Source organism: Equus asinus, chromosome 8 (assembly GCF_041296235.1).
Source record: "Equus asinus isolate D_3611 breed Donkey chromosome 8, EquAss-T2T_v2, whole genome shotgun sequence".
In the NCBI taxonomy this organism is placed as follows: domain Eukaryota; kingdom Metazoa; phylum Chordata; class Mammalia; order Perissodactyla; family Equidae; genus Equus; species Equus asinus.
In genome coordinates, this window is record NC_091797.1 from 69,169,224 (window position 1) to 69,281,782 (window position 112,559).

Sequence of the window (112,559 nt, forward strand, 5' to 3'; positions counted from 1 at the left end):
CTTGCCCTCTACACCCCTCCATCTCCTGTAATTCAGGCGAACACCTCATCTCCATCGTGGCAGAAGACTAGACAGATTTCATTCTGGGGGATTTTAACCAGAAGGACTGTGGATTTGGGAACACCAGACAGCAGAGATTGGGATGCAGTAATAAAGATGAGATGATGGGAAGTTCATATGCTAATAGTGGGACCTCTAACCCCTTTCCTCCAGTCAGTCACAAGAATGTTGACCACTAGGCTTGCTCCATTACAACTGCCATACTTCTCCCTGGGCAAGAAATTAAAGGATTCTTCTCTGGGGAAACTGAAGCCTAAGAGAAAAGGCCTCAGTTACTGAGAATGGGTGATCCCCAACAATACTGGGTCGTGATTGGTCAGCCCACAGTAAGGATACCATTTGACAAGTGCAGCCCATGCACACTAAGCTTCAGAGAATGCCGGAGTGGCTTTGACTCTCAAACAATGATGCACAAGCAAGGATCAACAGACATTTGAAGACATCTTGAAAGAAAAGAACAAAATAAACAACAAATGAACCTTGAGAAAATAGAAACAGTACATGGGGACAGAAGAAAATTTCAAAAGATATATAATTGAGATCCCAAGGGATATTGCGTCCATGAAGCAAGGATGGGACACTATGAGGAAGGAACGTGCTTAAGAGTGAGAAAGCAGGGTAGGCAGGGTTCGTGTAAAGGAGCAACAGGAAGCAGAAAAAATCAGCAGGAAGGGTGGCATATATGTATCACCCGGCCTCTCAGAACACAGGGGCAAGTCTTGGTCTAGAAGGGCCTTTCTGCTATGCCTCCATGTAGCTAAGCAGTAGTATTGTATATTTTACCACAACTGAAAAAAAAATCTGAGGGCGGCCCTCTGACCATACATTTCTTCCAAAGCAACAGTAATCGTTCTGAGAAAATCACCACTGAAAAAGCTGCTTTAAAATTTATTGTGATCCTAATTCAACCCAAGGTGACAAGTGAAATCATCTCTACCGTATTTTATGTTTCTGGGGCAGCACTACCTGAAGAGAGCTATTGCCTTTTCAAAACACAAGATTCTGACATTAACAGGTTTCTGTTTCTCCATCATTTTAGAGCATCTTGAATCACATGATCTAGAGTCAAATAAAGTCCTGACTGGGTTGTTTCCGCTCCCGTTCTTGGCAGGTGAGCATTTCCCCCAGACCCATGTCGGCAGTGCGTCTCACGTTCTCTCCAGGCCATCTTCACTTCCTCAGAGAGGCCAGGTAGGTGTACCAGAAGAGAGCCACCAGATTGGCGAAAAGCACCCGGAACTGCCGAAGAGAACAGAGGCCGCAGATAAGTGCAAGGCCCCGACGGTACTTCTCAGGCGCCGGTCTCCCAGGACAGAGTTCATTCATTGGTCAGTGCACCCACCCACTGTTGTCCTCACTGAGCCTTTACATTTGTACAAGCACTGTGCTAGGCCCCCAGCAGAGAGGGGTGAGGAGGACAAACAGTCGCTGCCTGATGTTTCCAGGCCACTAGGGAAAACAGCAAATGTGCCTTACCTCCTCCACTGAGCACATTAGCTCCCAGTTTAGCCTCTCACCCCAGGGCCGGCCATCATGTGGGTGGCTTCACTCAGCCCCTCCCTGACACCCACAATGGCCTGCTCTTCACTCTAACCCGTCACTGTCCCATTACCCTGCTTTGATGATCTGACAGACATACTCCCACCTGAGATCTCCTTTAGTCAGTCACTGAGTCTCAGCACATAAGCTCCATGAAAGTAGCAGTCTGGTCTATCTCGTTAATCACTGTGTCCCCAGAGCCCAGAGCAGTGGGGCACACAGTAGCTGCTCAGTAAAGATTTGTTGAATAAATTCCATTGCCCCTGAAGCGCTCATCTGCAACCACCTAAAATGGAAATTCAGACCACAGCCTTGCAGCTCTGTCCCTAAACCACTTGGAGGGGTTCCACTTTCCAGTCTCTCCGCGTCCTCAGCCATTCTGCTCCCTCGCGTCGTCAGTCCTTCTCTATGGACCTGAGAGTCCACAGCTCACAGCTGTGGTTCCTTGACCTTCCTGTTCCTTGGCTGTACTCCCAGGAAAAAACCTCGCTCTTCCCCGCCTTCTCGCCTCCCCCAAGCCCAGGCCCATGTGTATGAGGGTCTCCAGTCAGCTCCCTCTCCTGTTCACCACAAATTTACCCCTTCTTTATTCCCCTCAAAATACCCATCCCACCTCCTCTCCCCTCAGTCCGGCCTGGTCTGCCCTCCGTCCTCCCAGAGAAAAGGGAAGGGGTGAACAGGAGGTCCCCAGTAAACAGTCACCTCTTCTCTCTTGCCACAGGGAAGAGGGGCCCTCTGTCTAAAGCTTCTCTCTGCCTACCCCAAATCCCATCCCCTCCCCTTAGGGGCGCAGGTGTGCATCTGCATTGTGCCTACAACGCAGCTCAAAGCCCTCTCCCCTGGCTCTCTTCTCACTGTCCTTTCTCCCCACCTTTTCACAAACTTCTGGAGAGAATTTTCTACTCTTGTGGTTTCTTTTCTACTTCCCCACCCACTCCTCTCCTCAATTCCCAGCAATCTGGCTTCCAGCCCCATTCAGCCACTTGCAGCTCTTGGGAAGGTCACTGATAAGGGTTATTGTTAAAGCCCATGGAAGCTGCTTCTCGTTTTGCTTTAACCCCCTGCAACCTGTGCTGCAGGTGTCTGTCACGCCCTCTCCCGGCTTCCTGCTCCTTCCTGTGTGTGTGTCTACAGAGCCTGCACATCCCTCCCCCTTCCCATCCTTTCCACGTAGCTGTTTCCCAAGGGGGTCCTGCCCCGGGTCTGTTTCCCTCCTCTCTCTGGGGCAGGGGTGGATCTAGGCTTTATGAGCTAGTCTCCTAGGTTACTTAGATGGTATGCAGAAAATGGTTAACATGGAGGCCACTGTCCTTGGAATGGCCCGGTAGTGTTCCCATCTTCCCCAACTAAGAAGGGCTCCCTGTGCCTAGACTGCTGGCAAAGACAGGGTGGTTTATGCTGAACTCCTGCTCTCCTGGGAATATGGAATGTGGGTATGTGCCAGGCGGAGATGCCTAGGCGACCAGCCCTCAATAAACTCCACCCTGGGCAGAACCATGTGTTGCCACATTTTGTTGGTGGTCCAGAGCTTGCTCTGTGTGACCCTCATGGAGGGAGGGAGCACAGGAAGCCAGCGCGGGATTCCTAGGAACCAGTTGTATATCCTTGCTGCGTGGCTGTCATAAATCTAGGCCATGAGCCCTTCAGGCAAATCTCCAACCCTGGGAGTGGTCTTGGGCGCCCGACATAGATGGGCCGTGCTCGGTGTGTAAAGACTGGATAATGGTGAGGCCGGCGACCCAAGGAGTGCTGGCCTCCCCAGGTGGCGTGGCGGGCGGTCCGCATTTGTGCGGCACCAAGGCCGGCCAGCTGCGCCCGCTCTGCGGGGGTCCCGGCGGCCGCTTCCTGCTCAGACCCTCCCGGCTCCCACCGCGCTCGGAGCGGCCCCAACCTCCTCGCCAGCCTCCGACGGCCGCCCCCGGAGCCCAAAGCGCCAGTCTCTCATAGCCTAGGTGGCGCGTTCTCTCTGCACTTTGTCCCGGGCCGGCCCCGCCCCACTGCCGCTCAGGTGTGGCTCTGACGTCACTGCAGGTGAGGCCGCCCCGGCCCGCCTCCTGCGCCTCGTGGCACTGGCCGCCCCTTGGCACTGGGAACCCTTCGTCACCAGAGACCCCCGAACGCTGTCCCTGGACGGGGGCTTTTGTAAACACTTGCGGGATGCATGGACAAAGCGTGGGCACCACTTGGGAGAGGGCTCCGAATCCGAAACTCAAGGATTCCGGGCGGCAGGAACGCCCTGGAAGGAATCCCGAATGTGGGCGACACGGAGGCTCGAGAAAACCAGACTGTTGCAAGAAAAAAGGCTGGGGGGAAATGGCCTTTGGTGGAGGCTGAAGCCCCTCGGGCTCTGCGCGATGCCGGGCTGGCCTCACCTGCAAAGGGACGTAGTTGATGTTAATAAACTGCACCGGGGTCCAGACTCGCCAGTTCATCTGCAGCGCCGGCCAGAATCCTCTTCTCATCTTGGCAGCGAAGGCCGCCGCGTCCCTCCCCTGGAGAAGAGGGAAATGCAGGCACTGAGCAATCACCACTACCCGGCGGACAGAAATTGGGGCACCAGGGTCTGCAGGGGCCCAAACGCTAACACAGTGGTTTTTAAACTGTGAGGTTTGTCCCGTTTCTATGTAGACAGCACACACGTGTGCTTAAGCAGCAGAGCAGCTCTAAGGAGCTAACCCCTCACTTAGAAAATCTTCAGAACAGTGCAGCAGCCCAGGCTCACACCTTTGAGCCGCTGGTCCAGGACCCTCATCCCATCTGATGGTGTGATTCATGCCATGGCCCTGGGCACCAGAACTGCTACTTATGGCTCAGCTGTCAATTCCTTCCCAAATAATCTCCAAAGCTGATGCATTTCCATTCAAACCTTGTCAAGAGTTTTGTTTTTTTTTTAACGGACCCCAATAAATTGATTTTAAATGTCATCTGGAAGGATAAAGGCATAAGAATAGCCATCTTGAAAAAGAATGATGAAGGCAGGCAAACTCTACTCGAGATTTAAAAAATACTATCACATTACGGTAATTAAAAGGGTCTGAGGGGCCAGCCTGGTGGCGTAGTGGTTAAGTTCGCCCACTCCCCTTCAGCAGCCTGGCATTCGCAGGTTCGGATCCTGGGCGCAGACCTATAAAGTGCTCATCAAGCCGTGCTGTGGCAGCACCCCACACGGAAGAACTAGAAGGACTTACAACTATGATCTACAGCTATGTACTGGGGCTTTGGGGAGAAAAAAAGCAAAACAGGAAGATTGGCAACAGATGTTAGTTCAGGGCCAATCTTCCTCACCAAAAAGAAAAAAACCAGAGCCTGGTAGCAGCAGCCAAAAAAACAAACAAACAAAGACATATAATGGAAATGAACAGAACCCATCAAAGGAACGGAGTCCAGATAATGAACTGTACATATGAGAATGAGACTAAGATAAAGTTAACATTTCAAAATACCAGGATTTTCCAATAAATGGTAATGAGAAAATTTACTATTTAAGCGGAAAACACCAAGACACAAGTATTTCTCCCACTATAAATAAAAACAAAACCAGAATACTAGAGGAAAGTATAGGAGAATATTTCTATTATCTTTGGGTTTATCAAAATGTACAAAATGATTAGAAGAAAGTATAAAAGAATGTTTCCAATATCTTCCTTTAAGGAAGACCACAAAAGAAAAGAATGCTAGATTTCAATACATTAAGTTTTTAAACTTCAGTATAGAGACACTATAAAAAATTTAACAAAATTTTTAACTTTATACAAATGTTCTAACTTTATATGAAGTTTAAAAAGACACCTAAAAAATGGAAAAATATCTGCAACTTGTATTTGGCAAAAGATTGATACCTTAATATATACAAATATACAAATAAGTAAGAGAAAAGCAATAACAGAAAATAATAAGTGTAATAAGTATTTCTATTACAAATAAGTAATAGAAAAGTAATAAGCAATAGAAAATAAGCAAAGGTCACAGAAGAAATGCAGATAAGCTTATAATAAGGTGATCAACCTCATAAAGATAAGTAAATTAAAATATTTTTCATCTATCAGATTGCAAACTACTTAAAAGAAAAATCCCATCACGGTGGTCAAGAGTGTGGAGAAGCAGCCTCACACAGGGGAAAAGCCATGAGGGAAGCGTTCTGGAGTCACAAAGCTTAGGTCTGAATCCTGACTGAAGGATGCACAAGCCAGTAATTGCCCACATGGGTCAGCTTCTTCAGCTGTCAAATGGAGTTGACGTGAGGCTCATAGGACAGGAAGCGCTCAATGCAGAGCTGGGAACAAAGCAAGAACTCAGTAAATGTCAGCTGTTGCTGTTATTCTGCACTACTACAGGGAGGGCAGACAGGAGCAGCCTTTCTGGACACAATTCTAGGGTTTAACCTAACAGGAACACTTACACAAAAGGGACAGGCAGATGGTGAAATGCTGTGCAGTCTAACATGGTGTCTCTGATCAAAAATGCTGGAAGCAGGAGCATCTGTAGTATGTGTGGTATAGTGTGGTCCCACATGTATCATTTATGTGTTGGGTACTCTATGCATGTTGGTAACATTTGACATATACGTACAGGGTTTTTGTTTTTTGATGAAAATACATTCCCTTTCTATTTGGAAAGAAAACAAGGAGAAAACACTGTGGCCCCCTCACTTCTAATGCAGGCACCCTCTGCTTCCTCCTGCCCCAGACTTCCTCAGGACTTCCCAACATTTCTTAGTTTACTAGTATGGACTAGCTAGCAATCACAGTTAAGTTTAAACATCTTTCCTACTCCCCCAGGGTCACTTTAGACAACAAGGGGCTCTCCTTAGTAACAAGAAACCAAGATGCCGTTTCAAAATCAAACCTGGGTGAGAATCATTTACCTGCTGTGATTGGCTGAAACAAATTACTTCCAGGGCAGAATGTGGCACATCTTTGGCACACAGTGCACAGAGGAGGTGGTGAGCAGCTGAAGGGAACACACCTCTCATGTGGTGGGTTCTGATGTTAAGTTTATGCCGATAAGTTAACCTCTTCAAAGCACTTATACTGTCCTGGCACTGAATTAGCACAGGCTTCTGCAACATAACGAGGGGTCTGAAACTTCTGTACCAAGGATCTCTTTGGCAGTCTGTGAAGCCCATGGGTCCCCTTCTGAGAATCGTGTTTTGTAATGTATAAAATAAAATATATAGGACTACAAAGGAACCAATTATACTGAAATACAGCTATCAAAATATTCAGGAAAGAATTTTATAATAAACTAGTATATGTGCATATTTATTGACACATTTAGTGACAAGAACTGACAGCAGGTGTAAGGAATGAACAACTCCTGTGTGGTATCAGAATATCTGTGATTTCTCCTGTGGACCAACAGGTGCTGTTAACATGATGGTGGCTGGCCTCCAAGATTCATAGAAGAAAATGTGAAACTCTGAGTGCAGGGAACAGGTCACAGACCCTCTGAATTCCACCCACTGATGCCAGATTAAGAATCCCTGTGGCAAACGAAGAGCTGTCGTAAGTGTTACAGGGCAGACCAACCTCCAGGAAGTTCATGACGAGGAAGAACACCAACAGGAAGGCCGGTGCAAAGAGGAGGCGGTCCAGGAGGAGCCTCTTGACCCCGGCCAAGGGGACCTCGGGAGGGATCCAGTGCTCCAGGAAGAGGTAGAAGTGGTGACTCAGTGGCCCTGTGAAGAAGAACCTGCAGCCCCGTGGTGGCGGGTGAGCTGGACTGCCGCTCTAGACGTGCCCTTCCGGGGCCCAGCTTCACCCCCAAACCCCAGCTCCTAAACCTTGCCTCCCTGTGGTCCCTCAGCACTGGTCTGTGCGGTCCTTCTGGAAAACATGCTTTCTTTGAATCTACTTCAAGCATTCTTTCCTGTCTCTCACAGACCAGACTTGTTCCTACCTTGGGTCCCCCTAACCTTCAAGGGGCCGGCTCCTCCTCAACACTGTCAGCTCGGAGAGTTCTTTCCCACTTGCACCTGCATAATGAACCCACTGCTCTCCCAGCCACTCTCCACTCTGGGCCCTGTTCATTTTCTTCAAAGCATTTATCAGTACATGTCACAGGCTCCTTGGTTTAGTTACAGTGCTCTCTCTTCGCCCCCACAAGGCAAACAGCACAAGACAGGATCATGCCTGTCTGTTCAGTGCCCAGAACATGACCTGGCTCAGAGAAGGTGTTTGATAATAAATAACTGGACGCATCGCTGGTGTTAGAGCTTTCCATCAAACCCTCTCAGGTAATTAGCAAGAGTGAAATCTGGTGAGCACACTGGCTTGCCTGCGTTGCTAGTGTTCTTCCAAAGTGTGGAGCGCTCGGGAGAGAACTGAAGCAAGCCGCCGTATCCTTGGGACAACAGACCTGCAGCTCCACAAAATTCAGCGATGAAAAGAAGGGACCCACGGGTCTTCTACCTGACGCGGATGTCTTTAAACAAGTGGTTCTCAGTTGCCTTTTCCCACCCTGCCAGAGAATGTGAAGCAGCCTAGAGCCGGAGTTCTGGTGGGAGGAGCACGGAAGTCTTGAGGATGGAAAGCTGTGATTGGATAAAGCCTCCTGGTGAGTCTGGTCCACTCCCTGTCTGCGGGATCACGGCTCCAAATACACCACGGAAAGAGCTGGGATGACTAGTTAGCATGCTCGCAGATACAAAAATGATATTTGGGGATTTTGAATTGAAAAGAAAATCACTCTCGTTGCAAAAGACTTCAAAAGAATCCATGTATACAAATCCATGTTGGCCAGAGAACTCAGGGTGGACTTAAGTGGTAAAACTCCCGAATCTCCATGCTATTGCAACTCAAAAAGTGGTTCAGAAACTGACATTTTTCAGGATACCTAAGTATTTTTCTGGATGTTTCCCCTATGAAAATAACAACAGACACTAACTGACCACATTTGAGTCTGTTTTCCTCTTTCAAACACTTTGAGTCTTGAAGTCTGACTTCTGGTTCAGGTGAGTTTATCTGCCCTCAGGTCTCTCAGCCCAAAAAAGCCAGCCACCCACCCATACAATTCAAAAGAAGAACCACATGAAAACTACAAAAAGTGAAGTTAACATTATCCACTGTTCTGATTTTTCCCGTGATTACTTCAATGCTTTTTAAAAATTATTTTTCCAGATTAGATCATTTCAGAAACCTGGGCTTGATCCCCTCCCTTTGTAGCACTTAGTCTGCTATTGGGTAAACCAGCCCCTTATGGAACTCACCCATAAATGGCATATCTGAGAGGCCCAATGACATCTAGCTTTTGAGAGCAGTTTTCTTTTTTCTGCTGCTGCTCAAATATCTGGGCCAGGAAGTTCCCAAGTGCTGACAACATGGCACTGTGGACAGAGAGGTAATCAGAAAACAGGAGCAAACAGCAGGAGGGCATCTGTTCCTGAGATCATGCTGGGGAGGGGTGGAGAGGAATCCTTACTAAAGCAAGCGCAGTGTAAGGTCCGTACATCAAAAGGTAGAGACCGTGGAAGTTAACATCCACACACACATACAGCTTCCCAATTGGTGGACTGTATCAATGTCAGTTTCCTGATTGTGATATTATACTACAATTTGGCAAAAGGTTATCCTGTGTGTGGGGGTGTGTGTGGTTATAAAAGGGCAACAGGAAGTATCCTTACAGTGAACGTTTCTGTATTTGACTGTGGTGGTGGATACACTAGCCTATACATGCATGAACTGCATAGAACAAACACAGCCACACACTCGAGGACAAGCAAAGCTGGGTGTGAAGTCTGAATGTGATCTGTGACTGTATCCATGCCAGTGTCCTGGTTGTGATACGTACTACAGCTTTACAAAATGTTTTCAATGGGATAAACTGGGCAAAGTGTGTAAGGGATCTCCCTGTATTATTTCTTGCAACTGCATGTGACTCTACACGTATCACAATAAAAATTTCAATAAAAAGGTGGAGAATGCCCAGTTGCTCCAAGGCTTGGTCTATAGCTGCCTTCTGAGAAGCTCTCTGAGCTATAAAATCCAAACTTCTTAGTATGGACAATAAGGACCTTCTTGATCTGATCCTTGGTTACTTCTTTCTTATTCTCTCCCTTGCTCACTGCTCATTTTCTCCAGAGACACAGACCTTTTTCCACTCCTCCATCATTAGCTTGCTCCTCTCTCCAGACCTTTGCACCTGCTGTGCCCTCTGCCCAGAGAGCTTTTGCTTCCCTTCTTTGCATGGCCTGTTACCTCCCTTCAAATGTCACCTCCTCAGATAAAACGTCCCTGACCACTTTACCTGTGTTATATATTTATCTGCTTTTTGTCTAGCTCTTCACTAGAATGCCAGCTCCACGAGGGTAGGGACCTTACCCACCTATCTTAATCACTGCTGATGCCCAGCACACAAGAAGCACTCCGTACATATTTATGAAAGACTGAGTTAATAAAAAAGGACAAACTTATGAAATTAAGTAATGAAGGGGAGATGTCTCGTGAAAAGTTTAGTGCTCCAAATCAAACGGTGGCGTTAGTCAGCAGCACAGAGAGTGCTTTGTCAGTTTTCTCCCACATGCAAAGCTGCAGAACAAAATAAACTGAACACCTCCCACCCTGCCCAGGCTCCTGTGCTTTCCTCAAGGCATCTACCCACCGCCATTCTAACTGGCAGAACGAATGCAGGCACTAACAAGCCGTGCGGTTGCGGCAGCCAAGCGCAGAGAAGCTGGGCCCCATTGCCTCGGGACGGTCCCTCTAGGGCAGAGGGACCAAAGGCCCAGGGGTCTGCAGGGAGTCCTTCGTGCATTCCTTTAGTCTGGCTCCCTGGAGTTCACATTCTAGAATGCCTACGAATTACCTTCCGGAACCGAATACACAAAACCGCGTATGCTAAGCTCTCTGGTTAATTAAGGTTTTTGGAGGGTCATTTTGATACACAAGGATTTTTGCCTTTCACACTCAATCCCCCATGTAAGATGTATCTATGTAGCTGGGTCACTGGGGCGGTCGCGGCTCCGGGCCGGGTCACGCTCCGGGCCGTCCGAGCTCCCGGCCGGGTGGTGCTCTGAGCTGACCGTGCTCCGGGCTGGGGCGTGCTCCGGGCCGTCCGAGCTCCCGGCCGGGTGGTGCTCCGGGCCGTCTGAGCTCCAGGCGGGGTCATGCTCCGGGCCGCCCCCCGCCCGGTCCCGTCCCCTCCGCGCCGACCTGGTGGCCGCCTTGGTGAGCACCGGGTAGAGCCGCAGGAGGCGCAGGTACTGGGCGAGCGCCCGCCGCGGGAGCGCCTGGAGCCCGGCCTCGGCCCGCAGCTTCGACGCCGCCGGCGCCATCGCCTCCCCCTACGCCGCGCCCGCCGGGGCACCGACCCCACCTCAGCCCGCCCGGCGAGGGGCGGGGACGGCCTGACATTTCCCACCCCACTGTGGCCCGCAGCGCCGCCCGCAGACGCCGCCGTGCGGGGCGCGCGCCTCCGCACACTTTGCCTGGAGTCCCTAACGGGCCACCGCCCCTCGGGCGCCGGCAGCGATTGGAGGTCCGCGCGCCTGCGCACATCTCACCCGAGTTCCGACGGGCCACCTCCCCTCGGGCGCCCGCGGCGATTGGAGCTCGGCGGGGCGGGGCACGATGAGCATCCTGATTGGGCGGTGGGGCGCTTCCGGTCTCTCGCGAGAGTTGGTGGGAGCGCGCCAAATTTCTCCCGAGAAGCTGCGGCGGCGTGATGGTTCTGAGGAACAGCGGGCGGCGGCGCGCGGAGCCGGGCGCGGACGGCGAGGCGAGCCGGTGAGGGGCGCCCCGGGCGGGCGGGCGGGCGCTGGCCCTCCCCTCCTGCGGAGGCTCTGGGCTCACGGCCGAGGCGTCCCCCGAGGCCGGCATCAAGCCCGCGCGGGCTGGCTCCGCTCCTCCCCGCGCGGGGCGTGCGCGCCTCGGCGGCCCTGCGGGCGGCGGCCGACCGTGCCCAGCGCCGCGTCCTGACGCGCCCCGGGGGCCGTGGCGGCGCCGCGTCTCGCCCTGTTCCGCGGCCGTGTCCGCACGGGCGCCGCCGGGCTGGGCGCGTCCTCGAGCCGGAGCGGAGCTGGGGCGACACAGCCCCAGCCGAGCCGTCGCAGCGGAGGCCGAGCGAGGCGGTGGGGACAGCGACGGTCACCGTGCTCAGTGCCGTGTCCGGCGCCTCCTTAGTCCGCGTGAGGACCCGAGAGGCCGGGCCCCTCTGGTCCGCGCCCGCGCGCCTCCGGTGGCCGTGAGAACCGAGTGAGCGGGTGCGAGCGCGCGGGCGGCGTGTGTCGTGCGGCGAGCGGCCCGTGGAGGGCGCTGTCGTCGTTGTCGCCGCTGTCCCGTCTTCCGGACTTCGCACCGGCCCGGGAGAGAGTGCGGCGTGCAGCTCGGGGCAGCTGGGGAGGAGGTGGGCTCCGAGGGCGCGGGTTCCGGATCGCGTGCGAGGATAGACCGGGGTTGGAGGGGTGCAGTGTGGACGCTGCACGCCTGGAGATAGTCGTGAGCAGCGCTTCGCTCAGCCTGGGTTTTGATGAAGCTCTGGACCTCGGGCTGAATGTCTCTGCCCTCTAGCAAGGCCTGGAATCCAGTTCTGTGCTTTTATTTAAACTGGATCCGGATGTTTTAGAGGCTAAGCAGTCATACAGTGTGGCAGTGTGTTGCTTTGCCGTTTTAGCAAATTACCACTTAGTGGCTTAAGGCAAGTTTGCTCTCTTACGTTTCTAAGGTCAGGAGTCCTAAGAATCAGGAGGTCGTTAGGGTTTCCTTCGTGCTGAAGGCTCTAGGGGAGAATCTGTTTCCCGGCCTCTGGAGCTTCTAGGGGCCCCTTCGGCCACTGCATTCCTTGTGTTGTGGCTCCTTCCTCCATCTTCGAAACCAAGTGTCACACCTCCAGTCTGCCTCTGATTCTGCTGGCCCTCCTGTCTCCCTCTTAGAAGGACCCTGGTGCTTATGTTGGGCCTACCTGGATAACCCCCGTCTCGAAGTCCTGGACGTAATCATGCCTGCAAAGTCCCTTTGTCATTCGAGGTAACACAAGTTCCCAGGATGAGGACAGAGACGTCTTTGAGGAGGAGTCGGTATGCTGCCTACAACAGGTGGTTATAATCTCTTGAAACAGGTCATTCTGTTCTTCAAGTGAAGGTGACGCAGGGAATATCTTCAGGCAAAGGAAGAGTGATTCTTAAGAAACAATTCTCTGTCTGTTTCTGTTTATAAATTAACAGTGGGTGAAATACAGTAATTAAGGACATGAATTCTGCACAACCTTGGTTCAAATCTTTTTTAAATTCCCTTTAACTATTGTTTTGTATATTTAGCTTATTTAGACTGCTTCCTTTTTTCCCTCATAAACAAAGCTGTGATGAACATCTGCATGGAAAAAAATTATTTCCTGCACATCAGTTTCCTTGGCATAAATTCTTTTTTTTTTTTTTTTTTTGAGGAAGGTTAGCCCTGAGCTAACTGCTGCCAATCCTCCTCCTTTTTGCTGGGGAAGACTGGCCCTGAGCTGACATCCGTGCCCATCTTCCTCTACTTTATATGTGGGATGCCTACCACAGCATGGCTTGCCAAGTGGTGCCATGTCCACACCCGGGATCTGGGCCGGCAAACCCCAGGCCACCGAAGGGAACGTGCAAACTTAACCACTGTGCCACCAGGCCGGCCCCTCCTTGGCATAAATTCTTAGAAATGGAATTGCAAGGTCAAATGATAGGGCAATGTTTTAGAAACACTCACTTTGTGGAGAAATCTAGTAGTGGTCAGAGATGGAGTGGTCGTATAGTTTCATCAAGAACTGTGGTATCCTAAGAACCTGGAGACACTTAGCAAGGGGCCAGAATCAGAGGCTTGGAAATGAGAGGTGGTGGAAGGAAGGAATGAATATCTGAATAGTTGGGAGAGAACGCCTTTGAGACCTGGATTACTGTGCAACAACCCACGTTGCCCTATTTTTTGGAAGAGCATATGAAGAACTTTTAGGGAGGGCTGGCCCGGTGGCACAGCAGTTAAGTTCATACCTTCTGCTTGGGCAGCCCGGGGTTCGCCGGCCTGGATCCCAGGTGCCGACATGGCACTGCTTGGCAAGCCATGCTGTGGTAGGTGTCCCACATATAAAGTAGAGGAAGATGGGTATGGATGTTAGCTCAGGGCCAGTCTTCCTCAAAAAAAAAAAAAAAAACTTTTAGGGAGAGCAGTCTAGCAAGAATGGGAACTAGTGAACCTACATACGCCTTTGTGGCCGAGCACGCAGGGTGGTGGGAATCTGGTTGTTTCTGCACAGGGAATGTATGTTTACCATCTCTACTCACCACCTCCCACCTGCTTGTCAGCATTGCTCTAACCACATACATATTTTCTCTGCTCATTGCTTTACAAAGTAGCTCATTTGTTTACATTAAGACAAAAAGGCATGGGATATTGATTCTTAGCTATACATTTTTGAGGAGTGGAGAATATACTTGGCTTAGCAAATAAATAGACCTTCTTGCCAAAAATATACAGGTTTAGAATCTCAGAACTGTGGTTTAAAGAAGAAACTAGCAATTTTTTTTAAGTTGGATTGCTAATAAATGAAAGGATTGTTTTGTTTTGAAGATAGGTAAACCATAATTATTCTGATCTATCTAGATGAGATCATGATATCGAACCTGAAGTGAGTTTGCTCACCCATTGCACAGCAAGCCAATCTCTGACACCGGATGTAGTGGAAGAAAGTAGGAGTTTTATTATTGCACAGTGCTGAGCAAGGAGAAAGGGCAGCTAACGCTGAAATCCCAAACTCCCCGAAAAGCTAAAAGGAAGGGTTTTTATTTGGGGTTTTAGGTAGGGGAGGGGGAGCATATGGCCTTGCTGGTCGGAGCTTTCCCACCAGCTTGTGTTTCGCCTTGAGACACTGCAGAGAGGAGGGAGCCCATGACCTTGCTGGTCAGCAGCTTTCCCACCAGCCTGTAGCTCCTTGTGGGGAGGAGATGAGGAATCCAGGTGGCTGTCCTTGGCTGTGTCTGTCTCCATGGAGGATAGTGGATTCTAGAGCCAGGGAGTAAGCAGGGAAAGAGTGCTTTGGTTTTAACCCCATATATGCTGGGTTTAATGTAGGGAAGCCCATATCAGGGCTGGTCTCAGTCATACCTGTGGAGTTAAAACCTGAACCATTTGGGATGAACCTAAGCTCTGGAATCAGAACAGGTTTGGATAGTTCTGGTGGTGGAAAGTCTTCAGGCACTTAATTTAAGGTTTATGATAAAATTTGTGTGAAGAGTTTTTACAAGATCCTAGCCGGAGAGAGGCTTGGGAAGTTTGAGGCAGATGTACTGGTACTATAGAGCTGAGAAGTGAGTTTCCTTGTCACTTGAGATAATTCCTCTCACACAGAACAATATTATATCCCCATTTTTATCCATATGTGGTTGTATGGACATGTAGACCCCAGGCATCCTGAAAGATATATCACGTTTTTAAGGTATAGTTTATTCTGCTGCAGCAGGTGTTTCCCTAACCCCAGTGAGCTCATATGCAATTGGTAAACAGGAGAATGATGTCACTAAAATGTGGAGATTATATTGGTTCATTTCTAGTTTTCCCTAGGTAAGGGGATTGGAATAGAGGAGTAGAATTACAATCTTCAGGGGCTGGCCCCGTGACCGAGTGGTTAAGTTCGCGCGCTCCGCTGCAGGCGTCCCAGTGTTTCGTTGGTTCGAATCCTGGGCGCGGACATGGCACTGCTCATCAAACCACGCTGAGGCAGCGTCCCACATACCACAACTAGAGGAACCCACAACGAGAAATATACAACTATGTACTGGGGGGCTTTGGGGAGAAAAAGGAAAAAATAAAATCTTTAAAAAAAAAAAAAAAGAATTACAATCTTCAGTCAGAAAGGAAAAAGCTCTCAGCTGGAGTGTTGCACAGATATGTGCCCTGTCAGCTCTATTTTAAGAAAATTTCCTATGAAGAAAACTTCCTATGAGTGCCTGCACCAGGGCCTCCTTCCCAAGTGAGGTGTACCTCAGCCTTGCACAAATCTCAGGTGGCGGGCTGCAGTTTTCACCTGTGCTCAGCAGTCATAAACCTGCCTCTCTACTCTCTTGTTTTTGTGTGTTTAAAACATCTCTGTAAAAAATGTGGTTAATGACTATAGAAATTAAAGCCACTTTTCAATGTTTATCAACCAGTAAAGGAGAAAATGGCTTAGCTTGGATCACTGCCATCTCTAAACACTCATACACTGAGGCCAAACCATGCAGCCCAGTGCATTGCAGACATTCTTGTTTCACTTTCCTACTGACTCATGTGAGATGCACCTTCCCAAATGTGCTGTGGCACCTTAGAGGTTGTGCCACTACTGTGGATTGTTTACGTGGGCCTGGCACAGAGTCGTACCTGAAGTGTTCAGTAAATATTTTTCCGACTAAAATTACATGACTGAAAACACAGATGAGTAGAATAGTTCAAGTCATTTCTTTCAAATAGCTGTCATTACAGAATGTAATGTAGACAACAAAAAGTGGATATTCCTTTATATTGATCTTCAATAAATATCATAAATACTATTTGCTGAGCACTCACTGTATACAAAGAACCCTATCTGCATATCATATGCATCATGTGATTTAATCACGACTGCTCGTTTTTGGCAGAATTAGAATCCAGTGCAACTTGGTCATCAGTATTCTTGCTTTTTTATACATTATACTGTGCTGCCAACTTTGCAGTTTTCAAAGTGCTTTTACATTCATTGTCTATTATAATATGCATGAAAATCTTGTAGACAGTGTTAATTCCATTTTACCAAGAAACAAACTAATAAATTTGGAAACTAACATTTAAAAAAAAATAAAGAAACAACTTTTTGTTTTGAGATAATTGTAGCTTCTTGTGCAGTTGTGAGAAATTATACAAAGAAACCCCATATAGCCTTAACCCAGTTTCTCCCAGTGGTAATATCTTACATAACTAGAGAACAGTGTCACCACCAGGAAAGTGAGATGCATACAATGCACGGACACTCATGTACGTATGTGTATTTAGTCCTGTGCGGATTGTATATTTGTGAGCAGTACCACAGTCTAGACGCAGAACACTTCCATCCCAAGGACCCCTCATGCTGCTCTTTTCTAGCCAGAACCACCTCCATTCCTCCCTTCCCCTCATCCGTGGCAGCCACTAATCTGTTCTTCATCTCTAATTTTATTTCAAGAATGCTATATAAGTGGAATCATAAAGTGTGTAATTTTAGGGGTTTTTTTCACTCAGCATAATTCCCTTGAGATCCATCTAAGTTATTGCATGTATTTAGTAAGTTTGTTACTTTTTATTTGCAAATAGTATTCTATGGGATGGATATAACACAGGTTAACTATTCACCTGCTGAGGAAGATCTGGGCTATTTCCACTTTTTGTCTATAATGAATAAAGCTGCTATGAACATTCACAAACAAGCTTGTGTGTGAATGTGAGTTTTCATTTCTCTGGGATAAATGCCCAAGAGTAAAATACTGTGCTTTGTACTTTTTTTTTTTTTTTTTTGGTGAGGAAGATTTGCTTTAAGCTAACTTCTGTTGCCAGTCTTCCTCTGTTGTTTACATGAGGAAAATTAGCCCTGAGCTAACATCTGTGCCAGTCTTCCTCTGTTTTGTATGTGGGTCACCGCCACAGTATGGCTTGATGAGTGGTGTAGGTCTGCACCCAGGATCTGAACCCATGAACCTGGGCTGCCAAAGTAGAGTGCACCAGACTTAACCGCTGCACCACAGGGCTGGCCCCACTTTTGTGCATTTTTAATATCCCATGAGGCAGCAGTGTCCAGGCATGATTGTTGTTTTTATTAGTGTTCTGGTTACAGAGTTGAACAGATTTTGAGGGTCCTGCCCCAGTTATATTTTTCCCATGAGTCCTTTTATTTTAATGAGCTGTTTTGCCAGATGTGAGGCTTTTCAGAGATACATCTACCATGTCACCTCTGAAATGCTTACACTGGGTGGACTGAGGGTTGTGGGAGTGGGTGGTGTCATGATCAGTGAGGACTGGACTTCCTTCCTCCTTCACTCAGGGACGATGGCCCCTCTTCCTCTGTCTCGGCACTCAAGCGCCTGGAACGCAGTCAGTGGACGGATAAGATGGATTTGCGGTTTGGTTTTGAGAGACTCAAGGAGCCTGGTGAGAAGACCGGCTGGCTCATCAACATGCACCCTGTGAGCACCTGGCTTTTCCTCCATCCTCCTCCCATTCAGGATGGTGGCTGCACCCCTTGTTGGGCATAGCCTTTGTCTGAAGAGTGGGGGACACCTGTTGTCTGGGCGATACAGTTGGAGATGGGATTGTTTGTAGCCCTCTAGCTTTTGTCTTTAACATCATTGGGCCGTAAAGAGGCCACTGGGAAGACTAAGCTGAAGGGCGTCCCTGTTACCCATAAGAATAACCCTTTCAAGGATGGGGGAGAAATTGAGAGAAAGCCCTGTTTGGAGGCTGTTATGATACGGTTCTTGTGAATGCAGCTGGTAGTGTTTATGCAGGGATGGAGAAAGGTTTTGTTTTTAGAGTGTTCCATTTCCTAAAGAGTCGGAGGAAAGGGCTCTTGTACTGTGTAGAGGATAACTTTGTGCCGTGTTGGCTAATTCTCTCATAGACTGAGGTTCTAGATGAAGATAAACGCTTGGTCAGTGCAGTGGATTACTACTTTATTCAAGATGATGGGAGCAGATTTAAGGTAAGCCCTTGAACTCCAAGAAGCTAAAATCCACCCAGTGATGAGGCTCAGCTGGGCCCAAGATCATCCTTGTTCCTTTACCTCTCCCACTGTGAGGAGAGCAGCTGGAAGGCTTCTAGTGTGCAGCTGCCCAAAGACCATCGGGAACATGGACCCCTTGAAGTCCCATTAGTCCCCACTTAAGATGTCCTAAGAGAAGCTAGCTCAGAAAGACTGAAAGATGAGCAGTGTTGTGTTTCTTAGACTCTTGCCGCTGTAATATGTGCTGGTTCTAATTTCCTGTTGCACCATCTCCCTTAAGAGATGTCAAGGTCAAGGATGTATTGGATCTAGGCCACTTACGGGTAGAACAGCAAACAGCCTGTCTTCACTCTTTTCCCTTTTTCTTTCTTGTTGCCCCTGAATGGGTTGATGACTCTTGCAGGTGGCCTTGCCCTACAAGCCGTATTTCTACATTGCAACCAGAAAGGTAAGTCTGTGGTTCATGGAATCAGATGACCTGTGCCTCGTCCTGTGGGGGCTCCAGAACTGGAGATCAAGAGACTTCTAGAGAAACAGGCAAGGAAGGAAATGGATTTTACTGATGTAAAGTCCTTTCATTCTGATTCTGATCTAGGGTTGTGAGCGAGAAGTTTCATCTTTTCTCTCCAAGAAGTTTCAGGGTAAAATTGCTAAAGTAGAGACTGTCCCCAAAGAGGATCTGGACTTGGTGAGTATCACCTAGACCTTCCAGGGTGATTGAGGCTGAGTCCACCCTGCCCATGGGGTAAGCTGAGAAGAGGCCAAGTTCAGCACTGTGGGTATTGGGTGGTACAGATGCTGGGGCTTTGGGACTGTCTGTACGTGCTCTTAGAGAACACGCAGTGATGGGCAAGGTGCTTTTGGAGTTCTGACTGACTTGCGTATTTACCTTTGAGTCACTCTCCCTTTATTTCCCAATAAAGTGCTTTTTCTCTTGAACTCATGAGCACAATGTCTTCACTGTAGCCAAATCACTTGGTGGGTTTGAAGCGAAATTACATTAAGCTGTCCTTCAACACCGTGGAGGACCTTGTCAGAGTGAGGAAGGAGATCTCCCCGGCCGTGAAGAAGAACCGGGAGCAGGGCCGTGCCAGCGACGCTTATACAGCCATGCTCTCCAGGTCAGCTTCGTTCTTATAAGCAGAGCAGGGCTGCCGCACACCTTTCCTAAGTTGACAAGATCGATAGGAGGCAGGAAACTCATCAATAAAGTCGCCTTAATGATCGGCTCTGTTAGACGTGGAAATACTTTTGAGCAATTAGGTAGAATTTCTCATATGCTCCATTTGTGTTAAATAAATGGTGGCTTCCCAGTCTGTGTTTTATATTTTCGCTGTCCCTCTTCTCTTATGGAGGGGATGGGTTTGTGGCTCCAAATTGAGTTTCTGGCACAGTAAAGACATTTTAGATTCCTGATCCCACTACCTTAACACAGTCTGTTTTCATGCTTTACGGCAAGCATTAAACTGTCTACTAATTTTATTAAATGCCTAGATTTACATAGCACATCTTCTCCAGAGAACTTTGGGTTTTATACAGAGGAATTTAAATATAGGACACCAAACACTGTTCATCAAACATTTAGACATCAACACTAGTAGGAAACAGTAAGAGATTAAGAAGAGAGAGTCTTGGCTAATTAAAAGTTATGATGACTTCAGAAGAACTATCATATTCTCTGACAAAAGATCAATTTGTGATCCTTAACATTTCTGCACACACACCTCCCTCCCATCCATGGCCCATAAATTACTTTTCAGAATATATTGCAAGGTATAACCAGAGATTGAGTCTCCAGGGTCCTGAGCATTCTTTAAACCTCATTGTCCTTTTTTCCCTTTAACAGTCCATTCAGTATTTGGAAGCTTATTGGGCTAATTTTGAGTGAATATTCTAGTGATGGTGATTTCCCACTTGGGTATGATAAGAATAACTATGATACAGAAATAGTTTACCAGTCACTTCACTGTGCCGAGAGTTTTGTGCCTGGTACTTCGTGACACTCCTGCTGGTAGGCCTGTTGATATCATCCTTGTTTTCTTTCTTTCTTTTTTTTTTTGAGGAAGATTAGCCCTGAGCTAACATCCACCCCCAATCCTCCTCTTTTTGCTAAGGAAGATTGGCCCTGAGCTAACATTTGTGCCCATCTTCCTCTACTTTATATGTGGGACGCCTGCCACAGCATGGCTCAATAAGCACTGTGTAGCTCCACACCTGGGATCCAAACTGGCGAACCCTGGGCTGCCAAAGCGGAGCGCGTGAACTTAACCACTCTGCCACTGGGCCAGCCCCTCATCTTCATCTTCTTTTTTTTTTTTCTTTTTTTTTAAAGATTTCATTTTTTTTTCCTTTTTCTCCCCAAAGCCCCCCGGTACATAGTTGTATATTTTTCGTTGTGGGTCCTTCTAGTTGTGGTATGTGGGACGCTGCCTCAGCATGGTTTGATGAGCAGTGCCACGTCTGTGCCCAGGATTCGAACCAACGAAACACTGGGCCGCCTGCTGTGGAGCGCGCGAACTTAACCACTCGGCCACGGGGCCAACCCCATCATCTTCGTCTTCTTGATGAAGAAACAAGCTCAGCAATGATGGATCACATTTGTAGATGTGCCTCCCAAGTCACAGAGAGTGTTTCCTTTCTTCTTTTAATTGGAGTGTAACTTGCATCCTAGAAAATGCACATGTCCTAAGTGTATGCTGAATTTCCTTGTGTCAGCTGCTTGGCTAGCAGGGGGTCATCCAAGGTCATTCCTTAAGAAGGGCCTGTCCTAGTCATCTTAGCCACCTTGATTTACCTTTATGTGTTTACTCTGTGTGAACTCGAGTCTTCCTCTCCTCCAGCCTGAGCAGAGTGTACTTGAGAAGCTGCTTTCTCTCTTTATTTTGCAGTGTTCTGCAAGGGGGCAGTGTGATTATTGATGAGGAAGAAACCTCGAAGAAGATCGCTGACCAGTTGGACAATATTGTGGACATGCGAGAGTACGATGTGCCGTACCACATCCGCCTCTCCATTGACTTGAAGATCCATGTGGTAAGTGGACCCTTGTTTATGGGCGATTTCTAACAGCCAGGAGGTGATATTGAAGGATAAATCAGTAGAAAAACAGACTGCCTTGGACAGAAGTTGAGCTCTTTAGTTATTGTACTGTGTGTCCTGCAGGCTCATTGGTACAACGTCAGATACCGAGGAAATGCCTTTCCAGTGGAAATTGCCCGCCGAGATGACCTTGTTGAACGACCTGTAAGTCCTGCTTGCATTTCCTCCATCCTGAATTTTCCACTTGTTTCTAGAGTGATGTAATTCAGTGCTGAAAGGTGAATTTGATTCAAACATCTGTTTGCTTCTCTTTCCTCAAATACTTCCTTAAAAGAATTATGGAGTAATCAGTTTTTTCATCAGTTTCTGATCTGAGAGTATAATTTCACTTTGCATCTGTGCATCACCACATGACATCGGTATTTGAGCTAGGCTGAATCTGAACTGTTTTTTTTTTTTTTTTTTTGAGGAAGATTAGCCCTGAGCTAACATCTGCCACCAATCCTCCTCTTTTTGCTGAGGAAGACTGGCCCTGTGCTAACATCTGTGCCGTTCTTCCTCTACTTTATGTGTGGGACGCCTGCCACAGCATGGCTTGACAAGCGGTGTGTAGGTTCGCACCTGGGATCTGAACTGGCGAGCCCCAGGCTGCCGAAGCAGAACATTCGAACTTAACTGGTGCGCCACTGGGCCATCCCCTAGGATCTGAACGTTTGAGGGAAAGCTCTGACATCCATTTTGGGTGGTTGATAGCAAAGGGATAGGGTGAAAAATGGGTTCATGACTGGAAGGTCTTGGTTCAGGTACAGCTTTGTGATCTTGGGAAAGTCTGTAGTCCGTTTTCTCATTCCTAAAATGATGATGTCGGCTCTATAGCAGTCTCCTGTCAGGGTTGTCATAAAGGTCAAAATGAGGTAATGCATTTTAAAGAGGTTTGAGACTCAGGTGTTTTGTAATTCTAGGCTTGTCCTAGGATCAACTGCTCTAGCCTTTTCTCGTATCTGTTTTAATTTTCATACCATCAGCGAATCATGGTATTAATGTAGGTTTGTCAACCCCAGGATGCTTGTCCCACTTCTTTTGGAGCCTTTTCCCGTGGTACCTTGACTCTTGCTTTTGGCAATTAGAGGTGGAGGTAGTGGGTGTCAAGAGGGCCACTGAGGTCTCCAGATCTTAGCTTGGTTTGTGGCCAACTTAACACTACATTTTCTCCCTCTAGGACCCTGTGGTTTTGGCATTTGACATTGAGACAACCAAACTGCCCCTCAAGTTTCCTGATGCTGAGACTGACCAGATTATGATGATTTCCTATATGATTGATGGTCAGGTGAGCAGTGCCTTCTGGCATATAAGCTCCCTAGGAACAGGGACCTTGTCTTATCCCCAAACCAGAACAGAGTCCACCCCACAATTAGTATTTTTTGGGTAAGTAACGAGTGAGTGCAAGCCAAGAAAGTAAACAAGCAGCCGTTTTGTCATCCAGCAATGCTCCTGCCTTCCAATAGAAATCTGAGACATTTGGGATTTAAGTGGTGTGTCTGCTTGGGAAGCTAGGGCACCTTCAAGTTGCTGCAGAGATTTTTGTAGTAAGGGTTTCTGGGCTGAGTGTTGAGAGGTGTGTCTTCAGCATTGTGTCTAACTCACACTGACTGCTAATGAACTTCTCAGGGCTACCTCATCACCAACAGGGAGATTGTTTCAGAAGATATTGAAGATTTCGAGTTCACCCCCAAGCCGGAATATGAGGGGCCTTTTTGTGTCTTCAATGAACCTGATGAGGTAAAGAGGTGTCACTTCGGAAATTGCCTGATATTTGGGATGAAATGGGAAGAACAGGCATGTTGACCCTTTTAAGGCCTCGGCATTCATCTAATCAGAACAGTAGCTCACTGGGCTCAGTTGTCAGTCGTGTGAGCCTTGTTCATGTGGAGGCATGGGTCGAGAGTGGAAATAAAGGGCTGATGTGAGGTTGCTTTTCCTGGACTTCGGGAGAGGTACTTGGAAATAGCTTGAGGAAGAGAAAAAGCAACCATCTGACTGTTATGATTTGTTGAATTCAGGTTCATCTCATCCAAAGATGGTTTGAACATGTTCAGGAGACCAAACCCACCATTATGGTCACCTACAATGGGGACTTTTTTGACTGGTGAGTCTACTGTCTAATTTGTGAGTAACTAAAAAGTGTTTGAGAGTGAATGTTGCACGATAGTGTGCGTATACTTAACGCTACTGAAGTGTACACTTAAAGCAGTTTAGATGGAAAGAAAAAGTGTTTGAGAGTGAATGTTGCACAATAGTGTGCATATACTTAACACTACTGAACTGTACACTTAAAGCAGTTTAGATGGAGAGAAAAAGTGTTTATGGGGAAGGAGGGGAGAATCACTGCTTGTGGCACAAGTGGGCTCCTCAGTCTGTTTGAGCAGAGACCCATGTGAGGAGTTCCCGGGTTTACTCGAGTGTCCCCTAGCGGCAGTCTTCCTTCTCTTTGAAGGAATTAGAGACCAGCTGCCCCTGTGTGCTTGTCCCTAGGCCGTTTGTGGAGGCCAGAGCAGCGGTCCATGGACTGAGCATGTACCAGGAGATAGGATTCCAGAAGGACAACCAGGGGGAGTATAAGGCACCCCAGTGCATCCACATGGACTGTCTCAGGTAGGTCCTGTGGTTCACCCAGCAGCTCGTCATAGTGTCTTGAGGGCTTCCTGTGAGGGAGATCCAAGGCTCCCCTCTCACACATGCTGGTCCTTTCACACCCTCTCGAGAGAGGAAAATGGCCTCTGAGAAGCAGCTCCTGTCCCTTGAGAGGACAGCAGCTGCCAGCTCTGCCCAGATCTAGGGACATGCTATCTTTCATCGTTTGCTTATCATTCATTCAGTCAACAAACACATGTTGAGCATCGGCCCTTGGGGTGCGTAAGCCAGGCCAGAAAGAAAGGCCCAGTAGAGTGAGGTCCTGGTGCTTTGGGAGCTCCTGGAGGGGACTCAGCTTCTCCACATGTGGTTAGGAGGCAGCAGGCAGGCTCTCTCTCAAAGGACAAGCAGGCTGTACAGACAGGCTGAGGTGTCTAGGCTGAAGATAACCATATGAGGTAGCCCAGAGTGCCCAAAGGGAAAACTACAGAGGAAGGAGGTCTCATGGGCCTTCTTCGTCCTGTGAAGAGGGGGGTTTTATCTTGGCCATCATGGAGAGCCATGGACACATTTAAAGCTTGATCCATTTTCTCTTTAGCCTTGGTGTTATGGCACATGAGTTGGAGGGTGCAAGCTGAGTCATAATGTGAATGGGTAAAGAGAGAGCTGGAAATGGGGATCTGAGGATTTATGGGGAGGGGTGCCTGAGGCACAGGGAATGCTTGTTCTAAGGGTTTGGGGTGAGCTCCTGGGGGATAGGGCAGAGCTGAGGTTCAAGGTAGGAGCAGGCTTGGCAGCCCCATCCACATGGATGGTCCAGAGACCATGAGGCACAGTGATGCTGTAAGAACTGTGGTAGCTGATGGACTCAAGAAGAGGAGTAAAAGGAGAGAGGTGGGGCCCCTCAGGGGAGGCAGCGATGCCAGGGAAGCCATAGTGGGGCATTTCTGGGGGAGAGGATGGCCAATAGCACAGGGAGGTTGAGGAGGGTGAAATTGGACGTGGCCAGTAGGAAGCTACAGGTCTCAGGGAGACAGTGGTGTGAGTGGTAGGGAGGAAGTGGAGAGGGGCATAGAGTTGAGGGTCATGGGGTGACCTTGAGTGTTTCCATGCTGAAAGGACCGTGTAAGGAGAGTAGGGGAGTTTGATATTGGGCCTGAGGGGAGAGCAGGGTGAGGCCAGCAACACCAATGGAACAAGTGGTGGAGCGGTCTGGGGGAGGCCGGAGGGTGTGGGTTCCTGCACGCTTGCGTTTATATTTCTCTGAGGGTGAGAGGGAAGGCCACGGGGCTGGCTCTGGTGTCTCCTTGTCTTTGAGGGTACATCTGTGAAATTAACTAGATCTGGGTGAAAGGTTTTCATGGGGTGCCTGCACCATGCAGGGTCTCAGTGGGGATCCTTGAGGTACCTGTTAGGACTCTGCATCTTCCTGTGTTATGTTCAGCTTTGCTTTTCCCACGGGTTCCTGGACTTCATCTTGGAATCACCTCTGGCCTTTGCTCTCATTCTCATTTCCAGGTGGGTGAAGAGGGACAGTTACCTTCCCGTGGGCAGCCATAACCTCAAAGCAGCTGCCAAAGCCAAGCTGGGCTACGACCCTGTGGAGCTGGACCCTGAGGACATGTGCCGGATGGCCACCGAGCAGCCCCAGGCATGTGCACTACCTTGCTGCGTTCATCTTCTGTGCCGATGCGGTAAAACGGGGCGCGTTGTTGACCTGACTCAAGTGTTCTCTCCTCAGACTCTGGCCACATACTCAGTGTCGGACGCAGTAGCCACGTACTACCTGTACATGAAGTATGTCCACCCCTTTATATTCGCCCTGTGCACCATTATCCCCATGGAACCTGATGAGGTCAGTGCCTCTCCTGGTCCCTCAAACGTTTCTCAACACACTACCTGATGGGGCTGGTCCTGCACAGCTGAGGCAGATGTGGCTGTGGGATTTTGGTGTTTGGTTCAAAGCCTGGCTTTTCCCTGTAGGTGCTGCGGAAGGGCTCTGGGACGCTATGCGAGGCCTTGCTGATGGTGCAGGCCTTCCACGCCAACATCATCTTCCCCAACAAGCAGGAGCAGGAGTTCAACAAGCTGACAGACGACGGCCACGTGTTGGACGCCGAGACCTACGTGGGCGGCCACGTGGAGGCCCTTGAGTCGGGCGTGTTCCGCAGTGACATCCCCTGCCGGTTCAGGATGGTGCGCCCCTCCCAGTTCTCCCAAGGCTTGGGCCTCTTCCCATTGAGTGCTGTGATGGGACCCAAAAGCCACAAGGGCTGAAGTAGATCCTTTGTCCCCTTCTCGCCTCAAGGGCCCCTCATTGGACGTCCTTTGTCTGGCCTGCCCATGTCGAGGGCACTGCAGGGCGAGTGCGTGGCTCCTCCTGGAGCATTCTCTGCAGCCTCCCACCTGCAGTTGGTTGGTTGGTACAAGGGCATTTTCCTGTCTCACCTGTGTCCTCTCTAACATTTGTGCTAGAATCCGGCTGCCTTTGACTTCCTGCTGCAGCGGGTGGAGAAGACCTTGCGTCACGCCATTGAGGAAGAGGAGAAGGTGCCTGTGGAGCAGGTCACCAACTTTCAAGAGGTAACGGTCAAGGGGAGGCGGGAGAAATAGTCTGTTCACATTTCCTGCCTTATAGACTGCTTCTTTTAGTAGTGTGTATTATGTGCTTACTATGTGCTGGTGCTTGAGCATGGGGACAGAAGACACAGGGTCTCGTCTGGTCTGGCAGGACAGGACAGTGTCGTGGTCATGGTGAATGACCCAACTTGGTGAGTAGAGAGTTTCGCAGAGGAGGCAATGGGCTCCTGAGCTGGCTCTTGGAACGTGGTAGGCTGATGGGGATGGAGAGGGCAGGCGACGGATCTCATGCCCAGTTCACTTGGACTTTATTTTGTAGGCAGTGAGGAGCCATTGGAGACTTCTTATTTATTTTTTGTTGTTAAGGAGACTTTAAAAATGGTGACAGTAAATTTCTACAAATTACAGAGTAGAATCTAGTGACTGTAAAATCCATCAAATAATGGTTAGAAAGCACCATTTACAAAGTGTGTCCCATGACTGGAGACCCCAGGCACCTCCCACTTTGCTGGTTCTGTTCCTTTGAACATGGCACACCTCAGGTCTTGCACTGCTCAATACTACAGCATTTTCAGTGATTCTAGTGGTTTGGAGTTTTTACCAATTTTAGGATGGATGTCAAGAAACATCGGGGCTAGCCCCGTGGCCGAGTGGTTAAGTTCATGCACTCCTCTTCAGCGGCCCGAGGTTTCTCTGGTTCAGATCCTGGGTGCAGACATGGCACTGCTCATCAGGCCATGCTGAGGCAGCGTCCCACATAGCACAACCAGAGGCACTCACAACAAGAATGTACAGCTATGTACTCGGGGGGCTTTGGGGAGCAGAAGAAGAAAAAAAAGAAGATTGGCAACAGTTGTTAGCTCAGGTGCCAATCTTTAAAAAAGAAAAAAGAGAAACACCTTGTAGCAGATTCACGAGGCAAAATCCAAACAAGAATATGTGCACATTCTCTGCAAACTGTGGAGTGCTGTGCAGCTGTTGCCAGCTACAGCTGTCATATACTCTTAATGAACCAACCTGGGGAGAAGAGAGTCTAGGCTAAAGAACAAATATGAGTTAACAAATTCCCTAAAAAGAACAAAGATACTACTTTCAAGTCTAAGAAACAATGAAATGAGTGAGGAGGGTGAGACTGATACTAATCAGGGGGCTACAGACAACTTAGTGAATCCAGAAGTGAACTCTTTCCAGATGACAGGTAGTATGTCTTATTAGCTATTTCCAAAGTCCCTGAAAGTATTCTCTAAAGGGCAGCCCAGAATCTTTAGGAAAAGGGCCACAGGTTCACCTTTCTGTTCTGAGTGATCATTCTGTTAGTGGTGTGGAGCATGGCTGGTGGGAGGTGTCAGCTAGGGGCTCACAGCAACATCTGACATGTCCAGGTGTTGTTCCCCCGTCAGAACTTAGCTTTTCAGTCATCCCAGCCTTCCTCTCTTCTTTTTTTTTTTTTTTGTGAGGTCCTAATAGTTTGTAACATTGTGAAATTTCACTTGTACGCTCTTATTTGTCAGTTACCATATAAATATGCCCCTTTACCCCCTGTGTCTGCCTCCCAACCCCTGTCCCCCTGGTAACCACTGAACTGTTCTCTTTGTCCATCTGTTTATCTTCCACATATGAATGATATCATACAGAGTTTGTCTTTCTCTATCTGACTTATTTCGCTCAAGGTCCATCCATGTTGTTGCAAATGGGACTATTTTGTCTTTTTTTTATGGCTGAGTGGTATTTCATTGTATATATACACATCTTCTTTATCCAATCATTAGTTCATGGGCACTTGGGTTGCTTCCATGTCTTGGCTATTGTGAATAATGCTGCAGTGAACAGAGGGGTGCATAGGTCTCTTTGTATTGTTGATTTCAAGTTCTTTGGATAAATACCCAGTAGTGGGATAGCTGGGTCATATGGTAGTTCTATTTTCAGTTTTTTGAGAAATCTCCCTGCTGTTTCCTATAGTGGCTGCACTGATTTGCATTCCCACCAGCAGTGTATCGGAGTTCCCTTTTCTCTACAACCTCTCCAACATATGTTACTTTTTGTCTTGGTGATTATAGCCATTCTAACAGGTATAAGGTGGTGTCTTAGTGTAGTTTTGGTTTGCATTTCCGTGATGATTAGTGATGTTGAGCATCTTTTCATGTGACTATTGGCCATCTGTATATCTTCTTTGGAGAAATGTCTATTCATATCTTCTGCCCATTTTTTGATTGGGTTGTTTGTTTTCTTGTTGTTCAGTTCTGTGAGTTCTTTATATATTTTGGAGATTAATCCCTTGTCAGACATATAATTTGCAAATATTTTCTCCAAGTTGGTGGATTGTCTTTTTGTTTTGATCCTGGTTTCCTTTGCCTTGCAGAAGCTCTTTAGTCTGATGAAGTCCCACTTGTTTATCTTTTCTTTTGCTTCCCTTGACCGAGTGGACATGGTATTTGGAAAGATCCTTTAAAGATCCATGTCAAAGACTGTACTGCCTATATTTTCTTCTAGAAGTTTGGTGGGTTTTTTTGGGAAAGATTAGCCCTAAGCTAATATCTGCTACCAATCCTCCTCTTTTTGCTGAGGAAGACCAGCCCTGAGCTAACGTCCCTGCCCATCTTCCTCTACCTTATATGTGGGATGCCTGCTCCAGCATGACTTGACAAGCAGTGCGTAGGTCTGCACCACGGATCCGGACTGAGAATCCTGGGCCATCCAAGCAGAATGTGCAAACTTAACCACTGCACCACCGGGCTGGCTCCCTCTTCTAGAATTTTTATGGTTTCAGGTCTTACTTCAAGTCTTTGATCCGTTTTGAGCCTATTTTTGTGTATGGCGAAAGATAATGGTCTACTTTCATTCTTTTGCATGTGGCTGTCCAGTTTTCCCAGCACCATTTATTGAAGAGGCTTTCCTTTCTCCATTGTATGTTCTTGGCTCCTTTGTCAATGATTAGCTGACCGTAGCCTTCCTCCCTTCTTATTTGGACCTTCTGAACTTCCTTCCCCAAGTAGCATGTCAGAACATGCCTTAAAGCAGAGAAGGATGGAGTGATTGTTCTCTTAATGCTTCATTTCCCTAAAATTCAGTTAGAAACAATAAATACTATGTTTCTGGTATTTCTTATTCTATATGATAGACATTATTTCTTTTAATCATTTTTTCCTTATAATTTTGGGTATGTGTTTTATTTTGACTACTTTGGAGAGTTTTATGGAATTTTTTTAACACTAAGGGCAATTTTGCATTAAAGTGATTTTCTAATATGACTTTACCAAACTTAATGTATTTCATAAAAAAAGGTGGCTACCTTCCTGGTTAATTTTTTTTTTTTTTTTTTAATGTTATGATAGATTACAACCTTGTGAGATTTCAGTTGTACATTTTTGTTAGTCATGTTGTGGGTACATCACTTCCCCCTCTGTGCCCTCCCCCCACCCCCCCTTTTCCCTGGTAACCACCGATCAGATCTCCTTATCAATATACTAATTTCCACCTGTGAGTGGAGTCATATAGAGTTCGTCTTTCTCTGACTGGCTTATTTCGCTTAACATAATACCCTCGAGGTCCATCCACGTTGTTGTGAATGGGCCAATTTTGTCTTTTTTTATGGCTGAGTAGTATTCCATTGTGTATATATACCACATCTTCTTTATCCAATCATCAGTTTCTGGGCATGTAGGCTGGTTCCACGTCTTGGCTATTGTAAATAATGCTGCGATGAACATAGGGGTGCAACGGACTCTTGAGATTTCTGATATCAGGTTCTTAGGATAGATACCCAGTAATGGGATGGCCGGGTCATAGGGTATTTCTATTTTTAACTTTTTGAGAAATCTCCATACTGTTTTCCATAGCCTGGTTAATTTTTTTGTTCTGGCTAATTTTTGCATCTATTTAGGTGTTTTTCAGTCTTCTCTACTCTCAAATGTCTAAAGCAGAAGTTGGCAAATCACAGCCCATGAAGCCTGTTTCTGTAGAGCCAGCAAGCGAAGAATGGCTTTTACATTTTTTAAATGTTGTAGAAAAGAATATATGACAGACTGTGTATGGCCACAAAACCTAAAGTATTTATTATTTGGTCCTGTACAGAGGTTTGCCAACTCTACATCTAAAGGATTTTTTTAGCCAATTTGTCTAAGAATGCCAATGTATTAAATTATCTAATAAATATTATTAGAATAACTCCTAAATATATTAGTTCTCAAATTTTGGTGTTGTTTACATTTTGTATGAAATGAACTTATCAAATAAATACATACCTAATGTTTTGATTTAACTGGGTGTTGTGGGAAGTGAACAAAAATATATGACCATCAGAAGCCTGTTAAGCTTTAGCCTTATATGGTTTCAGTGACTATTTTTGTTTTTTAGGACAATGTTTTTGTCTCTGAAAGCTCTGTCGGTTCGTTTTCAAATGTGCTTTACTTATGTATTTTTTTTTAAGTGGATTCTTTCTCTTCCTGTGTTTTAGATGTTTGGTCTTTAGTATTTTTAATTATGCTCATTTTAGCGTTTACTCCAGGAGATTTATTCTCTGAAATTTTCAGGGGTCTCTTCCTACTGTGTGTGCTCTCAGTCTTGTTGGGTATTTCTTCCCATGCTCTGCAATTTTGGATTACTTCAGCAGAAAGTCCTGTGCAGCCTGTCCAGGGCCATCAGGTAGTTTTAGGGTTGTTTCTGCCTAGTTTCACAGAAGTGATGCTGGCCTGGGGTTACTTCTTATGTGGTTCCTTGGCTCGAGGGTTGCCAGGCCAAGTGGAGAGTATGTAAACTACAGACCCGTTAGAGGGACCGGCCTGTGGTCACAAGTGCTCAGGGAAGATACTTTCTTCACCCAGGGCTCAGAAGAGTGGTGATTTTGGTGAGTAGATTTGTTCTAGTTTATCCTTTTACAGAGGTAGCCTTTGAGAGTCCTGTTTTTATTTGGGGCTCTGCATTTCATCTCCCTGTTGTGCATAGTTTGCCTCTCCCTGAGGAGTCATGAGAAATATGCAGAGGAGCTCCTGCAGGCCTGAGATGGCCATCCTTAGAAAGGCCTGCGTGCTGGGCTGGCCCTTGGCTGGTGTCTGGGAGCTTGGATTTCAGGAGGTTTCTCACCCTTCTCTGATAGGAACGCCTCACATACCTGTGGTGCTTGTGCAAACATTGTGTTTTATGCTGAGCACCTGCTCTCCTGCTGGGAGTCCATAGTTTTGGTAGGTGCAGGCTGAGGTGCCTATGTGACCAGCCCCCAGTAAAAACCCTGAGTGTGGGGTCTCTAGGAGCTTCCCTGGGCGACAGATGTTGTCACAGTCTGGTGCTGGAAGAATCATGCTCATCCCAGGCTCATCCTGACTTCCCCTGGTGCACCTTTTCCCTTTGCTGATTTAGCTCTGTGTCCTTTCACTGTGAGTCATCAATTCCTGGGGACCCCAACACAGGGCCCAGCCTCTGCCAGACACCCACTGAGTCAGCTCACTTCTCTGGTTTTGAGTTCGTTCTTCATGTTTGCACTCTGGGGATAACTTAGAAGCTCAGTTCTGCATTTACAGGGATAGTTTTCATATTTCATGCAGGATTTCTAGTGTTTGGTATCAGGAGAGTTTTTAGGCTAATAGCTCAACCCTTGACTGGAAACAGAAATCTGAGGGGCTGGCCCTGTGGCTGAGTGGTTAAGTTCGCATGCTCTGCTTCTCTGGCACATGGTTTCACCGGTTCAGATCCTGGGTGCGGACATGGCACCACTTATTAGGCCATGCTGAGGCGGCATCCCACATGCCACAACTAGAAGGACCCACAACTAAAATATGCAACTATGTACTGGGGAGGTTTGGGGAGAAAAAGCAGGAAAAAAAAAAGATTGGCAACAGTTTTTAGCTCAGGTGCCAATCTTTAAAAAAAAATTTTAAAAAAAAGAAAAAAGAAGAAATCTGATTCGTTGGTTTATAAAGTAGTGCCAGAGACAGTCTAGAATCATGCTATTCAGAGTGTGGTGTTTGGTCCAAGAGGGCCTATACTTGAGCTCACACTAACCTCTAGAGCCTTCTCATCTGTCAGGTCAGGGCTTGCTGGGACAGAGACGATGTGTCGTGTGCCTGTACCACAGGGGCACCCAAGAAGGGTGGCTGTGGATACTCCAGCTGGGTCCCGTACTCTCTGGCAGATGGGCCTTGCTGTGCGAGGCCACAGACAATCTTAGGCAATTTCCTCCCAGCCCCAAAAGTGCTGGGGTAGAGGCTGCAGTTTCCCACAATGTTGTCCTTCTTCTGCCCCTTCTTGCAAGCCTCCTCCACCTCCAGCACCTGATGTTGGGGGCCACTGTCATCCATCTGGAACCCTCAGTGTTTTCTTTGTCACTCCGTGCAGTCTCCAGTTTTTATCTTGGTTGCTAGCCTCCACTTCTTTCCCCTTTTTCTGTAGGTGTGTGATCAGATTAAGACCAAGCTCACCTCACTGAAAGATGTTCCTAACCGAATTGAATGTCCCCTTATCTACCACTTGGATGTGGGGGCCATGTACCCCAACATCATCCTGACGAACCGCCTGCAGGTGAGACACATTCCTACATCAGAATCAAGCTCTTTCTGTCTGAACCCTAATTGCTTCTTCCCTATCCTCTCCACAGCCCTCTGCCATGGTGGACGAGGCCACGTGTGCTGCCTGTGACTTCAATAAGCCTGGAGCAAACTGCCAGAGGAAGATGGCTTGGCAGTGGAGGGGCGAGTTCAGTGAGTGTCGGCCCTGGGTGAGGGCTGCTCAGTGGGAAGCAGGTGGGTGGTTCTCTATCACAGACTCTTCTCCTGTTATCCCTCCTAGTGCCAGCTAGTCGCAGCGAGTACCATCGGATCCAGCACCAGCTGGAGTCAGAGAAGTTCCCTCCTTTGACCCCAGAGGGCCCAGCCCGGGCCTTCCATGAGCTGTCCCGCGAGGAGCAGGCTAAATATGAGAAGAGAAGGCTGGCAGGTGAGCAGCCCAGGGCTTAGTTTTAGCTTTCCAAAAAGTGCATCTCCTCCTACTTTTGGGCCTTTATTGGGCTGTGTTGGTACGTCACTGCCTGAGGTCTTTTAAACTAGTTGTTGAACTAGATCAGATCACTATAAACTAGTTCTTCCTGTTAGACTTCCTTTCTTCATCTCTCTTTTGGTGAGTGTTCAGATACTGATCTCTTCCTGCTGTGGTCTTGGCATATTTGGCCCGTTCATGCTGAGGCTGCCCTCTCTCCGATCTAATAAACTAGCGGCATGTCTTTCTGACTTTTCTGCTCCTTTGTGTTAAACCTAGAAAGCCACGTTCGTTGGCGTTCATTGCATCCCAGCTTTCTTGGGCCTGTCTGGGAGGCCCAGTTGTCTCCTGTGTGGAGTCTCATGTGCTTCCCGCTCTCCATTGTGCCTCAGATTACTGCCGGAAGGCATACAAGAAGATCCATGTGACCAAGGTGGAGGAGCGCCTGACCACCATCTGCCAGCGAGAGAATTCTTTCTATGTGGACACAGTGCGTGCCTTCCGGGACAGGCGCTATGAGTTCAAAGGTCTCCACAAGGTAAGTCTGACCTTTGTGAGGTTGGAACACAGTCTAGTTTCTGAGATGAGAATCGTTGCCTGGTGCTGTCTGGATAGTTGTGGCTCCCACAACTGGGATGGATTGCTCCCTGACCTCTGGGCTGGCACAGGCATTCAGACAATAAATTCCAGCTGTTTTTAACGTTGAAGAATTAAGGGCCTGAGGCCTCGCGACTATTCTGAATTACTGCTTTTGGAGTAATTATTTTTAAAGCAGTGATCAGCAAACTATGGTGGGCTGGCCATTTTTATAAAGTTTTGTTGGAACTGAGCTATGCTCTCCTGCAGCGGGGAGGTGAGCAGCTGCGGCAGAAACTGAGGCCCACACATCTGTGGTATTCACCGTGTGGCCCGTTAGTTTGCTGACCTCTGACTGGGGAGAGTTGGGGGAATGTTTTTACTGACATGTTTCATCCAGTTGGATCAGGGAAAATACATTGCAACACCTCAGTTGTAATATTAGAGGTAATAGTTTTATATTTAAGCAAATGAGATATTTCTTCTGAGAGACCTTCCTTCACTGCTAGACTTGGTAAGGTCCCTGCTGCTCGATCCCCTCGCTTTCCGCCGTGTCCTGATCATCATCATGCTTTGTTATCATTACTACTATTATTATTATTTGGGTTTTTTTGGTTATGGCTTTTTTTGCTTTTTCTCCCCAAATCCCCCCAGTACATAGTTGTCTATTTTAGTTGTGGGCCCTTCTAGTTGTGGCGTGTGGGACACCGCCTCAGCATGGCCTGGTGAGCGGTGCCATGTTTGCACCCAGGATCCAAACCGGCAAAACCCTGGGCTGCCGAAACTGGAGCGCGTGAACTTAACCAGTTGGCCACGGGGCTGGCCCTGTTGTTTTTTTATTGTAAAATATACATAATACAACACTTAATTTTTTTAAAAAGATTTTATTTTCCCTTTTTCTCCCCAAAGTCCCCCAGTACATAGTTGTATATATATATATTTTTTTTTAGTTGTGGGTCCTTCTAGTTGTGGCATGTGGGATGCCGTCTCAGCATGGCCCAATGAGCGGAGCCATGTCTGCGCCCAGGATCCGAACCGGTGAAACCCTGGGCTGCCAAAGCTGGAGCGTGCGAACTTAACCACTTGGCCACAGGGCTGGTCCTTACAACACTTAATATTTTTAAGTGTACGGTTCAGTGGCATTAAGTACATTCACATTGTTGTGCAACCATCACCACCATGCATCTCCAGAACTCTTCATTTTGCAAAACTGAAAGTCTGCACCCATTTAACAATAATCCCTCATTCTACTTTCTGTCTCTATGAGTTTGACTCCTCTAGGAATCTGGAATAGATGGAATCATATGGTATTTGTCTTTTTGGGATTGGCTTATTTCACTTAGCATAATGTCCTCAAGGTTCATCCATGTGGTAGTATGTGTCAGAACTTCCTTCCTTTTTAAGGCTGAATGATATTCCTGTCATATGTACATACCACATTTTGTTTATCCATTCATTCATCCGTGGACACTTGGCTTACTTCCACATTTTGGCTTTTGTGCATAATGCTGCTGTGAACATGGTTAAACAAATACCTCTTCAAGTCCCTTCTTTCAATTCTTCTGGGTATGTACCCAAAAGTGAAATTGTTGGATCATATAATAACTGTATTTTTAATCTTTTGAGGAACTGCCACACCATCTCACTTTATTTTAATTTAATAACTTTTTTGTTCATCCATCTCCCTCATCAGACAAGCACTGAAAGTGTAGTGACTGTCTCCTTCAGAGTCTAATGCAGTACCTGGCACATAGTAGGCAATCAGTAAACATCTTAATTTGTTTTTCTTTAAAATACCAAACCTTTAAAAAAATTTTCTTCTCATGTTGGGTGGGGAGTTTGCTGAAATATTTATGGCCTTCTCTGGCATTTCTTTATCAGTTGCTTTTGCCAGGGACCTCCTGGGTAGCTCTTATTTGCCTAAAGCAGACACAGGCAGGCCTGGTTCCTCATCCTAGGATGCCGTGGCCTCAGGATGGCCAGCTGCATCACGGAAGCTGGCAACGCATTGTCCCAAGCCCACCCCACAGTGCTTGTTGGCTTAAGACTCGCTTCCTCACAGGGAAGCAGGGGGAGCTGATCTGCCAAAGTGACCCTCACCAGCACAATGGGAGAGCTGTCCCTCGGCCTCTTCTCTGAGGCTCAGCATCCCGGGCGTGCAGCCTGTCTGTGGATGTGAGAGCTGAGTGTCACCATGTGCCCCATGGCTGGGACCGGATGTTACTGGGGTCCTGCACCCCCCCAGGGCTGGTGTTCATGATCTGATGGCTTCCAGTCTGATAAAAAAATTCTATGGAGCCTTTCATTCATATGAGGCATTTGTTGAGTGCCTGTTATGTGCCAGACGCTCTTGTAGGTACTGAGAATACATCAGCTGGGGAGTGAAGGTGAAATGTTCTGAGATGGGAGGAGAATGTAAATGTTCAACCACTGTGACAGCATCTAACTCGGCAAATGGGGAAAGAAATGCAGCTCAGGCAGGAGTGAGTTCAGATGCCCCCAAGCACGAGTATCCATCACCCTCCCTAGTGGTTGTGTCCACTTTATTGAGGTAAAATTGACATGGGGTGAATCTCACCCTCTCAGGTGGGCAGTTCTGTGGGTTTTGACAAACACACACAGCAGTGTAACCACCACCACAGTGAAGAGAAGGTTCCATTGCAACCATTCAGAATAGCACACGGTCCTTTGTTAACTTTGCTGTGTCCGTCTTCCAGTGCTTGAAATGGAATCTGATAAGCAGTTGGTCCGTATGATGGCTAATGAGTAACCTGTTATCCTAAGATGTCATCTCTAATGATGTTAGCTTTGCCCTCTGCCTGTCAGCGGTTTCTGAGTTCTCTTGTTTGAGAAACCCTGTAACTCATCTTGTCGAGTGCAGTGAGTAAGAGAGTAAACTGAATAACGGGACTCGGATTGGGAGCCCCTGGACCTGGTGGAGCAAAGCCTGTGTTTCTGGTCTTCAGACATGGATTTCATTTGCTTCTCCAGCCAGCTGTCAGGTCCTGGGTTCTGGCCCAGGAGAGTAAAGTTGCCCCAAGTCTGAGGTGTCCAAGTGGGTTGTTGCTGTAACAGTATTTTCTCCTAGTCCTTGGTCTTACGAGAAACAAAAATGTGACATGGACATGTTCCTCTGTGTTCAGAACTCTTTTCAGGACATCTGCCTCACACGGGACACTTCTAGATTAAAGGTGACTCCTACACATGAGAAGGCTGTCGTTCTGGCCTGGCGCCTGGGTTGGGGATTGTGTAGACCCTATAAGGGACAAGTCGGTATTGTATCCACATTAAGTTTCTTGGGTGTAGTGATGGTATTGTGGTTATAAAGGAGAATGTCCTTGTTCCTGGAAGTTGTGTGCTGAAGTATTTAGGGGGGTTGGGTCACGATATCTACAACTTTCAACGGGTTGTGCCAATAGAGAGAATGGAATAAAGGAAATGTAGCAAAACATCGACAGTGGTTCCTCTGGGAAAAGCATGTACGGTCTTCACAGTATTGTGTTTTCTAGTTTTCTGTGGATTTGAAATTTTCAGATGATTGAAACCTTGGGCTGTTGACCGGAGAATGTGAGCTGGGAGAATCTAGGAGGTGATCAGTCTTTGTATGGTTCTCAGGTGTGGAAAAAGAAGCTCTCAGCAGCCGTGGAGGTGGGTGACGCGGCCGAAGTGAAGCGCTGCAGGAACATGGAGGTGCTGTACGACTCCCTGCAGCTGGCGCACAAGTGCATCCTCAACTCCTTCTACGGCTACGTTATGCGCAAAGGGTGCGCTGCTGCCTGGGGGCTCTGGACGCCTGCGGGTCGAGTGAATGGATAGACAAGAGGGAGAGTCAGGACTGCAGGCTTCTCTCCAGGGAATATAGGAGCAAGCAGGGCTGGAGTGGGAGGTTGAAGAGTAGGGCCACGCTAACTCAGAGGGTCTGGGGTGCTGAGGGGATCGGTATTGCTGGACGTGTTTGAACACAAAGGCAGCGATTTGGTAGTTTCTGGCTTGTTTATGACTTAATGAATGTCATCATTTGGGGATGTGGAGAGGGTCTAGGCAGTTGCTAAGCAACATCGTGTGACTAATGAGGGATGTAAAGCTGCCTGAGAAGTCAAGAAAGCCAGGAGTAGGAGGTCTTAAAGCCAAGGTGGAGAGTGTTTCTGGTGTTGGGTGATGCAGGGAGATGAGGCAAAGTGGGACCTGAGTTTGTCCATTGGATGCAATGGTGGATGGGGGCCTCGGGGAGAGCAGGTCAGTGAAGGTGAGGCCTGGCCACTGTGGGTGGGGGACATGAGGAGGGTCAGCATGAGCGGCTTTGGAGGAGAAACGTGATGATGCCAGAGATTGGGTTTGAGGGAGGGTCCTTTGTGTATTTGTTGTTGCTTTTTAATGACAGGGAAGGAGGGGCAGAGAGCAGAGATAGAACCTGAGCAGAGATCCAGGGGCAGGAGGGCTGGCCTCGGGTCACCTGACACCTCTAGCTTGAGAACAGTGAGCCAGTGCCCTGGTGGGAAGCTGAAGGTGTCTGCAGGGTTATATTTTCCCCCAGAAGTTGAAGGATGAGCCTGAGGTTTGGGAGAATGGAGAAGGTGTGAGATGATGCTGGGCAGAGTGGGAGAAGGCTCGCAGGGGACACGTGACCATCTGGGCTAATATTGAGTCCTACCAAGGCTGAGGTCGTAAGCTGTTGCAGTGGCAGCATGCTGCATCTTTCCAGAACTTTCCTGAGTTGAGCCTCGCACCCTGAAGAAAGGACAGAGAAGTGTCCTCAGCACAGTGCTAGATTCCACCTTAGTTCTCCTGCCCTGCTTCAGATGTCCCCTTCTTGGCGTCCTTCTCTCTCTCTACCTCATGACCCTCTGGAAAGAGCCACGCTCACCCCCAGGCTGTAACTGTCCTTCACAGGGCCCGCTGGTACTCCATGGAGATGGCTGGCATTGTCTGCTTCACGGGGGCCAACATCATCACCCAGGCACGGGAGCTGATCGAGCAGATCGGGTGAGCGCTTTGGTCAGCCACTGGGGCGACGTGGCCTAGTAGGGAAGGCCAGGGGTGCTGGGAGTAGGAAGCAGCAGGTTAGCACAGATGGAGTTGGAAATGGGTGGGCGTTTCGTTTCATGGGTTCATGGCCAGGAAGAGCCTCGTCTGCTGTCAGGACTTGACACTGAATTCTCACTATGGGGGCCATGGTCCAGCATCCGTGTGGCCTTATTTCTCTGTTTCTCTGAAGGAGGCCCTTAGAGCTGGACACAGATGGAATATGGTGCGTCCTGCCCAACAGTTTTCCTGAAAACTTTGTCGTCAAGACAACCAGTGTGAAAAAGCCCAAGGTGACCATCTCCTACCCTGGGGCCATGTTAAACATCATGGTCAAGGTGAGCCTGGGTCTCCAGCGAGGGACTACCATCTGGGCCTGGTTTCCTAGTGCCACCACTCTGATGGGGCTTTGGGAAAGGGGACTGCTGGCTCTCTGACTGGCACACTCCACTTCCTAATTTCAGACCACCTTTCCTCCACCATTCAGATTGTTTTTCTTTAGCCTGAGGATCTGTACAGAAAATGCTGTGCTTAAAAGTTACTTGAGTGAGTCTGCATTCTCCTTCAGCATAGCACCCAGACTGTCTTGCTTTTAACTTTTTATTTTGAAATGGTTTTAGACTTACAGAAAAATTACAAAGATAGAACAGAGAATTCCTATATACCCTTCAGCCCACTTCCCCTGATGTTAACATCTTCTATCAACCATGCTACACTTACCAGAACTAAGAAATTCCTGTTGGCACAACACTAACTAAACTACAGTCTTTATTTGGATTTCTGAGTTTTTCTAGGACCCCACGCTGCCTGTAGTCGTCCTGTCTTATTAGTCCCCTTCAGTCTGCCAGCCCCTCGGTCTTTCCTGTCTCTCGTGACCAGGACACTTCAGTGAGTGCTGGTCAGGTGTTTTGTTGACTGCCCCTCGATTTGGATTCGTCTGTTATTTCTTGTTATTATACTGAGGTTATTTGGGTTTTTTGGAGGAGGGCCGCAGAGGTGACGTGCCGTGTGTTGGCATTCTGTCAGTGCCTGGTGTCAGGATCTGCACTTCTGGTCACTGGATGCACTTGCTGCCTGCCGGCTTCCCCACTGTCGTGTTATGGGGTGAGTCAGTGAGTCCACATCCCAGGAGAGGAATTAAGCTTCCCATCCCAGAAGGAGGAGTGTCAGAGTCTGGCCGTTTATTAAAGCCACCACAGTAATTAGTAAATACTGTGGAGGAGATATTCTGAGACTATGCAAGTGTCCCGTTTCTCCCTAAGCTCTGGCTCGCTGCCCTCAGCACCATCAGCAGCTCTCACTGCAGCAGTCATCACTGGTGTTTTCTGGGTGGTTTCCCTCTATGGGGATTCCCTATTTCTCTCATTCCTTGTACATTTATTAACTGGACTCCTTCTGTAAGGAAGGATTGTCTGCTGCTCTCCCACTTATTCCTTCACTTACCCATGTGCTTAGTTGTTTGTGACATCAGAATGGGTTCATGGATGTCTGTGATATTGGGTTGTAACCCAGTGCTGTTGCAGTGTGTTTTGTTGCTCAGCTTGTTCCCCTTTGGACACTGAGTGCTTCACATTTGCCCACATGTTCTTGAGACATGCCCCCATTCTGTGGTTTGGGTTTGGGTTTTTTGGGAGCAGTTTCTTACTTCCTGGTACTACAAGGTGCTGCATCTTATATTTTCCCTATTCCAACCCTGGAATCAACCTTTTCTCCAAGGAGCCCACACTCCTTTTATATTGGAGAATGGTGTTAGAAACCAAAATCAGGTGCTGGTGTGCTCATTGCTGCTGGGGTGTCACTGCTTCCAGCTGCTCACAGTGGATGAGACAGGAAATATGTGTATGTATACTGCCCCCCCCACATCTATGTTTATTTCTCTATCTGTACCTATATTTTAAGTATATGACATGGGTCTGTATTGATATATACTGTTCCTTTCTTTATTAGTAACTTCTTTCTCCTGCAGTGAGAAACCTATCTCTAATTTTCTCAGTATATGTACTTATTTGTTCAACCCTAGTGTGTGTAAAATAGTTCCGAGTGTGCCACTGTGAGCAGTAAATCTACAGCTGCAGTGTTTGCAGACAGCTGTTTTATCCTTAGTCTTATGCTCTCTAGTCAAAACACGGTTTGCCAAAGTCACTTAAGTCAGCCTTTCTTCTCCAGCCCTTTGGCGGGGTTCTGTCATAGGTCAATAATGCAGTTGAGTCATTTGTCCCAGTCTGCAGTCCCTTTTGGGGTCGCTTGATATCCTGGCTGAATGTTTTTTAATTTGCATACAGTAAAATTCTCTCTTGATAGAGTGCAGTTCTGTGGGTTTTGACCCACATGTAGAGTCATGTGATCACCACCACAGAGCAGCACAGGACAGCTCCATCACCCCATAGATTCCTGAGTGCTGCCCCTTTGTTGTCAGCCCATCTCCACAACCCCAAACCCTGGCTGCCCCATTGATCTTTGGGTGATAATTTTGCCTTTTCCAGAATGTCCTATGCATGGAAACATGGTGTGTAACCTCCTGGGCTGAGCAGAATGCACTTTGGTTCATCCACATTGGACTTGTGTCAGAACTTGATCCTTTTCTCTTGCCAAGTGGTGTCCAGTATAGAGAAGAGCCCCGGTTTGCTGATCCGTCCACTCTTTGGAGAGTAGCCGGTTGTTTCCAGGTCTGGACAGTTATGAGTGAGGCTGCCTGCTCTTCGTGTTCTTGTTTTGTAGGAAGGTTTCACCAATGATCAGTACCAGGAACTGGCTGAGCCTTCCTCGCTCACCTATGTCACCCGCTCAGAGAATAGCATCTTTTTTGAGGTCGATGGACCGTACCTTGCCATGATTCTTCCAGCCTCCAAGGAAGAAGGCAAGAAACTGAAGAAGAGGTAGGAGTCCCACAGCCTTTGTGGTTGGGAAGGGAAGAAGGATGAGACTTAGCAACTCGTCCAGGAAATGGACCAGGAGCCAGGATGGGAACAGACCTCAGTTCTGGTTTTGGCCTTTTTGATTCAATTTGGAAAGCTGTTGTCGACAATGATGCCACCAGCTGTTTCTTCACCTGTTAGATTCTGGTTCTACAGGCTGCAAGCCCCTAAGTCAGTTTTATGTTGGAGAAGCATAAATCTCAGGGTGGAGAGATGTTTGCTGCCTGATGGATGCTAGAGGGGAGGCTCAGAAAGAAAAGGAGAAAGGCAGAGAGGCAATGAAGAGCAGCCAGCATCCCAGGCTGTGTTTCACTCCTGTGCTTGCCTGTGTTTCTAGATATGCTGTGTTCAATGAGGATGGTTCCCTGGCCGAGCTAAAGGGCTTCGAGGTCAAACGTCGCGGGGAGCTGCAGCTGATTAAAATCTTCCAGTCCTCAGTGTTTGAGGCCTTCCTCAAGGGCAGCACCCTAGAAGAAGTGTATGGCTCTGTTGCCAAGGTGGCCGATTACTGGTTGGACGTGCTGTATAGCAAGGTAAGGCCGCCTTCCTCCTCACCTGGCTCTGAGGCATCTGTGGGCAGAGAGACCTGGTGTTCCCTGGGCTCCCGGAGGGCCAAGTGACAGATGAACTCAGGCTAATTCTGACAAAATCTCAAGACTTCCAGTGTCTCTCAGAATCCTCCCTCAGCTTCTGCATCCAGTTACAGGATTCTGTGAAGGAAGCAAATAGTGTGATGGTAAAAGGAATTGTAAGAGAGAAATTTACCAATGATCATATCAGCTTCTTTGATTGTTTAAATCTTTGTAGGCTCTATGAACACACACATAATTTCTACAACTTCAGCGACAGTGTTGCCTTATCTTTAGATACACCTTCTCATAGAATTTACCATTACCGCATGTTGCTCTGTAGTCTTTGTATTTCATCAAGTTTGCGTGGCTTAATTTATGGACCACTCTGCTACTGTTGGGCGTCAGATGGGCTTCAGGTTTCCACTGTTGTAAATAATGTCGCATTGAACATCTTTGTGTAGATGCCAGTCCCTCCTCTCCTGCGTTGTTTGCTAGGAGGAGGCTTTCTGGGTAAAAGGAATACTAGAATATTCTGAAACATTTTTCTGGCTTCCTGTGTTTTGTGGCATGTCGTTTCATTCTTTATAGAGTTGACCCATACATGAGAGTAAGCACCAAGGGGGAAGATCACCTGAAACTCTCGTGACCTGAGCAAATCTTATGGGATGTTGGGGGTGGGAGGTCAGGGATGGGTGTGCACAGGAGCTGGGGCGAGAGGGATGTGTGTGTACAAGGGTAGGGGTGGGAAGTCAGGGATGGGTATGCACAGGGGCAGGGATGGGTGGTCAGGGATGGATGTATACAAGGGCAAGGGCGAGAGGTCAGGGATGGGTGTGCACAAGGTCAGGGGTGGGAGGTCAGGGATGGGTGTGCACAGGAGTAGGGGCAGGAGGTCATGGATGCATGTGCACAAGGGCAGGGATGGGAGGTCAGGGATGCATGTGCACAAGGGCAGGAGTGGGAGGTCAGGGATTGTGTACAAGGTCAGGGGTGGGAGGTCAGGGATGGGTGTGTACAAGGTCAGGGGTGGGAGGTCAGGGATGGGTGTGCAGAGGAGAAGGGGTGGGAGGTCAGGGATGTGTGTGCAAAGGAGCGTGTGCATGGGAACAGATGTAGCTGTCTGTCCTCAGGCCCCTCAGACTCTTCATCAACCAAGAATGCCACTGGCTCCTCAGTTGCTCCAGTGGCTCTCCACCTGGCCAGGGTCTCTCTATTTCCTCCCTCCTGACTGCTTTTCCCTGTCTTTCTCTTCCTTTTAGGAGAAAAATCACCAGTTTTTGCCCTGTCTTTCTCCTTTCTTTGCAGTCTCAGTGCTTATGGCTCAATAAATGTTTCTTGACATTTTCTGCACAGTTTAATAAAATAAAAGTTAAAGTTTTGTGTGTGTTTTTTTAAAGTATTGCTGTACACTGGTGAGACAACCCCATTATACTGTTGCCTTCAGCTCATCAGGCTAGAGAAACACACAACTCCGTGGGAGGAAAGTCCAGGCTGAGCTTGGGGTGAGGCTCCTCTACCTCTGCATGATGTTTTTCCCATTGCCTCTTTCTCCAGGCAGCCAACATGCCTGATTCTGAGCTGTTTGAGCTGATCTCTGAGAATCGTTCCATGTCTCGGAAGCTGGAAGATTATGGGGAGCAGAAGTCTACATCCATCAGCACGGCCAAGCGCCTGGCTGAGTTCCTGGGAGATCAGATGGTGAAAGATGCAGGGCTGAGCTGCCGCTACATCATCTCTCGGAAGCCTGAGGGGTCTCCAGTCACAGAGAGGTAGGGGTTTCCAAGGTTAAGGAAGTGATTCTTTAAGGATTTGGATGCTCACGTTGAAAACCTGTGTTTCTTGTGGAACCTCTGTCCCTCGATAGAGAGGTGAGCTCCTTAAGAAGAGCAGGGACAGTGAGGTGTTGGAAGAGGGAGGGACTGGGCCTCCGACTCCCTGCAAATCAGATGACAGGAAGGCTTGCTGGGTCCCTGGCAGGACCCCTGAGAGGGTGTGGTGAGCCCGTCCACCTGGAGCCCCTGAGAAGCTGGGGCTTAGTTTCTTGGGAGGCCAGACCAAGGGCACCCTCTCAGTCAGGCATAGAGGTGTGGGGGCGACTTGGAGAGTCAGCTATGATGGACCCCGTCACAAGGTCCAGTTCAGGTTTAGGACAGGGCCCTGCGTCACTCACACCTTCAGGGAGACTGATGCTGCCCTGGCTGGAGAGGTTGTAGTGGCTTGCCTCACAGAATGCTCCAGCACCTAAGGCTCCATTGCACTGCCAGGGCCGTGTCTCCTAACCCTCTTTGCTGACAGAAGGAAATGTCCTCCAGCTTCTGGAACACGTCAAGGGCAACAGCAGAGGATTCTATCAGATAGCAAGCAGTGTCCAGTCCCAACTGTGGAAGGTTCAGGGTCAACAGGGCAGATCTGTCACCCAGTGCCATTGGGCCGTTTGAGTTGTGCAAGCACTGCATGAATGAAACAGGAAAATACAGAGTGTTGAAGGCCTGGTTTTTCCTGTTGATAGTGCATAAGATGAAAGAAAGAACTCATCCTGCCTGTCATCCCATGACCTTGGCAGAGCTTCCTACCAAGAGCTCAGGGACTAGACGTGGCTCCATGGGCAAGCCTTGAGAACAGGTGGGCAGACCCAGGAGAGTGCTAAGCACCGTCAAGAGAAACTGTTTTAAAGACCGCCACAGCGGTGCCTCCGTGACCCTTTATAACGGAGCTGGCTGCTCCTCCCCCAACAGGGTGTGTCTTCTCCCCTTGCCCAGAGTCTAGGCAGCCCTATGACATGCTATGACCAATGGCATATGGCAGGAGTGACATGTGACTGCTGAACTCTGGTTGTAAGAGGCCTTATGTTCCTCTCACCCTCTTGCTGCCTGGTGTGGCCAAGAGGTTGTATGCAGAGGGAGGCCCAGACTGTGGAACCTGAGAGGTCATGTACAGAGAGAGGCCCAGCTGACAGCACCAACTGCCACACCTGCAAGGGAGGCCACTGCAGATACACAAGTTCCCCCAGGCAAGACTACAAACTTCAAACCCCAGGCAAATTACAGACTTACAAGCAAAAAATGATTATTGTTTCAATCCACTGAGTTTTGAGGTGGTCTGTAATACTGCAGCAGATAACTGGTAAAGATAGAAACTTCAATAATCAGTGTTCTCACCAATGCCAGAAAGGCCTGGAGGGAAAAGAAAATGAACGAAACACAGCAAATATCTCCTTAAAAAGAAATCCCCACAGTCATAACAAAAGGAAAAGGAATTTGATATAAGGCTAAAATAGATTATATATAGGATAAAGTAAAGAACTTTTATGTATAAATAAGAAAAAGACAACCCAAAGAAGAAGTAGGCAACAGATATGAATAGGCAGTTCACAAATGAAGAAAAATGATGGACAGTACATGCAAAGATCACTAATCGGGAAATGCAGAATGTAAAAGCACCCATCGGTTAGAAATAGTCTTATGAAACCACTTGTTAAGGACCGTGTAGACCAGCGGTCATAGTGGAGACAGGAGAGTGGATGAGTCACTTTGGAGAGAAAAGAGCAGTGCATGAAGTAGGAGATGGCTGATTCACCCTAAAATCGAGCACTTCTGGGGACATGCCCTGCATAACTGCCCCTGTGTGATTACATTGTGTCTAATAGCAAAATTGGGAACACCGTGAGTGTCCATCAACCAGAAGAAAATGAGTAAATGTATTTTTTATGCAATGAAGTGCAATACAGGATTTGGAATGATTGAATCACAGCTACATGTTACAACTCTGATATGAAAAACAGCAAGTTGCAGGATGATACGTACAGTATACTTCCATCTATGTAGAGTTTACGAACGTGGGAAATAGTTTTCTTTTTTCACGGGTACCTACAAATAGGAGTAGTATAGAAGCTTGCCTGGGATTGATGAACACCACAATAAGGATTGTGTTTACTTCCGTACGAGGAGGCTCAGGAGAGCTGCACAGGGAGCTTCATCCTCATCCTTATCTTTTCGCATGTGAAGGAAAAGTGGCAGGGCTCGAAGTTTGCTAGGGCTAGGTGTGGCTATCCAGGTGGGTGCACACACAGGTGTGTCCTTTCCAGGTTTCTTTATGTTTATAAGATTTGATAATAACAAATATTTCCTCCAATGAAAGGAAGAGGGGCATTGACAGTTGCCTTGCTGCTTTGTGAATGACATATTCAGTCAGAAAAGCAGATGGACTCTTCCTATATTTTACCCAACAAACAACATTTTAGGAGTGTTTATACGCACGCACATATATAATACATAACTTACGTAAGGACATTTGTTAAACAGCTCTGTTAACAGTGACCAAACAGAACAGACCAAATGGCCAACGGTGGGGGGATTATGTGTTAAACTATGGTATTTTAATAAAATGAAGTAGTATTTAGTTATTAAATACAGTAAGCATTAGATATAAGGCATAGTTTATAGAAAATAACAACATTAAGTGAAAACATAGGTTACAAGCTAGACTGTAAGTCCTATTTCCATGTAAAATATGTGTACACTTGATGAGCATCATGATCAGATTTAGGAAGATTTTCACATTTGTGCATTTTGTATCTCTTCTCACCCAGGGCCATCCCACTCGCCATTTTCCAAGCAGAGCCCACAGTAAGGAAGCACTTTCTCCGGAAGTGGCTTAAGAGTTCTTCTCTTCAAGACTTTGATATTCGGACAGTGAGTGCTGATGTTTTTCTGCTCTAAGAAGTTTAGGAGAGGAGCTGGACAGAGCAGGGTGTCCCTGACTCAGGTCACTTTTTTGTCTGAAGTCTTCAGTTTTGACGTCCTCCTTTCTGATATGTGATGGGTAAGAAAAGAGTTACACTTTAGGGAAAAATTGGAAAAGCCAGATGCAGGGAATCTCTTTGTTCTCTTGGCTAGACTAAGGTCAAGGGTTCTGGCTCAGGATTCTAGTGCTGGCTCGGCCACCTACTTGCTCTGGTCCTGGGAAAGTCATTTAAGCTCTCCGCCTCAGTTTCCTCTGTGAAATGGGCACCTTTCATCATAGAATTTCTTAGTGGATTAAATAAGACAATGAAGCATTCAGTACAGTGCTCAGCACTGAGTGGAGCGTAGTGCTGCTATTGTTCTCTTATGCGCCCCTGTCGTCCGTTTCCTATACGCTCAGATTCTGGATTGGGACTACTACATCGAGCGGCTAGGGAGTGCCATACAGAAGATCATCACGATTCCTGCGGCTCTACAGCAGGTGAGGTTGAGAGCCAGTGGAAACAGGGCCAGGGTGGCTTCAGAGCCCCAGACTAGCAGAGTCGGACGAGTGATCAGTGTCACCTTCGTGTAGGTGAAGAACCCAGTGCCGCGTGTCAAACACCCCGACTGGCTGCACAAAAAACTGTTGGAGAAGAATGACGTCTACAAGCAGAAGAAAATCAGCGAGCTCTTCGTCCTTGAAGGCAAGAGACAGGTAATGGGGCCAGGCCAGGACAACAGAGGCCGTGACGGTCGGGGCTAGGCAGGTTCCTGTAGGCGCACACAGGGAACCAGGGTCCCCATGCTGCTGTCCTGGTTTTGGATGCTTTTATTCAACCATCTAGAATTTTTCTTTCTAAAAATGTATACCTTGGTACTTTTACCCTTTAATTCTTCCCAGTGGCATTCTTTTGTGATAGAAACACATTGTGAATCATCAGTTAAGGGTGAAGAGCTATCTTCTTATATGTAAATATAGGGTTTACTAATTATACTTGGAGTGAATCACTGTACCTTGAGACTTCAGTTTTCTAAACTATAAAATAAAATCTATTAGAAACAGTAAAAAAAATACTAAAGACAGTATAATGAAAGGCATAGCTAAAATCAGAAGAGCAAAAAGAAAATTATCAGGTGCTGAAAATGAAAAGTGAGCCTTAGACCAGAGCAGAATACAAATGTGCTTGCTAAAAACAAGATTCTCACATTGGATTTTTAAAATCTAACTCTATCTTATTTATAAGAGCTATACCTAAAAGATAAGGGCACAGAAAGATTAAAAGGATGAAAAAACATATATACCAGGTAAATGTTAAACAAAGCAAAGCTGACATGGCTAAATTAATGCCAGACAAAATAATCTTTAGGCCAAAAAATATTAGTAGGGATAAGGATGGTTATTAAATGATAAAGTCACAATTCAGTAGAAATATATAATAATTCTAGTAGTTTAGCTTTCAATTAATAATGTAAAAATTTACCTAGTTAGAAGAAATTGACATCTAATCAGTGGGAAATTTTAACGTATCTCTCAATTGATAGGTTGAGCAGATCAAAAACTAGTGAAAATATGTAAGTTTGGAATGTCACAATTAACCAACTATATTTAGTAACTATATTTAGTGAAGAAGGATAACCTGCAAGTAGTATTTAGAGAATACACATTCTTTTCAGGAACACATAAAATAATGACCATACGTATACTACAAAGTAAGTTGCAACAGATTCCAAATAATTTATATATAGACTATGTTATTTTGGAATTTTAAAAAGAAAACACATTTATAAATAACTCATGGGTCAAAGAAGTCAAAATGGAAATTAGAAATACTTACTGAATGAAAATAATAATACTATCAAAATTTGTAGTATGCAGCTAAAGAGTACTTATATGCACATTATCTATCTAAATGCGTATATTAGAAAAGAAAAACAAATACAAAATTAAATAAACTTCCAACAGAAGAATTCGAGAACAACACAATAAACCCAGGAAGTAGAAAGAAAGCAATGAATGAAACCAACAGTAAACAAACCTTGACCTTTGAAAAGACTTAGGAAATAGACAAATCTTTGTCAAGATATATATCTTTTGGGTTTTATTTTAATGAAAACAGACATAATTGGGGATATAGTAAAGCCTGAAAAATGAAAACAATTACCTTTCTCTGCTAAACAATTGGAAAACTTAGATGGAATGGACAGTATCCTAGAAGAATTATTCAAATTGACCTAAGAAGAAATACAAAACCTGAGTAGAACTTTATCCATTAAAAAATTGGATCATAGTTAAAAAGAAACAAACACTGGATCCAAATGATGTTTCAGAGGAATTTTACCAAACATTATAAACAAATTATTTCAGAGAAGAATAAAAGAGGAAAAGGCTCCTTGCTCATTTGGTAACCTTGGTAACAAACTGATAGGGCAGGATAAGAAAGGGAAGTCAGGCCATTGTCAGTTATGAACAATAGATACAAAAATAGCAACAAACTAAATTCTGCAGAGTATAGAAACAGTAACATTGTGTCCAAGTAGGATTTATACAAAGAATGGCAGGTGTGTAACTTTAGAAATGTGCTAATTTACTTAATCTTAGGAGAAATCTGTTAACTTATTCTTTATTAAAGGAGAAGACTTATAGGATTATCTCATATACATACGGAAAGAACATTTGATAAACTTTAATGTCTGTTTATGATAAAACTTTGAGCAGTTAAAATCAGAAAAGATGAGATGTTTCTCTATATCAAAACCCAATAGCAAACATCATACTTAATGGCAAAACATTAGAAGCATTAAAATAAGAAACAAGAAATGGATATCTGTTACCACCACTTCTATTCAGAATTGTTTGGAGGTCCTAGCCAGAATAATTAAACAAGAAAAATAAATTTTAAGGATTGAAAGAGAGATGTAAAACTCATCATTTGCAGACAATATAATTGTTAACGGAAACTGTAAGGAAATCCAGAAATTGTTTTAACTAATAAGACATTTTATCAAGACTTAGATGCAAGGCTAATGTATAAAAATCTATAGCTTTCTTTTATACTAAAACCAGAAAATATTTTTTGAAAGATACAATTTATAATAGCAGCAAATAACATACCAGTGAATAAAGCCATGGTAACAAAATGTGTGCAAGACTTGTATGGAAAAAAATTATACAACTTTATTGAAGCATATAAGAATTCACCTAAATAAGTAGGGAGATACACCATCTTCATGGATGGAAGCACTCAATGTTAGAATACAACAATTTGCCCCAAGTTAATCTGTAAAATTCAATTAAAATATGTGCAAAAAATTTTTTGATAAAACTTGCCAAGTGAATCCTAAAATTCATATGAAGAGCAAGGTTAATAATAACCAAAACAATTTTGAAGAATAAAGAGGGGGGTCCGGCACCGTGGCCGAGCGGTTGAGTTCATGCGCTCCACTTCGGCAGCCCAGGGTTTCACCAGTTCGAATCCTGGGTGCGGACATGGCACTGCTCATCAAGCCATGCTGAGGCGGCATCCTACATGCCACAACTAGAAGGACCCAAACTAAAAAAATACACAATTATGGACTTTGGGAGAAAGAGGAAAAATAAAATCTTTAAAAAAAAAAAGAATAAAGAGGGGAAATTTATCTTAGTATGTGACAAGACTCACTGTAAATCTTAATAAGGTAAGACAGTAGATCATGGAACTAATAGGGAGCCTAGAAGCAGATCCAAATATATATGGCAGCTTGGTATATCGCAGAAGTAGCATCACAAATTATTAGGGAGAGAAAGGGCTTCTTAGTCAATAAATGACGCTAGGGGAAATCGTTTTTCATATTTCATATGAAACGGTTTTTCATACTTCAGAAGTAAGTTGCTATCTCACACTAAGTATAAAAACAAATTCCAAATAAAGATCTAAATTGAAAAATTTAGAATAAAGATCTAAATTGAAAAAATAAGATGAAAATCCTTAGAAAAAAACAGAGGAGACTGTCCTGATGATGCTGGAATAGAAAGGGCATCTTAAGGTGCACATAAAAAACACAGATCATAAAGGGAAAGATTGATAAATTAATTAAAATTTGTCTTCCATAGTCTGAAACAAGAATGGCAGAATGAATGTTGATAATTATTGAATCTGGGTAATAAGAACATGGGAGTTCATTACTGTACTTTTATGATTTTTATAATAGAAAATAAACAAAAAACACAGAAACTTTTTTATAGCACAGAAGTCCCATAAAATGAAGAGACAAGTCACAATTTGAAGAAGATACTTGGAATGTACAAAAGTTAGAAATGGTCCATAAGCATGTATATTAGTTATCTATTGCTATGTAGCACATGACCCCAGAACTTAGCAACTTAAACAACACACATGTATTATTATCTCACTCTTTCTGTGGTCTGTAGATTGGGAATCTGGGCTCAGCTTAGCTGGTCCACTGGCTCAGGATCCCCTGTAGGCCGCCGTCAGGTGTCAGCCAGGACTGTGGTCTCATCTGAAGGCTTCCCCCAGCAACTGGGGAAGGATCTGCTGCCAAGCTCTCTGGTGGCTGGCAGGAGGATCCATTTGTGGATGCCATCCTCAGTTCCTTGCTCCATGGACCTCTCCGTAGGACAGCTCACAGAATGGCAGCTGACTTCTTCAGAGTGAGCACTGGATAAGAGCCAGAAAGAGTGCCGGCAGTGCAGAGGTCACAGTATTTTATGACCTGATCTCAGAAATGACATCCCATTACTTTTGTTGTAATCTGTTCATTAGAGGCAAGTCACTGGGTCCAGCCCACACTCAGGAGGGAGTCACACAGGGTCATGAACACCTGGAAGTGGGGTCATTGGGGCCATTTTAGACGCTGCCTACCACAGTGTCAACCTCACTATCAGGTAAATGCAAAATATTTGGGTACCATGTCATACCAAAAAACGAGTTAGTATGGTGACATCAAGTGTTGACACTTGTGGGGAAATAGGAACCTGTTCATATTTCTGGTGGGAGAGCAAACACAAGTTCTTCAGGTAGCAGGTGGAAGGGTGGTCACTGAATCCCAGTTTGTAGTTCAGAAAGAGTAGAAACTAGCTGTTCTTCATTTAGAATGTCATGGATTGGCAAGCTGGTTTATTTGTATAATAGAATGTCCTGCAGTTAGAATGACTGGACCATGTCTTGATGTATCAGTAGGAGTCAGTCTCAAAAATAGATCATTGAGTGAAAAAACAAGTTGCAATAGGATGTGTACTATGCAACTATTTACATAAAACTGCAGCCTAAAGCAGTGGTGTGTGTTGTTTATGGACATGGATAAAAGTAGAGAATGTATGGGGAGGCATAGACACTGTACTCGGGGGCTGGGAGGGAGGAAGAGGGGGGTTTTACCTATTCTTTGCAATATTTTATTATGAAAAGGAGAGAGTTCTGGAGCAAACATGGAAAAATAAACATTTGCTTCATAATGGTGGTACAGTCACGCATTGCTTAATAACAGGGATATGTTCTGAGAAATGCATTATTAGGCTATTTCATTGTTGTGTGAGTGTCATAGAGTACACTTACACAAACCTAGATGGCATAGCCTACTGCACACCTAGGGTCTATGGTGTTAATCTTATGGGACCACCGTCTTATGTGCAGTCTGTTGACAGACATCTTTCTGCGGCACATGGCTGTACTTGAGTGACATTTTCTGTTTGACCTTTTCACTACTAAAAGTTAAAAATAGATTAGTCTGTAAGTGAACGTCTTTGTGTGCAAGTATTTTATCCATTTCAAATGATGTACTTATGATAGATCTCTGAAAGTGGAATTTGCCGGGAGAGATCTGGTGTTTTAAGTCTCCTTTGGGTCTTTGCAGATAGGCACGGCCCAGGTTCCTGAAGGGACCCAGAGCCTTGGCACTCCTGACATGGAAGACTTTGGCCTTGCAAAGCCTCTCCCCTCAGCAGTTCCCATCGCTACTAAGAGGAAGCGTGTCCTCTGGGAGAGCCAGGAGGAATCGCAGGACCTGGAGCTGACGGTGCCCTGGCAGGAGATCTTGGGGCAGCCTCCAGCCCTCGGAACCACCCAGGTAAGAAGCCTCAGGCAATCTGGAGTGGCCAGTGGGAGGAGGGAGCAGGATGCCGGTTGGGCCTGAGCAGTGGCATGCTGTCTCTCTTCAGGGTCTGCTGAGTAGCACAAAGGCCCCAAGATGGGTCTTGACCCCTGAGATGGTTGGCGAGAGATGCCCAGTCCTTACAGAGTGCTTGGGACCTACATGGTTTAGTTGCTGTGGAAGGATATTTCTGCTTTACTGCATGCTCCTTGATTGTGTTTACCATCTCTTCTTGATCTGCTGCACCATCTGTCCCAGGAAGAGTGGCTGGTCTGGCTTCGGTTCCACAAGAAGAAGTGGCAGCTGCAGTCCCGACAGCGCCTGGCTCGCAAGAAGAGGCGGCGTCTAGAGGTGGCAGAGGGTGCACCGCGGCCCGGGGCCATCCGAGACAGGCCCAGCACAGGACTCGGGGGCTTCTTGCGAAGAACCGCTCGCAGCATTCTGGACCTTCCGTGGCAGATTGTGCAGGTGCAGACAGCTATCCATGGGAGGGCAGGACGCCCAACGGCAGCAGCATGGCCAATGGGAAGGCTGTCTAGCCAGCTCATGATCCTGGTCTGTGATGCCACAGTCTGGGATGGAAGAGAAAGGGCAGGCCTTTACCTTTGTGACTGTGCTCATGGCTGGTACTGGAGGCCTCCTGGGAGGTGGCTTGTCCACGGGTTTGGAGCACTTTCTGTGACAAGGTGAGACACACACTGCTGTACAGTCTGTTTCCCTTTCAGATCAGTGAGACCAGCCAACCTGGCCTGTTCAGGCTGTGGGCTGTCATCAGCAGTGACTTGTACTGCATCAAGCTGAACATCCCCCGCGTGTTCTACGTGAACCAGCGAGTGGCTAAAGCGGAGGAGGGACCTTCATATCGCAAGGTACAGGAGGCAGCTGCTGTTGCTGGTCACTGTGGTCAGCTGCCTGCTCACCCTCTGAGGTTGTCTGTAATGATGGAGGCCACCAAAAGAACCGGGCTTTGCAGATACAAAGACCTAGTGACCTTGAACAAGGTGTTCTGGAGCCTCCATCTCCTGAGAACCTTCTTGGGGTGCTACAAGAATTCATTGAAACAATGTCTCTGCTCACTGACGGGAGCTACTGCTGTCATTGCCCTGGGTGTGCTGTCCTCTTGTGTCTGATGTCCACATAGCAGGGAAGGGACTGGGTTGGACTTTTGTCAGAGACTGCAGGTTCTGTCTCCATAGACCCTTCTGATGTTAACTGCTTTGTTGGCATATAATTCACGTGCCGTACACAGTTCACTCATTTAAAGTGTATAATTCATTGGCTTTTAGTATATTCACAGTCATACAACCCTCACCATAGTCAATCTTAGAACATTTTCATTGCCCAGAAAGAAACCCCAGACCCCTTAGCAGTCTCTCCCCTCCCCCAGCTCTCTGTAACTACCGGTCCACGTTCTGCCCCTAAATTAGCCTGTTGTAAACATTTCATATAAATGGAATCCTACGGTGGGTGGTCTTCTGTGCCTTGGTTGTAGTGTCCTCGTAGGCTCTCACCTGGTGTCTCATCTGAGCTCCCAGTTGCTCCTCCCAAAGCCCATTTATTGCAGCTGTCTGGTGCACATCTCTTGGTTGGGTGCTAGGAATTTCATAACAAGGTAATATCTGGTTGAGAAGATGAGATTTGCTTGTTTGTAAGTGGGAGCTAGACTGAGGAGGCTTTCTGGAGAAGATTCTGACCAGAAGATTCAACAGAAAGTGGATCTAGAAGGAGGACGGGGAGGGTATAGGATGGCAGAGAACAGAAGCTCTGGAGTTGCTGTGTTTTTGTTGGATGTGAGATGGTGGTGTAACTTTGTAGGGTATTTTTCCTTTTGGGTAACCGCCTGCCCCTAGCCAGGAGCCCCACCACTCTGGCTCCTTCGGGTGCTCCTTTCCCAGTCCTGTGACCAGGAAAACGTGGCTTCTTGGGGTTTTTGCAGCCTATACCCTCAGGTTAAACCCAGGAGACAACAGAGGAAAGTAAGCTGGGAACACCTGCGCCACTAGTCTGAGAGTTTGTCTGCTTTTCAGGGGCCTCAGGTGGCTTCTCGAGGTGTTAGAGCTTTTAGTTTTACTCACTGGGAGAGGTGGGCTATATGAGGTATCCCATGGTGTGGGCTCCAGAAGTCCCAGGACTGTTTAGGTGGTGTGTGGACATGTGTAAGAAGGTATGTGTGCATGTCTGCATCCAACAAACGTTATCACTTAGCTGTGTGACAAGGTCATTGCTGTATCGTCCCCAGGTGAATCGAGTCCTTCCTCGCTCCAACATGGTCTACAATCTCTATGAGTACTCGGTGCCGGAGGACATGTACCAAGAACACATCAACGAGATCAATACTGAGTTGTCGGCCCCAGACATCGAGGGTGTGTACGAGACTCAGGTAACTCTTCCCAGCTGAACTGTGCAGGATCCAACTGGACAGAATGGAAGAAAGAAAACCCACACAGGGCATGCACAGGCCAGGAGCAGTGACTGTGGGCTCCATTCCACAGACAGTGAATTTCAGCGACACGTCTGGCAAAGAAGGCTGAGAGTGGTGGGCTGTGCCCCAACGGTGGGCCCTCCCCAGACAGCCCTCACCCTGCCCTGTCTGCCCCCTTTCCAGGTTCCATTATTGTTCCGGGCCCTGGTGCAGCTGGGTTGTGTCTGTGTGGTCAATAAACAGCTGGTGAGGCAACTTTCAGGCAGGGAAGCAGAAACCTTCACTCTTGAGCACCTGGAGATGCGCTCTCTGGCCCAGTTCAGTTACCTGGAACCAGGTATGGTGCATGCCAACTGCCCTTGCTTCGTCCTGCCTCTCGCACATCTTGGGATGACAGACCATGTCCTCCTGCAGGGAGTATCCGCCACATCTACCTGTATCATCACGCGCAGGGCCACAAAGCACTCTTCGGCATCTTCGTGCCCTCGCAGCGCAGGGCGTCTGTGTTTGTGTTGGACACTGTGAGTTCCTGGGCAAGGGACTGAGGAAGGTGCCTTGCTGGGATAGGATCTGGGGAGGAGCAGATTGCTGGGTGGGAGGATGGCAAGCCCCTGCCTTGTTTCCAAAAGCCTTTGCCCATGAGTCCCTCTGATGATTGCATTAGTAGTGGAATTGCAAGACGGGCCCTGCTACCCGCTCTCAGGGCCACCCAGCCACCTTCCGGCAGGGAGAGGACTGAGGTGTTCCTTGTTTGTCCAGGTGCGAAGCAACCAGATGCCAAGCCTCAGCGCCCTGTACTCAGCTGAGCACAGTCTCCTGCTAGAGAAGGTGGGCCCCGAGCTCCTGCCCCCCGCCAAACACACTTTTGAAGTTCGGGCGGAAACCGACTTGAAGACCATCTGCAGAGCCATCCAGCGCTTCCTACTGGCCTACAAAGTGAGTGTGCTCGGGGTCCTGCCACGTGAGCACCTCCCCCAGGCTGGATCCACCTAGCCACTCTCTTCCCTGCACCTAGGAGGAGCGCCGCGGACCCACGCTCATCGCTGTTCAGTCCAACTGGGAGCTGAAGAGGCTGGCCAGTGAGGTTCCCATCTTGGAGGAATTCCCTCTGGTGCCTGTCCGCATGGTCGATAAGGTCAGCTATGGAGTCCTGGACTGGCAGCGCCATGGGGCCCGGCGTATGATCCGCCACTACCTCAACCTGGACACCTGTCTATCACAGGCCTTCGAGATGAGCAGGTGAGCAGAGCAGAGGGGTGTTTCTTGGGATTTCTACAGCTCTGGCCATCTTGGTTGTTGCCAGCCTTGTTAGTCTCTGGTGGCAAGTCAGCCTTCCCCAGTTGTCCCTCCTGGGGCTGACCCTGTGCCCCTTGGAGCTGACCCTGTGTCCTTGTGCAGGTACTTCCACATCCCCATTGGGAATCTGCCTGAGGACATCTCCACCTTTGGCTCCGACCTCTTCTTTGCCCGCCATCTCCAGCGCCACAACCACTTGCTCTGGCTGTCTCCTACATCACGCCCTGACCTGGGCGGGAAGGAGGCTGATGACAACCGCCTCATCATGGAGTTCGAGGACCAGGCCACTGTGGAGATCAACAGTTCAGGCTGTTACTCCACAGGTGGGTGGCTGAGGCACATGCAGACCTCAGCAGCTGGTGTTTCTGCATTTGTTGCCATTCTTTGGTGGTGAGAATGCCCCACTGCTGATGCCCAGAGCTTGGCTGTGCTAATGTGGGAGCTCAGCCTGCAGCAGGGGGACCTCTGCAGGTATGGGACGAGAGCGGGGCGGGCTCTGTGAGGGTGGGACAAGAGTGAAGTGGGCTCTGCCATCAGCCCAAGTCAGAGATGCTCATCGGCTGCCTCTGGCCACCCTGGGAAGTAGTAACTTTTCTGAGATGGTGCTTGCTGGGTCAGGCTCTAGAACTAGGAAGAGTGAGTCACAAGTAGTGGTGTCTTTGTGTGCAGTGTGCGTGGAGCTGGACATTCAGAACCTGGCCGTCAACACCATCCTGCAGTCTCATCATGTCAACGACATGGAAGGGGCCGACAGCATGGGCGTCAGCTTTGATGTGATCCAGCAAGCCTCGCTGGAGGACATGATCACTGGCAATCAGGCCGCCATCACCCCGGCCAGCTATGATGAGACAGCCCTCTGCTCCAGCACCTTCAGGTGCCAGGGCCTTTATTTCTCAGACTGTCACCCTGACCTTTTGTTCTTGTGCCCTCCCTTCTCCAAAGGCAGAATAACTGAGTTTGGGATCTGCAAGGAGCATTGGCAATCCTTTACCCTATGCCCTTGTTTTGGGAAACTGAGAGCGAGGACAGTGTCACCGGGGCTTCCTCCACCTGGTCGGCAGAGCAGGAACCAGTGTGGCGCTAGGCTCCTTCCTTGGAAATGGGCGGCAGTTCTGACCCCTTTCCTGTGGCCAGAGGCGTGGCCGTAGGAGATCTCCAGTAAACATGGGGTGTGGATGTTTATCAAGTATCTACTTTGGAACGGATAGCAGGACGTGAACGTGGGTTAAGCCAGGCAGAAAGTGGTACAAGTTGCAGGGTTTGGGTGTCAGGAGAATTCCTGTGGATGAGGTGACACTGTTAGGGAACATATGCACTCTTCACAGCCCCACAACAACCCACGAGGTGGTACAGCTGACCCCCTTTGCAGAGAGGGGGAAATTGAGGCAGAGAGGGTGATACCAGGCTTCTGAGTGGAAGGGTTGATATTCAAGAGTGAGTCTTGTGATCCCAGAACCATGTTCTCCAACCATCACTCCTGTTGCCTTCTCGCAAAAGGAGAGGACCTGGGAAACAGCAGAGAGGAGCTGTAGGCCGGGGACTGCTGAAGAGAGGCTGAGGGCCAAAGTAGCATGGTGTGGTCGGGGCCAGGGGCTGTCTGGACAGAGGAGCAGACAGTTCACTCCTGAAAGTTCAGTTAGACTGCAGATGGAGATCCCTGAGGGAACGGCTTCATGGTGCCATTTGTGGAGTCATCCAGGGCAGTTTAACAGGGACAGTGGTGGTGAAGCAAATGGTTAGGATGTAGCTGGTGTGGAGGAGAGGAGGCCTTGTAGATCTCGAGTCTGTTTCTGGTTCTCCAAGCAGGGTGAGGTTGCACACCTGCTGCTGTGCATCATGCTTCTCTTGAAGGGCACCTGCCATCTTGTCTCTGGGCACTGAGCATGTAGGGAGAGTTTGAGAAGTTGTGTTGAGTGAGGTGGTGAGGCCTGACCTACCTTGAGGGATGCAGATGAGTGGCAGAGGGCCGAGTGATGGAATTCGGATGGGGAGGAGAGAAGGGGCAAAGGCGACAGCAGAGGAGGCTGGCCCAGTGTCATGCATAGTGGTTAAGTTCGCATGCTCCGCTTTGGTGGCCTGGGGTTCGCTGGTTCACATCCTGGGCACAGACCTAGCACTGTTCATCAAGCCAAGCCAAGGTGGCGTCCCACATAGAAGAACTAGAAGGACCTACGACTAGGATGTACAACTGTGTGCGGGGGTGCTTTGGGAGGAAGAAAAAAAAGAGGAAGATTGGCAACAGATGTTAGCTCAGGGCCAATCTTCCTTAAAAAAAAAAGATAAAACTCTAAAGTACAAAAAAAATAAAAGGTGAGAGCAGAATGAAGAAAAGATGGTGCCAGCAACAGTGGGGGTGCCCTCTGTGCTCTCTTCCAGGATCCTGAAGAGCATGGTGGTGGGCTGGGTGAGGGAGATCACCCAGTACCGCAACATCTATGCTGACAACCAAGTGGTGCACTTTTACCGCTGGCTCCGGTCCCCATCCTCGCTGCTCCATGACCCTGCTCTGCACCACACACTCCACAACATGATGAAGAAACTTTTCCTGCAGTGAGTGCCACTGATGGCTTTCTCTGGGCTAGGCTGGTTCCTCATCCCCAAAAACAAGAGAGATGGCTAGTCAGCACCTCTGAAATCCAGAACCCACTTCTGGGCCAATGGTCCATAGCAATCAAAAGGGTCCCAGGGAAAGCTTAGCTGCCCTTCCAGCTTTGGGCGGCGTCCTCCCAGAGATAGGCTGTGCAATGCATAGTCTTTCTGTTCCCTTTTTGCACAAGTCGTTGTACACTGTGTTTATTGTTTTGCACCTCACTTGTCTTAGTTAATAATAAATCTTGGAGATCTACGTGTGGATGTACCATACTGATTTTTGGGCTGATTTTTTAGGTTAATTTTTAGGACATTTAGGCTGCTTCCAGAACTTACGCTGTTACAAATAACCAACCAAGGAATAGCCTTGTCCATAAGATCATGTGACTATATCTGTAGAATAATCTCCAGGAAGTAGCACTGCTGCAGGTCTGATACATCCCATAACTAGGTAGGTCAATGCTGATGGGATCAATATCGCCAAAGAGCTCTTCCTAGAGGTGGTACTACCAGCAGTATTGGGAATGTGTGTCCCCACCTGCAGCCCCACCAACATGGCGAGTATTATTGCCAATCTGATGAGATAAATTGTTACCTCATTGTACTCTTAACTTGCAATCCTTATGAAGGAAGTTTGACTTTCTCTTCATATCCTTTGCCCATTTTTCTGTAGTTTTGTTGGTTTTTTTCTCATCACTTTGTATGTATTCTTTCTATATAAAAATTATCCATTTTTCTGTATACTATGAGTTGCACATTTTTTCCTCAGTCTTTGATTATCATTGGCTTTGTTTATGGTGGGTTTTGCCATGCAGAAGTCTTCACCGTTTTTTTGTTGCTTCTGGGTTCTAAGTATATTTAGAATGGCTTTTCCCCTTCAGGACCATCAGCTTTTTTCTCATGGTGTTTTCTAGTATTCTCTGTAGCACCTTGACCGTTGATTCTGAACTTGGTCCACAGGCTCATCGCTGAGTTTAAGCGCCTGGGGTCGTCAGTTGTCTATGCCAACTTCAACCGCATCATCCTCTGCACGAAGAAGCGGCGGATTGATGACGCCATTGCTTACGTGGACTACATCACCAACAGGTGTTAGCGTTCATCATGCCTTTATGTTCTTATCTGATGCCATTTCCCCTCTGCTTTCTGTAACATTTCTCATAGCGTGGCTCTACCCATAACAAATTCTTTCTGCCTTTGGATTTGGGAAAAAGCCTTTATTTCACCTTAATTTTTGAAAGATACTTTTGCTAGGTATAGAATTGTAGGTGGATCTTTTTTGAAAGTCTTTTTTTTCCGGTGTCTTTTTTTCATTTCAAAGATGGTAGTTTTCATCTCTAGAAGTGTGGTTTGGGTCTTTTTATATATTTCTAGAGTCTACTTAACAAGTTGAATCTTTCCTCTAGCTTTTTGAACACATAGGATACAGTTATGATAACTGTTTTAATGTCCTCTTCTCATTCTAACGTCTGTATCAGCCCTGAATTGTTTTCAGTTGATAGGTTTTTCTCCTTATGTGCTGTGTTTCTCTGCTTCTTTGCAAACCTGGTGATAGCGGATTGGATGCCAGATGTTGTGCATCTTGCCTTGTCTGTTGGATACTTTTGCATTCCTGTAGATGTTTGTGCTTTATGTTATGTTACGTAGAAACAGTTTGACCTTTTGGGCACTTTTTTGAGATCTGCAGGCGGGGCCAGAGCAGTATTTTCTCTGGAACTCACTATCCCCATCATTGAGGCAGGACTTTTGTGAGCACAGCCCCAGTGCCCCGAGAGTTTGAGGCTGTCTGACAGGGTGAGAGCAGGCACTCTGGGGGTCCTTTGCCCAGCCTTGTGTGGGTTTCTCACACGCGCGTGATCCATGCTCTGCTGGATGTTTAAGGGTGAGCCTCAGAAGGTCTCCAGGTTCTCTACCTCTGTAGCTCTCGCCTCTCCTTCGCTCAACACCAGTCCCTGTTACCCCCTCCCAGCAAATGCAGAAGTCTCCTTGGTGTAATGTTTATCATTTTCCCTAGAAACTTTGAGGGGTGATACACTCTGAATCTACTTTAAATTCATTTTTAAATAAGTGGAGGGTAAGCAGATAGGCATAAAAGTAAAAGAAGGAAAATGGAGAAAAAGGGAAAAACTGTTGATTTCATTTAAGCAGTTTCTGTTTTGCTTCTTTTTAGCATCCATTCTAAAGAGATTTTCCATTCCTTGACGATTTCTTTCTCTCGATGCTGGGAATTTCTTCTCTGGATGGATCCCTGTAACTATGGTGGAATCAAAGGAAACGTTCCATCTAGCATTCACTGTGGACAGGTAAGAGGTAACTAGTCTTGGAGAGCTAAGCCTAGACTCTGAACGACTTTAGGGTCTGCATTCGTCCCGTGAGCACATGCTGGTGAACAGACCAAGTGCCCAGTGCAGTTCTAGGCCCCGGCCATGCAGCAGCAAACGAGAGAGTCCCTGCTCTCACGGGGTCTATGAGGGAGGAGGTCGTGAGCAAACAAACAAGCGGATGTACAACACAGCGTCAGCAATGACAAGGGCTCAGAATAAACACAAAGCAGGGTAAGGGCGGAGAGTGAGCCATGGGGGCAGGAGCTGGTCTAGTTGGGGAGGTTGAGGAGGCCTCTGACGGGGTGATGGGAAAGTAGAGACTGAAAGGAACAAGCGAGCAGGCTGTGCCAGCTGTTGCAGTGTGAGGCAACTGTAAGTTATAGGGCAGGGCGGGGCAGTGGTCACAGCTGGGGCAGAGAGCTGGCCTGAGCCAGGCCACTTGGGCTGAGGGCAATGATGGAGACTTGGCTTTTAATGATGGAGAGATTCTGAGCAGGGCCATGTCAGGGCCTGACTTCCACTTGGGCTCTATGTGGACAAAACTATAGGAGGTCAAGGCCTGAGTAGGAGCCCAGTTAGTGTCAGCCAAGGGGAGGATGCAGGACAGGGCAGAGTCAGGGAGGAGGACCCAAGTAGGTATTAAAGGTGGAGTGGACGTGCCAGTGGGATGAATGTGGAGTGATGCCCGGGAGCGTGGGCGTGATGCCTGGGCATGCGGGCTGTGTGTATGGGCCATGCCCGGGTGTGTGAACCCAGGTGTCTGTTATAAGATGGGTGGAACACGAGAGCAAGTGTTGGGGTGAGGGACCCATACTCGGCCAGGCGGTGTGACGTTTGCCACGCGTGACGTTTGCTCAAGGTGTGTAGGGTGGAGACTCGGAAGGTCAGGTGGTGGCAGGGGCATCTGAGGAGGGGCGAGAGTGGGCACTTGGAGTCGTCTGTGAGCCTGGCAGCTAGGGCTGGTGAGACCACCTCGGGGTGAGTGTGGGTTGAGAGGACTAAGCCCACCCCGGGGCAGGTCCCCATGGAGGAAGCTGCCAGCAAGTGGGGGAGCTGTGGGATGGGGCCTAAGGAATCAAAGGGAGAGCACCTCCAGAAGGAAGGAGCCATGCTGCTGAGACAGAGACGAAGGCTGCCCTTGGGTGCCGGGGTTCGGAGGTCTGTAGAGACCTCAGTGGGAGGAAGGGAGTGCAGGCAGTGTCAATGGATCAAGGGAAGGCAGTGATGGTTGCTGCTCTAAGGATGGCGGACGTCAGGGTTCACGTGTTGAAATAAAAGATGACATAGAGTGGGGAACTTGGTCAAGCAGGGGGTGTCCACCGTGGAGCCAGATCCGCAGTAGAACTGTCACATCCAAGGACTCCGACAGGAGAACGTCACCTGGGAATCACCCTTGATTCTACCTTCCTGGGAGGCAGGAGTCCAATGCTTTTAAAGTAGGTCCTCTGAAAAAGCAAGATGAGAACGACGGTCTGCCGTATACTGAGTGCTTCTGTGCACCAGGCATCCTGCATAAAGGACCTCGTTCTTAGAGCCGTCCTTCAGGAATCTCAATCAGGCTTGGGAATGAAATGACTGATGAGCGTCTCACTAGACAAATGGAATCAGATAGACCCCAGTTTTAAATGACTCCTCAGGTGCACTTCCCATGGTGTGATGCTGCTAGGGTGAAAACAGAGCTGAGATTGTCTTTGTATTATAGCCAGACTCTCAAAAAGTGGGCAGAGTGGAGGGGGAGGAGGAGGAGGAGGAAGAAGAACCTGAGGAGGAGGAACCTGAGGAGGAAGGTGCACAAGAGCCAGACGTGGAGGACTTGCTGGAAAACAACTGGAACATCTTGCAGTTTCTGCCGCAGGCAGCTTCCTGCCAGAGCTACTTCCTCATGATCGTTTCAGGTGAGCTGTCCCCGCCTAGCCATCGTGTCTGAGTCATGCAGAGGGAATGATGTGGTCCTGGTGCGTTTGCATTGCAAGAAGGTAAATAGTTGGGAAATCAGGCCTAGTGGGAATGTGCCCAGCGTTGGGGTTCCTGAGAGACACCTGGCTGCACACCACCCTGCAAGGTAGAGAGGAGAGCCTTGTCCTCTGCCTAGACCCTCAACCTCTCACAGAAGCCAGTGAGGATGGCTCTCCCTGGGTGTGTCACCAAAGGGTTCATAGTTTTGCCCCCAAGATTCGTGCATGTGCACATATAGGGACTAAAGATAAACCCCGAATAGAAAAGATTAGACATGTCCTGAATCAACTGCCCACTGGCTAGTCTTTGAGGCCCAACTTCCGGTGTAAGAAACTGCTATATTTGGGGCCGGCCCTGTGGCATGTGATTAAGTTTGGCACGCTCCACTTCAGCAGCCTGGGTTCACAGGTTCAGATCCTAGTCACGGACCTACACCACTTGTTATCCATGCTGTGGCTGCAACCCGTGTATAGATAAAAAGTGGAGGAAGACTGGCACAGATGTTAGCTCAGTGCTAATCTTCCTCAGCAAAAAAAACAAAGAGGGGAATTGGCAACAGATGTTAGCTCAGGGCTAATCTTCCCAGCAAGAAAAAAAGAAAACTGTATTTGATTTGGGTCTGAAGGTTTAGTTTTTACAAACCAAGTTGTCTAGGGTAATACACAAATGAAGCCTATAAATTAAACACCCCTTGTAATTCAGAGCCAATCATTGGAACAGAACAGTTAATGATGAGCATGTAAATTAAACCGTCAGTAGATAGACATACTTACACCCACGTGTATAGTGACAGGTGGTTTCATTTATGATTATTTTATATTTTTGTTTACTTGTCCTTGAGTCTTTCGCTTCCTTAAGCTCTCTTTGGATATGTGTGGGCCTGGTGGAGTTTTTCAAGAGATGTGCTGACCCTGGGAGTCTAGGGTTGTTTTGGTTTTGAGCCATTTTTTGTTACTGTCTAGTGTAGAGGTTCATGTTGCTTTATTGTATGGCACTCTCTCCAAGTATGAACTTGGCATCAGCAAGCGCCCTGCGTACTCCCATTTCTCTAATTGACTTTGGCTCATCTAAATGCAGCAGATAGAATCAGCACTAATATGACATTTCAGCCCATTCTGGCCGGCAATCTGACTAGCCACAGGGTCCCCCCAGATTCTGGGGTGTTCTAGGCATTGCTGACTCTCAAGGCCTGTGCCTGTCTTCTCTCTGCAGCATATATTGTGGCCGTGTACCACAGCATGAAGGAGGAGCTGAGGCGCAGTGCCCCAGGGAGCACCCCTGTGAGGAGGAGGGGGCCCAGCCAGCTCTCCCAGGAGGCCCAGGGGGCAGCTGGAGCCCTTCCTGGTGAGCACTCCTTTGTTGCATGAGGCCACTGCTGTGTGCCTGTGACCTGACCCTTCTGTGGTCCTCGGGGGATCCCCAACTCCAGGGCAGGGTCCCGAGTCCTTCTCCTGGCATCCTTATCACTGTGAAATGGGGAGCAGGCACCATATCCCTTCTCTTCCCAGGAATGATCACCTTCTCTCAAGATTATGTGGCAAATGAACTCACTCAGAACTTCTTCACCATCACTCAGAAGATTCAGAAGAAAGTCACGGGCTCTCGGAACTCGACCGAACTCTCAGAAATGTTTCCTGTCCTCCCTGGTTCTCACTTGCTGCTCAATAACCCTGCTCTGGAGTTCATCAAATATGTGTGCAAGGTGAGGATGCTACACGCGTGTGTGAGGTGAAGACTCACACTAATGTGTGGTGGCAAGGGTGCCAGGAGTAAGTCCCTCGATTTTCCAGGAGCCCTTGCTGCACCCCGTTCCACACAGCCAATGTGTGAGGCATCTGGGGCTCAGAGTGGACAAGACAGGCAGGACCCCTGTCCTTGTGGAGCCTGCACTCCAGTGAGGGAGACAACAAATCAGTGAGGGACAGGGGAACTGTGAGGTGGGCTTGGAGGGGCAGGGCAGGTGAGGAAGGCCCTCTGATGGGGCTTGAGTCTGAGACCCCAGTGGCTGAGAGGGTCTAACCATGTGTGGATCCCAGGAAAGAACGACGTCTAGGCAGAGGGGGTGCAAAGGCCCTGGAATGGGATGATCTAGGGGTGCTGGTGAAAGGCTGAGCAGGTGAGCAGTGAAATGACAGGTGCTCCTGGATCTTGGGCTAGTGGAAACCAGACAGAGCTCCCAAACATCCAGGCTGCTGTGGAACCTAAGAGGAGAGCTTGCTCGGATGCTAAATGCCTTTCTGGGAAAGGCAGGCTGAATCAACCGTGGGATAATGTTACCAGATAAGGACCTAGCAGGCGTCATCCCTCCCAGAGCACTTTACTGTCCATTACGTTACCTCCCGGCAGACTGCATCTCACAGCGATGGGATGCTCCAGGCTCCAGTGACTTCTGACTGTGATGAAAAAGCGGTTTGCTCTACCATATTAATTGCTCAGTGGACTTCAGAACTTTTTTAATTTACTTTTATTAAGGTATAATTTACACACAGTAAAATTCACCATTTTTAGTATGCATTCCGTGACTTTAGCAAAGGCACACAGGTGTGTATCCACCACCAGAGTCAGGATAGGGAACATTCTGTCACCCTCCAATGCCCCCACTCCTGGCACATGCTGACCTGTCTGTCCCTGTCCTATGTTTGTTTACTTTTTAAAATTTACATGCAGTAAGAGTCACTCTCTGGAGTGCAGTTGTTCGAGTTTTCACAGACGGGTAGAGCTGTGCCGCCAACAGCAAGGTACAGGCAGTCACGACCCAGGAGAATTTCCCTGTGCTGCCCCTTGTGGCTCCACCCCTCGTGTCACCCACAGCCCTGGAGCCACCGATTTGTCCTCTGTCCCTGCTTTGCGACCTGTCACAGAATATCATGTGTGTGGAATCGTGGATTGTGTAGCATTTTAGGTCTGGCTTCTTTCCCTTGGCAGAATGCGTCTGCGGTTCCTCTGTGTTGTTGCATGTTTCAGTGCTTCATTCCTTTCCAATGCGCAGTGTGCTCCATTGTGTGGAGGAACCACAGCTTTCTATTCGTGCACTGATTGAAGGACATTTGGGTTGTTTTCACTTTTTGATGATTACTAATAAAGCTGCTATAAACATTCTCATGTAGGTGTTTGTGTGAGCCTAGGTTTCATTTCTCTTAGGTAAAAACCCAGGAGGGAAATTGCCAAGTCATATGGCAAGTGCCTGTTTCTAAAGTGGCTGCTCTGTTTTGCATTCTCATCAGTAGTGTACAGTGTAACTGGAGTTCAGCTGCTCCCCATCCCCGCCAGCACTTGATATTTTCAGGATTTTAGCTGTTCAGATAGGTGTGTTGTGGTGTTTCATTATCTTTTAACTTGTATTCCCCTAATGCTGTTGATGCTGAGCGTTTTTCCATGTGCTTGTTTGCTGTCCATACGTCTTTGGTGAAATGTCCAAATCTTTTGCCCATTTTTAAAAATTGGGTTATTTTTCTTGAGTTGGAGGTTCCTCATATATTCTGAATACAAGTCCTTTGTAAGATTTGTGATTTCCAAATATTTCCTCCCAAATTTTGGCTTGTCTTCAAAATTCTCTTGCCAGTATTCTTCACTGAGCAGAAAATCTTAACTTTGATCTGATTTATCAGTTTTTTATGGGTTGAGCTTTTGGTGTCATAGCAAAGAAATCTTTGCTTTAACCAAGGTCACAAAGATTTTCTCTTACGTTTTATTCTACAAGTTTATAGTTTTAGGTTTTACATTTAGTCTGTGATCCATTGAGTTAATTTTTGTATAATGTGCATGTTATAGATTGAGGTTCATATTTCTGCATCAGCATATCCAATTATTCCAGCACTATTTGTTGAAAAGATTATCTTTTCTCTATTGAATCATGTTTGCACCTTTTTCAAAACTTAACCGGCCGTAGATGTGTGTGGGTCTGTTTCTGCATCTCCATCGATCTGTGTCTGTTCTCCAAAACCACACAGTCTTGATTTCTGTAACTATCAGTGAGTTTTGAAACCAGCTAGTGTGAATGCTTCAACTTTATTCTTTTTCAGAATTGTTTTGGCTATTCTAGTTCCTTTGCCTTTCCATATAAACTTTTGAGTCAGCATATCAGTTTCCGGAAAAAAAAAATCCTTCCAGAGTACTGATTGGAATAGTTTCGAATCTATAGATTAATTTAGGGAGAATGGACCTCTCAACGCTGGGGCTCCCAACCCATGAGCTGCTATCTCTTGCCATTTATTTAGGTCTTTAATTTCCTTCATCAGTGTTTTGAGGATTTCAGCATCTGAATGTCAGACATATTTGCACCTAAGGTTTTCATGTTTTTTGGTGCTATTGTAATGGCATTGATTTTTTTAAACTTCAATTTCTAATTGTTCATTGCTAGTGTATAGAAAATACATGGGTTTCATATACTGACCTTGTATCTTGCAACCTTGCAAATCTTATTAGTTCTAGTAGCTTTTTTGTAGATTGTTTGGGATTTTCCATGTAAACAGGTATCTGTGAATAGAGATGGTTTTTTTCCTCCTTTTCAATCTGTATGCCTTTTATTTGTTTTCCTTGCCTTAGAGCACTGGATAGGAATTCCAATATAGTGTTAAACATAAGTGGTCGGAGTGGGCATCCTTGCCTTGTTCCTGATCTTTGGGGGAAAGCATTAAGTATGATAGTAGCTGTAGATTGTTGAGGGGACGCCTCCAACCCATTGAGGAAGTTCCTTCCTAATTCTTGTTTCCTGAGAGTTTTAGTCATGAATAGATGTTAAATTTTGTCAAATGCTTTTTCTGTGTCAACTGAGATGATCATATTGTTTTACATTGTTTTGGGTCTTTTTGTTTTTTGCTGAGGAAGACTAGCCCAAGCTAACATCTGTTGCCAACTTTCCTCTCTTTTTGCTGAGGAAGGTTAGCCCTGAGCTAACATCTGTGCCAGTCTTGCTCTACTTTTTATTTATATGTGGGTCGCCGCCACAGCATGGCTGACGAGTGGTGCAGGTCCATGCCTGGGATCTGAACCTGCAAACCCGAGCCGCCAAAGTAGAGTGTGCCAAACTTAACCACTACGTCTCAGGGCTGGCCCCTGTTTTACACTGGTTTTTGAATGTTGATCCAGCTTTGCATTCCTAAGGTAAATCCCACTTGGTCCTGATGTATTATCCTTTTTATGTATTGATGGGTTCAATTTGCCGGTATTTTGTTGAGAATTTTTTAGTCTGCGTGCATGATGGCTGTTGGTCTGTTTTCTTGTACTGTCTTTGTCTGGTGTTGTTATCAGGATGATGGTAGCCTCATAAAATGAGTTAGGAGTGTTCTTCCTCTTGTGTTTTCTAGAAGATACTGTGTAGAATCAGTATTATTTCTGCCTCAATGTTTGGTAAATTTACCAGTGAAACCTCTCTTCATTTTTTTCTCTCTCTTTTAACTCAATCCATCTTTTTCCTATTTGCGTAGGAGATGTATATATTTTTAAACAAACCATATTATACTGCCCAACAGGCTGTCAATCTTCATTATATGTATTTGCAAATTCACCTACTTGCTCAAATTTACTTGTCTCACTGGCTAGGGTGGGCTTCAGATTCAACCATCAACACCCCTCCCACGGAAGCCTTCCAAGTGGTGTGTGGTTCTGTGCTGCTCTTGCATTGCGTGAGGACAGCAGCTTTAGGGGTGGAAGAGGCCCCTCTAAAAGATGTCAGTCCTGTTCTTTCCTCTTTAACAGACAGCAGGGTTAGGTGACTCACCTGTGGTTCTCTAGGCCCCACCGTGAGAGCCAGACTTCCAGTGCCGGCACCGCAGGCTCTAACACACTTGTGTCGTTGAGACTTTTCTAGGCTGGCCTGGGAATCCCTCCGCTGTGGAAGGTGGAAATCATCCACGTTACAAATGAGATTGTAAAGCTCCAGGAGACTTAGGGCTGCCTGTTAGTGAGGACAAAGGAGACAGTTAGGATGACAGGTGGAGCAAACTGAAGTGTGTCTCAGTCCCCTGGAGCAGACGACCACCCGAGACCAGGGCGCAGGGCAGGGCCTCCACCCATGTGGCCCGGTGTTGGGGGACTGCTGATGTAGAAGAGGCGGCTCTCCCCTCTGACACTTCTGACGGGATAAGGAAGTGATGAGATGATGCTGAGAAACTGGAGCTTAAAGAGTCAGCTGCAGGGTTTTCCGGTCCAGACAGAACAGCAGAGCCAGCCCAGGAGCTGGCCCTGACGTGGGCTCTGTTCTCTGCAGGTCCTGTCTCTGGACACAAACATCACAAACCAGGTGAACAAGCTGAACCGGGACCTGCTCCGCCTGGTGGACGTCGGCGAGTTCTCAGAGGAGGCCCAATTCCAAGACCCCTGCCGCTCCTACGTGCTCCCTGAGGTCATCTGCCACAGCTGTAACTTCTGCCGAGACTTGGACTTGTGCAAAGACCCTTCTTTCTCTCAGGTGGGCCACTTCCCACAGGCCCCTCACTGGTAGGGTCTGAACATCCAGGCCTCAGGTGATAAAGAGAGGTCCTGCAGCGCCTCCTCTCAAGTGACCCACCTCGAGAGCCCCTGCCAGCTTTGATGTGAATTAGAAACAGGCACCCTTTTTTTAAGCCACTCAACTGCCATACACCAGAACACTATCCTGAAGGCATGTGAGTGGTGATAATGGTGGTGTGAGTGTGCTGTGGAGCTGTGGGTCTGCAGCCACACGCGGTAACGCACCTCTCACCCGAGACCCCTCCTCTCTCCAGTCCCTTCTCAATGCTGGGGTCTTCTCAGCTGGTGTGGAAACGTGGCTGAGGAAGGCTGAGCAGAGGGGTGACCTGATCTCTTTTCTTCTCTGCCTAGGATGGGGCCGTGTTGCCTCAGTGGCTCTGCTCCAACTGTCAGATCGCCTATGACTCGTCAGTCATCGAGATGGCCCTGGTGGAAGCCCTGCAGAAGAAGCTGATGGCCTTCACTCTGCAGGACCTGGTGGGCAGTAGGGCCCAGTACTGGGGGGCTTTGCTCCACCCCAGCCTACCCCTCCATTTGACAGAGGGTTTCTTGATAAGCGATTTGCACCCATGGGCAGTTAGGGGTGTACCAGGTCTCAAGTCATTACCTGGTCTTCTGAGGTGACCCCCTCTTGGGTCAGGCCTCGTCCACAAGCCCAGTTGACTCATTCTTACAGCATTTATTGGGCACCTACAGAGGCCAAGTGCTGGCTTCATGGACCTTTCATTCTAGTGGAGGGAGATAGACAGTAAAGAGGATAGTGTGTAAGTGGTGGTAAGTGTAAAGAGAACAAACAGGGAGTGTGTGTGTATGTGAGAAAGAGGGAGGTATTCACCATTAGGTGGAGGGGCAGTCTCACTGAGAGGGGACATCTCAGCAAAGACCTGAGGGAGGTGTTGGGGTCTGGGCAGAGAACAGCGGTGCCCGGTGGGACCGGGGAGCCCCAGGGAGTGTGTAGGGGTGAGGGAGCCCCTGGGACTCAGAGTCAAGGGTGAGGTGCCCACTCAGGGTGCTGGGAAGCAGCCGGCTTGTTTGGATGAAGCCTGTTACAAAGTCTTGAATTTTATTCATAGTTGAGGTAAAGGCCATGGGGACCAGGGAGGGCCCGTTGGGTGCGTTCACTGAGTGACTAGCTGGCACTGGCCTGGGTAGGGAAGGCTCCTGACCAGGGCTGCTCCTTGTTTCAGATCTGCCTGAAGTGCCGGGGTGTGAAGGAGACCAACATGCCTGTGTACTGTGACTGTGCCGGGGGCTTCACCCTCACCATCCACACTAAGGTGAGGGCTCCCATGGGCAGTGACCCTGCTGCCCCTTTTCCCATTTGCCCTGTCTGACCCTTGCCCATATCTGCTTTTCTCCCTACACGCCCAGGCCTCAGCCTTGCGTCCTTGCACCTCCTCTGGGACTGGGTCTCACTGCAACTGGTCATGTCTACAGGTCTTCATGGAGCAGATTGGAATCTTCCGGAACATTGCCCAGCACTATGGCATGTCGTATCTCATGGAGTCTCTGGAGTGGCTGCTGCAGAAGAACCCCCAGCTGGGCCATTAGCAAGCCGAGCAGTGTCCTGACTTCCCAAACTCATCACCACATCTAGGACCCGGCACCAAGGAAAACAATCCTCAGAGAGCTTTTGGGGAGTGGGTCATGCAGGCCAGAAGAAGCACGGACCAGCCAGAGCAGGAAGTGGCTTTGCCTCCAAGTTCCATGGGTCCCCCAGGCTTGGTCAGGGCAGGCCACTGTGGGCCCAAGAAACGTCTCCAGCGAGGGATTGTTTCCCACTAAGTAAACTGTGTGGCCTCTGCTGCTGCTGCACAGCCCTCCCCGCAGCCCCTGCCCTTCCCACCCTCTTCTCTGCGACCCCAAGGTGCCCTTGGGGGTCGTCTGTTAGAGACGAATCTCTGAGGGTGGCTGGAGGCCAGACCAGGGTGAGGTGACACCCACGTGGGAGTCTGCAGCCCCTGCTCTCTAGTCACTTCTTACCACAGAGAAATGCTGTCCTGCAGCCTCACGCCAGCAGGATGTGGGCCAGTTCCAGGGAATCCACACCTGATCCTGTGGGGACCCGGGTGTCTTTCCTATAAGTTTCTGGGACTTGGGCTTCTTTGTGGAGACTTCCCAATCAAAGCAGAGTCTGTGAGGGTGTCTGCATCACAGCGCAATTACCTTGTCTGCAGCAGTGAGGCCCAGAATCTGGGTATGGGTTGGGGGGGCCCAGGAGGAGGAGGGTCTCAGACCTGGGCTTCTCACACCAGGGCTTGGCCACAGCCGTGGGCCGGCCCAAGTGTGGCACCCCTGCCCTCGGAACCTGTGTGTGCTGTGAGGAAGGCCCACCCTGGCCCACTCCACTCTCTGACTGCAGCAGGGAGCCTGTGGGCCCAGGGGGAGGCAGACGCACACCAGTTATCACGAACTTTAACATCATATGTTAGCACCTGGATTTTAGGAAAATATTTCTTTACCAACGAGATTTTAAGTTCGTTCCTTCAGCTCTGAGGGGTTGGGGTGGGAGGGGGAAAACAGCAACAGCAACTTTGTCAGGTTTGAGGCAGTTCTGTTCTTGCTTCTCAGCCTCAGGGATCTGTCCAAGACCTCTGACCCCATGAGCCTGCCCGACCTCCAACGGCTGAGCAGGGCACCCAGGCTCAGGGTTTGCAGTCCGAGGCAAAGAGGGTCTGTTAGGGCTGTGGCCCCTTTAAAATGGGACACATACAGCAGCTTATTCAGAGAGCCCTGTCGCTGCACAGAAACGTGGGACCACATGCTCACCTGGCTCTCCCTCTGGTGGGGGCTGGGAGAGGGGAATGGGCAGGCTGGGGAGTCTGCTTTCCCGAGACCTTCGGAAGCCTTTGCTGAGCACTTGCTTCAGCGTCCATCCTGTCGTCAGCCCCAAGACATAAGACCAACTCTGTGTACCTCACTTTTAACTAACTGCGACTAGAAGCAGAAAAAGAAAAATGGCCAAATTGGCAAGGCAACAAATGTTAAATGTGAACCATAAACTCAAACCCCAAACAGGTACCTCACGGGAAGCCCCTGGTATGCTGGGGAGCCACACTGTTGGCTCTGAGCCTGGTTTAAATTCATCCTTGCTGTTTAATTTTTCTGAGCATCACTCAGTTACACTTCGAGTTTTATGTTTCTTGAGGTTTTTACTGTGTGCATGTTTGTGCAAGGCGCCTCGGTCTCTGGAAGGAAGGAAGACTAAATAGCTAACGTCTGCCCATCCGGGCGCGTTGGTCCCTGGGCACCGCTCGCCGGGTGCATCCAGGCCCAGTGGCCACAAGAAACCTGATGCTGCCTGGAAGGTGGACGGAGCCCTCAGCCCCCAGATGGAGGTCAAATCAAATTAGGGCCGGTGGGGAGGAGGACGTAAACGAGGCTTCCTGGAAGTGAAGCTGACGTCCCAGGGGAGTATGGAGGGGCACAGAGATGGGGCCGGGTGTGTACCTCCCCTGAACACTGCACTGCAGTCCCTGCAGCAGGACCGGGGGGTACCGGGCGCCCAGCCATTTCTGCAGCTCCCAGCTGTTCCCTCAGAGGCCAGTTTAGGGACTGGGGGCATTTGGGGCCAGTGGAGGGCCCCAGGGTCACTTTCATGTTTAGGAATGGGAAACCTGAGCCCCTGGCTCTGATTCTTGAGCTGCAGCGCAGCCCCAACTGGAAAAGCCAGTTTCTCCAAAACTAGAGCTGGGTCTCTGAGCCAGAGCCTGAGGAAGGTGACAGATGCAGCCGGTGTCGCAAGGACTGAAGGGTCTGCAGAGGTGGCTGGGTGGGGTCTTCCTTGTGTTTGCTGGCTCCAGCCAGTAGTGCCAGCCCACTTGGCAGGTGTGAGCAAGTGGGGTGGCCAGCTCTGGCTACCTGCCAACATTCAGATGGGATCCCGGGGCTGGTGTGGGGTCTGAACCCTCCTTACCCCTGACCTTGGGAGTGATGAGATCACAGGTTGGATGATCTTTGTGAGGTACTGGGAGCGTGCCGCCTCAGACCTGCACACTTGCCATAGCTGTGGGATAAACCACTGTCCAGCCAAGTTCTGGTGCACATCAGAGCAGGGCCTGGCCAGACAGGCACCAGGTGGAGCCACTAAATGTAATCACCATTGTAGCATCCAAGGATGCAGTAACCAGATTACCCGCAGGCCTGACATGGCTGGTGCCAGCACCCCACACTCCTCTGACCTTGTCCTGCCCTGTCCATACCCTTTGCCCAGCACCAGATTCCTGCTCCCGCCTGTGCCCTCGTTTTAGGTCTCAGAACCTGGATGGGTGTTCGGGTTTAAGAGCCAGTGAAACCTAAGCTTTCTTTGAATACAGCTCTCATCTCCCTCCTGGTTTTCCTCCTCGAGAGTCACAACTATCCTTTTCCCATGTTTTGAGCTTTGAGGTCTGGGATGACCCCTGCAGGAAGCTGGTAAATGTACTAACAGGTGGATGCTGGGATGAGTCCTGGGGTCTTCCTCGTGTACTTGGCCTCTGTCCCCCACTTCCAGTGGCCCCCTTGTCAGACATGACTGTAACCTGGCCAGGTGTGGGGGGCAGCAGGCATGCCTGCCCCTTTTGCACCCAGGCTGGTTAGAGGGGAGATAGCAAGGATGGGGACCCACGACTGCACATTTGTCTTCAGGGCCTCAAGATGCTCTTCCCCAAAAATGAGGCCAAAGGTTCTGGTCACAGGTTTATTTGGTTCTGGACGTGATTTTTTAGCAAAGGGTCTGAGCAGGGGTGGGTGGGCCCCTTCCCAGTGTTCCCAGGCTGAGTGGATGGGGAAGGGCCAAGAGCCTGCGGGAAGGTCAGCCAGGAGGAGGAGGCAGGAACTTGCCCCTCTCTACAGGCTGGGAATGTTGGGGGCCCCCTGACTGCCCCCTTCCTGTTAGCCCACTGCCTGGTTGCATGGGCATCCTTGGTTCCCGGTTTCGTGGAGACATGGGGTGCATAGGCAGGGCCCCAGGTCTGCTGTGTGAGTCTGAGCTGGGGGCTGTGTCTTGGAGCTGCAGACTTCAGGGGCCTGCCAGGCCCAGGTGTTCAGTGCAGCATGATGGAAGGTGGAGGTCCGGCTCAGAGCTGGGCCAAACCTCGAGGGTCCATGAGTGCAGGGTCCTGTTGGGAATGCTTGGAGGCACAAAGCTCTGGTCCTGCACTCTGCTCGGGAGCATCCACCATCTGCTCGGAGGGGGTAAATGTGGGGCGAGGCTGTGGGGGCAGGGCGGCCAGGGCCTGGCTTGGCCCCTTGTCCTGCGGTCTGCCCGCCCAGCCTGGTTCTGCAGAGCCAGGACAGGGTGGAGGAGGGGCCTGGCCCAAAACAAAGGCCAAGGTCACCGGCCAGCTACCTGAGGAGTGCCTTGGTGTACACACCTTGTCGAATTTCTTATGGCTGTAGATCTTGTTTTTGTTCATGAATGTTAGCAAGATCCAGTCGCACAGGAAAGAGCCCTGAGGCCAGCAAGACCGATCGATGCGTAAGGGCCAGGCAGGCTCCCATGCTCCTACCCCCAAACCCCATTGAGCATTCCTTACCACCCCGATGGAGGTCAGCGCTGTGGCCAGATTAATGATGGTGGGAATCAGGCTGAACTTCCCTGCCTGGGAAGAAGACGCTGCCTTAGGCGGCTGGGTCTGGGAGAAATGGGGCCCAAGGGAGGGGTGGGGAGATGGAGGCAATGCCAGCTCAGTCCTGGCCAGCTGAATCCCAGGTGGGCAGGGCAGGCGGGCTTACCTGTCCGTGCACAATGACGTCGATGCGGATCCCATAGGCTTTGATGAGTGTGCGGGCAGTGCTGCCGTTTACCTTGTAATACTTGGCAAACCTGGGGCGGAATGACCCGATGCCGGAGCCCTGGCTGCCCGACCCTGAGGAGTATGGCCACCCGTCGCCCAAGGGGGGCAGCTCCAAGACTCCACTGACGGCTGGCACCTTTGCCTTTGGCCTGCCCTGTGAGCTCCTGGAGCTGCCACAACCCCGGCAGACAAGGACTCAGGCGTCCCAAGGCCAAGGTACCTGAAGTTGTAGCCAGATGAGGCTGGGATATGCTTGGGGTCGAGCCTCCGAAAGGAGTACTTGGGGTTGCACTTCAGTGGTGAAAGGTCCAGGTCACAGTCCCAGTTGATAATGACCCCAATGACGCCACCCTGCCCAGAAGTGGACACAGACTGGTCAGGGAGGGCACACAGAAGACCCTTAAGAGCCTTGGGGGCCACCCTGAGGCTGTGCGTGGGGTGTGGTTAGGATACCCGGGGCAGCTCAGGGCCGAGAGCCAGCGGGGCTTGGTGAATGTCCCCCTTCCAAAGTATAAGGGGATGCTAGTGGCCAGCCATGTGACCAGGAGTCAATAATTTAGTAGGAGCCATGCACACCCACATGGGTTGGCCGGTCATGTTTCTCTTCCTGTGCCCAAGCAGGTCCAGGGCTGGCCAAGACTGCAAAGGGACTCGGCTGTGCAGGTAGGGTGTGAAGGTAGGAGCCAGGACTGGAAGGAGAGCTAGCTCTCCCTCTCCCTCACCGCCCCCTCACCGTGTGTGCCAGCTCCGTGAAGTTTTCCCCTGCCTGCTCCACTATGAAGCCCAGCTTGAAAATGGGGCAGTAGAGATCCGAGACCTCATGGAATGTGCAGCGTTTCAGGTAGCCATCCTTCCGGTTCTCAATGTTGCCCCTAAGGATAGGGCCCAGCAGCATCAGGTGGGGAGGGGGCAGAAGCTGCATCCCCTCTCAACAGTGCATTCCCAGGAGGAGCTCCCATTCCCAGCCTGACCCATCACCACCTCCTGCTAGCTCTTACTTAGAGAACTGGAATTTGGGGTAGTGGATGCTGTTCTTGATGAGGATGGTGAAATTTGGGGCCATCTTACCGAGGAATTGGCTGAGGAGGCACAGACCGGGTGTTTAGTCTCCCCTCGCCCTGCACTGCTCCCATCCCCACTCCACCCCCACTCCCAGCAGCCCCGGCCGGCTGTGGTCAATAAGCAGAAAGGAACAAGGCAGACTCGCGCTGGGGTGGAAGCTGGGTCCCAGGTGGGGTAGGGGGCACTGGGCGCGCACACCTGACAGCGGCCCCGTCTTCCACCGGGCACCAGGCGGACACCTCACAGGTCTGGGAGGCCCCGTGGTAGTAGGGGACGCAGCGCCCAGTCCGCACGCCTGCAGCGGACACCGCTCAGGTGTGAGGCACCCCCGGGCTCGCTCGGCCCCCCACCCCCCGCCGCTGGCATACACTGACCATTTCCTAGCATGTCCAGCTGTCCAGCCACGCAGTCTTCGTCCGAGTCGCAGGTGGCGTTGTTGACTCTCATACTCTAGGGAGGAGAGAGCTCGGTCAGGGCCCACACTCTGCTCCAAGCACAGCTCGGGCCGCGCAGCCCACCAGGCAGGACCCTCCCTCCAGCCCAGCTCTGCCTCGGACCCGCCTCACCTCCGGGCAGGTTCCGAGCGTCTGCAAGCGGGTGAGCTCGATCCTGGTGATGATGCTGAACACGCTGCCCCCCTGGGCCCAGAAAGAGGGGACGGTCGGCCGGCGGGGACAGCTCGGCCCCCCTCCGCCCCACCCTGGGAGAGCGGGGCGTGGGCGCACCTCGGGGGGCTTCACGTACTCCTCCACGTCCCACACTTTGTGCTCGGACGAGGTGATGCCCTTCACCTTGGTGATGACGGAGCTTTCGGGGCCCGTCTCGCTGTCCTGGTAGCCCTTCTGCACGATGAACACGTACCTGTGGGGCGGGCAGCGCCGGCTCTGGGGAGACCCCGGGACGGCTCGGCGGGGCCGGGGCTGCGTCACCGCCTCTCGGCGGCCCGGGCGGCTCTGGGCGACCCCGCGTTCTCGGCCCCCTGAGCCCCGGCGGCCGCTCGATTCTTTTCGGCCCCAGCCCAGAGCCGCCCCCTCCCCGCGGGCACCGTGCGCGCCCCTCCCGCGCCCCTCCGGCGGGGCCCCCGGCACCCCCGGCCCGCGCGCCCACCACACGAAGTAGAGCAGGATGAGCAGCTGCACGGCGCGGTACACGACGCCGAGGCGCCGGTTCTTCACCACGATCACCTTGGGAGTCTCGTAGTCCCAGAACGCGGACCAGCAGCCCCGGGCCAGGCGCCGGGCCGTCCCCGCGGTGGGCTTGGGCTGCGCGGCCGCCATGGCCCCGCCGCGCGGAACTCGGGAGGGCCGGGCCGCGGCAGCACCCACGGCCTGGGGGCTGGCGGGGGGCTCCGGGGCGCCGCCTCCACGGGCGTGGCCTCGCGCGCCCCGCCCAGCCCCGCCCCGCCCCGCCCCGCCTCGAGTGCGTCCCCCCCAGGTCGGGTCCCCGGCGCGCGGGGGTGCAAGGCGAGGACACCCAGCGCACCTGGCAGGTGTCGTCAGGTGGGGCCCCGAGCGCGGGGATGCTGCTCCGGGGGGCGTGAGGAGGGACCGAGGCCCGCGCGTCCCCGGGGGAGGACACCGTGAGTCCGGGCGAGGTGCGGCGAGGGCGCGCTTCCTTAAAATGCGGGAGGAAGACGCGGCCCAGCGCCGGCCACCTCGGCGTCGCTACGGGTGTCTGATGGGCGGCGCGCGCTAACCCGAAGGGCGATTCTATTTGGATGTTTTTTCCAGCTTTGTTGAGATACAATCGACTTGTAACTGTGTGAGTTTAAAGTGTATGGGATGACTTCCGAGGGGCCGTCCTTGACTCCTGCCCGCCGTTCGCCAAAGCTCAGCAAAGGCACCCCTGCCCCGGGTTCCGACAAAACCCAGGACCCTTTCTTTGCCCAGACGGGCCTCCTGTTTTCATCCAGACACGTCGGAGCCGCTCGGCTCTGCGCCTTCCTCTCCCAGGACTTCGGCAGTGGCTCCCAGCTCTATGCTTTTATCCACTTCCACCTGTTTCATTTTTCTTTGCCACCTGAAGATTGTTTTTTTGTTTTTTAAAAGATTTTATTTTTTCCTTTTTCTCCCCAAAGCCCCCAGTACATAGTTATGTACTTTTAGTTGTGGGTCCTTCCAGCTGTGGCATGTAGGACACCACCTCAGCATGGCCTGGTGAGTGGTGCCATGTCCGCGCCCAGGATCCAAACCAGCGAAACCCTGGGCCGCCGCCGCAGAACGCACGAACTTAACCACTCAGCCATGGGGCCGGCCCCTTAGCGGTTATATTTAGATTGTTGATCCATTTTGAGTTAATTTTGCATGTGGTATGAGGTAGGGGTCCAACTTTATTCTTTTGCATGTGAATATCCAGTTGTCCCAGCACCATTTGTTGAAGAAACTATTCTTTACCCATTGAAGGGTCTGTCACCCATGTTGAAAATTAATTGGTCATAGACATAGAGTTTATTTCTGGACTTTCTGTTCTATTCCACTGTTCTATGTGTATACCCTTATGCCAGCACGACTGTTTTGGTAACTGTAGATTTGTAGAAAGCTTTGAAATTGGGACATGTGAGTCTTCCAACTTTGTTCTTCTTTTTCTATACTGTTTTGGTTAATCAGTGCTCCCTGCAATTCCAAGTGGATTTAAAGGTCAGCATTATCATTTCTGCAGAAAAGGCCATTGGAATTTTGGTGGAGAGTGCACTGAATCTGTAGTCTCCTTTGGTGGAATTGCCATCTTAGCAATATTAAGGCTTCCAATCCACGGACATGGGATGCCATTCTGTTTATTTACATCTTCTTTAATTTCTTTCAGCAATGTTTTGTCACTTTTAGTATACAACTCTTTTACCTCCTTAGTTAAATCTGTTCCTAGGTATTTTATTCTTTTGGATGCTGTCGTACAGAGAATTATTTTTTTTTCCTTTTTAAAAATAATAATTAATTAATTAATTTTTTTTTTCTTTTTGAGGAAGATTAGCCCTGAGCTAACATCTGCTGCCAATCCTCCTCTTTTTGCTAAGGAAGACTGGCCCTGAGCTAACATCCGTGCCCATCTTCCTCCACTTTATATTTGAGACACCTACCACAGCATGGCTTGCCAAGTGGTGCCACGTCCGCACCCGGGATCTGAACCCATGAACCCCAGGCCGCTGAAGTGGAATGTGCGCACTTAAGCACTGCGCCACCAGGCCGGCGCAAGAGAATTATTTTCTTAATTTCATTTTCTGATTGTTCATTGAGGGGTATAGAATTGCAACTGATTTTTGTGGATTGATCTTCAACCCTACTGCTTTGCTGAATTCATTTATTAGCTAGTAGTTTTCTTGTGGATTCCTTGGGGTTTTCTATATTTAAGATCCTGTCATCTGCAAACAGAAACAATTTTATTTTTTACTTTCTGATTTGGATGCCTTTTACTTCTTTTTCTGCCTGATTGTCCTGGCTAGAACTTTCAGTACGATGTTGGATGGCAGTGGGGAAAGCAGTCATCTTTGTCGTATTTCTGATCTGAGGGGAAAGCTTTCAATCTTTCATCATTGAGTATGATGTTAGCTGTGACTTTTTTATAAATTTCCTTTATCTTGTTGAAGAAGTTCCTATCTTTTCCTACTTTTCTAAGTGTTATCATGAAAGGGTCTTGCATTTTGTCAAAAAAAATGTGTGCATCAGTTGAGATAATCATGCATTTTTTTAACCTTCATTCTATTAATGTGGTGTCTTGCATTGTTTGATTTTCATTATTGAACCACCCTTTCATTCTTGGAATAATTCCAACTTGGTCATGATGTATGATCTTTTTAATATGCTATTGGATTTAGTTTCTAATATTGAGCATTTTTGCATCTATATTCGTAAGGGCTATTGGACTGCAGTTTTCTTTTCTTGTGGGGTCTTTGTTTGGCTTTGCTATCAGGATAATCCTGGCCTCAGAGAATGAGTTAGAATGAGTTCCTTCCTCCTCAATTTCTTTGGAAGAATTTGAGAAGGATTGGTGTTAATTCTTCTTTAAATGTTAACTTTTAAAAGTTAGAAGAGGAGGGAACACATCCCAACTCATTCTATGAAGTTAGTATTACCCTGGGAGAAAACAGAAAACAGAGACATCACAAGAACAGACCAATATTCCCTATAAACATAGATGCCAAAATTCTCAACAAAACATTAGCAGACCAAAAGCTTAATTTAATATCCCAAAATTAATAGTGTCAAATACCATATTAACAAAATAAAGGATAAAAACTGCGTGATCATCTCAGTAGATTCAGAAAAAGAATTTGACAAAATCCAACACCCTTTCATGATAAAAACACTCAACAAACTGGGAATAGAAAGGAACTTTCTTAACCTGGGACAGAGCATCTACGAAACACCCACAGCTTACATCATTCCTAATGGTGACAAACATGAGTGCTTTCTCCCTAAGATCAGGAATAAGACAAGGATGGCCTCTTGTCGCTTCTTTTCAATATTGTTCTGGAGGTTCTAGCCAAGGAAAATAGCAGGAAATTGGAAAAAATTGGAAAGAAAGAAATAAAACTATCTCTGTCTGCAGATAAAAGGATATTGTAGATAGAAAATCCTAAGGAATCCATTAAAAACTATTAGAACTAGTAAACAAGTTCAGCAAGTTTGTAGGATACAAGATCAATATGCAAAAATCAGTTATATTTACAAGACTTGCAATGAACAATCTGAAAAATTAAGAAAACAATTCCATTTACAATAGTATCCAAAAGAGTAAAATACTTACGAATAAATTTAACAAAAGTAGTGTACATCTTGTCCCCTGAAATATATAAAGCATGTTTTTAATTCAAGAAGATATTAGTAAATGGGAAGACATTCCGTGTTTATAGATTGGAAGGCCTAACGTTGTTAAAATAGCCATCCTTTCCAAATTTATCTACAGCCTCGGGACAACTCTTATCAAAATCTTAGGTGGCTTCTTTGCAGAAATAGATAAGCTGATCCTAAAATTCATACGGAAATGCAAGGGACTCTGAGTAGCCAAAACAATCTTGAAAAAGAAAAGCAAATCTGGAGGACTCACACTTCCAAATTCGAGCCCTGCCACAAAGCTACACAGTTACCGCAGGACCCAGTAATTCTGCTCCCATTTACTGGCATAAGGATAGAAATAAAATATAAATATGTAAAATACAATAAAAGTAATTGATTTTTGAGAATGCTACTAAAATGATTCAATGGGGAAAGAGTAGTATTTCAACAAATGGTGCTGGGACGACTGTGCATCCACATGCAAGAGGATGAAGTTGGACCCCTACTTCACGCCATACACAAAAATTAATTCGAAATGCACCAAAGACCTAAATCTAACAGCTAAACCCATAAACTCGTAGAAGAAAACATAGAAGTAAATATTTGTGGCCTTAGATTTGGCAATGGATTTTTTTAAATGACAACAAAAGTATAAGCAAAAAAAGAAAACATAGATAAATTGGACTTCACCAAAATTTAAAGCTTCTGCATGTCAAAGGTCACCATCAAGGAAGTGAAAAGACAGCCCACAGAATGGGAGAAAATACTGGCAAATCGTATATATGATAAGGGACTTGTATTTAAAAAACTCTTACAACTCAACAATAAAATGACCAAAAAACAATTTAAAAAACGGGCAAAGGATCTGAATAGAATTTTTTTCAAAGAAGATATACAAATGGCCAGTAAGTACATGAAATATACTCAACATTAACAAAAGGATCAGTTTTGCAAAAAGGCAATGAGGACTTGCAGGGGTTGTGGTTAGAGCATTAAAAAATCTTCTGGGGCCCAAATTGTGATTCTGTTAGATAAACTGGAAGGGAATGTGCTCATCCGTAAGACCAAATGGAGGGAACACTGTGCGACTCAGAGCAGAACACAGAGCTGGGGGCGTGAGGGAGAAGCAGCGATGCAGAGGGCAGACCCTGGCCTGAGTCACAGGGTCAAGAAAGAAGGTGAGCAGGGGAGCTGGGAGGAATAATTGGAAGAAATTGTCTGATTTGAACAAGACTTGCCTCTGTAGGTTGGTGTGACTTGTTGGGGTCCTGGCAGGATGACTTTAAGAAAAGGTACACACCGGGGGCTGGCCCCGTGGCTGGGTGGTTAAGTTCACACGCTCCACTTCAGTGGCCCAGGGTTTTGCTGGTTTGGATCCTGGGTGCCGACGTGGCACTGCTCATCAAGCCATGTTGAGGTGGCGTCCCACATGCCACAACTAGAAGGACCCACAACTAAAAATATACAACTATGTGCTGGTGGGATTTGGGGAGAAAAAAGAAGAAAAAAAAAGAAGAAGATTGGCAACAGTTGTTAGCTCAGGTGCCAATCTTTAAAAAAAAAAAGAAAAGGAAAGGTACACACCTAAAAGTCTGGGTGAGATATCTGAATTCCAGTGAAGAAAAACCCACACCAACCGGGAGCATTTGTCCACACTGCAGGTTACTTTCCTCCTGTGGGGAAGCCCTGCCCTGTGAGCAGGGCTGTTATCTGTGCAGACTTGGAGTGTTTTCATTATCTTTTCTCAGAAGAAAAGGTATGCCGTGTAGTCTCAGGTTTGTCCAAGAATTTAATGATTTATTTTATTTTATTTTTATATTTATTATATATGTTTTATATTTTATACACAAATAATATATATATATATATATTTTTTTTTTTAAGATTTTATTTTTTCCTTTTTCTCCCCAAAGCCCTCCGGTACATAGTTGTATATTCTTGTCGTGGGTCCTTCTAGTTGTGGCAGGTGGGACGCTGCCTCAGCGTGGTTTGATGAGCAGTGCCACGTCCGCGCCCAGGATTCGAACCAACGAAACACTGGGCTGCCTGCAGCGGAGCGTGTGAACTTAACCACTCAGCCATGGGGCCAGCCCCCACAAATAATATATATTTTATGTATTTATATGGAATATTTTATATTTTATACAAAATATTATATATATATTTTATGTATTTTTATACATATTATTTTTATATTTATTTCTCTTTTATTTCTTTTATTGTTTGGGGTGAGTCTTCTGCCCTGTATCCATGGGAGTATACGCTGGATGCCAAGGGGATCTTGAGTGTCTGGGGAGGCAACGTGCATTATGGGGGTCCATCCTGGGACTCCGGATCTCTCAAATTCAGTGTGGAGTGTGTGTCTGACTGGTTTGGGAGACCCCAAACGCTTATTGTGAAGGTCAGAGAAGGTGTCTCGAAGCCTGCTGGAAGGAAAATGAAGGAATCAAGGGAAAGCTCCTGATGTGAACTCTCTAGGCTGGGAGAAGGAGAGTGCCCAGCCACAGAATTTGTGCTGACGGCTAAAGTGTCAATTAAAATCTGTGTAAAATTTGTGTAAATACATTTAAATAGCTTAAGGAAATTAGTCTTAGCAGGACTGAATCTCATAACGGTTTTTTACTTAAGGTATTTTACAAGTGAAAAAATTAAGTTATTCAACTGAATTGTAAAACCTTTGGTTCAAAGGAAATATTACTCTCTGCTGAGAATAGAATAAAAAATGTATCTATAAATAACAATGTAAAACAACCAAGTTACAAGCAAAAGTTCAAATAGGTTTCCTGTTTGAAACAGCTTTATTGAGATAAAATTCACATGCCATACAAATCACTCATTTAGAGCATGCAATTAATTGTTTTTAGCATATTCACAGGGTTGTGCAAACATCACCTCGGTCTAATTTTAGAACATTTTCATCACCCCTAGAAGAAACCCCACACGTGCTCCCAGCCTCCCTGGCGCTCCTCCCCCTGCCTGCTCTCCCTGAGCACAAGCATCCGTCTGTCGTGCTCCTCTGGTTTCAGTGGATGGCTCTCAAACCCAACGCCACAGCTCAGATGACTCTTGGTCTTCCGCCTCCTCCCCCCGCACACTGACCCCAGCTGCCTCAGAGACTCCTCCCTGGTGATGCAGTGGAATGGTGCTGCCCCACTCCTGGGCTAGGCCACAGAGCCTCTCAGACCCCCCAGGACTCTGGAACACCTGTGGGGGCAGCCAGCCCTGAGGAGGGGCGTCGGCCACCCCGAGGCTGCCGTGCTGTGAGGAAGCCGTGTGGGGAGAGAGGCTGCGCTCCAGCCGTCCCAGCCATCCCTGGCGGAGGATGCGTGGTGAAGGAGCTGTCTTGGACCCTCAGCCCAGTTGACAGCCCACCTAATGGCAACTTTCGGCAGCCCAACCACCATCTGACAGCCCTTGCTGAGTGACTCTGAGTGAAAACTGCCCCTCTGAGCCCAGTCAAACCACAGGACCTGAGAGATCATAACTAAATGTCCTTTCAGGCTGCTGAGTTTTGGAGCCGACAACTGAAAGGCTGTGCTAAACCAAACCACTCTCTCCCCAGTCACCAGAGCCTGGCAGTCGTTCTGGAGTCTTCACTCCCTGGCCTCCCACATCCAGTCAACACTGAACCTCATTCTCCTCCCAGGCATCTGCTTCTCTGCTCCCATCCCCGCCTGCAACACCTTGACTCAGCAGCTCCAGCCTCTCATCCCATCGCACCTCGTGCCCGGAGCATTCTCAAACACTCACGGGGCTTGGCTTACCCATGCCTAAAACCCTTCCTGCCCCTGAGAGCTTGGATTTGGCTCCCAGCTCTCCAGGCCCTGACCCCTCCCACCAGCTCCCCAACACCCGGTCGGTGCCCTCCTCCCAACTTCACCCTCTCCCTCTGCCCGGAGATCTCTCCTCCCTCACCTCACCTGCAGAACCCAGACTCCTCTTCACAGTGCAGCTCGTCCTCTCCTCGGTGACCCAGGTCCTCCCTCCCAGGGGCTCCACCCCAGTCCTCATGGTGTCTACCACACTCTACGCCATCTACTTGTTGATGGGTCCATCTCCCAGCCTAGACCAAGAACTCCTAGGTGACAAGCGACACACCATCTTTTCCTCCACAGAGCCCAGCTCAATGCCTGGGACAAAGTCAACGATAAATAAATCAGTGAATGTTTATTGAATGAACAAGCTGTGCAGAAGTAAACGAAGACCACCCTAATGAGAATACATCACTCCAATGAAAGCACGCTGCCCCATTGAGAACACATCCCCCCAACGAGAACACGCTGCCTCAATGAGGACAGACCACCTCAATGAGAACAGACCCCCCCTCAAGGAGAACAGATCACTGCAGTGAGGACACATAGGCTATTTATCCAGAGCCAGGGAGTCAGCCTCCAAACTTGATCAGACCCACAGGCAGGCAGGAGGGGACGTGGATAGTGGAAAGCGGCTGCTCCAGGTGCTTGAGGGGGGTGTTGAGGGGGAAGCGGGGTCTGCTAACCAGGTGGAGGGATCCCATGTGATTGATCAGGGGGCATATGTGGCCTCTCGGGCTGGTCCTGGGTTGTAATGGGGCAATCCAGGGAGGCTGTGGTCACTGACCACCGGGCCGAGTGCTGTGGCTGGCTCCCGGGGCTCTTATGTGGGCTGGAGGGAGTCCCACTGTCATATGTGGCTCAGCCATTGCCCACAGTACATTCAGTCTCTCACGCGGAAGGATGACAGACTTCCTCAAGGGCAGAAGGCTGGGGCAGGAAGGAGGAGGAGCAGTCAGGAGACGCTCCAGTGAGTCTGCAGCTTCACCTGGCTCCCTGGAACCTGGCTCCTGTGTGATCCTCCACTTTGGGGGTTGGAGTCTCTTCTGGAATTACAGCCTGGCTGGTCTCACGTCTACAGAGGAGCAGGTGGGACCCGGGATAAAAAGGTAGGACCTCTGAGCACTTAAGCAATTATCAACTACTAGGGGGAGTTTTTCTGCAAGGAATGTCCAGGCTCCCGTTTACTCACAGGTTTTGTTTTTCTGTGAGTCAGGCAGAGGCTGCCTGCGGGACGGAGCACCCTCCACAGGGGTGCGCCCTTGAGGGGGCACTGCTGTAGGCAATGAAGGAGGCAGGATGGGGGTGGCACCAACATGAGGGGTTTGTGCTGAAAGTGTGGTAGCTATGGTGTAGGGAATAACAATAATTTGTCATGTTTTTGCAAGATTTGGCATCAAGCTTTTTGGCAGATTGAGATACTGTGGAATCATACCTGACCTTGATGTTTAGAAGGAAAAACTCTGGAAAGATGTCTGATCTGAGAGATTTATAAACAAATATGGAAGAAAAGAGGCTCAAGTACAGAGGACTATTTCAACATCACTAGCCTGAGACGTGCTGTTCTTCAGGTTCAGAAACAACCCCGTCTCCAGGGCCTGCGAGAAGCGCCTGCGTAAAACCCACCCAGTGTGAAATTTACCACCCGAAACGTGTTTATGCGTCCAGTTCAGTGGCATTAGGTACATTCACGTTGTCATGAAGCCATCACCACCATCCATCTCCAGAACTCTTCATCTTCCCAAACTGACACTCTGTCCCCATTGGACCTCACAGAAGTGGAATCACACAGTACTTGTCCTTTCGTTTCCGGCTTATTCCACTTAGCATAATGTCCTCAAGGTCCGTCCTGTGGTAGCATGTGTCAAATGTCCTTCCTTTTTAAGGTGAATCATATTCCATTGTGTAGATGGACCACATTTTGCTTACCCACTCGTCAGTTAGACACTTGGGTTGCTTCCACCTCCTGGCTATTGTGAATGCTGCCGCTGTGAGCAGTTGCTGTGACCTTTCATAAACCGGACTTTCTGTGTGTGGGTGCAGCGTGTTCCTGTGTGGTGTGGGCTGTCTGACTGATCAGACACATCATGTCCGAGTTTGTAAACTGGGCCAGTGAACTTTTCAAGGGCCTAAGAAAAGGTTTGAGACCAGAAAACATTTTTTCCTGGTTTAAAGTCCAAAAGGAACACTGCAAGTTTGAAGTTTGTGATTCAAATTCAGCTTTTACATAGTTATAATATAATAATTATATTTGACAGGCCTGATATGATATGGAAACAGTTCTTACAAAGTTCATACAGTGGCTATTAGTTTGTGCATTTGTCTTGGAAAATGTTTATGTGACTAGATTGTCTGGTGTCATTTCTCTAAAATAATGTGATTGGGGCCTCAGAGACCTTGACCTGCTGTGAGGAAGTAAAATTGAGCCCCTGTGCCCTCCTTCCCTCCCTCCTTAGCTCGTGGAGCTTGCAGATCAGCAGGAAACTAGAAAGGGGAGTGGTCAGCACAACATGAAGGAGGAAGCCCAGCCCGCAACAAGCAGTGGCTTCTCCAGAACTTTCCACAGCTCAGGTGTTGGCCCGTCACTGCACTCAGACCCACAGGTGGGCAGGTGGGGATACCCACAGTGGAAAAGGTCGGCTCAAGTGGCCCGAGGGAAAGGTTTTGGCGGGCAAGGCGGGGCGTCTAACTAGACGTGGGGTGTTGTTATGGGCTGAGTTGTGTCCCCCTCAAATCCTTACGTGGAAGTCCTTACCCCCAGGGCCTCAGGAGGTGACTGTATTTGGAGATAGGCCTTTGCAGAAGGAATTAGGGTAAGACAGGCTCACTAATCTAATCTGACTGGTGGCCTTATAAGAAGAGGACATGAGGGGCCGGCCCCACGGCCTGGTGGTTGAGTTCAGCATGCTCCGTTTTGCTGGCCCAGGGTCAGCTCCAGGGCATGGACCTACGCCACCATCAGTGGCCATGCTGTGGCGGTGACCCACATACAAAATAGAGGAAGACTGGCACAGGTGTTAGCTCAGGCCGAATCTTCTTCAAGCAAAAAGAAAAAAAGAAGAGATGAGGACACAGACATGCACAAAGGGATGGCCATGTGAAGACAGAAGGAGGAGACGGCGTCTACACGCCAAAGGGAGAGGCCTCAGGAGGAGCCAGCTCCCCAGACCTGGGTCTCAGACTTCTGGCCTCCAGACTGTGAGGAATAGTTGTCTGTTGTTTAAGCTGCCCAGCCTGTGGTGTTTGTTACACAGCCCTGGCAGGCTGACACAGGTGTCCCATGTGATTCTTAGGGGGCACATTTGGCCTCCCGGGTTGGCTGCTCCCAGCTGTGGGTCAGGGCTCCACTTTTACAGATGGTCTGGCCGTTGTCTGTATATTCCATCTCCCAAGACCAAAAGGCGTGTCTTGGGTTCCACCATGGAGATACTTGGTGACCTCCGAGGAGCCTTTCTGGCTGCTGCGGACAGCAGCCTGGCCACGAGGCCGGGGGCCTGCCAAGTGCGGGCCAGGGACCACCAGGTGGGCACCTGCTGTGAGGCCCCTGGAACAGCACCGCTGACCAGTGGCCGACCCCGGGCTGCCCCAGAAGGCCTGGTTCACAGTCACCGTCTGCTTTGCTCTCAGGGTGTAGAAAAACCCACAGACTCACGCGTGGATGTCTGCTAGCGTGGGACACGCACACACATTAAAGGGGAGTCCCAACTTTGCAAGGCGCCTCTTAAAACACTGTTATACACACACTGAAGTAGACTTTGGAGTACTTTATCAAAGGTAAAATTTTAAAGAGGCGTGGCATTGTTTTGCTGAGTCCAGCAGGCTTCCATCACTCTCTTTTCTCCATGTCTGTATCATTTTTGGTGACAGCAGATCAAAACAGGGCTCTGAGTTCCCGTTATTGTGTCTCTTTTGAAATCAGTTAGCAAAACTTTAGAGTGAAATGCTCTAGCAATGCTTTTGTTGCTTATGAGCTGCAATTTGTTGTCGAAAAGTAGAAGTCTAAAATTACAGAAAACCCAAGGCTCAGAAGGGCAAGGTGTCCTGCGACTTGCTGTTTTTGTTTAGAAAACTATAAGCGATGCTGACCTCCTTTTGCCTTTCTGAGATGTTTTGTGTTGCTGAATTCTGTCCTTATGGGAGGCATTTCATGTTGGCAGGGGGTAATTTCTGGATATTTGTGCAGGAGCCCAATGAATCCATGCTGACAAATGCCGTAGGTGCTCTGGAGAAAAGGCCAGGCTTGGTCCTGTAGAGGCAAGTGCACCTGTGCGAGGAGAGACGCGCAGGAAATAAACTGAGTCCTCCTGCCTCCCGCCCCCCTGCTGGTGCCTCCCTCTCCCCAGACCCTACTTTGGCTCAGGGGCCTCCCCACGACTAAATCTGCCCCCATCTAGGTGGGCCTGGGGCAGAGGGCACCGTCTCCCAGACGGCCCGTCGTCTGAGCTGCAGAGGCGCCTGCTCTGCCCCGGAGCTCGGCCGGTGCTGCCCCCTTGGTCTGTCCCCCCCCCAACCCCCCGAGCTCCCAGGAGGGACCCGTCCTCCCAGCTCGCAGGTCGCAGGTCGCTGTGTTTCTGTCTCCCTCCCTCGGGAAGACTCGGGTTTCTGGGCCCAGCATGGGCCAGCCCAGAGAAGGCAGCCAGAGGCGGGGAAGGTGAAGCAAGAAGGCGGGGAGGACTCGTCTTGGGAGTCAGCCTGTTCCTGGGCCTCTGACCTCAACAGTCTGGGGAGCTTAAAAACAGGACTCCACTGTGCTTCGCAACACAAATGACCGCGACAAAGAACAAAGGGGACAAGACCAGTAGGGCTTCATTGGAATGGTCTGAAAACCAGGGTCCAGGGGGACGTCGATGGGGAACGGCAGGAGCCCCCTACCTCACGGGCAGGGAAACAGTCCCCAGAAAGTCTCCCCCGCCTCCCCGCCTTGTCCCGTCCCAGCCAAGCAAACAGAGCAGCCCAGCCCAGCCCAGCAAGGGCTTGCCCGGAGGACCGGGGGCCCTGAGCGCTCGTCCTCACGCTGTGGGGTCTAGAGCTGGTGGGCCCCGGGGGGCACACTGCCAAGGCGGGCAGAGGGACAAATGCGAGAAGAGATTCTGGAACATGGGAGGGAGACAAGTGAGAGTGGCCAGGGGACCCCCAAGGAGCAGGGCAAGAAATGCAGGGTGCCGGGGCTCGCGGCTCAGGGCTGGAGACGCAGAGTGTGGCCACCCCAGCAGGGTGCACCCGCTCGCACCCCCTCGCCCTCTCCTGGCCCAGGGGCCCCCACACGCTGCCCCGCAGAGCATGTGGGGATCCCACCTGCCCCCCGCAGGTCTGGCCAATGGAAGACATCAGAAAGAATGGGGAGCGACTGCTGATGGGCACCCGGTTGTACTGTGGGGTGACGGAATGTTCTGGAACTAGACAGAACTGTTACCGAACCTGAAGTGAGTTCGCTCACCCATTGCACAGCAAGCCAATCTCTGACACCGGGGGTGGTGGAAGAAAGTAGGAATTTTATTATTGCACAGTGCTGAGCAAGGAGAGAGGGCAGCTAACGCTGAAATCCCAAACTCCCCGAAAAGCTAAAAGGAAGGGTTTTTATTTGGGGTTTTAGGTAGGGGAGGGGGAGCATATGGCCTTGCTGGTCGGAGCTTTCCCACCAGCTTGTGTTTCGCCTTGAGACACTGCAGAGAGGAGGGAGCCCGTGACCTTGCTGGTCAGCAGCTTTCCCACCAGCCCGTATCTCTTTGCGGGAGGAGATAGTCCAGGTGGCTGTCCTTGGCTGTGTCTGTCTCCATGGAGGATAGTGGATTCTGGAGCCAGGAAGCCAGAGAGTAAGCAGGGAATGAGTGTTTTGGTTTTAACCCCATGTATGCTGGGTTTAATGTGGGGAAACTGATACCAGGGTCGGTATCAGAACTGCGGGGTGGTTGCACAACATTAAGAATGCACTAAATGTCTCTGAATTGTTCACTTTCAAATGGTTAATTTTATGTTATGTGACTATCACCTCCATTTAAAAAATAAAAGACTTAGGGTCTAAATTGGAGGCCAAATCGTCAGCTTTATGAACAGCCAGGCTTAGATCTGAGGGCAACTCTGGGCCTCCTGGCGTCCCATCTGGATGTGCAATGAGGGAGTCCCACGCACCTGGGGCCGTGGCTGTAGGGCGCTTCCACACCCACCGCCCAAGCCTTGGGGCAGGGCCCCCCACCAGCTCCACCAGGCCGAGGTCGGGGACCAGCTGGCCCTGCCGACCCTGTGGGGAGGTGGAGACAGGAGCCAGGCTGGTCAGGGAGGCCTCTCTGCAGGGGTACTGAGGCAGATGTGAGAGAAGCAGGCCGCAGGAAGGGCCGTCGTCTCTGCCCTGTGGGCGCTCTCCCATGGCAGACACGCTCCTCTTTAAACTAATAAAGGGCAATCGCTCCCTGGAGACAGGGTTGTTGAAAATCCATTTTCCACTCAGCACTAGAAAGCAATGAGCTACGAAGCCACAAGGAGACGCGGAGGAACCTCAAGTGCAGATGACTCAGTGACAGAGCCAGGCTGGGGAGGCCCCAACTGTGTCATTCCAGCTCTGTGACATTCCGGAAAAGCACAGCTATGGGGGCAGGAAATGGATCCGTGGTTGCCGGGGCTCGTGGGGACGAGCAGGGGGAGCAGAGAGGGCTTCCAGCGCAGTGACGCCACTCTGGACAATGCTGTCATGGTGGACATATGCCACTGGCCACTGGCCACACCCACAGAGTGTCCGACACCGACAGTGAGCCCTGGCATCAACATGGACTCTGGTTTATGACAATGTATCAATATCAGTTGATCAATTGTAACAAATGCCCCACACCAACTAAGATGTTAATAACTGGGGAAACTGAGGCAGGTGGGTGAAGAAGGGATATATGGAACTCTCTGTACTTTCTGCACAACTTTTCTGTAAACCTAAAACTGCTCTCTAAAATAATTATTAATTTTAAAAATATCCATTTTGGAAGAAAGAGATTGGGAAAGGGAGCGGTACCCACATGGGTGCCGTGGGGCAGGGACGCCCTGGGCACAGGGTGCTCCACAGCCATCTGGGCATTGACAGGCCTGCCACCCGATGGCGTGCTCCCAGCATCTGCTGCTGCTGCTGCTGCTCTTGGGGCTGGCTGAGTTCTTGGTGTTCAAGAGGAAGAACGTGCTGCTGTTGCACAAGGTAAGTGCCGAGCCACCCCGCGCTCAGCCTGCCTCAGCCTCAGTTGGGCTCCCTTGTCTTGGCTGCCCCTACATGTGCCCAGCTCCTCCTGGGCTCCCCACAAAGGAGGTGCCCGCGAGCAGCACATGTTCCCCCCGACCACGCGGGTCCCCGCGCCTGGAACCCAAACACTGACGTCCAGGTCCAGACAGGCCGGGCCAGCGAGGCCTCAGTGGGCCACGTTGCCAGGCAGCAGCAGGCTCCGGCCTGCGGCACGGGGCACGGCGAGCCAAGGGTCCCCGGGGCGGGGCACAGAGGGCAGAGGTGAGCGACAGGGCAGGGCTCACGAGGGGTCCAACAGGGAGTGGTGTGCGCAAGCGGATCTGGTGCGATGGTGAAAACGTGAGAGCGTCTGTCCTTCTATCCCCACAGCACCCCTAATCTGCACGTCCCACCGCGTCCACTCCTCCCCGGGGCGGCGGCGCACACACAGCCAGGACGCAGGAGACGCGCTGCCTGGGCCTATGCCCCCCAAGGGCCCTCCTGTTTCCTTTCTCCATGACTGTCCCCCCAGAACCCAGGGGACTCTCCCGAAGCTCCCACGACCGACGGCGCCCCACCCTAGAAGTTAGCTCCTCCTCTGTCCTCCTGTTTCTCACCTGCAAGCTGCCCAGCCAGGCTCCCGCCGCCAGCCTCCGAGCGTCAGTCTCAGCTTTCACTGTCTACCAGCAAGACCTTTAAAAAAAGCAAACAGAATGAAAAGTCTCCCTGGATGAAAACCCTTCAGTGTGTCTCTGTTGTTGAGCAGCAGCCCCCAGGATGCTTGGGACCGGGGTCCCCAAGCCCTTCTGGAGGGTCCCTGAGACCAACACGTCTTCATAATAACAAAGGGACATGTTTTGCCCGGTCACCCTCATTCTCCCCAGAGCCCGTAGGGTATGTGACACCCCCACAGGGTATGTGACACCCCCACAGGGTTTGTGACACCTCCACAGGGAGCAGGGACACCTCCACAGGGTATGTGACACCTCCACAGGGAGCAGGGACACCTGGCGGCCTCTGTGAACTGGCCAGGTGGGAGGAGCCACCAGAAATGCAAAATGGCGCTACTCTGCTCAGCACGTTTTTGTTTTGGAAAATGTACTTATTTTTCATGAAAAGTTGTTATTTATGTTGACATGGAATGGGTTCATTATTTTTAAGTAAATCAACGCATAAATATTTAAAACTCTCTCATCGTTAGTGTCCACTGTGGTGAAAGTTGTCGGCTATAACCCACACCAGCAACAGCTCTTCCAGGCCCTTGGTGGTTAGTGAGTTTGTAAAAGAGTCTGAGACCAAAGGTGTGAGGACCGTGCTCAAAGGTCACGTGACTCTGGTGGCCTCTGGGAGGCTGGTGGCGGTGGAAGAGCTTCAGTCTCAGTTCCGACTCCTTGTTAGATCTGTGACCCCAGGCAAGCTACTCACCCTCTCTGAGCCTGTTTCTCACCTGTAAATGTCATGCGAGAGTCTGTAAGCTTCATATGCAGCCTTCTCCTTCCTGTCCTTCTGCTTGGCCACTTGCTACCTTCCTTCATCCTCTGTGCCTCAGTTTACCCTTCTGTCGACATGTCTCACAACAGACGCAGACAACTGTTAGCTCCCTTTCTGCTGGCTCCCCTGGCCTTCCAGACCCGCCATGGTCTGTGAATGTTGCAGAAAACCTGCCAGGCAAGGGAAGTTTGCAGGACCCAGGGAAGCAGAGAAGGGGAGAGGCCCTCGAGGGAAGCTGGTTCTGCAGCCGCACCTGCTCGGTTTAGTGCCCCCACCCCGGAGGCACAGATGAAGCCCTGACTTTGCAGGTGATCGGAGAGCCCTGCAAACAGCACTCGGAATGCCGGAGCCACTGCTGCGCCACGAACAGCCTGAACCCGCAGCGGTTCTGCACCCCTCAGACCATCTTCCTCCAGTGCCTGTCGTGGAGAAAGGTGCATCGTGACGGGCGGGTGAGGGGTGAGGAGGAGGGAGGGCAGCCTTGTTGGCCAGAGCTCCCACCTCCTCTGGACAGGCGGGTCCCTGGGGGACTGGGCAGAAAGGACAGGGGTCTCCTTTCCCGGCAGCCGAACGGGTACACCTGCAAGGACTACCACGAGTGTCGGAGCGGCTGCTGCCTCATGGGCGGCCTGGACAAGCAGAGGATCTGCAGGCCCAAGACCGTCTTCCTGCAGTGCCTGCCGCTGCGCAAGGTGAGGGCAGAGGGCGCGGGGGGCCTGCTCTGCTGGAGGACTTCCGGGCTGCTGGGGGCGACCTCTGACCTCCCTGTCTCCCCAGCCTAACTGGGAGTACTGCAGCGACCACAGCGAGTGCCAGAGTCAGTGCTGCATCAGGCTGAACGAGGTCAGCCCCCATCGCTGCATCCCCAAGAGCGGACTCCTGGTCCAGTGCCTGCCCCTGGTGAGTCTGGCCCTGGGTCCCGGCGCAGCTGTGCTGGAAGTGCTTCCGCAGCCGTGAGGGAGGAGCGAGTCTCACAAAATCCATGAACTGCCTGAGGCGCTGCAGCTAGTGAAGGGGGCAGTGTCTCTGAAGCCTGGGGGGTCAACTTTCAGGACAGGCCACCATGTGCCTTCTGCAGACTGACTCAGTGTCCATTTCCTAAAGTGGGAAAATGGGGATGAGGCATCCCCGGGGGACACAGGTCCTGGGCAGAGTGGGCTTTGCAGTCCCTCAGGGCCCAGCAGGAAACAGGTGCTGGCACACCTGGAGGGCCAGCAGAGGCAGAGTGGGCGGCAGACCCCCAGGACCAGGAGTGTCCCCGGACTAGCAGCTGTGGGGCTGCTGCCGCCCCACGGCTGGGGTAGGGAGGGAGCTGGCGAACATCCCTCTTCAGGACTTCTCTCTCCTCCCACCCTCCCATCTCCTCTGGAGCCTTCGATTGGCTGAGCCAAAGGGGAAACCCAGAAAGAAAGAGAGCTCAAGTGATGTGGCCCAGGGGTCTGCCTCCTGGGGCAGAACATGCAGAGAGCCATGGAGGAGAGGCAGGGGACAGACGGAAATGAGGGGACAGACGGAAATGAGGGTCAGAGGGAGATGAGGGGCAGAGGGGGATGAGGGGCAGATGGGGACGAGGGGCAGATGGGATGAGGGGCAGATGGGGATGAGGGGCAGATGGGATGAGAGGCAGAGGGGATGAGGGGCAGATGGGATGAGGGGCAGAGGGGATGAGGGGCAGAGGGGATGAGGGGCAGATGGGATGAGGGGCAGAGGGGATGAGGGGCAGATGGGATGAGGGGCAGATGGGATGAGGGGCGGATGAGGATGAGGGGCAGAGGGGATGAGGGGCAGATGGGATGAGGGGCGGATGGGATGAGGGGCAGATGGGATGAGGGGCGGATGAGGATGAGGGGCAGAGGGGATGAAGGGCAGATGGGATGAGGGGCGGATGGGATGAGGGGCAGAGGGGGATGAGGGGCAGAGGGGATGAGGGGCGGATGGGATGAGGGGCAGAGGGGGATGAGGGGCAGATGGGATGAGGGGCGGATGGGATGAGGGGCGGATGGGATGAGGGGCAGATGGGATGAGGGGCGGATGAGGATGAGGGGCAGAGGGGATGAGGGGCAGATGGGATGAGGGGCGGATGGGATGAGGGGCAGAGGGGGATGAGGGGCAGAGGGGATGAGGGGCGGATGGGATGAGGGGCAGAGGGGGATGAGGGGCAGATGGGGATGAGGGGCGGATGGGATGAGGGGCAGAGGGGGATGAGGGGCAGATGGGATGAGGGGCAGATGAGGATGAGGGGCAGAGGGGATGAGGGGCAGAGGGGATGAGGGGCGGATGAGGATGAGGGGCAGAGGGGATGAGGGGCAGAGGGGATGAGGGGCAGATGGGATGAGGGGCAGAGGGGATGAGGGGCGGAGGGGATGAGGGGCAGAGGGGGATGAGGGGCAGAGGGGATGAGGGGCAGAGGGGATGAGGGGCAGAGGGGATGAGGGGCGGAGGGGATGAGGGGCAGAGGGGGATGAGGGGCAGAGGGGATGAGGGGCAGAGGGGATGAGGGGCGGATGAGGATGAGGGGCAGAGGGGATGAGGGGCAGAGGGGATGAGGATGAGGGGCAGAGGGGATGAGGGGCAGAGGGGATGAGGGGCAGAGAGGATGAGGGGCAGATGGGATGAGGGGCAGATGGGGATGAGGGGCAGAGGGGATGAGGGGCGGAGGGGATGAGGGGCAGAGGGGGATGAGGGGCAGAGGGGATGAGGGGCGGATGGGATGAGGGGCAGATGGGATGAGGGGCAGAGGGGATGAGGGGCAGATGAGGATGAGGGGCGGATGGGATGAGGGGCGGATGGGATGAGGGGCAGAGGGGATGAGGGGCAGATGGGATGAGGGGCGGATGGGATGAGGGGCAGATGGGATGAGGGGCAGAGGGGATGAGGGGCAGATGGGATGAGGGGCAGATGGGATGAGGGGCAGATGGGATGAGGGGCAGAGGGGATGAGGGGCAGATGGGATGAGGGGCAGAGGGGATGAGGGGCAGATGAGGATGAGGGGCAGATGAGGGTGAGGGGCAGATGAGGGTGAGGGGCAGATGGGATGAGGGGCAGAGGGGATGAGGGGCAGAGGGGATGAGGGGCAGAGGGGATGAGGGGCGGATGGGATGAGGGGCAGAGGGGATGAGGGGCAGATGGGATGAGGGGCGGATGAGGATGAGGGGCAGATGAGGGTGAGGGGCAGATGGGATGAGGGGCAGAGGGGATGAAGGGCAGAGGGGATGAGGGGCAGAGGGGATGAGGGGCGGATGGGGATGAGGGGCAGAGGGGATGAGGGGCAGAGGGGATGAGGGGCGGATGGATTGAGGGGGCGTGGCGCCTAGAGCCAGGCTTGGATGTGAGAAGCCACTCTGTGTAAATGCATGGCGGTGATTCAGCACAAATTTGATGCCAGGAGGCATAACTTCCATCTGGTTAAGCAGCACATGTGGGGAGCACAGGCCTCATCTTGCTTGCTGTGGTACCATCAGCACCTGAGTGGCCCTGGACATACCCGGTGCTCACAAATGTGTCAAATGTGTGATGAATGAGTGAGAGGATTCCCAATGGCGCCCTTGCCCCACAAGACCTGGTTCCCTTAGTGTTTGTGGGGATATGTCTGACCTTTCGAAAGTCCACTTCCTTCTGCTCCTGCCCTGGAGGTGCTGTCTCTCCCTTCGCACTTGCTAAGTTTTGATGTGTCCTTTAGTGACGTGACACGACTCTGCACTGAGGAGCCGACCCGGACCTCAGAGATGCTCACTCTGGATCCCGTTGTGCCTCGGTGTCGGCGGGAGCTCCGCTCAGGCTCACACTGCTCCTTCCGGGCTGGCAGAATCTCCAGGTGTCAGACGCATCCGTCTCTGTCTCTTAACGGTAGCTCCTTGAGGCCACCATTGAAGGCGTCCGTGAGAACAAATCGCAGCTACTGGACCCTGAAACTTAGTGACTTAGTATCAATAAACACTACTGATTGAAAGAGAGTGTGTTTTGTCACTTCTATTTTCTTCAGACAAAAAGGCAAACCAATCTGTAGAAAACATGGGGGCCATGGAAAGTGGAGTCTGCTCAGGCTGAGCAGCGCTTCCCTAAGAAGCCGTGTCCGATGGGACCCAGTCTTCCGTGGAGAAGAAGGGGCCGAGGGGTGCAGAGACGTGGCCCGGCCCCACAGGCATCTGTGCCTCTTGTCATTGCAGTCAAAGGGACCAGTGGTCACTCCCCTGAAGAGTCTCCGTGAACATTGCTGACAGGACACGACACACAGGCCCCATTCAGGCCGTCCGAGCAGACCCGGGCTGAAGACCCCGGAGGGGCCGCTGCCGCTGGGTCACTCCTTCCCCTTGTGCCCCCAGGCTGTGCTGAGTTCCCCTAAAGAGATTCCCTGGCTCCTTAGAAACTCTTCCCGCCAGCGGCTTCCGGGGGCAAACACCACAGCTGCAGCTGCTCCGCGCTCCCGGGGTGCGGGGGCCCAGTGCCACCCGCCAGGAGAGCTGTCTCTGCTACTGCGTTCCCAACCCTCCAACCCCGGGCTGCTCCTCCCTCCCCCCGCTCCCCCCCCAGCCTTCCTTAGCCTGAGTTGACTCAGACAATTCCTGTAGAGAAAGTCACAAGAAACCATCGCTCCCATCCTAATAATGAGAACAGGACAAGTAAGTCACAAGGCATAGTTTAAAAAAAACAAAACAGAATAGATCTAAATGTAAAACATAAAACTATAAAGCACTTAGAAGAAAAGTAGAATATTTTCATGACCTTGGACTAAACAAAGAGTTCTTAGCTATGACCACATGCCACCCATAAAAAAAATTAGATAAATTGCATTTCATGAAAATTAAGTACTGTTTTCTATGATAGACACTAAGAGAATGAAAGACAGGCTACAGACTGGAAGACGTATTTGCAAATCGCTTATCTGACAAGGGACTTGAATCCAGAATATATAAAAAACTCTCAAACAGAAAACAACCCAGTTAAAAAGTAGAGGGAACACTTGAACAGACGCCTCACCAAAGATGAGGCGCTTACGGTGGGCAGGCACATGGGAACCTTTGCAGTGTAGCCGTTGATTAAACCGGAGCGGCTGCCCCCGCGCTGGTCAGACCTACAGCGACACCCCGCTGAGGCCCAAGGGTGCCGAGGGCGGGGACAAGCAGGGACTCCACGCTGGAGCAGTGGCTCAGTTCTCACAGGTGCACGGTCACCCCATGACCCAGAAGTGCCACCCCCATCTCCCAAGTGAATTGAAATTTACGTTCACACAGAAATCTGTACACAGATATTTGCTGGAGATGTATTCATAATCACTAATGACTGGAAATAACCCAGATGTCCCTTGGGGAGTGAATGGATCGACAAATGTGGCGTGTCCACGTGACAGGAGCTACCAAACGACAAAAAGGAGCGAGCCGTTGATCCTCACAGCAGCCTGAGTGGCTCTCGAAGGCACAATGTGGCGTGAAGGAGCCAGCCTCAAAGGTCACGCCTGTGGGATTCCTTTTACATGATGTTTTTGAAAGACACAACTGTGCAACGAAGTGCTGATGAGGGGCTGCCAGGGGTTGGGTGGGGAAGGACGTGAGCACACAGGAGTTGGGGTGAGGAGGGTCTTTGGTGCCCTGGCTGTGGGGGGGCTGCATCAGCTATGACCTTCCTCACCTCTGACCTGCTGTTGGAAGTCCGTCCACTGTAATGTCCCTCATGAGGTCTGACTGTGGGAAAGTTGGTATTTCTGGTGCTGTGTGCAGGAGCTGAGGTGAAGATGGCGTGAGGAGTCAGGTGACACGTTACTGTTGCCACAAGCGGGGCCCTCAGTGGCACTGCTCCCTTGGCGTGCGAGGCCTCAGGAAGATGTGCAAGGAGAAGCCGTCGGACAGTCCCTGGGAGCAGGGAGTGAGGCTTCACCCTGTGTCCCCTCTGGACTCCTGTCTCCTGTGGGTCAAGGTTCCCTGAGCAGGGTGGGGGGTAGGGGGTGGCAACCCTCTGGAGGTGGTTGGGCGAGTGAAGGGGTGTGCAAGGCTCATGACTCACGGCACGCCGGCCCTGAATGAGTCTGGGCAAGACTCCAGGCTCCTCCCCTGCATCCGTTCTTCTCTTCTGCTTAATCAACGGGACACCCATTTTATTTGTGGTTATAATGCACCTACTATAAAACTAATTTTTCTCTCCTTTACGGATAGAGGTGGGCTTGTGACACATTTCTGATAAGATTTCTGTAAAGAGTATTGGGGGGACTTTTGTGGAAGATGGGGGTCCTCCCCTCCTCCTTCTTCCAGCCTGGAACTCAGAGGTGATGGCTGAAGCGACAGCAGTCATCTTATGACCCTGAGGAAACATTGGGTACATGGGAGCCATGAGCTAAGGATGGAAGAGCAGAAAAATGGAATGAACCCAGCTGCTCAATGACACGTGAGGTGACAACGACAATCCCTGACTGCTTACACCAGACTCCAAATACTGAGAAAAACCTAAATCCCTGACCTCAGTCACTACTATTCACGTCTGTATGTCTAGCAGCTAAGCATAGTTCCTAACATATCACCCAAAACACAGTTTCCCTCTTCTTTAAGGTTTGGAACAGACTCCTCTATCTTTAGTTGAGTGCCAGATGAAGTCACAGGCTTGCATTTAAAGGCCACACTACGTGGAAAAGTATGCAACACCAGAGTCCCATTCAAGTGGCAGTCTTGGCTGATGCAAAAAAATAAAAATAAATAAAAAACAACAAGAGGTGTAAGAGTGGGAAGTAAAAAAGAGAAAACTGTTATTTGCCCATTGTGCAATTATCTTCTCGGAAAAACCAATAGAGTCAACAAAACGTTAGAACTGTCGTTACCAGACACATCACCAACCCATGCAAGCCAACAGCTTTCCCCGAGGCACCGAGGACCAGTGAGAAAGCATAAGAAGAAGAAGGCGCCTTTCAAGTTAGCAATAATGTTGTTCTGTCTCCAGGAATTCACTTCCCCAGAGTGTACAGGACCCTCTGTGGGAGCTCTCAAAAATCACAACCAAGGAAAAAACATCCTCTAATGAAAGACCGAGAAGATGTTATTATAAATGGAAGACATCCCAGCGCTTGGATGTTACAACTTAATATTATAACGGTATCTACTCTCTCCAAGTTAGTGGATAAAATCAATGCAATCCCAATGAAAAATTTAGTTGTGTTTTGTAACTATTCACTAACCGGTCTCTAAAAAACATATGTATGTATATACACACACAAATAATTTTATAAATAATAACATAGATAAATCTGTCCAGTATATATCCTATATATATATATCCAAAATAGGGCAAATTTTAATTAAAAAAAGTAAAAGGGACACCTTCCTTTACAGACATGAAGCGGTTACAAAGCTCTAGTGACGGAACAGTGCGGCGCTGGCGTGGGGACCGAGAGAAGCGGCCCCGGGAGGGCAGTATCGCAGGTGTGCCCAAGGGTGGCATGTGAGCCCGCCCGCCGGGCAGGGTCCCGAGAGCTGCGACGGCGCCCTGCGTCCCCCGGCTCTGGAGGCAGCCTGAGAGACCAGCAGCTCCCACCTCCCCTTCCTCTTGTTCTTTTTCAAAACTGAGACAGTTCACACATGGCCAAGCGCTGAATAACGAAGCTTTGGAGGCCGAGGGCCTGCATAGACGGTGAGGGTCCCAGGAGATCGGTGCCAAACAGCCTGGATGTGTAGCGGGATGTGCCATCTGGGTTTGCACAAGGACGGAATCGCCTAATCACGCATTTCTCAGAACGTCTCCCCGTCATTAATTGACACGTGCCTGTACTCTAAAATTCACCAAAGTGTGTTTTTAGTGTATTCACAAGGTCATGCAGCCCCAGGACACTTTCTTCACCCTGGAAAGAAACTCTGAAGCCATTAGCAGTCCCTTCCCATCCTCCTCCCTTAGTGATTAACAACCACTAATCCACTTTCTGTCTCTATGGATTTGCCTATTTGGACGTTTCACACAAATGGAGTCACACAATACGTGGCCTTTTGTGTCTGGCTTCTTTCACTCAGCATACTGTTTTCAAGGCTCATTCATGTTGTGGCATATGGCACAACTTTATTCCTTTTTGTGGCTGAATAATATTCCACCATATAGATATAACTACATTTTGTTTATCTGTTCACCCATTGATGGACATTTGGGTCACTTCCACCTTTTTTTTTTGGTGAGGAAGATCATCCCTAAGCTAATATCTGTTGCCAATCTTCCCCTATTTTATGTGGGACACCACCACAGCACGGCATGTGTGGGTCCGCGCCTGGGATCCAAACCCACGAACCCCAGGCTGCTGAAGTGGAGTGCACCAACTTAACCACTATGCCACCGGGCGGCCCCAGCTTGTTTCCACTTTTTGACTATTACGAATAATGCTGCTGTGCACACTCATGTACATGTTTTCTGCGGACGTAGGTTTTTAATTCTCTTGGGCCTATACCTACGAGTGGAGTTTAATCTTTTAAGAAACTGCCAGACTGCTTTCTGAAGTGGCTGCACCATGTCACATTCCCACAGTGGTGTATGTGGGTTCCGATTTGTCTACACACTGGACAACACTTGTTATCATCTGTCTTCTTGATCCCAGCCATCCCAGTGGGTATAAGGTGGTATCCCATTGAGATGGCAGTGCATTCTTAACAAAAAACCCAGAAGGATCATTCTTCTTCACTCAAAATATTCCAGAGACACCCAGAGTAGAAACCAGACCTTCACAGGGACCTGTCAGGTCCGCCATGGTGTGACTATCTGTGTCTCTGACCTCATCTCCTCTCTTTGTTCTCTGTGGTACTGCCTCACCCACCTCCTTGCTCCTCCTGGAGCTGGCCAGGGTTGCTCCTGCCTCAGGGCCTTTGCACTGGCTGCTCCCTCTGCTCTCCCCCTGGGGTCCACCCAGCTCCCCCCCTCACTCCCCAAAATTCTTTTCTACTCTACCACCCTGGCACCCCCTCTTCCCTTCCCTGTCTTCTCACGTGTCGGCCTCTGATACACAGGACAACTTACCTGTCTCACTGTGTCTCGCCACAGGAGAAAGTGGGCCTACTGAGGGCATTTGCCTGCTTTGCTCTTTGATCCACCCACAGCACCCAGGACCTGCCGGGCATCCCGTGGGCGCGCAAGGAAAGTTTCAGGAAAGAATGAACCAGCTCGGCCCAGCGCAAGCACCAGGGTGGCCACCAGGTGGCGATGTGGCCTTGGCCCCAGGTGCTCCTCTGATGGGATGGGGACCAGCGGGCCGGGGCCTCCCCCATAGACCCTGAAACTTTCCCTTTTCAGCAGGAAAACAGCAGTTTGCCCCCTGGCTGCTGGCCTAGAGCAGGTTCTCCAGGATTGAGAACCTGTGTTTGAGGAATTTGGGGACACACACATCACTTTGGAACCTCAGTCAATTCTGGCTGGTGGGTCATTCTCTTCCTCAGGCATGCCGTCCCGGACCCAGGACCCCTCCGAGAGGCCACCGGATGCAGCCTTCTCCCTGGAGCCATTCCCAAGGGAACCCTCACCAGGGGATCTGGGAGACCCAGCCCAGGGAAGTCACATTCCTGTCCTCTCTCTCCAGAAACACGTCTCTCTCCAGGAAAGCTTGACTCCCCTTGTGCCCCCAACTTTTCAGAGAACGCCATTTCTGGGGTGTGACAGGGACATGAGCAAGGAGGTTTAGAGGCACTACTGAGTGTCAGCTGCCTTCACAGTGGACAGGGCCTCAGGGGCAGCACCTCAGGGCCCACGTCAGGGTGGGTGGGAGACAGGCGGAGCCTTTGGTGCCTCCAGCTGCCTCCTTGGTGGCTGAAGTGGCCCAATGGTGGTGCCAGGGTCTGTTTCTAACCAGGCAGCTGTGGGGTGCAGAGATGGGGGCACCCGCCATTCCAGGTGAACCTGTTCTCCCACGAGTCCAGGAGCCCACGTGCGCCCACGAAGGCGTGGGCTCCAGTCCTGGCTCTGACACTTCTCCCGTTGCTCACGAGCCTCCATCTGGAAGGTGGAGTTTAGGCACAGGAGGTCTGAGGTGGAGGCAGCTCTCAGGGGTGCCCGGGGCACTTTAATAACTTGCTCCTCACAGCCCAAGCCAGGTCTCCCTCTGCGAGGCCATGGGAGACCCAGGGGCTGACCCCAGGGAGACATAACGCGGAGCCCCCAGGCCAGGGGCAGGGCTGAGTTGTTGGAGGATCGGCGCCATCAATCGCCCCCCGCCCGCTCCCCAGTCTTAGCAACCTTCCCAGAAGCCCACTGGGCTGCCCTCTTCCTGCGAGCTGCTCCCCGCTCCAAGGAGTCTTCACAACTAGTTTCTTCTGCTCCAGGGTCTCTACACCAGCGGGATCCAGCAGAAATAATCCTGCAAGTCACTTCTCTAGATTCTAAAAACAGCTTTTGATATATAATTCCCACGCCACACAATTCACCCATTTAAAGTGTACAATTCAATGGCTTGTAGTATATTCATGGGTTATGCAACTACTACCACAATCAATTTTAGAATATCTTCACCACCCCCAAAAGAAACCTCATATCCCTTAGCCATCACCCCGAGTGCCTCTCCACCCCCTGGCCCTTGGCAACCACTCATCCGCTCTCTGTCTCATGGATTTGCCTGTTCTGGACATTTCATGCAAATGGAATCATATGATATGTCGTCTTTTGTGTCTGGCCTCTGTAACTTAGCATCATGCTTTCAAGGCTCATCATGTTGTAATTTGTGCTGATGCTTCTTCCTTTTTATGGCTGAGTAATATTCCAGAGTATGGATGGACCACATTTGGTTTATCCATTCACCTGTTGATGGATATTTGGGTTGACCTTTTGGCGATTGTGAACCATGCTGCTCTGGACATCCATGTATAAGTTTTTATGTGGACGCACGTCTTCATTTCTCCTGGGTGGATACCTAGCAGTGAAACTGCTGGCTCATTTAAAATTTTCTACTGGTCACATTTAAAAATTAAAAGGAAACAGGTGAAATTAATTTTAGCAACATATTTTATTTAATCCAATGTATCCAAAATAGTATCATTTCAGCATGGAGTCAATATAAAAAATTATTGAAATATTTTACATTCTTTTTTTTATAATAAATCTTTGAAATCTGGTATGTATTCTATGCTGGCAGCATCTCTCAATCCAGATGCTTAATTTTCATTGGAAATATTTTATTTATATTTAGATTTCATAAAATGTACAGTTGAAAAAGATTCACACGCTCCAGTTGTTCCGAACATAATTGAAATTATGAATAAGTGAATTGCCAGTTTTAAAATTTAAATTTAAATGAATTAGAAGTAGATAAGATAAAAACATTCAGTTCCTCAGGTGCACCAGCCACACTTCAAGTGATGACAGCCACACCTGGTGAGCTTTTCCTCTCTGGACCGGAAACTCTGAGTCATGGTTCTGCACCCGACCTCGAGTTAAACCACCCAAAGAGCCTCTGGAAACACCCTCACCTGGCCCCCCACGCCCATGACCCTGGACCCCAGAGTGAGTCCAGGGCAGCAGGTGTTTTTAACGGGTCCTCAGAGTGATTCTAACTCGTGGTCAGTGTGAGCACTCCTGCCCCAAACCTCCCAGCGTGCTCGCCCTCCAGCGACAGAAATGAAGGATTGGGTGGGCCCCTGGATCAGAGTGACAACCAGAGGACAGATTGGGCCCTGCAGCCTTGTATCTGTCTGCCAGGGAGCCATCAGAAACACCACAGCCTGGGGGTTAAACAGCAGACACTTATTCCTCACAGTCCTGGAGGCCGGAAGTCTGAGATCCAGGTGTTGTGTGTGTGTGTGTCGGGGGCGGTTCCTCTGAGGCCTCTCTCCTTGGCGTGTAGATGCCGTCTCCTCCCGGTGTCCTCACATGGCCGTCGCTCTGTGCGTGTCTGTGTCCATATCTCCCATATGGCGTCAATTTACTTCACTCATCTTCTTAACGACCCCATCTCCAAATACAGTCACATCCGGAGGTCCTGGGGGTCAGGGCTTCAACATGTGGATTTGAGGGAACACAATTCAGCCTGTAACACCCTCCAAGTTGTTCTAGAAACATCTGAGATGGGCATGCAGAGCTGCTCAGCTCCAGGCCCTTGGGAAAGTGGGAGGAGGAGAAATGGGCTGTTCACGGAGGATCTCCAGCGTGTGGTTGCCATCTGTCCTCCTTGAAGGCTCAGCTCGAAGGTACCTCCCCAGGTTCCCACACCTCCCACTGCCTCTTGAGCATGCTGGCTTGCCCTAACTTGCTTACTGACAGAGTTCCTGGGAGGAGGGAACCCACCAGATCCACCTCAGGTCTAGGGCCCAGCCCAGAGCAGGAGGAGATAGCCGTTGGTTGACTGTGTGAGTGGATTTGTAGGGGAAGGTGGTGGTTCAGCTCCAAGCCCCCTCTTACTCGCACAAGCAGGGTTAGTGGTCAGTGTGAGCTCAGTTGTGCAATAGTGACAAATGACTGGAGAACCTCAATGGCTTTCAACAGGGGCTCTTTCTGGTGTGTGTCACATGCTGGCCATGGCTCTGCTCCATGTTACCATCGCTGAGGCCCCGGCTGATGGGGGGCTCCCACAGGGACATCACCCCTGTGCGCACAGAGATGAGGAGAAGGCCGACTACTGCTGGTGTGGAAATTAACAAAAGGAACCTTAAGTAAATGGAGTTGGGAAGGCCGGTAGAGGGTGCTCTACCCCCACCCCCACCGTCAATTACATCAAACAGGAAGAGAAGGTCACCTACATCTCTAGCAGGAGATACAAGACTTCACTACTGAAGGAAGACTTCTCTCCCCACCCAGCCACAGCCCAGCCAATGAGAAACACCGCAGCCCAGCCAATGAGAAACACCACAGCCCAGCCAATGAGAAACCCCACAGCCCAGCCAATGAGAAACACTGCAGCTCAGCCAATGAGAAACACCGCAGCCCAGCCAATGAGAAATGCCACAGCCCAGCCAATGAGAAACACCGCAGCTCAGCCAATGAGAAACCCCACAGCTCAGCCAGTGAGAAACACTGCAGCCCAGCCAATGAGAAACACCGCAGCCCAGCCAATGAGAAACACTGCAGCCCAGCCAATGAGAAACCCCACAGCTCAGTCAATGAGAAACACCGCAGCCCAGCCAATGAGAAACACCGCAGCCCAGACAATGAGAAACACCGCAGCCCAGCCAATGAGAAACCCCACAGCTCAGTCAATGAGAAACACCGCAGCCCAGCCAATGAGAAACACCGCAGCCCAGACAATGAGAAACACCGCAGCCCAGACAATGAGAAGCCATTGCCGCCCAGAACTGTTACTTTCCCCCATTGGACCTTCCTTTAGGACAACCCCCCCCGCCCCGCCCCCCCCTTTTCTCTATAAAAGCAGCTCCCTCTTTGTGCTTTGGATTTGCCTGTGGTTTGCTATGGCATGCGCAGCCTGAATTGTAACTCTTTTGGCTGTTCTCTAATAAGCTCGTTTTAAGATAAAATAATAAACGAATTTGCTTTTCAAGTTGACACTGGCCTCTAATGTTTCAGCTCAGAGTGGCCTCAGGTCGAATCTGCCCACTTTTCTTTGTCCAAAGCAATTCACACAACCATTCCTGATATCCCGGGGAGGGTGGAGTTTCCTTCTCCCCGGAGGGCCTCCAATTCCGTGGAGACTAATAAGTCTGCAATAAGTGATGCAATTCCACGGACGCTTCCGGAGGCGATGTCACCCGAAGTAAGAGCCTCAGCCTTGAGCGCCTAGGAAGCCCCTAAGACTGCATGCAAAATGTTGTAAGTGCTTGCGTGCCTTTTGGGGGGAAGTGAGTCTACCATTTTCCTGACTTTTTGTTTGTTTGTTTGTTTTTGCTAAACTGCATTTTATTCTGTGGTCATAGCAGGCAAAGTTTTAAAATTAGGATAAAGTAGACATAACATAAAGAGTTACCATCTTAGCCATTTTTAGGCATATAGCTCAGGGGCATCAAGTACATTCACGTCGTTGCGCAACCATCAGCACCGTCCGTCTCCAGAGCGTTTTCATCTTCCCAAATTGAAACGCTGTCCCCATCAAACTCCTGACATTTTCAAAGGGTTCCAGGATTAAGAGAGGCTGGAAACCACTGTCCCAGCTTCTTGGGCCAGCCCCCAGCCTGGGCCTCTCTCCTGCCCCTGTGAGAAGTTGGCACCTGTTTCTGTAAAGGCGTCAAACTGAGGATGAGAGAGAAAGCCCACTCCCTCTGTGCATAATCTCAACAAAGGTTGCTTGATGGTGCCTTATTTTTCTGTGCTAAGCAGCTCCAGGCTTAAGCTGAGTGGATTGTAAAACAAACATAATTCTTCAGGTTGTGAGGCCAAGATAGAAAAGATTGTCAGGGGAGGGGAGGGTCTGTAGGAGGACAGAGCCGGGAGGGCCAGCGGGAGGAAGGGGGTTGCTCCGAGGGGCTGTTCTCCTCCTCCGCTGGGCCCCAAGTGGAAGCCTGTGACCCTGCTCTTGGCACATGTCTGGCTCAGGGACCTGGCGTCCCTTCCTCTCTGAGATGAGAAGTGGTGGTGGTGGTGGGGTGGCGGGAGGCACTTCCAGGGGCCTCACTGGGAACTTCCCCCACACAGTCTCCTGCTCCTCCTCAAAAAAACGCTAAGAAATAGCAGGTGTTGGTTCCCTGGTTAGTTTTTCTCTTCTTCTTTTTTTTTTCAGATTAAGATGTCTCTCCCTGGCTCATCCTGGAGGTGCCATTGGCCTGGGGTAACCACACCCCTGGAGTGCTTTATGACTCTAATGATGGAAGTGGGCGCTTTGGACCTATATTCTTTATGCCAGGAAAGCTGAACTTGGATGAAGAGACGGCAGATTCAGCAGAGCCTCCTGTTTGTGGCTGGTCCTGCAGGACCCACCCCATCAGGCCTCTGAGAGCCCCAGTGGAGCTGGCATGGGGCAGCTCCTGGACACGCCCGCCCACCTGGTGAGGCCGAGAGGGGCCGCAGCACCGGGAATGAGTCTCTGGATAAGGTGAGGAAGGGGCCAGAGTCCCTTACTGCCAGAGAGGCCTTCCTTTCCAGCATGAAAGGTGATGATGGTGGACAGCGGGCAAACCTTTCTGATTCCTAACTGGGGGCGGGAGAGGCATGTAGAACCAGAGAGAGAAGGAAAACCCAAAAGTTTGTTTTTTGCAAAATGTAATAAAATAGACAACCCTGTGAGAGTCTGATTGACAAAAGAGAGGAAATAGCAAGAAGCATGAGAAATGTGAAAGGCAACAAAATCCCTTAAATCATCTAAAAGGGTTTTAAAAATTATAGAAAGAGTATTGCAATGTGCTTGTGCTAATGTGGTCACATTTTTCAGAAAGCAGGTCATTTCCCAGGAAGAGATAAATTGCCCAAATAGTCTCTAAAACCAGGAAGTGACGCTGGAGAGCCTGGTTCCCTCCTGTCGAGAGAGCCAGCGCCCAGGCCTGCACTGGCCGGGTGCTCAGGCTTGGAGGGGCTTCCTGCCAGCCTCTGCAATTCTGTCTCACAACGGTGCTCCAGAGCCGAGCAGTGTGCACAGCCTCGGATCCTCCCGAGAGGCTGGCCTTTCCATGGTGTTGAGACCAGACAAGGAGAGAATAACGCTGAATGCTGCCGGCCAATCTCGCAAACGTAAACACGAAATCCTCAGAGAGATATTAGCAAGACGGTCGGGTATCCCGTTAAATGGTCACGCAGGCAAGGGAGAACAAAGTCCTAATTTTCTCCTCAGGATTCAGAAAAGTGGAATAAAATTTGGTTACGAAAGAGTTGTTTGGTTAAAGTGGTCAAGTGCGCAACTTTTAAAATCTTTTTTAAACTAAGAATCCCTGAATCAAGGTTGCCACAGCAATGCATGAGTACCCCAAAGATCACTGTGACACGTGTGGGTATTTTCATAAAAGCTCGGATGAATGAATGCAAGGATGGTTTGACGTTAGAACATCTGTTAATGTGACCTGTAATATTGGCAGATTAAAGGAGAAAAACCATGTGGTCAACTCAGTAGACACCAAAAATGTCCTAACATGAAACAGCCGGGTCTGATTAAAAAATTACCAAGAAAGTAAAACAGAAGAAAACCCAGCAACCAAACTCCCTGCTGCATATGGAGACAAGTGTCATACTTAATTGTGGTGCCTTAGAACCATCCCCACCAAAGACAGGAAGACAAAAAAGAAAGGCCACTGCCCACTGCCATTCCCACAGTCCTGGAAGTCCGAGCTGACACAGTAACACAGAGAAACAGTGAAAAACAGACATTGAGGGAGGCCAGTCAGACTCCTACTGTCTGAAGGTGACCTCACAGTTGTCCTGGAAAATAAGGGAGTCGGCTGAAAGCTGCTGGAACTGGTACGCGGGCTCAGTAACCACATCCCTCAGGATAGGCGAGGTCGTGCTGCCCTGATAAGTAGCCCGAGTCTCAGGGGCTCCTACTGCCTAGGCTCACCTCCCGGCCACACCACGTGTCCAGGGTGGGCCAGCCAACACTCTGCTCTGTCTTCCTCACCAGGAGCCAGACCGACACAGCAGCCACCCTTGGGAATTGTCCTGGCTCCACAGGACACCATACCAGCAGTTTGGTGCCCCAGCTCCGAAGCAACAGGTGCCACTTCCACAGATAAGGAACTGACCAGGGTGAGTCCCACAGCCCCACCCAGCTGCGGGGGGCCAGGAGAACAGCCCTGCTCTGCACGCCTTTCGCGCGGAAGCGGGAGCTGGGAGTCCTGGGCACTGGCACTGTGTCTGACACAGTGAGGTGTGCAGTAACGACATAAAACCAGGGCCATTCTGTACAACCCTAACAACCAACGAGAACACACAGCTGGATCAACAGCGTAAAACACTGGAATACACACAACAAGAAGCCGCAGGACTCAGATGAAGAAAATGAAAACCTTTACCAAATGACAGCAAAGGAAACCCAAATAAACTAGTGAGAGTCATGTGGTGGATTGGGAAGAATCAATATTGTAAAGGTGTCAATTCCCCCCCAAATTCACCTATAAATCCAATGCTGTCTCAAAATAAAGGTCATAGAAAAAAAATTAACAAAATTGGACAAGTTAATCCTAAAGTTACATGGAAAGAAAAGTCTGCAAGGACAACAGGACTTCATGCTGCAGAATTTCCCCCCAATGTCTTCCTGGGCACCGCTGTCCTCCCGACTCTCCTGATCTGGGTTCTTTCTACTGCTTTCCATCTTTATTTGAATATTTCCTCTAGCAGCTTCCAAACAAAAGACCCAGGGAATAAATGTACGTCTGAATCCTCGTGTGTCTGAACATGTCTTTTTTCTTGGTATTCATGGTATTTGGCTGGGACGTTTTTTACATCACTTCTTTGAAATATCTGCACTCTATTTAGCTTTCTTTTTTCCTGAAAGTTCTATTAGTCAGATGATGAACATCTTGGAAAAATTCTCTAAGTCTCTTTCTTTGTCTTAATTTTTCAACTGTCTTTTGGTTTTACCTTTCAGGAAATTTTATAAATTTTATAAACTCTGTCTTTTAACCTTTTTATAGAAAAATTTTGACATTTATTTTAATTTCAAAGGTACTTTCTAGGGGGTAGTGGTGCAGTGTGGACTGTGGGTCCCTGGAGGCTGGTGCTGCATTACAGACGATGGTCCCTTATGGTCCACTCTTGTAGATTATGGTCCTTGGTGGGTGGTGCTTCACCACAATGCTCCCAGGAGGATGCCCTACCACAGAGAGTGCTCCCAGGAAGGTGTCCTACAACAGAGTGCTCCCAGGAGGATGTCCCACCACAGAGAGTGCTCCCAGGAGGATGTCCCACCACAGAGAGTGCTCCCAGGAAGGTGTCCCACCAGAGAGTGCTCCCAGGAGGATGCCCCACCACAGAGAGTGCTCCCAGGAGGCTGTCCCACCACAGAGAGTGCTCCCAGGAAGGTGTCCCACCACAGAGAGTGCTCCCAGGAGGGTGTCCCACCACAGAGAGTGCTCCCAGGAAGGTGTCCCACTACAGAGAGTGCTCCCAGGAGGGTGTCCCACCACAGAGTGCTCCCAGGAAGGTGTCCCACCACAGAGAGTGCTCCCAGGAAGGTGTCCCACCACAGAGAGTGCTCCCAGGAGGGTATCCCACCAGAGAGTGCTCTTGGGAGGATGCCCCACTAGAGTGCTCC

At 49.5% G+C, this 112,559-nt stretch overlaps 4 protein-coding genes across 11 annotated transcripts; 2 read left to right on the forward strand and 2 right to left on the reverse strand.

The window, feature by feature from the left end:
• Nucleotides 1–932: 932 nt before the first annotated feature.
• On the reverse strand, nt 933–11,059 carry PXMP2 (peroxisomal membrane protein 2). Of its 2 annotated transcripts, XM_070515787.1 has the most exons (6): nt 10,749–11,000; nt 8,807–8,923; nt 7,876–8,131; nt 7,128–7,290; nt 3,972–4,091; nt 933–1,299 (listed from the first exon to the last, which is right to left on the reverse strand). In XM_070515787.1, the coding sequence occupies exons 1-5, from the start codon at nt 10,868–10,870 to the stop codon at nt 3,994–3,996; spliced, it is 756 nt and encodes a 251-aa protein (XP_070371888.1). In that variant the 5' UTR covers nt 10,871–11,000; the 3' UTR covers nt 933–1,299; nt 3,972–3,993. The 2 variants fall into 2 exon arrangements, with proteins under 2 accessions (XP_070371888.1, XP_014716593.2); XM_014861107.3 differs by lacking the exon at nt 7,876–8,131 and having other exon boundaries at nt 10,749–11,059.
• Nucleotides 11,060–11,168: 109 nt separating this feature from the next.
• POLE (DNA polymerase epsilon, catalytic subunit) lies at nt 11,169–73,529 on the forward strand. Of its 3 annotated transcripts, XM_070515784.1 has the most exons (50): nt 11,307–11,321; nt 12,467–12,628; nt 17,584–17,725; nt 18,160–18,240; nt 18,665–18,709; nt 18,857–18,949; nt 19,228–19,382; nt 21,150–21,291; nt 21,421–21,501; nt 22,517–22,624; nt 22,966–23,076; nt 23,358–23,443; nt 23,830–23,949; nt 25,447–25,579; nt 25,670–25,783; nt 25,912–26,124; nt 26,404–26,511; nt 32,890–33,018; nt 33,095–33,197; nt 33,286–33,432; nt 33,864–34,009; nt 37,663–37,811; nt 38,938–39,030; nt 39,263–39,407; nt 41,788–41,945; nt 42,322–42,517; nt 44,111–44,325; nt 47,145–47,247; nt 47,699–47,779; nt 47,873–47,995; nt 53,128–53,340; nt 53,623–53,832; nt 54,090–54,233; nt 55,604–55,744; nt 55,970–56,123; nt 56,201–56,307; nt 56,546–56,722; nt 56,802–57,025; nt 57,185–57,405; nt 57,752–57,956; nt 59,459–59,632; nt 60,632–60,757; nt 61,839–61,971; nt 63,695–63,887; nt 65,161–65,292; nt 65,457–65,650; nt 70,157–70,357; nt 70,750–70,875; nt 71,586–71,675; nt 71,836–73,529. In XM_070515784.1, the coding sequence occupies exons 2-50, from the start codon at nt 12,579–12,581 to the stop codon at nt 71,947–71,949; spliced, it is 6,849 nt and encodes a 2,282-aa protein (XP_070371885.1). In that variant the 5' UTR covers nt 11,307–11,321; nt 12,467–12,578; the 3' UTR covers nt 71,950–73,529. The 3 variants fall into 3 exon arrangements, with proteins under 3 accessions (XP_044632062.2, XP_070371885.1, XP_070371886.1); XM_044776127.2 differs by lacking the exon at nt 12,467–12,628 and having other exon boundaries at nt 11,169–11,321; XM_070515785.1 differs by lacking the exons at nt 11,307–11,321; nt 12,467–12,628 and adding an exon at nt 11,811–11,940.
• A 1,533-nt stretch (nt 73,530–75,062) lies between these two features.
• Nucleotides 75,063–78,610, reverse strand: P2RX2 (purinergic receptor P2X 2). Of its 4 annotated transcripts, none has more exons than XR_011505280.1 (12): nt 78,345–78,606; nt 77,963–78,098; nt 77,804–77,875; nt 77,612–77,687; nt 77,436–77,532; nt 77,174–77,254; nt 76,909–77,047; nt 76,396–76,526; nt 76,114–76,247; nt 75,915–75,980; nt 75,753–75,830; nt 75,063–75,560 (listed from the first exon to the last, which is right to left on the reverse strand). XR_011505280.1 is itself a non-coding variant. In XM_044776125.2 (12 exons), the coding sequence occupies exons 1-12, from the start codon at nt 78,512–78,514 to the stop codon at nt 75,456–75,458; spliced, it is 1,242 nt and encodes a 413-aa protein (XP_044632060.1). In that variant the 5' UTR covers nt 78,515–78,603; the 3' UTR covers nt 75,063–75,455. The 4 variants fall into 4 exon arrangements, 3 of the variants coding, with proteins under 3 accessions (XP_044632060.1, XP_044632059.1, XP_044632061.1); XM_044776125.2 differs by having other exon boundaries at nt 76,114–76,204; nt 78,345–78,603; XM_044776124.2 differs by having other exon boundaries at nt 75,063–75,830; nt 76,114–76,204.
• Nucleotides 78,611–84,237: 5,627 nt separating this feature from the next.
• Nucleotides 84,238–98,451, forward strand: LRCOL1 (leucine rich colipase like 1). Of its 2 annotated transcripts, XM_070515789.1 has the most exons (7): nt 84,238–86,927; nt 88,275–88,421; nt 92,885–92,992; nt 94,813–94,938; nt 95,071–95,196; nt 95,282–95,404; nt 98,184–98,451. In XM_070515789.1, exons 2-7 carry the CDS (start codon nt 88,329–88,331, stop codon nt 98,184–98,186), a joined length of 579 nt encoding a protein of 192 aa, XP_070371890.1. In that variant the 5' UTR covers nt 84,238–86,927; nt 88,275–88,328; the 3' UTR covers nt 98,187–98,451. The 2 variants fall into 2 exon arrangements, with proteins under 2 accessions (XP_070371890.1, XP_014716589.1); XM_014861103.3 differs by lacking the exon at nt 88,275–88,421 and having other exon boundaries at nt 84,588–86,927.
• Nucleotides 98,452–112,559: the final 14,108 nt, after the last annotated feature.

Bases quoted from the DNA above. Each gene is read 5' to 3' on its own strand.
- POLE (XM_044776127.2), top strand. From the start codon at position 11,260: ATGGTTCTGAGGAACAGCGGGCGGCGGCGCGCGGAGCCGGGCGCGGAC. The intron at 18,950-19,227 runs GTGAGTATCACC...TCTTCACTGTAG, and splicing joins CCAAAGAGGATCTGGACTTG to CCAAATCACTTGGTGGGTTT. The intron at 25,580-25,669 runs GCATGTGCACTA...TTCTCTCCTCAG, and splicing joins TGGCCACCGAGCAGCCCCAG to ACTCTGGCCACATACTCAGT.
- P2RX2 (XM_044776124.2), bottom strand. From the start codon at position 78,514: ATGGCGGCCGCGCAGCCCAAGCCCACCGCGGGGACGGCCCGGCGCCTG. The intron at 77,688-77,803 runs GTGAGGCGGGTC...TCTCCTCCCTAG, and splicing joins CGCTCGGAACCTGCCCGGAG to AGTATGAGAGTCAACAACGC. The intron at 76,527-76,908 runs GTGAGGGGGCGG...ACTTCTGGGCAG, and splicing joins TCACGGAGCTGGCACACACG to GGTGGCGTCATTGGGGTCAT.
- LRCOL1 (XM_070515789.1), top strand. From the start codon at position 88,329: ATGAAGGAGGAAGCCCAGCCCGCAACAAGCAGTGGCTTCTCCAGAACT. The intron at 94,939-95,070 runs GTGCATCGTGAC...CTTTCCCGGCAG, and splicing joins AGTGCCTGTCGTGGAGAAAG to CCGAACGGGTACACCTGCAA. The intron at 95,197-95,281 runs GTGAGGGCAGAG...CTGTCTCCCCAG, and splicing joins AGTGCCTGCCGCTGCGCAAG to CCTAACTGGGAGTACTGCAG.
- PXMP2 (XM_070515787.1), bottom strand. From the start codon at position 10,870: ATGGCGCCGGCGGCGTCGAAGCTGCGGGCCGAGGCCGGGCTCCAGGCG. The intron at 8,132-8,806 runs GTGAGTTCCATA...ATCCAATCACAG, and splicing joins CTCAGATATGCCATTTATGG to CTTTCCATCCTCAAGACTTC. The intron at 4,092-7,127 runs GTTGGTCTGCCC...CCTCTTCTCCAG, and splicing joins TCGTCATGAACTTCCTGGAG to GGGAGGGACGCGGCGGCCTT.